At 43.7% G+C, this 144179-nt stretch overlaps 1 protein-coding gene across 1 annotated transcript; it reads left to right on the top strand.

Moving 5' to 3' along the window:
- Window positions 1-26478: 26478 nt before the first annotated feature.
- Window positions 26479-100463, top strand: JAG2 (jagged canonical Notch ligand 2). The gene is made up of 26 exons (XM_068399272.1): window positions 26479-26796; window positions 27069-27392; window positions 54256-54310; window positions 61114-61368; window positions 62363-62423; window positions 73496-73626; window positions 73985-74104; window positions 76428-76541; window positions 77376-77489; window positions 78068-78181; window positions 78731-78777; window positions 79051-79224; window positions 81538-81688; window positions 81990-82154; window positions 82754-82867; window positions 84255-84368; window positions 84749-84862; window positions 85816-85932; window positions 86953-86980; window positions 88017-88102; window positions 91659-91772; window positions 91955-92070; window positions 93220-93465; window positions 93905-94036; window positions 95064-95220; window positions 98157-100463. The coding sequence occupies exons 1-26, from the start codon at window positions 26479-26481 to the stop codon at window positions 98627-98629; spliced, it is 3954 nt and encodes a 1317-aa protein (XP_068255373.1). The 3' UTR covers window positions 98630-100463.
- The last annotated feature ends 43716 nt before the right edge of the window (window positions 100464-144179 follow it).

Genomic DNA, 144179 nt, shown 5'->3' with positions numbered 1-144179 from the left:
CCAGCAGCAGGACAGGTCTGGGCAGAATCTGTCCCCAATGCTGGGGAGGGAGGATGCCGGGGGAGTAGTGTGGGGGTTCGGTATGGGAGCAGGGGTGGAGAAACCGGCACGTGCCGTCTCTGCCAGCAGCACCTGCTCGCGTGTGAGTCAACTGCAGAGCGGGAGCCTCTTGAGAGAACGTAAGAAGGAAAACAGATATTTAAGAAATTAGTCACAAACATAATGGCTTAATCAAGAGCCTGTTGGAGGCAGTTGGGCTCCGTTTCACCAGAGGCTGCTCCGGCCACCTGGGCTGACACGTGTGGGTGACGGGTCTCGTTCAAGGGCATGGGGGGCTGGACTCGATGATCTCCAGAGGTCCCTTCCAACCCCTAACATTCTATGATTCTATGGCTGGCTCTCAGCATCCCTGCATCTCTCCCCACCTCGTCCTTCGCCAGTGTCAGGGAAATCCTCCTATCACGTACCTGGCCGTGTGGCATCTCCATGAGCCAGCCCAGGAAACTGATGCAGCTGGAAAGAAATACAGGGAAGGAGAAAAAAAAATATCACATTTTTCCCACAGCCAAATCTGATCTCTGCTGCTGTCCTCACCAGACCCCAGTACCTTCCCACAAGCATGGCCACGAGGATGGAGCAGGGCAGGAGCAAGTCACTGGGAGGGAGGAATGAGAAGGGTTCGTTTGGCTGAAACTCAGCATAGCTGGAGCTAATGAGCCTGGAGGTGGGTCACTGGCCTGGGCCGGTGCATCTGGGTAAGGTGTCACACCACCCCATACCATGCTGGTACCTGGGCCACCACGCTGAGCCATGCATCATCTTCAGGCCTTCAAAGTCTCCAAAAGAGATGACGTGGTGATGGCCTCCCCTCCCTCACACTGCCTGATGCTCCTTTAGCTGTTGCTGTTTATTATAACAGCAGGTCATATATGTATTTATAATGACAACCTGGGTGTCACTACCGTACAAACCAAGGGAACAGAGGGGTGAGATGCTGAAAAGCACTTGCATGTTTATGTTGTTCACACTTGGCAACTGATTAGGTCTTCAGTGCAAGATGGACACTGAAGGTAAAGTAAGTGCAACTCCCAAACAGGAAAATAAGGATTATTCCATGAACAAAGAAAATTCAGGCTGAATCATCTGAACATAAGAATTCAGAGGCTGAAAACACCTTGTATTAATAGCTGTCTATTTAATTTGAAGTACTGACTGGAATATATCCTACTAATAGATAGGAATAGAGGGCACACTGCTATTAGGGAATTTAGTTGAAACATTTCTGCTGAAACATTTTTGATAGCAGAAACAGTAATTTTTATGTAAATTTTTCCATAAAAGAAATCCAGGTTTTCCTGAGGAAAGCCAAAATGCTTCAATGCAGCTAAAGCTTCATTTTGTCAAAAAATATCTCAGTTGGAAAAGGGGAGGAAGAGATAAGAAGAGGATTTTCCTAGTCCACTCTAGCCATTAGCCACTTTGTTGCTTAATATCTTGATTTCGTGACCTCTAATAAAAAGTTAAGCTACAGGACAGGGAAGAGTCCCTGCACAATGATGTTATTTTTTCCTGTCTCTACAAAACACCTCAGTAAATGTTTGGCACAAGGCAAGAAGTTCTGATAAGAGATATTGCCAATAAATTCCTAGCTGCATTAGGATGTGAACATAAAAGACAGGCATTAACAAAAAAAAAAAAAAAAAAGAGTTAACAATTTATGTTAAGAGCATTCAGGATGGAAAAAGCAGTTGCTATAAACAAAGCTAGAGGTTTGAATTAGATCTTCCTTTACTTTAGCCCACCTACTTCAATCTGGCTCAGGAACTGAAGGCAGAATCTGGCTTTTTTAGTGTACACCTACCATTTGCATATCAGGTCTATGAAAATGTGCTGTCAAGCTTGAATTGTTACTTCTCATTTGTTGCCTGAATGCGAACCCTTTGCCCAAAGAAGTAAGGCTACACGGGCACGTTTTCCTTACAGTAAAACAAATGAGAGCAAGGAGGGAATAAAAGCCACCAGCAAAACCCACTCCTTCTGTTTAAAATTATAGATGTAAGCAAAGAGCCCAGGGAGCAGCCCATATTAGGCAAAGTGCACTCTTTTCTTGTAAAAAGTTTGAAGAATTGAAGGCCTGCTGTCCCCACTTACAATCGTCAGCGCGCTTGTGTACTGCAAATGAAAACAAGAGAAGATGCGAGGGTACCGGAGCGAAAGGAGGGGCTTGAAACTCCTCGCTGTAGGGACTGAGCGGTGGAGGGGTGACGAGATGTGCATAGAGGGAAGTCATGGGGTCACCCCGGTTTTGGCTTGGTCCCCTCAGCCATCTGGGGTTGGCATCCCCGCCACCGCACCCGCTCTGCAACCAAGAGGGGAACTTCTTGTCTGTGCTCCCCAGGAGAAGGGGTAGCCCCAGGGAGAGCCGCATCCCAGGGATTTGTTTGGGGTGCCCACCTCCATGCTGCAGGCAGCGGTGATGGGCCACACTTTGCTTGGCAGCCCAGAAAAATGCACCCTGTGCTCTGAAGTGCTCACATCAGACAGACTGTGCGCACCCAAGATAGGATGCTCTGCCTGCGACGACAAAAATCAAAGCTCATTTTAGCTCTGAGAGCCTCACCATATGTGACAGTGCTGGGTAACGTAGCGAGGACATCGCCAGTAATCAAACCTGTCCGAAGCACAATGTAACGCTATACCTGGGTCAGGATCCCAGGTATGATTTCTGCCAGCTCTGCAGCTGAAAATGTGCTTTCTGGTATCTGGTCTCTCTCAAGCTTCAGGGATCAGATTGGTTTATGAACCTGCTTATATTAAGAGCAAACAATTTATCACTGTAGATTTTCCGTGCAGTCTCCTCGCTGTTGTTCCTCTGGTTTCACAGCTACCTGCCCCTGAGAGCCTGGACCTCGACCCACAGCTTCTGGGAGCCATGCAGCCCATGGTGGCTCTGTGGGTACCTCTCCCTCCTCTGCCCCCAAGGCACACCTCAAATCTGGCATTTTTAACCTTTGTTTTTACTTTTCCTGTAATTCTTCCTGCAGAGTGGCTTTGATCACAAACATTGCCTAAAGGGCGCTGGTGCATAGCATGAACAGGGATGGTACTCTGTCCTTTACACACAGTTTTGTTCTTTACGTGCCATGGCTTTTGGGCTGTCTACACCATGATCAATAAGGTGTGTTTTTTTCCAGATAGACTCCACATACCATATAGTGTGTTTGAAATTGCTGCATCAACAAATCAAAGTAAACAACGTTCTCTGCTCTGTGAGATGATGAAAAACATAAATTATGTAGTCTTTAAACAAATGGTAAAGAGTTTCCTTATTAGGCTTCAGGGTCCTGTGTGTGTATATGCCCCTTGTAAAATCCTTGTCATTCCTGGGTCTGTAGGTCTGTATAATGTTCTTCACAGATTCAATTGAGTGGTCAGCATACCATGCCTGGGCTGGGGGATTTGACAGACACACACACATATGCAGATATATATATTTATAAACTGCAGTGAAAAAGTTAAAATCTCTGATGATTCTTTGGCAGAAATTTTCTTGAGGGTGAAAGCTTGCCTTGCTTTTGGGAGATTTCCTCTTCCACTTCCCTTCTCCATTTCTATTATTTCCGATGTTGAGCATCTGGCTTTACCAGGTATGACACTTGCTCGGGACACAACCTTGTCCTTCCCAGCCATGCATGCTCCAGTTCACCTCCATATCCCCCAAATGATGGACCCAGTCACATCCTCACCCGCTGCAGTTCCGTGCCCACCACCTTCTCCTGGCCAGAGCCACCAAAACCTGAAGGGAAGACCTTGGTTGAAAACTGAAAAAAGACACTGAAAACATTGATGGAAAATGTATCGGCAGCTTTGCTCAGCCTCTCCATGGCAAGATGGGCTGTAGCAGATATCTGGGTGAGCTTCCTGGTGGGAAGAGCAGTGAGGAGCTGTGCTTGCTGCCCAGGCTGGCAGGGCTGCCCATGGGCAGGGGACCGGGGCAGCTCACCGCAGCTCTGTGGGAAATGGTTCCTTTGAAACAGGACATCGCTGTGACCATCGGCTACACGAGAGCGCCTGGGAGTATCTGAGTCACAGTGCCGGCCATTCGCTGCATAAATAATTTTGCTTAAACAAATAGCATCTAATTCATTGTACTCGTTAGGGGAAATATCTTGAATAAGGAAAATACTGAGGTTATCAGAGAGATATGTCTTATCTAAGGCAAATGGCAATTTTTAAGGGGGTCATCACTGTTGACTGATTAAACATGATCCTGATGGGATCTCAGGCATGTACTTATCCATAGAAATGCCTCACTTCTTCTGGGTAGCATTTGAAAACAAAACCCTGTCCTGGTCTCTTGCCCAACTTCTATTTCCCATGCAATTACCTGTTATCTCAAAGCAAATGTACAACAAAGGAGGAGAACCAACAAGAACTTTGCAAAATGGGGTGTTGAACCACAGCTAGGCCTCCAAGGATTACAGCAACACAAATAAGAAGTGTGTGTAACCAAACATGCTCGATATCTCACCATCCTGGGAGTTCTCCATCTCCTTTCTGTACCAGCTTTTCATCCCACCATGTTGCTGTGTCTAATTTGAGATGTAACTCACATTAAAGCTACTGAATCTTTCAAGTTACTTTAACTGAGTCAATGAACAACCATCCTAGGATGAAGCCAGGAAACTGCAATCTCTGAGGGTGATCTTTTTTTCTCATGACAGGTAAGAAACTGTTCATATCTTTAAAATTATAAATAGGACTCGAAAACCAAGTACTGCACAGGAAAAATAGCAGGATTAAGGATGTCTTTAACTACATCATGACCTCAATTTTCTTGCCCCATTGCTAACAATTGCTTTTTGTAGTAGCTGAGCAGTTTGCCAGCATTGAGGACTCCATCAGCCTGACTTCCTAAGAGCTACAGTGGCATTACCTCTTTTTGAAAGCTGGAAAAAGAAAAACAAGGAGATTAAGGTCAAAATTGTCATCTTCCCAACTACTAGGAGTGCTCAGCTTGACATTTTTCTGAATGCTCCATGTTTTATAGCATCAAGCAGACTGTGGTTTGAACATGAACACTTTGCACTGGCTGTGAGCACTCAGACATCTGGAAATCTGAAGTCAAATATTAATCCAGTCCTTGTGCCCTCATATTCCTTGTGAAGCACAGCCAAGTCAATGAATATCTCCCACCCCTCCTCCAGTGCATGTGTACCCACATGCTCAGCAGACCCACAAAGGGACAGGAGTACCACGAGCAGAGAGCAAATAATGCAATGATCGTTGATGTCCAGGGGCTTCACTTTGGCTCTCGATTTCACATGGAAGTCACTCTACAACTACCTGAAAGGAGGTTGTAGTGAGGTGGGTGTCGGTCTCTTCTCTCAAGTAACAAGTGATAGGATGAGAGGAGATGGCCTCAAGTTGCACCAGGGGAGGTTCAGATTGGATATTAGGAAAATTTTCTTTGCTGAAAGGGTTGTCAAGCATTGGAACAGGCTGCCCAGGGAAGTGATGGAGTCACCATCCCTGGAGATATTTCAAAGACATGTAGATATGGCACTTAGGGACAAGGGTTAGTGGTGGAATTGGCAGTGTTAGGTTTATGGTGGGACTCGATGATCTTAAAGGTCTTTTCCAATCTAAATGTTTCTATGATTCTATAAAGTGTGGTGGCAATGTATTCCAGTAAAATAAATAAGTGTCTCATGCTGGGTGCCTAGAAAATGAGGAATACACTAAAAAACTGTATGTGAGTAATTTGCCACGCACTTTGTGCAACTTGCATGGTGGGAGATGCAGGGAAGAAACAGTTTCTTCAGCCTAGTGTTAAAACATCCTCCTCGGACCATCTCTTCTCCTCCCTTGTATAACTCACCACTTGCTTTCTTCAGCAGACACTGAAAAAGGCCCTCAGAGCACCGTGTGCTCCCAGCAAGCCCCAAGCCTCTCCTGGAGCACCAAGCCTTAGAGGCAGGAGGGAGGTGGCATACAGGACGGGAGGCAAGACTCTCCCACCTTGTTTTACAATCAACTGAGCCTTCGGCTGGCTGGATTCATCTCGTATCCGGGAGCAGAGGAGAACGAAACCACCTCTGTCACTGCCACTGGGCAGGGTTCACCCCTCATGCCCCACTTGGCTACCCAGCCCCGGACCGTGGGAGAAACCAGGGAGTACAAGGGACATGGGCACCAGGTTGTCCACCATGGCATAGGGATACTGGCTGTGTGGGAGATATCCCAGCTGCAAATAAAGCCTTGGCCAAATGGCACAGGGTCTTGACTGAAACCAGTCTCTGAGTTTAGTCAAGGATATTGTTTTTAATTAAATGGGCATTTTCTAACGTGATGAGTAACCTGAAGGTGATTTTGGCTTTGATGTCTTAGCACATACTGCAGTTGGGTTTTTAAATCGCTGCTTTTTTAAAACCCCCGAGGTAAGACTATCCACAGTTTCTTCTCTGCTTTCAAGACTATCAGTCGTTCATGGTGCCACATTATTTTTATCTGATTACTCCTAATTTTGCTTGTCCCACCTGATGAGAATCCCCTGGAGTAACAGCCCTTGCATCCTCACCCATGGCTTTGAAGTAGAAAGGTTCATGATCTGGAAAAGTGGGTAAAGACTTACTGGGAGAAAAAAAAAAGCAGCTCATGCAAGAAAACCTAGAGATAAGCATTTAAAAATCTTAAATACCTGCCATTTTACCTGTGTTGAGATTTTCTGCAATGGGTAATTCAACACAGTTTAACATAACATTAGGGATCTGACTCCTGTTTTGTTTACCTCACTGCAAAACCAGAATAAATCCATTCTATTCAGAGGAACTAAACCATTTTAAAAGGGATTGAAGGTCACCAGTAGGCGTATGAAATCTAGGCAAATTTACATGATGTAGGAGTCCCCAGCTTTTCAGCCACAGTGTAGCTATTAAGTGAACGATCAGCGGTTCATTATATTAGTGTTGGCACGCAGTACAAGGTAGCAGATGACTGGGTAACACATTTCAAACGATCGCTGTGAATCAGATTTAGCTCACGCTTTCACTGAGGGCTCCTCACCATTATCTCCTGCGGAGATCTTTTCAGGCATCAGCTTCGGGGGAAAGTGCACTGAAATGTTCTCTCCCTATAGATTGATAGGTGTAGAGAGACATGGAGCAGGAGGTTGATGATCTGCACACATACACCCAGAAGGACCAGGCTGGGCACTGCAGAAAGCAGCCCCTACATGGGACCAGCAGAGCTTCAAAGACCCACTGTAGCATCTCCTACCCAGGGTGGAAACCACTGCCCATCCCCGCACTCCCAGGGCAGTTCGTGCTGGGGCAGGACCAATAAATAGATGTTTACATCTCCACTTCCTCACTAGAAATGTCAGGAGGGTTATGGGGTATATTTTGCTTTCGTGCGCAGTGTTCGTGAGGTGCATCCCGTGTTTCCTGCTCTCGGTTTTGCCCGTGCATGCACTGATTGTGTAGATACTGCCTTATCTTTATCCCAGCTAAGCTTTTTTATCTGGACTCTGCTGTTTATTGCTTAATACAGCCCCATATAGTCATTTGGCAGCTGAACACATGCCTTGTGAAAGGAAGGAAAGAAGTGGAAGGGCACTTACAGTAGATTTAGAGACTTACACAGTAACCAGCAGTTCGTGCCAGACACTATACAGCCAAAGCATTGAATAGGATTTCAAAACCTACCAAAATCCAGAGATTTTAGGCTGATTTTCCTTTTATTTCTCTATCGCCCATTACTGGCTCAAAATAGCGCTTTTTGGTGTACAGACCTGTATCAGTACTACTGTTCCACATGGGTAAAAGAAAGACCCCCAGCACACGCACACATATCTCCAGCAGAGATAAGAATTTTCAGCTCTGTGCCTCCAAACAGCTCCCCGGCAGTGACGGTGGCTGGATGAAGTGCTCTCCTGAACGCTTAGGGAGGAGGAGCAGTGCCCATGACCCAGCAATCTGCCACAAAGAACCACTAATGGCATTTCTTATCTCTTGGCAAAAGCTGCTGGTGATCACAATTTCCATTTCCACCCATTCCCACCTCCCATTAGACCAATTTGTCTCCTGCAGAAAAGTAGAAGAATTAAATATTTGTGGCGCTGGTACACACGGTCACCTCAGTGGCCAGCAAAGCCAGCCGTGAAATGCAACTTATTTAGAAGGTCATTGCCATGATTTAGAGACATTCTGGTGTTTTCTTTGCTTTTTCCTCACTCCTCCTTCTTCATCCCTCTGTTTTTTGCCACCAGGACTGCTGTGTTCATTTCTGGCTTCCACCACAGGCAGAGACACCCGCAGCGACCAGCTCTACCTGGTGTGTGCCTCAGCCTGAGCTGATACCTGCACAGCTCCTGGAGCAACAACGTGCCCTGTCTAGGACTGATGGTCAGGTCACAGTGCTCCCTCCACATCCATGGGAGGACTTGGAAATAGCATAAATGTTGCTGCATCCAGTATCCAGGTCCCAAAACAGGGCTTACAATCCCAAAGCAGGCACCTGACCTCTCCAAACTGCTTTCTGACCTGTCCCAGTTTGCAGACCCTCCCTTCCCAGGAGGTGCCCCAGAGGGAAACTGAGGCCTGCTGGCAACAGGGTCGCATGGCTCACACTACAGATCCACATCCACATTGTTTGGTGGTGAAGTCAGTTGTGCCAGCTCAACAGATGGATGGGATGGTGAGAGCGTGGGAGCATCAGGGAAGCCTCTGGGGTCATGAGGACTCTTTACGGTGACACTGTTGTCACTTCTACGGCTGTGGATGAGCCCCAGCTGTGGATCTGGCCATGCAATGTGTTTTCTTTGTCTCCCAAAAGCTGGGTGCAAAAGATGGCTCTCCTGGTGCAGCAGCACTGCTCCTTGCTTGCTTCTCCCCGGAGGGAGGGCAGGCAGCTGCAATCGGGCCCCTGAGGTGAGCCACACTGCAGAGCTGGGGCTTGGAGCCCCTCGAAGGGCAGCGGTGTTTGGATGTAGGAACTTCATTCAGTCTGCAGTGAAGACAGAGCCTGTTTGCAAATCTGGATCTCAGCAGGGCTCAAAAATCCCAAAGTAAAGATATCCTGTGATTCAAATAGGGCATGTCTTACTTAAATGTTCACTCGGGAAAGAGTTTAGCTCTTAATCCTTCCTTCTAGAGCTAGAAGGGAAGGATCAGTCCCCTCTGTTTTCCTCCTATTATATAGCACCCTCTGAAAGATCATTAGACCCTTAGTGATGTTTAGATATAACGGTGACGGGCACATCACAAACTCCTTAGAAAAATAAATTTGCTTTGACTGTTGTAAGTTAATTGGGGATTTATTTTCTTTAAAGTCCGAAGCCCCACCTCTTTGGTGTCTGGGTTGGTTTGAACAGGACTCAGAGGCCCAGTATTCAACCTGGGCTTTGAATAGGATCCCACAAAGCATTTGCTTCGTTCAGGCCCCAAGTGTGATGGCAAGAGCCCAACAAGTGAGTCAGTGAGGTTCTGTGAATCTGTTTATCAGACAGCAACAATCATTTGTGGAAATGTCTTTTGTAGCAACAGAAGAGTCTATTTGATGGTAGCACTGACTAATGTAAATGAGGATTAATTAATGTTTTCCTGCAGTGTTGTTGGCACTGATAGCGCCTTATTCATGTAATTTAATTTCTATTGACAGGCTGCTAATGGAAATGGATAGCAATGGGTGTCTCTTCCATCAGGCACGCTCTGCCACAAAAATAATTCTCCGAATTGGCAGTTGGACTCATTCGTTGCTGGAAACATGAGGCAGTAAAAAAGGACGAGTCAGAAATGGGAAACAAAGGGACTTATTGTCTAATTTGTAGCAGTCGTCTCCCAGGTATTTGAAGCAGAATAAATTTGGGGGTTCGGGTCTCGTTTGTGCTCAGCTGCCCCTGAAGCCCAGTTTTGATTCAGCCCCAAATCATGGATGTGCAGCTTCACAGTGGGAAGGAGCATGCTTAAAGTGGGCAGGGGGACGTGCAGGCAGTCCCACAGCTCAGGGATTGGGAGAGGAGAGGCTCAGCTCCTGACCTGCGCCTCCCTCGCAGCCCAGCACTGCAGCCGGGAGAGGAAGGGTACAGTGGGGTTAATGTGCACTAAGCCGTGTCCTTCCCTCCCCACAGGGAAATCCTGCACATACAGATGCAGAACAGTCCCTACTTTGAACAGGTTCCCTGGAAAGCCACCGGTGTTATTTTAAAGCAGTAGCCAGAAACGACTGCTGGTGTTCAGGGATGGTTTGAGTTCAGCAAAAGACTTAGCTTGGGACCCTCTTATGAACTGAGAAAATGGGCCAGTTTTCTTCTGGTGTTCAACTCCAGACTTTCAGCAACTCTTCTCCTTAGTATTTTGAATCGTAGTTGGGGAACTGCAGTTCATCAGAAATCATAGAAGTAGGAAAGCAGAAAGAAATAAACTGGTGAAAAAAACATATTCCCCCTTACCTAGCTAATTCATGTACAAAATTAACATACACCTTTTTTTTTCTTGTTTAATGTAATCAATTCCACACATTGCTTATTTCTTGAGCAAAGATACACTTTCTAAGTGTCCTTTTCTCCATGGGAACTCACGGTGAATTTCCAAGGGACCATGATTTTATCCTGTACTGAGGAAGCACCACACAAGGCTGACTGAAAGGTCCTCTGGGTGAGCGGGGAGTCACCACCCCATCAGAGCCTAACACATGCCATCGCCCCTCTGCTTGCAGAACTGAATGTCAGGAAACCATGTGTCAACATCTCTATCTTCAAGCCCCACCAACTGTCTTATACTGAAGAAATTTTAGCTGTTGAAAGCTTTCATATGATCCCCCTTAAATACTCAAGGCCACGCTTTGGGTCATACTCCTGCTTATATGACAGTCAGTAGAAAAATACTTTGAAATGTGAAATGTGCCTGGTCATAATAAGTGGTAAGGTTGGAACAAAAGCAACATACCAACGTGCCACAACCAACCCGGACACAAGGCACAGCAGCACCTCTCCGAGAGGCAGGAGCAGCCAAAGCAAGCAAAGCAAGAGCCCTGTGGCTGGTAGCTGCCCCAAAACTCTGCTTGTCCCCACATGCAAGGGCTGCAGCTCTCCCTCTAATCTGATCACCCATTTACATGCTCACCATTAGCATTTGCTTAATCCTCATACCTTCACTGAACTCCATCCTTGTCCTTTCAAAGGGAGAGCAATAACCTCTCCCCTCCGGGTATGCTGCTATCCCCATTCTCTAACCAAACTGGAGGCTCTAATTTGACGCTTCTACTGTGTTCTGCCCTGATTGCAGCAACAACGAGGAGAGTCCAGCACCTTGGAAAATTAAATCTTTGCCATCTAAAGTCAAGCACCCAGAACCAGAGGATACTGAAGTCATGAGGGGCCATGATGTCCAAGTGAACTGCAATGCTACCCTGTGCATCAAGGTGTGGGTCTGGCTGCGATCAGCTGCACTCAGAGCTGCGCCCTGGGTGGTGGCAGCAAAGCTGTGGTGGCCCAGCCTGCACAAGCCCTCCTGAGATCCTGGTAGCCAAAACCATTGCTGCTGCAGCAATTTATTCCCGGCTGCCTTCTGGGGTTTCTCCTTGCTGCTGTGAGCAGCTGTGAGGAGCGCAGCTGTGGGGACCAGACCCCCTGGTTCCCACCATGGGCACATTCAGATGAGGAGCCAAACCCACTGGAAGTCCCCCAGAAGGGCACCCACGCCTGGCTGGGATACAGCGGCGTTCTCCATCCCTCCTCCCACTGATGCTGAATCAAAAATAACAGAGGCTCTCATTAGCCAGGAGATGAGAAGTGGAAACAGCTCCCCAGCCTCGTGCTCAGGGCACCCCTAAGGAAAGTACTCTGCATTTAAAATTAATCAGATGCTGAAAGAGTTGGGAGAACAGGACAAGAGCACAGGGCTTTCCTCTCCCTGCCATTAGGCAAGGCCAGGGTTGTACGGAGAAATAATGCCCCTCATCAGGCAAGCTCACACGGCTAGAGAAAAAACAGGCAGGCTTCCAGGCCTAAAAAGCCTTCTTGGGGTTTGAAAGAAAAGCAGCAGTTCCAGTCTGGGTATATCTGTGCACAATTTCTTGAGTTTAATTGTGTTAATTACTTAAGGTAAGTGAAAAGAGGGGTTAGCACCAAGAGAGGACTATTAGCAAAGTGATAAGGTTAGAGAAATAAAGAGCAAGAATTACTGCCTAAGGAAGGGAGAGAGGTTAATTCAAGGTAAGACCTAAGGAAAAGTGTTAATAAAAGCCTGCGGAGTCCTTGGCTTTTTGCAGGCAGCAGAGCTATGGAGGCTGGTTTCCAGGCTCACCTTTGTCATGGAGGTATTTCTCCCCTTTGCCCTCCCTTCCTACAAGCACCTGCCTGCACAAAGTCCTAAGCATCCCATCTGTGACCGGACAGCTATTGTGCTCCCCTAAAAGGTGAAGGGAATGGGGTTTAGACCTGTCCCTCTTACAGACATGCTCTAATTAGGTGATGGTATGGCAAATGACTCCAGCCCACCTCTCTTCCCCTCCCTGCCTAGGGTAGGGACCTGAGCAGCAGCCCTGGCCCCTTTTAATGGGGCTGCCAGATGGGGGTTATGCAATATGGCTTCTCTTTCCTTTTTCAGCATCTTACAGCCACACGCTGCGGCTGCTGCCTGGATTGGGCCTCTCATTGCCGACAACATCCTAAACCTCAGCGGGGCTCAGGCAGCAGGTAGGCAGGGGCAAGCAGGAATTCCCACCCAGACTGCAGGCTTGTAGGGGACATGTGGGAGAGCAGGCAACGCAACTGGGTGCTGGGCAGAAACAGCAGCTGCGTGCCACGGGATGCTTGATGGTCAGCGCTCTCAGTTTGTGCTCTGGCCATGCGTGCACGTGCCCCTTCTCCAGGCATCTGGCTGTGCTGGGGACTTATCAGCTGGTTTTACAGGGCTGCCCCGAGGCTTTGCTGCCAGGGTGCATGGATGGGCAGTTTGCACCCAGTGTACAGCACCCATGGGACACCACAGCTCAGAGAGCTTGTGCCGAGGCTGAGCATCGACCTGCTCCCACCCGAGCAGTGATGGGTGCCAGCAGCACCCCTGTGTAGGTCTTGAAAGCCATTGTCCTGACAGAGGCACTGCTAAGGAGGTTGGGCAGCTCTGAACTGGGCAGAAGAGGTTCGACCTTGGGTGCTTCCTCCTATTTTTATCACCTATATCCTTTGCTGAACGTAGCTTACAGCAGCCCCGCAGCAGGTCATGGCCCACGGGAAGCGCAGGGTTGCACAGAGGCTGGCAGATGCCGCAGTGCTGAACTGAAACAGTTGCACAGATGACGGGAGGTGTTTTGTCAAAATCACTTTTTCACTGTTATGGGATTCTGCATTTTGAGCATTGACATCTTAAAAACCACTTCCATACATTTGATCCCTGAGAGGCTGGGCGCTGAGTATCTATCTGCAAGCTTGCTTATTTTCTGCTGGGGTACCAATAATTTCTTCTTTTTTATCCCCATGCATTTGCTGTTTGCTAAGCCCATGAACTGACCTCCGTGAACACGGTCACTTAGATTGTCTGTCAAGGAGATGTGACTGGCAGGACTCACTTTCTGCTGGATCCATCAAGACCGCCTAGCAGTGTCTGACGAGCATGCTTGCTGATCTTCCAATAATAATACCGTGTCACCCTACATCTTCAACACTCCTACCCCACGCAGGCTTTCTGTATCTGTTTCATTTACAGAACACAGTAATTATCTGGTTTACATGTGAAGATACCAGCGGCAGCCCAGCATTGTTCAGCTCACGGTGTTTCACCGCAGCTTGTGCTCTACTCTCGCAGCCCAAGAGGTAAACGGCCTATTTAATAAGTACCAAATTCTGTCAATGCCCGTAGTTGCTATGGTGAGAATTCCCGGCGCGGCGCTGCAGCCTTTGGTCACACCAGGCAGACAAATGTGGGCGTTTCGGATCACAACACCCTGTTCACCGAGGTAGGTCTGAAATGCATCGGAGGGCAGGGGCGGAGGTTGCTGGAATGGGGAGCTTGTTAAGGAAACCGCCAGAAACAAACGCTCGTGGATGGGAAGATTGAGAACTAATCAGAAAACCAGCTCAGGTCGGCAGCACCAGACTCAGCGCTGGCTGAGAGCTGTTCGGTTTCTGTTGCATTGGTATTTTTCAGGGCAACCCAGAGTGCTCAGGGATCCAGAGCACAAAATCCCTCAGCACAGCAGCCAGCAAAGGCACCAACGAGCAGCTGCAGATGGAGAAATATCTGCTCTTTCAGCCCTCAGGGAAGGCTGTGCAGAAGAGATGAGAAGGCTCATAGCACATTGCTTGATCTGCCTGCTGCATCCTTGCTGCGTGAGGAAGATTGCAGGCTCCAGGGCTGTCAAACCGTCAACTTTCGCTTGGTTTGACAACAAACTCGCTTCACATATATGGTTACATTTAAAGAAAATAAGAGGAGGAAAAAAAGGAAGCTGTTGGAGCGAGTAATGTCCACAGATGCTTCCTAGAAGTAGAACGTTATTTTGCGATCTGGCACCAACATTTTAGCAGCCTATAAAAGGTAAAGTTGGTACTACAGCCAGCCATTTGTACGGTACAAATAAGAGCTGTGAATATATTCTGGAAGTAATGTCAAAGAGGACCAGATGGGAAATGAGCAGCATTCATTCTAATTTAACAAAGACAGCTAACCCAGAATATGCATTAACATGTAGCATTTTTCATCTGCCTCCATTCAGAACAGATTCTTGGTATCATTTCCAAGCAAAGGAAATTAAAGGAATACTTACTCCTTGGTGAATTACTGTTCTCTCATAATTGGAAAAGTTTGTCATCCGAAGCTAGGTGTAATCTGTTTTGCCTGGAAATGTATGCAAGGACACAATACACCCACAAAACCCTGCGCTTGGGCGTGCAGCCAGCTCCGTGTGCTTTGGTCCATGCTGGATGGATCCAGGGTTTTGGAGGCCCCGGGCATGTTGCTGGCCTGCGGAGGGAGATTTCATAGGGCACAGCAGCAAGGGGAGGCTGCGGCAGCCGTACGGTGGGTCTGACACAGGAGCTGCAGGGTCTCTCTCCAGACAGGGGTCAGTTTGCACATTAAAGTAACAGCAGGTCTGGTTCCCTGTTTCCTTGCACACATACATCGTGGCTTGTGTGTGACATATGCTTTGGACACACACTTGAAGGGCTAAAACCAAATTCAGAGGCTACCAAATCCTAGATGTACATTTTAAAAATACAAACCCATTTTTGGCTCTTCCAGGACTGCATCAAGTAAGGTAAATCTGTTTGAGGGGAGGGATCCCAGGGTACAATAAACCGTGGGACTTCTTCGTGTGTTTAATAGAACCTCTGATCCTATTTTTAAACAAAGCACCATTTCTATTCTCTCTCTTTCTTTTTTTTCCTTAAATATTTAGAAGGGATTAACTACAGAAAACAAGCCACATCCTGAACATTTTTTTGCAGCATGAATTCAATCTTTTTATTCAAAAATGTTCATTACTGGAACCTCTCTCAACTTCCAAGCTCCTTCATGTAACATTTCCTTTTTCTGAAGGCCAGCACTGCTGCAGTTCCCCCAAACCCCCCATCCCACCACATTACAAAGCCAAAGTTTTATAACATTCTGCTCAGCGGAGCTCTGCATTTAAAACACACCATCAATTTACGACAGCAGTGCAACTTCAACACTCGGTTAACGAACAGGTATCAGCTCCATTCCAGAGCACTCTTCCTTTATCTGGGAGAAATGCACGGACACAACCTGTGCCAGGTGCAGGAGCTTATTCTCTGCTGCTCAGCACTGTTTTCTCACTTTGTTACGCAGCCCTGGGCCAAATCCTGCCCAGTGAGTGGCCCTTCCTGAGCCGAACGCAGGGAGCTCTGCTGCAGAGACTCTCTTTTAACAACAGCAAACGGAGTGAAAGCCTGAAAACTAGTTGAGGTCAGACTGGATGACCATCAAGTTTCTGTCTGACCTTGAAAATCTGATCAAAATGCACAGCTCTGACTGTGAGTAGACACTGTACACAAAATACTTCTTGTATGACTGAAGCATCTGGTTTAATGGATCCCTCAGCTTTTTCTACGCAGAATCACATTTGGAGCAGCTACGTGTAACTCCTGGCCAGTGATCTGTGTCTGCAGGGCACAAATCATCTTTCTATCTCTCTCTCTCAGTAATACCTATAATACATCCAGCTGGTATGTGAAGAAGCCACTTTCAGAAGCAGAATGGGATCTCCCACTTCCCAGGCGAAGGCTCTGCCCTTGATCCCAGGGACAGCTGTGCCAGCCCGGCTCCACAGGGGACCCAGCACACTGGGGGCTGACCAAATCTGGCAGCAGACCCCGGCTAAGGTCTGCAGCCAGCGCCAGGTCCGTCCTGGCACACTCACCCAAATCCCCGCTCCTCCCAGCTCTGGGATTCTGCCCTGTAGGTCCCTGTGCCGCTTCCTATGGGGTCACTGCACTGACACGTCTTTGCTGTGTAATTCGCTGTGAATACGATACAGCGAAGCCTGCCAAAAGCGGTGGCAGCCTGTTTCACTATGTGCTTCATCGCTGCTGCGTGTGCTAAGCAGCTATGTGCAAAACTAGCTGTCGGTGAGCAAAGGGAGGCACAGGCTTTGAGGCTGGCTTGTCCATGGCCTTGAGAGTTTATAAAGCAATACTGAACAATGTGAGATTGCTGCTGTGTGAATATTCTAGGGATCATCATGGCCAGGAACAAAAACGCAGGCTGGAAAAAATCTTAACCTGTAATTACATGCAGTAAAGTGCACCAAATCCTCTACGCCCCACAACCTTTTTTTTACCCCATGCTTTCAGCCTCTGCAAAGCTACGGTACAGGTTGTGTCCTATTCATTAGGGCTTGAGCAATGACTTACAACGGCTCCTGAAATCACTACCCTTGCTGGCTAGGGCAAAGAAAGCAGTATGAATCTCTATAGGCAAGAAAGACTAATAATCTCTCTCCCTTCTCCCTTCCTCTAAAATCCTCCCTCACCCCTCCTCTCCCAGAACAAACACACTTTTTAAAAGGCTTTCAAATAATCTCATGTTCCTTAACAAAATTACAGCAGCAGTTTCCTCCTTTAATAGCACTCTTCTTCTTAGTAATCTTGTTTTAGCTACAGTTTTTGATGGAGAGCGCTGGTAGATGAATCATCTGTCGCCCCGCTTGGTTATTTTGCCTGGCTCCAGGAAGAAGGAATTCTGTTTCGGAGCAAGGTCTCTTGTTCAGAAGAGGAAGCTCTCATTTATGTCTGCTTTTAACTAGGAGTGATAAAAATTTTATTTGAATGATTAATCAGGGCATAAACAGATGAATTGTGAGTGTGAATGATCCAGCAAAATGGATGGCACGGTCCTGGCTCTGAGTCACTTATCTCAATGAATTGAGCTGTCTTCTGCAAGCTGGAGGTCTGCCCCTGCACATCACCTTCTTACAGAAAGCACTGGAAGGCACTGGCTGAAAGAAAAGTCTAAGACTGACCAAGATCCAAGTGTTAATGGAGTCAGGGGCACAAGTATTTTGGTTCAAGAGCACTGGATGATCACTTCTCTGACAACCTCAGCTATACAGAAGCCCAAAGAGAGATTTTTTTTTTCTTTTTTTTTTAAGAAAGAAACCTGATTTTATTTAGCAAAATATAAGGGGCTGGAGGTGCCAGTGAGGGAGAAGAAAGATTGCATGATGAACATGCACATCAGATCAAATTATGCATCAAGCAACGATTAGTAACTAGAATAAATCTATAAGGATGTCATAGCTATTGGTAATTTTTTTTTTAAATCAGCGTCACTGTGTAAGCGCGCTATTCTGCACTGGAAGAGCTTCTCTTGCGCATTTCTGCTTCTGAGGCTGGACTGGCATGATGCTCACACTGGGACATCACCAGTGTGGTGTTCAGCAGTGCCATGTACAAATCTGCATTTCCTTAGGTCTGACTGCTTTAATTCAGAGCACCTTGTGTTACAGTGGTCTCTATGTGACAGAAGACCCTAATGAAAAGCAATCCCTCCTCCTCCAGCATTGGGTAGGTTTTCCAGGTCACCAGAAATAGCGGACAGTATCAGCTGAGGATGCTGCTGTGCGAGAGCCTAGTATCAGTGAGGAATGCATGAACCCTACTGCACTGACTGTGAGCAGGATGCTTTAAACAAAAAGATAGAATAATAGCTTTAAACACCTCATATTTTTTCTTCTGTCATCTACCTTATTCACATTTAAGTTTAACAGGCTGTGAGCTGGTCAAGGCCAACCACATGGCTAATGTGGTGAGAGGAATGTCTTTGTGTGAAGAGAAATGAACTATTATACCTATGTACGTAAGTCTGATACCTCAATACACTGCACCTTAAAAATTAATTTCATAGATAGATGTCTGCTTTCCTCCCTACTCATTGAATATGTGCTTTCCACAGATGTGGATATTTTATTGCATTTTCCTGAATTCTGCTGCCTCCTCTTAGCAGGACAACAGTACCTCCTGGTCAACAACAGCTCCTGCTCTGCCAAGTGGTCCAGACACAGGAGAGGGATGTCAGGCCCCCCTCCTCTGACAGCAGATTATCCAAGATGCCAGTGGCTTAGTCTGAATCCAGACTGGGTTTCAATTAGATAAACTTCTACCTGCATCTTGGATGATTTCGCTATGAATTTTCAATGGGAATTAGAGATCTGACATGTTAGCAGTTGGCTAGAACCAACACACCCAGAGTGGGTTTTCTTAGCATTGGTCAGACTAGTTCATGTATGAAAAGAGGAAGGGAAAATTCCTTCTATGAATAAAGCACTAGCTATTTTGGTCACGAGTGGCATCAACTACTTATAAATCTTTTCCTGGAAATGAATGCATGGGTGTGCAGGTGACATCACCAGGAAGGTTTTGACTTGCTTGAACTTGGATGGATGTTCCAAGAAAAAGAACTGGTGATCAGAGCTAGCATTCAACTCACAAGGCAGGACGAGCATCTCTGTGCCCTGACCTGATGAATTAATGCAACTAGGATCCGCAAAGGCTGGTTTCAAAAGTGAACAGGTAAATACAGACATCAAGTACTTGGGCAGAGGTGTATAAACGAAGGGAAATATCATTACTCATAAGAAAATCATTGGTGGGATGCTGAAAAGGATAATGGCTCACCTGATGAAACAATGCAAACAGCATAAGGAATAAACAATAAGAGGTTAAAACCTTGACAGGTAATCAAAATGAGAAGAGAATTTGACTTTAACCAAAGAGAAGGAACCGCTTATAACATGCAAGAGGAATGCAGCTTGGGTGAGAATGACCATGAAACAACAGAGTTCACAAGTCGTAGGAAAGGAAGGAAGGAGAACAGCAAAATAAATACAATGGACTTCCAGAAACCATATTTCAAAAAACCTCGTAGAACTGATAATCATGAGAAACAAGTCTCAGAGAAAAGAGAATTCAGGAAAGTTGGCAGCACCTTAAAGAAACAATGGTAAGGACATCAATTCAAACAATCCCAGCAGAGAAGGGAAAGCAACTGTTGTAAGAGACGGATGATTTGCTTAAATCACAACCATTTCATTGACCCCTAATGCAAGAAAAAGTGCATTCAGAAAATAGAAGGGAGATTAACTTGCATGTGAATCAATGCATGGGCTGAAGATGTAGGAACCAAACCAGAAAAGTCAAGATATAAAAAGAAATATGACCAACAGGATCAACAGGACATTAAGAAAACATAAAATACATAAGAGGGACATGAAGGCCATGGAAGAACTACACAACAGGGAAGGAAAGCTAGAAATGCATAATGTGAAGACAGTGGAAGTACTTGCCTTTTTTACTTCAGCTTTGAGTAAAAAGACACTTGCACACAATTAGTGCCCCAGATGACAGAGGAAGAACTCAGTCTAGAAGGAAGAAAGAATACATGAAAAATACTTAGCTGAATTAAATATTGTGTGCTTAGGCTGCTTGTTGAAGCAAACTCATGGCTGTTAGCAGCTCTCTGAGATACCACAGAGAACCAGCAAGGTGTCAGAAGACTGGAACAAATAAAGAAATGTTCTATAAACATCTGGAAAATAACATGGAACTGAGTAACAGCTAACACAAATTTGTTAAATCACCCAGGTATTTTCCTATCACTGGGGCAGCAGGGTATGCAAGAACCAGTAGATGCAACAAACCCATCCTTTATTAGGGATTTTGACGCTTGCATCACATTCTCACAATTAGAAAACACGATCTAAAGCTCCCAGGGTAAAAAGCTGCTCAGTAGAGGGCAAACCAAACTGAAGTCAACAACATCATGCTGTTACAAGAAAGAAAGAAAGAAAAAGGAACATTAAAGCAAGCATCATGCTTGTGCACATAGCCATGCTTGCTGGTCTGTGATGTATTCCTCCCACTCCATCCAGTGCTGCTAAGATCTCACTGAAACTGTGTCCCGTTTGGGGCACTGGATTTTAAGAAAATTGAGGAACAATGGCAGAGAGACTACAGTAGGACCACAAGAATGATCAAGGGTCTAGAAAATATGGTCTACAGTCATATAAGACCAGAAAAATCACAGAATCACAGAATCAACCAGGTTGGAAGAGACCTCTGGGATCATCGAGTCCAACCATTGCCCTGACACCACCATGTCAACTAGACCATGGCACTAAGTGCCACGTCCAGTCTTTTTTTAAACACATCCAGAGATGGGGACTCAACCACCTCCCTGGGCAGCCCATTCCAATGTCTAATAACCCTTTCTGAGAAGAAATTCTTCCTAATGTCCAACCTGAACCTCCCCTGGCAAAGCTTGAGGCTATGTCCTCTTTTTTGTCTTTGTAAAGAAGAGACATCAGAGGGATGCACAAGCATAGTCTTCAAATAGATAAAGGGTAGCAGCAGAGAGAAAGGGAATATGCTGTGCTCCATGTCCATTGCAAATAGGTCGAGAAGTGGGATCAAAGCGCAGCAATACAATAGCATACATTTTCTGATGGTTAACCACTAGAACAGGTTATCACAGCTTTGAAATTTCTATCTGGGGATGTTTTTAAGAACAGATCGGATACCCATCTGTTGTGCAAGAAGCACGTACTGTTTGTCCTTCCTTGTGGAATGGGATAAACTAGTTAATCTCTGGATATCCCTTCCGACCTTATTTCTTGTGATTCACACACCAGGAACGTCATATATAGAGGATTCTTTGAGGATAACTGCAAGGAACTTTAAGAGCAACAGCCAGCTGCCGTGGATACAGCATAGTTCAGTCACTTTTGAGAAGGCTTCTCAGATGGGTTGTCTTCTGAAAATCCACAAAGAAGATAAGTCAGTAGGAGAATAAGAACTTCACTTTTAAGGGAGGGGCTTGAGTCCTAGAAGTCAGATCAGCTGAGCTCATTTTCTAATTTTTTTCCCAAGTGACCAGCTAACACCACCACCCCCACTCCAAGTTCTAACATTTTGAGCAGGGCTTTGAAACGTGGGAGGTGATCAGTTGGGAGGAGCTCTCAAAGACCATGTTCAGCAGAGCTCCCTCATTTTATTAATATTGCTGGCCTTTAGTACCAAGCTGTACAAACTGAGACCATTTGACTTCTTGGGCCAGACTCAGCATATGCTTCTGCTGGCAGAAGACCAGGCCCCAAAAGCAGAAAGCATGCCAGGCAGCAAAGTTAAAACGATAGGAAACCACCTTCTTTCTGCTCCGGAGCCCGCAGAAACCAGTGCCAGCTCAGAGCTGGGCAACCACTGAAATAGGAAAGAGTGGTGCCAAGATCTCAGCTTCTTTCCTGGCACAACTTCCATCAAGCATAACTTTACTTTCCTAGTAGTAGTTAGGAAGGAAGACAAATATAAGCACTACCTTATGCGTTCTCTGCTTGGTCTTCTCTTGGGCTGTACTAGCAGCTCAATCCTAACTAAGAGAAACCACTCCCAGGTCTTACACTGGTAGATATTGAAAAACAACATCCTTGCAGTTCAAGTCTGCTTTGCTTCCATGAAGAGCATGCATATGCATGTGTACACTCGTTAAAGACATTACATGAGCCATACAAATCCAACAGGACTCTTCAGTCTAAGTCAAGGGAGAAGACACGTCTTTACCCTGCCAAGTCCAAAGCAAAGCTCAAAATACCTTGCTCCAGCCAAGTTCCACAAAGAAGAGAGGAAGAAAAATCCTTCTCCTCCGGTTACCCTCTATCTCTCTTCCTGAGCAGTCTTCTCCATTCTTACTGTTAGCCCCAGCCCACAAGGCTTCTCATGGAGGAGGAAGGAGAGAGATTTAATTCTTCACAGCTGGTTCTGTCCTGCAATGCCTTGCTCTCAGGACAGGCAGCTGTAGCCTTTCTGGCCAGAAAGGGAGGGTTAACTCCTACCCTGCCAAGTTGCAGATGGACAACATCCAAAATGATCTTCTTGCCTTTAACTTTCCCAAGTGGATGCATTCTGGCCTGGGTAAATGAGATATATGTCCATATCCATAACCACACGCATACTGACAAATGACATCCCTATACCTCCGCCGTCTCTGAGGCAAATGGATAAACCCCGCCCTTTCCTAGCTATGATCCTTCGGGGATATTGTATGCAAATGATTTAATGAGCATACTTGCAAAGGATTTGCATACAGGCATAAACTTAGCAGAAGCGCGCAGCCAGAGCACAAAAGCAAAAATCCTGGCCCAGAGGGCTGGGAACGAGGAGGTGCGGGATGCCGGCACTCCACCCTGCCTCAGACTGGCGGTGAGCGCGTCCCTCCCCTGCCAGAGGGACCTATGTTCTCCAGTCCTGTCCCTTGTGCAGGATGAGTAACTGCTGACTGTGAGCTCAAACCCCAGCTAAAGTCAAGCACGAGTTTCCTCAGCCCTATTTCCACCCCCCTCTCACGCACAGCCCCCCATTCCCACTTGCTACCCTCAGCAGGGCTTGCCGGAGAAAGGAGAAGGAGCAGCAGCAGGAGGAAGCGAGGGAGCAGCAATGGGAGGATATTTATGGGTTTTTTATCTGGATCGTGATAGCCCTTGCTTTGGTGGGGAGGGAGTGGAAGAAGGGCGCCTCGAAACCTGTGTTCAGCATGGGGAAATTTATATCGACTTCCCCTAAGCAGCCTGCAGGTGCCTGCCTGCACAGGACCACATGGACAGCCCCGCAACTCAACACAAAGGCACAGGGACCTGTCTCTGGGGAAGGTGAGGGGAGGAGGACCCCGCAGTGGGAAAGGAAAGGTCCTGGCCTCACTCGACGGGGAAATGGTGGCTGCCGACGCAGGGCGCAGCCAGATGCAGGATGGCCGGGAAAGACGGTGGGTTGGGTGACAGCAGGCTGGGCTGTAGGTGTGGGTGTAAGAGGAGACACATTACACTTGGCAGCCAGGGCCTCGAGCAGGCCTTGGAGAGCGCAGCTGATTGGGAATGAGTTATGGAGCCGGCTGCCTCCAGCATGCTTCCTCAGAGCGGGGTAAGCCCGGTCCCACAAGCTGTCCTGCAGCAGGGGTCCGGAGCCTGGGAAACGCTGGAGCAAGAGGGGGGCAAACCCTGCCGGCGCACCCCTGGGTGCAGAAGAGTTGAAAGTGTCCAAGGCACCCCAAGGGCTGCACAGGAACTTTTGCTTTTCATCTTATCTAACTTTATCTCCCCCCAAAAGCTAGTGGGCGGCAGCCCCCGTGGGAAGGCAGGGACTACATGGGGGGCTGGACTGTCCCCCGTCAGGGCTGGTCTGACATGGATTGTCCAAGCTGCAAGGGATGGCTCCTCTTAGCCTTGCTCAGCATTCACCTCCAGATCTGGCCATCAGGCTTTTTTAAAAACGCTATGTTTGTATGTTAAATATTTTGCTGCGTTTCCTGAAAACCATCACTATCTGTGCATAACTATAATGAAACAACTTTGCATACCTGCAGAAGAAAAGAGCGAATGTCCATGGCACTTGAGAAATAATAACCACCACAGTGAGAGAACTAAAGAGTTCAGGCTGAAAATGGGGCTGCAGCACCAAGAAGAATAAAATGAAAATTTCCCTGAGCAGAGAGAATGCCTGGAAATAGCTGCACCTCCCCTCTCTGCTCCTGTGAAGTCAGGTTACAGCGAGAAAAGGAATTTTTAAATGGCATCAGAGTTTTACAAAGGCAAAACCAGAGCACAAAAAGAGCACACAGTGTGCTCAAGGTAACAAATTCTGTGATACAGCAGGTAACCGAGCTTGGCTCTGTAGAGACTGAGCGTATGCTGTAACTACTGGATCATCTTTCTTCTGTATTACATTTGCACAGCTTGGTGATAAAAATATATGTCTTCCTCCACAGGCATATTGACCGCATAAAGCTGAATGTAGATTATGAGGTTTTATGTTTGTTGATGATGATACATGCAAACAAAATACCTGTCTTGCAAAATATTTTGGCTTGCCATCCACCACAAAATAATCGTTAGGCAGAAAGCTAAGTGTAAGAAACTCCTTCCCTTCAGCCACCAGAAAAAGTAATTAAAAACTAAAGAGCCTATCTATTCGGAAGCCAGCAAGCAGGGCAGCTGGGCAAGGGTAGGGGCTCTGCAAAGTTTCTGATTAGCAAAACATAGTGACTTTAAAATAACACCTCAAACCAAGGTCCTGGCCCTCCCTCAGCTTCCTCTCTGCTGCCTTCTGAAGGTGGTTACACCAGAGGTTATCTTAACCAAAAAAATGCTTGAATGCAGTTATGTCGGGAGGCACAGTTTCAAAGAGAGGACACACAAAATAATCAACAACAATATTCAGTGCTCCACTTCAGAGAGCTCCTGTTTGAGCTCGGGAGGGATGAGAGGGAAAGTAGGGGATGCTTCTCGGAGAGCAAGTAAGGTGAATCGGGACAGCGGAGGGGTACGCTCAGGACAGCGGGGAGGTAGGAAGCTGGAGCAGATTGTGGCGAGTGAGAGACGTGGGTGGGGAAGGAGAAGCAGGTCTGTAGGTGGGGAAGCAGGAAAGCGAGGGAAGCGGGGCGGACAAGAGGATTTTGGAGAGCGGCTAGCCAGCTGGCACACATATAGCAGCTGCTGCTGTGTCAGCCTAGGAGAGTAGCTGCAGCTGCACACTGGCCATGAATAGCAGAGGAGCAGCGTGCCGGCTGGCTGCTGGAGGGACGGGAGGCAGCCGGGGTGCTCAAAAGGCGGGGGGAGGCTCTGTGAAAGGTTTTCGGTGCAGGGGAACATGACAGCCCTTTGATTTCTGAGCTGTTTGTTCTCCAATTGTCCACTCCCATGGATGATCAGTAGTAAAGAGTTAAAATGGGGAGAAGGGGGAGGGAGAGAAACAGAAGGAAAACTTAAGTCCTAAATGCAGATCTGGGCTTTGACAGCATATCCATAGCATGCAGTTGTCTGGATGTATAGCTTTCATAGTTGTCAGCAGGGATCAAAATCACAGGGTGCTTAAACTAAAGGAGAAATCTCTGCTCGGTTACTCTCATAGTTGCTTGAGCCACCACTGGAGGAGGACATGATCCCACCACTTGGCCATCTGCTCTGTGTACTGCACATGTCACTGAGGGCACGCTATAAGCAATCCTGTGGGAACTCCTACATGGCAGTGGGTGTGCGCACCCTTTGTGCTTTTACATGAGCATCCTACGTGCTCCTCCACAGCTGTGGGTGCATGCACCCCACACACTCCTCTGGGGCTGTGGATGCTCCCACTCACTGCGTTTCTCTACAGCCACGGGTGCACCCACCCTATATGCTCCTCCACAGCTGTGGGTGCATGCAACATTCGTGCTCCTACAAAACTGTGGATGATCCCACCTCCTGTTCTCCTCCATAGCCACATTTCCATGCACCATTCATGCTCCTACATGGCTGTGGGCACTCCCAACCATCACAATCCTCCAAGGCTGTGAGTGCATACATCGTGTGTACTCCTCCACAGCTATAGGTGATCCTACCCTATTCACTCCTCCACAGCTGTAGGTGATCCCACCTTGTGCACTCCTCCACAGCTGTGTGTGCATGAACCCTGCATGCTCTTACATTGCTGGGGTGCTCCCACCCCAAGTACTTCTCCTTGACTCTGCATGCCTGCACCACATGTGCTCCTCCGTGCCCTTACGTGCACACACCCCGTGCAGTTCTGCATAAGTGCGATGCCTGTACCCCCCATAAGCTCCCCCACGGCCAGGGTGCACCCACCCTACACACTCCTCCACAGCTGCGGGTGCACGTATCCCACGGTTGCTCCTCCATCGCTGTGGGCACACGCTCTGTGGCAGCGCGTGCACGTACCCCGTCCACTCACACGCGAGTGGAGGTGCACGTACCCCACTCGTGCTCCTCCGCGGACGCTCCCCCGTCCCCCACCCCCTGGGGCTAGCGGACCCCCCGCTGCCGGCGGGGCACAGCAGAGCAAGGCACAGCAGGGCGGGGGCCGCCTCTGCTGCCCGCCGCCCTTTAAGAGCCGCGGCGGGAGCGGCGCTGGCCCCACCCGCCGGCCGCGGGGCCGGGCCGTCCCCCTCATTAATATGAAGGCAGCGGCAGCAGCGGCGAATGGGTAATGAAGCTGTCACTCCGGCACCTACTTGTTGGGTGTCCGCGGAGCCGAGGCGCACAGAGGGCGAGCGGAGCGGCGGCGGAGCGCTCCGGGCGGCCCCGCCGGCAGCCCATGCCCTGCGCCCTCCGGCGCGCTGCGGGCGGCTCCCCCGCCGCCCATGCCGCGAGCGGCCGCCGGTCCGTGGCCGGTGGGCTCGGCGGGCTCCTGTGAGGCGGCCGCGCGGAGCAGCAGGCATGCCGGGCGCCGGCCGGCGGAGCCGGGCCCCCCGCGCCGCCGTGCTCGGCCTGGTGCTGCTCCTCGCCTCCTGCGTGCAGGTAGGGGGGCGCGGGGGGCTCCGCTCTCGGCCGCGGGGCGCCGACGGTGGCGCGGCTCCCTCTTCCCCGCTCCCTTTCCACCTTGCGTGTATCTTATATCTATACATTTTTAATATATATATATATATGCCGCTGCGGCGGGGTTAAACCCGCAGCCGGCGAAAGTTGGAGTGGGGGAAGCGGGGGGTGCCGCGCCGCAGCCCCGCGCTCCCTGCGCTGCCCGCGGCCGCGGTAGTAAGGAGGCTGTCTCCCCTTTGATTTTTTATTTTTAGGTGTCCTGGTCCACGGGCTATTTCGAGCTGCAGCTTAACTCGGTGCGGAATGTAAACGGCGAGTTGTTCAATGGGGAATGTTGCGATGGCACGAAAAGCCCCCAGAACCTGGACTGTTCCCGGGACGAGTGCGACACTTACGTGAAAGTCTGTCTCAAGGAATATCAGGCCAAGATCACTCCGGTCGGACCCTGCAACTACGGATTCGGATCTACCCCCGTTCTCGGTGGAAATATTTTCTATTTGAACAGCAACAAATACTCTCATCAAGGCAGAACCCCCGAGACGGGCAGGATTGTTATTCCCTTTCAGTTTGCGTGGCCGGTAGGTTGATGGTCGGGCTGTTGTTATCGCCCTTTTTTTTGTTGTTTCCTCCCCCCCCCGCCTTCGCCTCCTCCCGTCGGTGCTGCAGCGCCTGCCTGCTCCGCCGTTAGAAAGCCGGGCGAGCTGCCGGTGCGCTGCCCGGGCGGGGCCGGTCGCCTCCCGGGGCTGCGGGGCACGGCCGGCGGAGGGGGGTGCGGGGGGTGTGTGCTGCCCTCGCCCCGCACGGGGGCCGGGACAGCCTCGCAAGGGGCTGCTGGCGGTGGGGAGCGGCTGCGGACTGACCGCGTGATGAGCTCTCGCGCAGGGTGCAGGCGCCGCTCGCAGCGGCTTGTGTGGGGAAATTAAAAAAAAAAAAATAGTGAAAAACGGCCCCCGAAATCCGAAGCCTGACGGCAACAGTGCACCCCGGGGCCGCGGAGCCCCCGCGATTCCGCGCAGCGCGGGGCTGCCCCCGGCAGGGGGCGCTGCCGGGCGGCGCGCGACGCAGGTGGAGGCGCGGCGCGGGGCGCGTGCCGCGGCTCGCGAAGGGCGCGAGCTGCCGCCTCTCCTGGGGCGCGGGCGGGGCCGCTCGGCGGCGGCGGCGCGCGCGGGGGCTGGAGGGGCGGGAGCCGCCGCCGGTGGGCGTGAGGGCGGGGGCCGCGTCCCGGGCGCAGCGGGCCCCCACACCTGCGCGGGGGTGAGCGCGGCGCCCTCCGCGTGCCCGGTGGCGAAGGGAGGCTGGAGATACCCCGCTCCAGACGCACGGATCGGGAGGGGGCGTCTGGAGCGGAGCTCTGCTCTGATCCTGTCAGAAACGGGATCCGTGCGCGCTGTGTGGCGGCGGGTCTGTGTGCGTGCGAGACCTGGCGCTGCCCCCGTCCCTCTCTGCCCTTCCCTCCCCTCAGCGTCTCGGGGGGTTTCTGTGACTCGCCCCCCAATCCGTTCCCTCAGCCCCCACCTTCCCACGTGCCGCCTGACCGAGGGGACACATCCGCAGGGGCCGCAGGCCAACGCTCGTCCCGGTCCCCGGAGGACGGGGTGCTTCCTTCTGCTTTTCGGGGGTGCTGGGAGCGGAGAGGGGCCCGGGCTGGGGAGTGGCGGGCGGGAGGGAGGAGAAGCCGGGCTCGCTGCCCGGCTGCAGGCAGGTAGGATCCTGCAGGGAGTTTCACAGCTGTTGCCCTTCCAAGTGGGCCATGGGGTGGAAGCTGACAAGTTGCGAGGCGCTGCGGGATGGGGGTGGTGCGGTGCCTTAGCTCAGGAGGGAGATGAGTATCCGAAGCCCTGGTACCTGCGGACTGCGTTTGGCACCTGGTGACTAACAGATGAAATGACCCTCACCAACCCCTCTCGAGATACGTAGCTCACAGGATCTTTGTTACTTGGAAGACTGCTCCTAGGAATGGTGAGGGACAAAACTGCTTGTGTTTCGTGCTAAAGGAAACCAGTCCACATAAATATCTTAACTTTCTGTGCTGCTAGGGGCCTTCCAACCTGATGCTCACGTACCTCAAATTAAGAACTGGCTAGTGTTTGAAGGTAGGGGTTTTACTGGAGTTAGCTGAAAAAAAGTACAACTAATAAATTTCTCTGCACAGGTTCTTGTTGCCGAGTTGGGGTGTTTTACCTTTATTGGTCCTATGACCTGATGGTCGTAGAAAGGTTCCTCTTAACAGAGTTCCTTGGAACTCTGCTCTTAAATTATAAGATCAAAGGGAAAATAAAGATTCTTTCTCCTCTTTATGGACCATAAATTCTCCTCTTTAATGACCATACAGGTGTGATTTTGGTAACATTAGCACCTCAAACTTTATATGTTATCTGCATGAGGAAGTAAAGGTAACTTAACTCACAGTTTTATTTTGCCAGTTTCTAGTATTGCTACTTGAAACAAGAGGAGAGTTTGGTAATCCTTACAATGCAGGTCCCTAAGCCCAGCCTTCTTTGGTTTTTCTCTGTTGGAATAAGCACATACCTACCTTGCAGCTGCCAGATATTGTTGCTCTATGTTCATCAAGTCCTAAGAAAGGCCTGTTTGACCTACCTCTTGCAGGTAAATTACCACAGTGTCTGTAGCATACAATACTGTGTCTGCTGCTGTTTCTTGTATCATTACTTCCAGCATTTTAAAGGACTCGAAGGCTTTGGTCTATCTTTCCACTTTTTTTTTTTTCAGCTGTTTCAAAGCAGCCTATAGTTTATTTAAAAAGTGCCACTGCAGTTTAGTGGGTGGGTGGCTGGCTGATTTTTGGAAGGTTTACTGAATACTCTCCCTGCCCACCCTCAATTCTAAAAATAAGCAGTGGAGTAGTTGTACTTTTAAAAACAGTCCCTGTATTGCAGTCTGTGGATGCAGTTATGGAAAGAAGTCCCTCCTGTATGTTGTAGTTACATCTTGAACTCTGGACGTTCAGTCTGTTGATGGGGAATGTGACATCTTTGTCACAACTGTACATAAGCTGTATAGACTCTGCAAGGAGAGGCTTAATTGTAATGCTAGTTTAACACAAGGTTTTTTTGAAGTAGATTGAGTTCCTGGGTTAGGTTTCAACTCCCTGGGGTAATTTCAAAATTATTCTCAAATCATATTCTCTCTCTACTCAAGTTTTCAAACAAGAAAGAATGATATGAACATAGTCTTTTCATATTTTTTTTTTTTTTTTTTTTTTGCTATGCAACAGTAATGAAATTAATGTTCCTTTATTGAATATGCTGGGAAGGGACGAGACTAAAGAGAATCAGAAAGCATGTCCTTCACTTATGAAACAAATTTGACCAGGTACTGGCAGTGAGTGAAGGACTTAATAGTTCTAGACTGGATTTTTAAGACTGAGAAATCCAGCCAACCCTAATGAAAGCCAGCATTGGTATATGTTGACTTATTACTGAACCTCATCTGAATAACTCTCTCACTTAAGGAGACTAATGTATTAATGTATAAATTGCTTGAGGGAAGTTTTCTTGATGTCTGTTTGATATTGCAGTGTCCTGAGCTAGCAGTAGCTGTAAGGCAAGTAGTATCTTGAAAGGTGGTTTTTTTGGCGTTCGTTCTGTTATACTGTTTTTTTTTTTTTTTAACTTTACATGGTAAAATTTTACCCTAAAATTTGGAGAAGTGTCTCTTCTGTAAAGCTGCAGTACCAGAGTTCAGTGACTTCCACTGTTTGATACAGCATGGGTTATCCAGTTTATTCGTATTTCCTGTCTTTTTAAAATATCATTAGTCTGATCTCTGATTTGCAAAGAGGAGCTTGGGGTATTGCCAAAAAGTTCTTAAAATTGCTACCTTGGGATACATCATCCACAGAAATCTGGCAGTGGGAGAGGCTGAGGAACAGCTAGAACAATACAGCTGTCTTCTTCACCCACCTACCTTACGCTTTTTTCTTTGTCTCCTGCTGTAAAACTTGCAGCTTAATGCTTGTTTGAAATTGTTAACAAACAAATGATGCAATTAAATTTTAAATGCAACTTTAAAACAAAAAAAGACAGAATTCAAGCAGCTTTGAAGAATTGATTCTGATCACTTACACAGTTTACGTTCATTAGTCTTGAGCATTTTTTTTTTTAGCACAAAACTGTTCGGACACTGAAGCTTCAGAAATACCTTACACAGCAATATTTTTCAATAATGGTTAGGTTATTGGCAGAATTTTAGATTTGGGTTTAATAAAGGAGGGATTACTTTGAAGGCTGCTTCTGAAGATGATTTTTAAAGTTATAGGCGTTCTGCTGGATGTGTTGTGTGGAACCATTTTTCATACTCCTTCGCAAGACGGCATGAAATGGAGTTGTGTGTGTGTGGTTTTTCCCTCCACCCTGTTCCTTCCCTCAGGGAATTCACAGCTTTTCCTGCACCATAAATATTGGTATGGCATCCATTACTTCAGTTAATTAGTCATATAGAGGAATTGTTCTGACTAGTTGTGGATGTTGAAATCATGTGTTACAGCATGCACCATTATCTTCCCTCAGCCCCTCTGTTTTTGAGATTCTAGTGTGACTTGACAGTCAGTGCAGTCTTATGAGCTCCACAGGTGAGCTTCAGGGCCTTGGAGATAAGTAGCAGAAACCAGCAATTTCACTTCTCTTTTTCCTTGGTGCTTAGCTAGGACTCTGTACCTATCTGAAGAAGCGGTAGGTAGAGGTTCAGGCAGCCCTTGGAACTGGCTTGGGTAAAGGGTGCCTTCCCCACTAGAACATGGGCAACTAATTTGATATTTGATCTTAAGATTTTCCTATTTACAGTGTGATTGTAGCACTTCTCTCTAAACTTCTGAAGTACTGTTAACTTTCAGGTAGATAAAAGTATGTGAAAGTATATAAATGTAATATCCAGGCTCTGTGCAAGTTTCACTCGTGTGCAGTCCACGTGTGAGTCTCATCCAGATGCCTGGAAGGGTTCAGTCTTGATCTAAAACATACACAGGAGCATGAACCATCAAATATGTAAAGCTGTTGAGAGGATAACTTGGCTGCAGCAGTAAATGTTGAATTTCTTAGAAAGCAACCCCACCTCTGCCAAAACCTGAGCAGGAATACTTGACCTTATACCTTTTATTACTTAATGGGTACAGTGTTCTGTTTGGCACTTTCAGATGTTGGCTACTTCAGTATAGGACTCTGCATCAAGTTGTCTCAATCCTTCTAATTTGAAAAACTGTGTATCTTATGGAGGTGGTTAGACATCTAGCCTTGAAGCACGTTATCTGGGATCCTTGGTGCCTGTAGGGAACCAGATAGCCTGACTGTAGGAAATGTTCCTGTCTATTTTTGTTTGGCTGGTAGATCTACAGTTGGTCTACCTTCTGTCTTAACACAGCCATCACTACTCTGTGATCAGGATCTTGAGGCTTTGTAATGAAAACATCCTGGATTAGATTACTCTGTGCTCCCTGATAGAGTAAACATGCGTCCTGTCAGCTTGAATGACAACCCATCATGACAGATATGCTTAAATTAGGCAGGTTAAAGTTAGGCCATTTAGCACTGAAAAAGGTACTTGTACACAGCTGTACCTGAGGAACAGTATGTATGCTTTTCTTGTGAAAAAAGAGCAGAATTTCACAAATGAAGCATCCTCAAGAGATAGACAGCAAGCTTTACCTCTGAATAGTTGTTCTTTGCTCCATTGAAACACCCCTTAAAAAAAAGTGCATGCAAACACGCAGTCCCAAGCAAGACCTGAGGACAGGGAATAAGAAGTGAGAGCAAGACCTTATGCCAAAATGTAAAATTCACCTGGTATAATGATGGGTTATAATGCACATACATCACACCTTGCTAGCAGAGGAAGTCAGCATGGAAACAATAATGTAGTTGATAGCCGTGTATTGATGAACTACATAAATGTTCAATGTCTTATTTGCCAGCAGCCTAACATTTTTTCCCCAGGTGGAAGGCTCTGCTGATAGCACAAAGCTTCCTTTTTAACACTTGACCACTTCCCCCCTCACCCTCCCACCCCTAACTTGGTGCTTGCTTACTGACTCTGCCTGCTTGACTTGTCAGGAGACTCTCAGATTGCTGTGGTAGCTGGCATGACAAACTGTTGCTTATTTTGACATAACACCTGTAGTCCTTGTGCTCGTAAAGCCTTCCTCTGCCTGTTGCGATTCATGAATAGATATGTTAAGGATCAGAAAAAATGAATCCATGTGTCCTCAGTCTTGGGGAAATAGATCAGGGAACCAAACGCTTTCACATGCTCAGTACTGTGTTTGCCTTCAAATGTTTTTGATCAGAAATGAAAGGTTGAGGGTGGGGGAATGGTTTATTATATAAAATTATATCCCTTTAGTTTCAAGTTACACAAATGCAAAGAGTAGCTTGCAGGTTTTGCTGTGCTCTTTTAAAGAAAGAAGATAATTGGGTGATGTTTTAGAGACTGCCTTCAGCAATGCTGGGTACTGACAGCTCCAGCTGATTTCAATAGCAGCTGCAGGTGTCACCTCTAAAAAAGAATCAAGGCCTTAATGGTGAGCACTACAGAACCACTCTTTGAAAAAGGGATTTATTATTGGCATGCTGTGTGTGCCAGCAACTATTTGCAGCTTGCCCAGAATAGAAAGCCTAAAGACTTAAGTTTCATGTAACTATAGAAAATCAGTCTTCTAATTTTAAGCAGAAATGTTATTTGCACTCTTAATCTTTCATACATTGATGCCACTAAATCTAGAATTTCTTTGAAATTCTAGAAGTCTTTGAAATAAATATGCCTCAGAGGACAGTGTTCTGCTAACTATTTAAGCTTTTATACCTTAAAGTTCTGGGTGGGGTTTTTGAATGTCACAGAGATGGTCAGATAGTAGAGAACACTTCTATTTATACTCCTTGAAAGCTTCCTTAAATAAACACTTGCTTATTTATTAGAAACACTGAGGCTGAACTTAAAACTTGCAGACAAATAACCTTACCTCCCAGACACTGAGAGTGGTATGCTTAGACACCTCTTGTCAACTTTCTGATCTTTATTCCAGAAGGTACTCCAGCCAGCCTATCGGTGAAATGCTACACTCTTAGCCACACAGCTGGCATGGGCATTAAATCTTTGACTGAAAATGGAATAGGTATTAGTCAGGATTACTCTTACACTAGAGGATGTGAGCTGGAGAAGAGGGTGAGGTAGAAACAGCGTGTTCCATTCACCACAACATGATGGAGGCTTCGTAGCACTGTCTTTGGGCTCTTTGAAGATGTTTCAAACACTGTTTTCTCAAAAAAAAAAAAAAAAAAGTCTGCATATGAAAGGTCTGCTAAAGACATGACTGCTTGTAGCTTTAATCTTAAACAGTCAGGTTTATCTTTAACATGGTTGGGGTAAAACCATAATTGGTTGTGTTTATATCAGACTTGTGATGTTTGGCCTAATTGGGCTGTGTTCCCACTGTATTGTAGACTTTGAGGGATCCTGTGAAGTTCAAGGAAATCTGTTGGGGTAGATGTAGAGAAGCTTTGTGTTGTAAAAGCTACCTACTGCTTGCTCTCCTTGCGCAAGTCCAGCTTGCTTTGAGTTACTATTAGAGTTCACTGTTTGTCAGCACAAAAGCTGCAAAACATTAAGCTTCTGTCAAACAATAAATGATGTGAAACAACTCTGTCTTCTGGATGTAAAAAATGCCAAAAATGGTTTAGTGCATTTTTAATCTGTTTGTCATTAATCAGTTGCCATAAAGTTTTTCTTGTATGAGAAGAATTGTATTTGAGACAGATGTGTAAGGTAAATGAGGATTTTTTTTTTTTTTTTTTAACTTTTAAAATAACTTTCTTTTGTGCTGTTCCTGTGGGCCGGTGGCTGTCTGGCCCTTCTTTAGAGCAGTGCCATCAAGTCACTATGTGTAGGTGAGATGAGTGGAATTCATCCTTTCTGTGTAGCCTGACTCCTTCACTTGTTTTTCCTGTAGGCGTTCCTTTGTGTGAGTGTTGGCTCTGAAATACATACTATGAATGTACTCTAGAAACTACTCTATTAAGTTCATAAAGCAGCTATGATTGCACTGTATACTTAGTCATCTGCAGAAACTCTAAATTACTGTGTGCCTGAAAGCTTCCCTCCCTCCTCTTCTGAAAACAAGGCCAATGTTTTGTCAACTCTGTGTGGGTCCTGTTTGCATTGCTTGCTCTAGTTCAGAGCTTCTCAGCCTACTGAAGAGACTAAAAAGGGAGGGTCACTTTCCCGCTAGCACACCGGTTTACTTTTTCTTGATCCTCTCCAGTTCTAGCTGCTAGTAATCCTCTGATCTGGAAGAAGCTTGGGAGCATCAATTTGGAAGGAGAGAGACTACTTTGAGTGAGGAGTAAGGGTATACTGGCATTGCTTCTGGCTCCCTAATGCTTAGCCAGATGCTTACCCAAAGGATAGTTGCTACTGTTCCTTGGCAGGAACTCCACCATTCACTGCCTCTTTAGCATTCTGACAGGCCTTTGATGGGCTTCTTACTAGAAAGCTGCTCTGGCTTCTCATTAGTGGGTGTTTAAAATTGATCAGTCTTTTGCCAGAGATGACCCCTGGCAGTACTGTCTGCCATGTCGAGTTGGTGGGTGGATTTTTCAGCTGTCATGTGAGCAGGAGATGGACATGTAGCCTGACCACTTTCCACTTCCCCTGCCACTGCCCCCAGGGCTGGGGAATGAACGAGAGTGGATGACTGAGACCATCTGTGCTAGGTCATGTTGGGCATCTACTGAACTTCTGCCTCCTGTGGGGTGGTGAGACCCTCTTAGAGCTGCTGCCTTCCCCTGCTGTACACCCAGGGAGACCTGTCGGGAAGGAGAAAGCTCAAGAGAGCTGTGTGATGCCTCTTGTGTAGATCATCTAGAGTCAGGGAGGAGTGGCTGTCCCTGATTTAGCCATAGACTTTTGGTGCCTTTGCTTACTGTATAAGGAAAAATGCTCAATATAAAAATCTTTAAGACTGCTGTCTTAAAGGACATACGATAGTCACCACTTGATACAGATGAGCAGTGAAGCTAGACTAGGACTGAACATATGAGTTTATTTTTCAATTACTCAGATGCCTTTGGCTTTTTTTTTCTGGTCTGATGGCTAGAGTTTTCGTAGAATCATAGAATGGTTTCAGTTGGAAGGGACCTTAAAGATCATCTAGTCCAACCCCCCTGCCACAGGCAGGGACACCTTTCCACTAGACCAGGTTGCTCAAAGCCCCATCCAGCCTGGCCTTAAACACTGCCAGGGAGAGGGCAGCCACAACTTCTCTGGGTAACCTGTTCCAGTGTCTCACCACCCTCACAGTAAAGAATTTCTTCCTCATATCTAATCTAAATCTACCCTCTTTCAGTTTAAAACTGTTCCCCCTAATCCTATCCCTACATGCCCTTGTAAAAAAATCCCTCTCCCACTTTCCTGTAGGCCCCTTCAGGTACTGGAAAGCTGCTATAAGGTCTCCCTGGAGCCTTCTCTTCTCCAGGCTGAAGAGCCCCAACTCTCTCAGCCTGTCTTCATAGGAGAGCTGCTCCAGCCCTCTCATCATCTTCGCAGCCCTCCTCTGGACTCGCTCCAACAGCTCCATGTCCTTCTTATGTTGGGGGCCCCAGAGCTGGATGCAGTGCTGCGGGTGGGGTCTCACGAGAGTGGAGTAAAGGGGCAGAATCACCTCCCTCGACCTGCTGGCCACGCTGCTTTTGGTGCAGCCCAGGATATGGTTGGCCTTCTGGGCTGCAAGTGCACATTGACAGCTCATGTTGAGTTTCTCATCAACCATCGCCCCAAGTCCTTCTCCTCAGGGCTGCTCTCAATCCGTTCTCAATCTTTTGTTGAAAGAAAATCAGGTTTTAGAAATCCATTGTGTGCAACATAGTAGATACATTTCAACATCACCAAAGATTTAAATACTGTCCAACTCTGTGAGATAAATGCTTGCTATTTCCCTGAAATGTCTCTATTGCTGCTTTTGATATTAAGCGTTTTTCTTGTAGTTATATTTGGAGAATGTTTTACTGTTATAAAATGTTGTTTAAGAGTTGGGCTATAGCTTATATGCTTATTTATTAAACTTTATTCCCAAGGTCATTTTTTTTAGAGTTGCAGTTAGCCTTTACTTTGTATAAAAAGGAGGAAATTTAAAGGTTTAGTTTATTAATTGCTGTTTCAGATACTAAATAAAGTGTAAAAAGCATATTTGGCATGAAGATCTTCTGATAGCAAGTGCTAAGAGGAACTCTCAGCTGAAACACATAGTAAGCATGGGTTTTTATCTGTGGTTGAAATGACTGTTTGCTCCTCAATAGCAGTTAGAATGCTATATTAGATGGAAGGGGCAAGGCATTTCAAGGCTAAATGACAATCTTAGTCTTACTTGATTAGAGCTTGCACAGAGGTTGCTAAGAAACAGCCTAATAGTCCTTGAGTAACCAATTATATGCCCCTTGGACAGATGCACAGGTGCTCATTCTCTGAAGTTTGGTTTGTTTTTTTTGTTTTTTTGTTTTTTTTTTTTAAATCTGAGATAAGACTGGAGTCTTATCATAAACTGCAATCTGTTTATGTCCTGCTTCAGGCTTGGAAGTCCTGATTATATATGTCTTGTTCCCAAGATATGTGTTCTGATGTTTTTTGTTCAGTACATTACTATTTGATTATTATTACACTTAAATTGTTCTTGCAATGCTGCTTCTACTTCCAGATAGTCCACTAGGTCTCTCGTCTCTCCTGTGCTTTCTAGTACTCTGAACATACCAGCTTAAATAACTTTAAGCATCTAAAGTTATAATTGGATAAACTTTACATTTCTGGAGTTTCAGTGAGTACTCAATATTAGCATTGATGCAGTGTCCTACAAATGGTAGAAAATGCTAGTTTTGGGTAGAGCTAGCTTTCCTTACTCTTTCTGAAGCAGTTTTGTACATGCAGATTGTGGTGAAATACTGTAGGAGCTGGCAGTTAACCTAAAACATCAAATAGGATTCTTTCAGTCTTTTTTTCCCCTGAATATGTATAATTCTGTTTGTAGCACTATAAAGTTGAAATGTCTACCTTAAAACACAATCTGCACTTTTAATGTTCAAGGTCTGGGATTCCAGCTGGAGAACTTAAGTTCTAATTAGGGAGCTTGTTCATACTTGGAAGGCTTGACTGACATGTGCTTTAAGCAGTAAGTTGAGGAGTAAGTAAATAGCTTAATTACTGATCTACTCCAATCAAGGCTGAAGTAGAAGTTTTTTAGGCTGTGCTATTTTTGGTACCATTTACTGTTCTTCCTGTTGATTTAGGACAATTTTAATAGCTCAAGTCTGGTAACCAGTGCTACTACTTAATAGATTTTGGGGACAGGTCCTTTCTTTTACACCATGTACACCCCCAAAAATTTTGTTGGGGGTGCTTTTGACGGTTCTAACTCTCTTTTATGTTACAATAACATGATTCTCTGTGTATCACAACATGGAGTTTTTACTGTAACTGGCTGTACATAATCAGCAAAGTCTAGAAGTCAGATCATGTTTACTTGGAGTATTAAGAGCAAGTATAACCATCTGCTTCACCTCAGTAATGACTGGTTTTTGTACACAACAGTGTGTTGTGTACCTCCTGTGTTGGTTATAAACTGTTGTTTAAACCATATGTTTATATATAGGGCCAAAATGTTTTAGTGTTGTATTTGGCTGTTGGAGACCTTTGTAGAACAGAGTATTGTTTCCATGATTCATCCACACAGACTCGTGCTTTCTTCTATCAGAAGGTGAGGAAGGGGAGGAAGTAGAGAAACTGAAATGTTTAGACTTGCATACACACTCAAGATGTTGGTTGTCAAATATTCAGTGCTTCTGCAGTGCCTTCTGATGTTTGCTGTTAAGCTGTGATAACTTAAGGGTTTTATGATTTATAGCTTGTAGTCACTTCATATCTCCTCTTGCTCTGTAAGAGGTGAAGGGTAAAGTGGTTGCTCAAACATAGCTGGTGGCAATTCTTTAGAGGTTAATTTCCAGAATTCAAATCCCCGGTTTCTCACACTGCATGTCCCAAGCTTAAACTGTGGACTGTCAGAATGTAATTGTCACAGGGCTTAGACATAAGAACAAACCTGTTGCATATCAACAGATCTTCTCAAGCTGTTCATATCTACTCCCAGATCACCGCAAATGTAAGGTAAATAAAATAAGCTTTAGCTGGCAGGAAAAGATAGTCTTGACTTGTGGCAGCTTGCTATCAGTGATAATTTGTTTGTCCCTAAGCCAGTAGGATGGATTTTCAAGATTTGGTAGTCTGTGAAACTTCTGCTTGCCAAGGACTCTGGAGAAGACAGAACAGCAGAAGAGTCAGTGGCAAATGAAGTACTAAAGAAACTGGAAAGTATTCACTAATACACATTCTTGAGTTATGAGTCAAAATTAGACTCCAAGTTTTTTTAATGTTAACTTACTTTGTGTGGCTTCATTTTGTTCTCCATTGATACTAATGGTTACGAGGAAAGCTGTGACATTGGTACCCACCAGAGAAGTAACTAGGGGTCAACAATGAAATGAACTTGAAGACTTGCTGAGATAATGTTTTTATAGCTTCCAGATCCATGTCAATGGGAGGAGAAGGGAAAAAATAGAGAAGCACTCTTAATTCACTTGCTTAGAGTAAATTTACAGGGTAAGTGCCTGCTTTCAAAGGTTGTTCTGTGTACTTCGCTACACTTGTTACAAAGCTTTCCTTCCAAAGGCATGCCAGTTTGTGGGGTTTATCTGATTTGTACTAATATAAAGCTATATCAGATCCCCTCCAGTTTACATTGATCTGAAAAATACGATTTAATATTAAAATTCTGATGCTGCTTTATTATGGTGGGATTGATCAAGTCTTGGTTGTCATATATTCAAATAGGTACCTTGGAATTGTAGGCTACATATACTGTTGTATGCTGTGTTTATTTGCTGCTGTAAGCAGTTAATTTTTAATAGTAATTAAATGCGGCATAATGATTGATGCTGCAAACATGTGATAGAGTTTTACTGTAGCCACAAAGTACTGTTTAGAAGATTCAGTCCTGCTGCTGGAACATGATACAAGCATTTGTTTCCGGAACATGTTTATAAACTTAGCTTTTTCACAACTAAACTCTGGTGCTCCGACATATATTTAACTAAGTGTGCATGTCTGTGTGCAGAATCCCTGTTTAATCCTTTATTCAAATACCTTGCCTGTGTTGATCTATATAAAAGAACCTGCACCATCTTGTACAGTGGTGACTTATTTTTCTGCTCAAGTGATTCCTGTAAATTTATGGAGAACAGCAAGATATGGATATAGCTTTGGTTGTGTCTGCAGTGTCCTGGTTCAGACAGCTGAGGAGGTTGTAAGGGAAGGTGAGCAGCTATCTGTGAAGTTGAAATAAGGCGTTTTCTTTCTGTTTGTTTTGATGCCAGCCTCTTTAGCATGTGCAGAAATTCAGAACTGAGCCAGTGTTCAGTTAGGGGCTGAGATGAAGGACAGCTTAAGTGTGTCATCCCCTTTTTCTGGATTAATGAAATTTCTGTTACCATGAGGAAGTCTCTAATCTATTTGATAAGTCTCTTGTGCAAATGTGAAGTTCAAATTGACTGAAAATGTCATGCAGTTCATGCAGCAGTAAAACTTAGACATTTGTGTTCCTTATGGTGAAAAGGCCTATGACGATACTTGTGCTCAGAGCCAATACCATTGGAGAAAAGTCATGCATCTTGTTTGGAGCTGTACAAATGTTTGATCAGTCAGCTGCTGCCATCGCTGTGGGCCAGCAAAGCCTTTGCCTCACGTGTCCTCTTTCAAATGTGACTGATGCTGCCCACCTAGCTGTAGAGTTGACTCAGGTAGGACTGATGAGAGAGTTGAAGAGGACTCAGAAAAATAGTGCCCTAATCTCTGTTCTCCCTTAGGAACAGAAGTTGAGTATGGGCCTCCCTTCTTCTAGGGCAAGACATCTAGGCTCCTTAGTTTGAATTGCTTTTGTGGGCATTTGCTTTTTCAAAAACAAAGGGAAAGACTGCAGTGCTGTCAACAGCTGACATTATTTAAAAGGATTAAGATTAAAACACTACTCTCTCCTCCTGGGAAATTTGCATACATAGAACTAGGGGGCATATCTATTTTTTCCTATATTTGCCTGCCTTCTTAGCATGCATATTTCCAATACAAAACAGAGTGCATGCAGGTGTTCTGTGTTTAGAACAATAATTAAAGTATGTTATTACATAGTTAGTTTAATTCCCTCTTGACTTCAAGTTGAAATTATAATGATGTGTGGCTTAAAGTGCCCAAAGGACACTAATATCCATGCCACATGGAGTGCGGAGGGGAGGGGAAGAGCAGTATTAATTACTAGTTCATCTTTGAATTCTAAATATTAGCATAAAACAAGTCTTACACTAACCATTAATGGGTCTTCATGGTTGTTGCATACACTTCAAAAGAGACGATCTACCTACCTTTTCATTAATGCAACAAGAAAGTGCACATATAATGGGCTTAATTTATCTTGGACTTCTTCCAAGACTTTAGGAAAGAAGTAGGACGTGGATACTTGGTTAATATAGAGTTCGTCTGAAACAGTTCAAAGGTGGTAGCAAGGCTGAAAGCTGTGGCTTAAATCTAATAAAATGATGTTAAGATGGTACCCAGCTGTCTGCATGGTATTGTACTTGTACATGTCTCTTTCTAAAAAGCTTTTTTCTCTGTGCTCTAATTTCATCAATACTTTCTTCTGTTCTTTGCTATTAGATTAACTCAGTGGATTTCTGGAAACTACTAGTGCTAGCTTCATCTGTGATGGAGAGGACTGTATCTTAATAGCTGTGAAGTCATGAAAGTATCCAAGATGTAAATAGTTTGTTTTTTTCCTTTTACGTAATGATCAGGCAAAATGTCTGTTGAAACTTAATCCTGTTGACCCTCTGTCCAAAACAGTGTTTTCTGGTAGGTTTCCAACACTACTTTTTGTCCACTAGAATTGGATACTAGCAGAGAAACATCTACTGGAATTGTTACTATTTTCTCGTGTGTATAACTTCTGATTTAATCTCAGTTTCTAATCTCAATTAAAAATCAACACCCTGTGTTCTCCCTGAATAGGATGGAAAGGAAAGGCTATTATTTGAGGTTCTAGCAGGTTTGCAGGGTTGATGCACATGGGGTTAATTTCATTTCCCTTCCTGCTGCTTCTGCTCTAGAACTGTCAGAAAGAGAAACAAAATCTGGGGAGATTACGATAGGTTCTCCCATCTGAGAGACAATACAATCCAAACTGTGATACTTGTTGACTACCCTCAGGTAAACTAGTAGCATGTTGTCTCCTCTTTTTTTGTATAGTTGTAGTGTAACATACCAAATTCTATTGTTTTGGTAGCTGTTACATTTAAAATAGCTTTGCTTTGGTAATTGGCTGGCTTTTCTGCTATCTGATTTCTTCTAAGGTGTAGAAGGGAAGCTTGCTGATGCTATTTTATTATCCCAGTTTGCTTTCCAGAAAACCTCGTTGGAACAGGCACATTAACACCTGTATTAAAGGGTATTTAAAGATTGGTTAACCTTTAACCTGATTGCATAAAGGTTTAGTGTATATAGATGTGTTACATAAATTATCTAGCAGACGGGAGCTGTGGCAGTAGGAAGGGTGACTAATGCTGCTTCTGAGCACTGGCGTTGGCTGGTTGCATTAGCTCTTTCGTGTTCTGTGCTCATCATTAGCTCTGATCAGCTATTGAAACAAAGCTAAGTGATGAGCAGGATGGTTTGTTGAGACTGTTTTCAGCTGGATTTTACTTTGTCTATGTATCATCCTCCTCCATTATAAAAGTGTCAGTTGTTCTTCCGCAGTGGTCATGTATGAACAGAGCATTGCAGTGCTTGAGTATCTGTGGAAGAGCTGGCAGTTGGGAGAAGCTGTCCTTTTTGAGGCCTGTTTTCTACATGCCTAAGGTTTTTTTGGGATGCTAGCCCTCTGTCCAGCAGGTATAAGGATCACTTCCAAGATGCAGGCAAGATCTGCCATGCTCTTTGTTGCAGATTGGAATGTGTATGATGGGGTGGGCTTCCTTTATGTAGAAGAAAAGCAGTTTTATTGAGTTGAATGGTATTGAGTTTCTGGAAGTCTTTTCCCATGACTTATTAGAGACCTGAAGGAGAAGGTTTTCTGTGGGTACTGACCAAAATGCTTAAGGCATTTTTTCCCTACTGGAGAGTGTGCAAAAGTTCAAATCAAAAAGTTTACCTGAAATAGGTTTACCTCAATAGGTATGGCTCTGAAAGTCCTGTGATGTCTCCATTCCTGCTTTCCCACCCGTTTCATTTTCATCTAAAATGTGTTTCCTGAAGTCATTAAGGATTCTGATTTCTGCTCAAATTCTGAACCTCTGACTGAGCCTATAGTGACTCTCAGGTACATAACTACTGAGGCAGATCCAAAGGCCTAAGTGGATATATCTACTGTTTCCCTTTATCGGGAGTACTTTAGGTATCCAGGCAGAGTATCTAGGAGCATCTGTTAGAAATCTAGGCAATCAATCTGGCTTGCTGTGAAGAGACTGGATCTTCTTCCTCTATTTTCGGTCTGGGATCTTGAGTGAGACAAGGATTCCTTACAATATTTGAAGATAGGTTTTACAGATAGCAATGTTGAATTTGAGGTGGTCAAGTCAAGGTAGGGAAACTTCTGCAGTAAGTCTGTGACTCTTTTTATTTTTTCCCTTCCAACCTTAAAGTTCTAACACTTCTTTCTTGTTAGCTGGTATTTCCAGACCGTCACAGGTGCTCTTGCCTTCACACCTTTTGTGCCAGTCATACTAACCTAATCTTCACCCTTCCTATTCCATTCTTCCCCTAATTCCTCCTGGAGAATATAGGTGATGTTTTGAAAGCTGAGACTGATTCCTGAGTGACTGAGAGGTCTGACTTTTAATGGGGGAGGTATTTCTTGCTTGCGCTTCAGCTAGTGTGGAAGAACATGTCTGCCTGGCTGTGATACTTGGCTCAGCAACATGTATAGATGGTGCAGAATCACTTTCTTAGTGGAGTTAAGAGTAACTAGGAATAGCACCAGCCTTCATCTGTGCTACATAGGTGCCAGTAGGGATTGGTTTTGACTACTGTAAATAAAATAACTAAAGTTTGGAGACGAATTGCCTAATTATTTCAGTTACCTTTCTGTGTAAACCTCAGTTTAGTCTTCCCCAAGACAAATACTGGTTTTCTTATAGTTAAACCAGGATTTTTATCATAAATGTGAGAAATTTGTGTGTGAAAAATTGCTGTAAAATCAGTAAGCTTGGTATTTCACTTGACACTTGCCAATCTTCAAGTAAATAAATGATAAATGCTTGCTGTATTTGTCCATTTCTCTTATCTTGCCTTGGATGACAGTATGTTCTGCTTTGTGTCACCTGACTTAATCACTCTTAAAAGACTGTCTGGATTACATTTTCCTCGGGGGAAGTTTCAGAATTCTATAGTCCTCTAAACCTTTATTCCAAGTAGTAAGATCTCCCAGTTGATAGCTCTAGCTCAGCCTGTCTTTTTTTCTGAATAGCATTTGTTGCATCTACTGCAACAGGTACATAGCTTGCTATGCATGTATTGCATTACATGGTTTGGTGATTTTTGCAGTTAGTTTATTTGATGTGACATTTCAGTATTGCAGAAAGGAGAATCTTGATTAGATTTTTTTCAATTATGACTACTTCTGTCCAGGCTTTCAAAGAGGAGTTCTGAGGTGTAATTATAAATCTAATTCAGAATTGTTTTTTGTTTCTCCTGGCTTCCCTTTTTTTTCCCCCCCTCTAACATTCACTGGTCATGATTTTGATTGCCCTGGGATACCTTGTAATGGCTTGGGCAGACATGCAAGATTCTACAGTGCACATTTTTTTTTTTTTTTTTTGAGTGGTCTCTTGTTTTAATGTCAGCCACCAGAAAAAGTGGAATGCTTGCTACAGAACAGCACCTGTGCTGAAATCAGAGTTCAGGGAACATAAGCAGATGTTCATGGATGTCTAAGGGCAAGAATATGGAAAATTTATTTTCATTCTTCCAAGGTTTATTTTCAACCTGGGAACTTCCTGAACTAGTTATGATTGATCTCTCCCAAGTATTTGTGTCAGTCTGCCCTTGGACTCGCAAAGCTCTTAAAACCACTTTGCCCTTCGGCAACCTGTGTAACATTTTGCCAAGCTTTGCATGAAGTGCCATCTTCTCTTACTACTTTTCTTCTGACCATGTCTCCTCTTAGCTTAATTTGATGCCCTTTAGTTCTTGTCAAGAACAAGAAAGCAGATCATCTATTACTCACCATCCCCAGGGCCTTTTGTAGCTTTGTAGGCTTTTGTCACGTACTCCAGTTGTGTCTCTTCCAGGATGAGGAGTTTTGACCAGCTTTTTCATTCCTCTCATGGAAATAATTTGATTCATTGTTCCTCCTTGTTGCATTTCTCTGGACTGTTGATTTCTAACATCTCCCTCTTGGAGGATACTATTCATCCCATCTCTTGGGAGAGGGAGAACACGAGAACCACGCTGCTTCCCTTCAGCTTCAGTTACAGATTCACACAGTGGCATAATAGTGAATGTCTTTTTCCTCGTTTTTCCCCCTGTTCTCTAGCCTCCCCTTCTAGCCAGGGTGCACTTTCCAGCTGACTTCTGAATATTAAGTAGTCAAGACATGGATGAGAGTGGGAAGCAGATATCTTGATCAAAGAACTTGTGTTGAGCTTGTGAAGGGAAGTCGCTTAGCTAGAAACAAGCTGGCTTTGGTGGGTTGAAGGAGTAGCTGTTTATGGAATTGACAAGTCACGAGACTTACTTTGTGAAACCTTGCTTATCAATACAAATTTGCATAGAAGAACAGAGTCACAAGTGTCATTAACTCAGGATTATATGAGGCTCTCTGAAAATATGTTTACATTCAGCAAGGTTGGAAGTTTAAATGACGAGATTTGAAATAATGTACTCCCATTGTGACAATTGGTACAAAGAATTCTTAAAGATACCATGGAAGGAGAAAGAAATAATCGGTAAGGTTACACTGTGTATATGTTAGTCTAAGAACTGGTTTAAAGATCTCCTAGGATGCCACTATTCTAGTCACGGGAATAAAATTGTAGTTAGTGATCATTCACCTGAGATTAAATTGATTATTTTTTTTAGGATCATTATGCTTGCTCAGCTGGTTGGCAAAAAAAAATTAAAATTAATGTCACTTGGGATGTTATCAGTTAGTTTTATAAACCAATACTTTTATTGGGACTTGTGGGTACACAGGAGGTGCCTAGAGGGGCATAGGCAGAAGACATTTGCAGTAAAATAGAAGTGTTAAAACTGATAAATGAGGTAGCTGCTATCTTGGATTGGTATTAAACACTAGTATTCTTGTTTTCTTGCTGGAAAATCTCGGCAAAGGCACAGAAACCCTTGTACTTGAGTAGCTAAGTTTTCACTGATGCTTTTTTCTTGTTTATTTCAGGAACTATAAGAAAAAGAAATTATTTGTAAGCCAATTCTAAGGTGTTTGTTCAAATTTAAGTGACCACAGTTGACAGCTTGGACTTCAGAGTTGGAACTTAATCTCCCTGAGTGCAGCAGAGATTGTATATGCTGGAATCAGGGGAGGGGGGATGGAGTAGGGTGGGGATGAATAGCAGATAGTTATAAAAAGCAGAGGCAGGAATTACTTCTATTCCACAGGACGAGCATTGCTGCTCTGCACATAATGGTGCAAGGCACTGCTTTAAAATAGGGATGGGCTTTTCTAGAACCTTTAGTGTTCTGTGAGCTGAGAGTAGCTAGCAGGTCAGCTTTTTTTCAGATAAATCCTGACATAACTACTGCTGGGTCAAATCTCCTGCAGTTTTTCTGGGAAAGAAGCTAATGTCTTGCTTCTGGCACAGTGAAAACTACTGGTGAGGTGCATGCTTCCCATTTACTCCATGATGCTGCTGCTCTGCCTGCAGCAGCTGTCTGACAGAGGGTGCTATCAAAGGTCAGGGCCACTACTGAGGTATTGGGAACAAATGCTCTTCTCTCTAGGATGTCATTTGTCACAAGGTTGAATCGACTGAGATTTGCTTTGAGTTTCTGTCTAGGGTGCTAAGTTACAAGAAGCTTGTGGTGTCCTTCTTCCAATGGTTTTGCTTCTCATATGTAGATGGATCTCCAAAGAGCTTTCTTTTTGCTCTGTGTGTGGTCTGAGGTGACTGCATTAATGTTCTCCCTTGAGGAGCTCTAGTAGGAGACATGGCATTTTGGCCTCTTGTGAGCTACCTGAAAATGGGTCATTGTTTCTACAGGCATTAGCTAAACCTAATATGTGACTTCAGATGATTTTTAGAATTCCACAGCTAAAATGTCTGCTGCCCCATGATATATCAAGACCACCTCATATTGAGAAACTCCTGTTGCATTCTGCCATTGCAGTGGGATCAGAGTATCTTCAAACCTCTTCCTACAGATATATTATCTGGTAAGGTATGTCATGATCTAGTAGTTTGATCACCTTGGAGAGAAGCATGCTATGCTCCTGTTTCACAAAGAGCTGGGCACTGCCAAATAGATGTTTAATACCCTTTGGAGTTCCTCCTTGAAGTTGTTTTATCTTTTAGATGCATGCAGCTGGCTGTTGGTAGGATTATTCCACCTAGATGCTGGGTAATTTTCTGTAACTGGAGGTGAGTCTCTTCCTGGGTGTTAAATTTGATATAATAACTCCCAAGACTGACTCTCATTCACCTGTTGTTTTTATTTGTGCTTCTTTTGCAATGAAATGAGTCTTAATAGTCTAGACATCTAGATTTCTCCCTGCCACCCCCATATGCGTACACACGTACACACCCCTCCAGTTTTGATTTTGCTTAGTTTGGGGGAGGAGTGGAATGAAGTGTTCAAACTCATGTAGGTGGAGATATCAGCCTGTTGTCTGTTAACCATGGCAAAAAATAGCCCCCTCTAACCCCCCACCCTGGTTTTGAAGACTTCCTAAAGATTGTCAGGTAGGGCTAATTCATAAAGAGCTCCTCTCACACAACAGTAGGGCTCAAAGTTTGTAAACATCATCCTGCTTTTGTGACTGGGCCAAGAGTAGAACTGCAGTAACGGCTCTCAAATTGAAGGCTTCAACTTGCTCAACTGCTTTTGCTATCTGCTGCTGATGTTTGCAGTACTCTAACCTGGCCTTCCACAACACTTACAACAAAATGGGATTGTTTGGCCCCGGTTTCCAAAGGGAAGGCTTTTGTTTAGGACTCGCTGTGTCAGTGGTGCTTGCTTCTGAAATGAAAAATGAAGGTTTAAAGCATGGGCATCTTTATGATTTTGTATGGTGGAACGGCCTTTGCGTTCAGCAGATAATTTATTGCATGCAAGTGTGGCTGAAATATCCTTTACGTTTCAAAAAACAGCCCCCTGCCCTTGAAATGGGGAATGCTTACTCCTTCAGTAAAGGTCTCTTAGGTCTTTATAATGTCTGCTTCTGAAAGATCAACCTGCTGGCTTGTTCTACCTGTCTACCCTTAAACCTGTGTTGAAGATGAGTCCTGGACCTTCTCAGAATCTTTCTTCATTTCTTCCTTACTCCCTTTGCACTTCTCACTTATTCACGAGGAAGTTGTAAAAACTTGCCTAGCTTCAGATCTCCAGGGGAAGGAAATGGACTATGCTTGCCTTTAAGTCAGCTTTTTCCATGGCAAACAGGCTTTTGGGGGAGGGGGAGAGGTGCTGGTAAAAAAAGGGGGGGGGGGAAGCCCCCAGACATGTGCTTGCCTCACTTATTTAGAAGTTTCTTAGGAAAGCAAATCTGAGAGTTGACAGTGCTGATCAAGACTTAATGGACTTGTTGAAAGAAATATTGGTGGTGACTTATTCCAGAAGTTACAAAAATTAGACTAATAATAAGAATACTGATACGCCACTGTTGTTTGACCTATTTTTACAGTTGAAATGTTCAAATACAGATGTTGCCTCTCCTTGATTGAGGTTTGAAAGGGAATGGTGCTTACTGGTGATGAGACCCTGGGTTTACTGTGTGACTGTGGAACAGGAAGATAACATGGGCTCTGGATTTGTTTAGGAGCCATGCTTCTTTCTAATTTGGAGCTGATTCCTGATTTCTTCCAAGGTTTTTCCCTGTACAAACTCCATTCAGTCCTTTTATTGAAATGAAATTGATAAATCTTTGTCTGTTAGAATAAAAGTATTTTAGTACACAATAGCTTGTTGTTGATGCAGGAAATGTCAAGTATTGATTTCAGCTCAACCTTAGCTTTTCGTGTTTTTCAGACTTTGAGTTGGAGAATATAAGTTCTATACCTGATTGAAAGTGCTGTCAGCAGATTGATCACGTTTCTTGGGATGAAAAGTCTGACATTTCTGGTTTGCCAAAAAAAACCCCTTTTGAATGTTGATTTGCAAATATGAAGGTAATAGTAATAGTTCATGAAACGACAATGCCGAACCAATATTACAGGTCTTGTTTGCCCCCTCCCCAGAAAGAAGGTCTCTGGGATAGTATGGGGAGTGTTTTGTTTAGTGTAAATAGTGGAATAATGCTTTGAAGTTGCTTTTGTCAACACCAGTCCTGAGAAAAACACAACTGAAGCAGCATCACCAGGATAAGCAGGCTTAATTTGTATCTTTCCAAACTACTTGGCATATCTGTTAAGTGAACTCCTACGAATTGGTTCTTTCATAAAGCTGTGCTCTTCTGCAGAAGTGTGCTGATGCTCCTTTTCTGACTCGTAGCCTTTAACATCTGTTTCTTTTTTATTTGATGAGAACAAATGTTGTCTTGTGCTTCTTTCTGGAAGATAAACCTAGACATGGAAGTCAGTAGCAACAAGTTTATTTTCAGTGCTGTATGTTCACCCCCCATCCCCTCTCCCTCCAGTCTGTGCTGTGGTCGCTTTTAAAATACTATCTAATATTTTGCTCGTACTAGTTGAAATGAACATCAGACGCTACTTTACAAAGCTTTTCTTATGTATAAGAAAAGACTGGAACGTGCATGTCCTGCTTTTGTAAGGTGCTAGTTGTATCAGCCTACAACAAGAGTTCTGTGAAAGTTAGAAAAGAAGCAGGTGTGGTGCTTGTGTATTATGCATAATAGATCGTGAATTTGGGGCATTCTTAGGATACTTATTATAAAACTATAGAGTTTTCTGTTAAATTTATGTGGGGACTCGAACACACTTATATCTGTATCAGTAGCCTCTGTGGAGAACTTCCTACCTTAAATAGCTTTTAAGCTAGCCTGTTCTTATGAAAGATTTATCAGAGAGCAAATATACTGCTGGATGATGTGAGGGGTTTAAAGATTTGCAGTATGGGTAGACCTTAGATTCTGGACAAGAGCTAAGTTAATGCAAGTTCTGTAATTACTTTCTGGAAGCACAATTTAAGAAAGATGTTGTCTGGCGTAAATGTGCTACAGAAGAGAATTGCAGCTGGTGCTAGCAGGAGATGTGCTGGGTAGTCTATGTTAGCCTTTCTGTCGAAGAGTACAGATGGGACTAATGCAAGCCAATAGTAGAGCTTTTATAAAATGCGTATGTCTATTATGTAAGCTAAAAGTATTCTTCAAAATTTATATCCGTTAGTGTTAATACAGCCTATAGCTCTTACTCTGGTTACTCCTTAAGGCCAGGTTGGATGGGGCTTTGAGCAACCTGGTCTAGTGAAAAGGTGTCCCTGCCCATGGCAGGGGGTTGGAACTAGATGATCTTTAGGTCCCTTCCAACCCAAACCATTTGATGATTGTATGATTGGGCACAGTTATGGTATGGGTGAGTGTATAGATATTAAAATTTCCATTAATAAATGTTTTTGATAGTCAAATGTTTCTGATAGTTGAGCAATAACTGGAAGGCTCTCAGCACAGCATACCATGAACATATTTGGTAACACGGATGCTGCTTTAAGTTTTCAGCTGTTGTTTTAAAGTGAAGTGCAAAATTCAAAAGAATTTAAGCAGATCTAGTGCAAGACTTGGTACTGGGGGGGGGGGAGGGGTTTTTTTGAACCAGTAGATTAAGGATACATTTCCTGTTTTGAGGTGTAGTAATTGTAACATCATCATGTCACGCTACCACAGAGAGGAATTCCTCTTTAAAGTTACTGATTTTAGGTGAGGAAGAGATGACAAGTTGGGTTGCTAACTTTGACTGTCTTCTCTAGTGGTAGAATAACCACAAAATCAGTTTCTCTTCTGGTTACATTCTTACTATGTCTGTCAGGGGTTTTCGAAGGGTGACTGTGTAACTGCCAGTAGAAAGCAGGAAGTTGCACAAGCAAGAACTCTTCTAGCTGAAACTCACTTTCCAATAAATGTGTTTGCCTATCAATACTGTTTACTGCCATTTGAATAACATTGCTAATCTCCTACAAATGTGACTACAAGCCTTCCTAAAATGTTACACTCTGTATGCTTGCTGACATGTAAATGGCCAAGTGCTTGCCTGTTAGCCCAGAAGTAGACATGGGGAAACTGAGGCTATGGGATGCCAGTAAGTGAAAGGATTTGATAGTGTGGGTCTTGTCTTTGTCTATGTTCTTTAAGCTTTTTATACATGGGCTTATAGTTCTTGATGGCCACCAGTGTGAGGAGGGTAAAAGCATACGCTTGAAACTAGGCCTGTACAACCTGGGGCTCTCAGAGCCCCATCCTTGCTCTGGTTGCCACCAGGAGGCAGCATGAGCTACGTGGGCTGTGGAGGTCAGTTATTTGGCCAGAAATGCCATTGTTCCACATCTTGGAAGAAGAGCTATGCACCAGTCATAGTTGCTTGTAATGTACTGTTAAGTTTCTATAAGGTAGTAGAGGAATATTTTCAACTCCAGAGTCTATGCCAGCTTAGATGGGCAGATTTGCCACCGGAGCTATGGGAGTCCTTATTTTAAGCATCTTAAAATTGGTAGAATGCTTCTTTATGCCCATTCACGCCTTTCAGCGTGTGTGTGCTGGAACAGTGCATTGCATGGAGCTCTCTTTACCCACAAAAATTCCTTAGCATCCTAGGCCAAGATACAAATCAACTTTCAAGTGGAATGACGGGAAGGCATAGTTGACTGATCTGTTTCCTAAGACAGCAAGTCCAACTTAAATTTTTTTTTTCTGCCTTAGCTTGTGTGGGCAGTCAGATGCAACAGCCAATTTGCAGTAGGAAAGACCAGCACTTACATAAGATGAGTAAGTGGACATCTGGAAGCACTTGAGCCCTATTTTGTACTTGTAATACAAATCAATGGAACACAGGAAAACTGAGGGATATGTTAGAAGATCAGTTGTTAAAAGCAGAGGAGGTGGATAACAGAGGTTTGGATCATGCACTGATTTGCAGAATTGTGCCTAGGTTAACACTTAAAATTTTGGCCCAAAATAAGGAGACTTGCAACTGCCAGAAGACAATGTTAGGGCAATACTATATAGTACTTATATTCCGATACTATTCACTTTACATGTATTTTTCAGGTAGCAGTTTAGGAGAAGGGGTGGCAGTTAGTGTTTTCAGAATACATTAGGATCCTATCCTGCTTCCCTAAATGCTGAGATTGAGGGGCAGGGGAGAGCAGGGAGTTGGAGGGTGAAGCTACTGAAGTGTTCCACTAATATTTGTTTTTAAAAAAAAAAAAATTGTGGAGTTGAGTTGTGCTATATTGTCATACTTCAGAGGTAGAGACCTTTAATTTCTCAGCTGATTTTTATCGATTGTTCTTTTCCAAAGGCAGTTCAAGCCCAAGTATGCCTCTGTCCATTGTAGTCACTTCTGAGCTTCCTTTTTCCCCTCCTTAAGTGTAACCTAACCATTTACCACTAAACCTTTATCTGTTTCAACGATGGAAAATCTTCCCTAGTGTATGACTGAAGGCTGAAAGTACAGAAGAAACATCTTTCAAAGGCATAGCTTGTGGTTTATATGTTAATGTAACTAAGCAATAGAAAAATACACACTCAGTTAAGTGCATTTCTGAGTAGACTGATCCCTTGCTGTAGTCATGAGGGACCTCAGGCAGAGCCCTTCTGCTTACAGTGCTGCACTGATCTATCTTGTTCTTGTTGCTGCTGCTGTTCTAAAATAGGGAGACTTTAGTGTTATGATCAACCCTTCTTGCTGAGGAGGTGAGGGGTGTACAAAGCACTTACAAGCTATCTCAAAGTAAAAATGTACATCTCTTGATGTAACAATAAAGTAGTCCTAAGCACCCTGTGAAAGATAACTGAAATTTTACATAATCCTCTTCCTAAAATGGTGCTTTTAATTTCTTGGCTGAATGTCCCGAGGTCCATGTGCATTTATAGATCATTAGCCTGTGAATTCTGCACACATTAAGGCTTGGCTCTGCTGTATTTAACGAGCTACAGTTTTTGGTGTGGCTTGCCTCTAATCACAAAGATGTACACGTGAGGGTTTTAGGATAGTGGCACGATAACTCTTTCTATTCTTGGTGCTTTTTTCCTTGGTTTTAGATGTAGTATGTAAGAATCTCAATAGTAATATGGACAAGTTGGAAACTGTCAAAGCTGAAGGGTTTGACAGCTGCTCTTGATAAACTCAAAGCAGGTAAACATTACATGGGTGCATAAGGTAACTTTTTCCTAAATAAGTTTAGTGTTTGAATATCAACGTCTATTCTACATGTTTGGTCATAAAACCAAGAAAAATGCCTGAAGCCTTGCTTTAGTGAAGTGAAGCCTTCATGTTTTTTCCAAATCATTTTAAAACTGTCTGAAATCATGCTTTTCCTCTTTCCTCAGGGGAAAGTATACTACCAATTGTGCTTCCTTTAACAATTATGTTTCTGGCATGTCTTTTGCAGGTCTGTTTTTCACACTACCCTTTTCATGACAAAGAAGTCTAAATTCTTGATAGATTAATTTATCAAGATGCAGGGTGGATTTTTGTGTGTTTCTTCTTTAGATATGCTTTTCTAGAAAACAGCAAACAGATCTGTTATATAGACTGATCCTTCATCTGCTTCCTAAAGGGTGGCTCTGATTTTGTTTTTTTTTTTTTTTTGGTCTTCAGTTGCTTAAGTCTTAAATATCCTAGCTGTTTCCCAGCATTCCGAACCCCTCACTTCATTCAAACCTCTTAGGGCTACTTCTGAAAAGCATTTCTGTGGCTAAGCAAAGCTAAGAATTAGATGCAGTGGGAGGAGAATAATAATAATAATTCAGTCCTTAGTGGTGGGGGGGAATGTTTTTGTTTTGCTGTTACCATACTTTGCCCGACAGTTTTTAATGCTATTATATTTCATGCTTTTGAGAATATGCCTTCAAGGGCTTTCACATGACAGCAGAAAAGTGAAATTTTTAACTGCTTTCAGTTGGCTTTTTTGTAGCAGCAATATCTGCTTATTCCAAATCACTGTTCGTGTCTGGTGTGTAGCAGAAGTTTTTTATTACTGTCTAACTGGTGTCTTGTTTCTTTTCAGAGATCATTCACATTGATAATAGAAGCATGGGATTGGGATAATGATACAAAAGCTGGTGAGTATTTATGTAAAACTTGCAGTTTTTACTTACTCCGTGCTGTATGTAAACAGATTGGGGAGGGGGCAAATGGTATGCTGCTGCAACTGGCCATCCTGCCAAATCAGTCTGAATGCAAGCCTGCTGTCTAAGTAAAGGGCATGTACAAATCCAAGCAGTGAATATTGGGTTAGGAACTGTGAAAAATTACTGATAGGAAAAAGAATGGATGATAGTAAATGAAGGGTGTAATACATGATTCTTAATAATTAGCTTTAAAAAATGCTTAAAAATCATGGTAGGCCTTTTTTTTTTTTTTTTTTTTAAAAAAAGGAAAATTGTCTGTGCTGGGTTGCACTTTAAATTCTCCTCAGTTTACCTATAACCATGTTGTGCAATACTTTTCATAATCAGATAAACAAGTAAGCATTCTTGCTCATCAAAAAGAAACCATGCTTGGTGTTTTTGATGAAAACGTTCTAAATCACGTTATCATTCCTTCTCAGTTTTTCTCCTAAAGTACTGAAATTTACCTTGCATTTCTGGTCTGTAGATGCTAATGCTTAGTATCAGAGCAGGGCTATTGATCTAAAGGAAAGGCAAGATTATTGTATAAATACTTCAAAATCATATGCAGGTGCTGGCTGCCATATTGTTGCTGAAGTAGGGCTCCAGCTTGAACCTACTCTTTGGTAATGGTTTACAAACTTGTCCTAAAATAATCAGTGCTTTTGGCTACAAGTGTTAAGTGAACTTCAGGCTTTCATTGTGGTTAACGATGGGCTATTTAATCTTGGCTGGAATCAATACAGAGGAATGTAAGTGTTTGGACATCAAGATAGCAAAGGTTTATGTCCCAGCTTCTAATTATAGGTTCCATTCTCTGCTGCTTTACTGTCCATCATTATCAAGATGCATCAAGCATAAAAAATAGGCAAAGTTCAATTGATATTAAGGCTATCTTAGAGTTTCAAGGTCCTTTTCCTTGAAGATTGGGATCAGTCCCACTTGCATTTTCCTGACAGACTTTCCTAACTTAGAGATTTTTCTGAACATACTCCATCTCCAATGATAGACAAAGTAATGATGAGTCTGTAGCTTGTTCCTGAGTCCTCCCTCTGTTAGAATTAAGCTTCTCTTGTCCTGTTTAACAGCTCCTTCAACCTTTTCTAATAGGTATGTTTTCTTTAGATCTCTGGTAATTCATGTTGCTGCAACCCTTCAGCTGGTCCACAGCATTCTTGAATGGCACTTCCCAAAGCTGGACATGATACTCACAATGAGATCGTGTGTGCTGAGCAGAGTAAGCCTGAATCTTGAATAAGTTTAGATATCCTACAGAGCAACAGATCGGAGGCATCTTCTTGAACGCTTTATTCAAAAAGTACTGTGTGAAGTTAATTCCTTTAAATAGTTTCCAGCTTGGGAATTATTTACTTAGGGGCAGCTAGACAGTGACTATTGGAATATTCATGCCTTAGTTCTAGATGGCAGATCAACTCATGAGATGGTGTAGATGGGGGGTAAACATGAAGAGCCTATCCTGCAAAACAGATCTGCATGCATTTAAGTGCTGAATTTTGTTTTTTAATAAGCTACTTAATAAATAATGCTCTTATAACTTACTATGTTTGTCTTAGAATCTGCAGAATCCTCTTGCAATTTGTAGCTTTAAAATCAAGGGGTTTTTTAAATGTGCTTGATTAAGGGGACAATCACTTTAGGCTTGTGTTAAGTCTTTCTTATGCCTTTTTAGTTTTTTAACGTACTCTTAACAAATCTTTTTACTTGCATTGATGTATTTTTTTTTTCCTGAACTTCAGGACAACTGGATATATAGTGTCTTTTGGAGGCCCAGTGGGCCATCTCCTTAATTTAACAGTTTCCGTGAACTACAGGAGTCTAAGTGTCAGATTACAGTTTGGCTCTCCTGAGAAACTGCTAATGGAAGGTGAACTTCCCTTTAATATAGGCAGCCAGAGAGGTGCTGATAAGTTGTGTTGCATTTGAAACTTAGAAGGCTTGTCATATGAATTTAGGAAGGCTTTCTTGGCCTATAATTTGGCAGAAAACTAGCTAAATGCTTGTCTTGCTTAAATGTTTCTGTAGTCTGTTTACTGATTCCATGATAGAGACCTGTTGCTTTGCCATGCTGCAGTTTAGACTTGCACATTAGATTTCTAGGAAGAATTCCTTAATGCTGAAGACTTTCTTTTTTTGAGTGGTCTTGGCAGGGAGTTCTTCAGTAGGTTTTGCCTTGTGAATCTGTCAAGATGTAAAGATGCTTCTCTTGTATTTCTGCAAGGACTGCTGAACTGCCAAACAGGGACAGATATCAGTAAAAAATCTTATGTAAGAGAATAGGAAAGGGAATATGGCAACTCCTCCAGAGAAAAGACAAACAATATCTGCATCTTGGAGGAGTGAAGAGAGTATCTGTGGAAAGCTGAACTCCCTATCATATCCCGAACACTGAGCTGATCTCTGGATCACGTTACATGTGTCTTCTGTTGCTACTGTAAGAAAGATTAATCAAAGTAATTGCCAGAGTCTGTTTATAAGCTGATTAATTAGTTCCAAAGTCAAGTTTTGCTTTCCTTTAATGGGGATGAGCAAGTCTGAAAGTTAAATGCGGACTTGGACTTTCAAGTGGGTATTTAAAAAGGAAAAAAAAACCCAACAAACAAACAAAAAAAACAAACACCCAAAAAAACAAAACAAAAAAACAAACCCAAACAAAACAACAAACAAACAAACAAAAAAACTAAACCTGGAAAGAGGGGTTTCCAGTGAACAGCTTGAAGGTTTTAGAGCAGTTGTCATTCTTCCCTCCCTGTCCTAGCATCATTTATTCTTCCTTGCACCCATTAAAAGCAAGGCAAGGGTGCTCAGAGCAGGTCTGTGAAGTACCCATCTCAAGAACAAGTCTGCCAGGGCAAATGTTTCCTCAGTACTTACCTCAAAGTACAGACTCTAAGAGGAGCTTTCAGACCCTGATTACTGAACTACTCATGTGCTTTTTTCCTCCTCTGTGCAGCAGGGTTGGCTCAGAGGTAAGCTCGTGGCAGTATAGTGTTACCACTTGTTTGCTTTGTGAGGGTGGAGGAGGGGGAGAGGAAACTGCCTTAGATACAAAGTCACTGCAAAGGGCCTGTTCTCTGTCATCTGTCACAGCAAGGCTACTTTCCAGGTAAGTCATTTGACTTGGCGAACTTCTAGTTGTATAGCAGAGGTCTTGGCAATGCCTAAGCCAACGCTGCCATTATGAAGCAAGCTGACATCTTCATGTGTGAAGTAACTTTCCATTTGACTACCTCTACTGCAGGGATGCAGTGGTTGCCTTTCTCTTTCGTGTTAGTATTTAGGAGACTAATCTGTCCTTACGGCTTTTTGAAATGTTTGCTTGAAAAAGCTGAAGACACAATGTACTTCCTGAGAAGGGCACCTCCTGTTCCTTTGGGCGTGAAGTTCTTATGCTGCCTTGTGTGTGTTTCCTTGCAAACAGCTACCAGCATCACCTTTTGTATTGCCCTGTGAGTGGCTTGTTGGGAATGTCTCACCTATGCTAAAAGTTAGTGTGTTGATGAGCAGTGTTCTTATTTAAGTGTAGGCATGGCTCCTGATCGCACAGTTACAGTTAAATATTCTTCAGATAAGGATTCCTCTTTCAAAACTCAGATGCTTAATTTAAGAACCACCTTTTAGCTGTCATCTCCTTTTATGCAAACATCTGTGCCACTATCTGCTTTTCTTGTAGAAAACTTCTTAGTAGTCAAGAAGCCCTATTGCTTCTGAGGTGTGTAAGGGGGGGAGGTTAGATTAGTGTATGCTGCTTTTTTGACCTATAACCAAATTCAGTTACGCAGCTCATTGCCTTTACTGAGGGCTAAAAGAAGTGTAATGTGTTGAGTTCCTAATGTGACTTTTAATGGTAAACCAGGTGTGAGGAGCAAACTTGTCTCATCAAAACAACTAAATGTGAGAGACAATATCTTCAGAAACACTTTGGCATTGTGTAGGAGGAAGGAGGAACCTTGACAAACATGCTCCTCCCTGCGATTACAGATCTCTTTGGAAGATGCACCTACTATTTGGGATCAGTTTTAAATTTGAAATAAAGAAGAATTCTCATACTTGATACTTAAGAATTTAGTATTAGAAACTAAATGACTTGGAGCTGATTTCCTGATGTCTTTTGTGGTTCAGGGTAAATTATTGGGCTTGCTTGTATAGGCTGTTAAGCCCTAGTTTTACTGATATAAGCCAGAGGAAAAGCTATTAAGACACAGAATACATTCTTTTTCAGAGGGGTTTGTGAAGATGAAGTTTGTTTTGGTTTTTTGTTTGGTTGGTTTTTTTTTTAAAAAAAAGCACTGTTGGGTTATTTCCTCTGTTCTTGACCCCAGGTATTAAGAGGACTGTTCTGTATAGGTATATTTGCAATAGCTGTAATGCTTGTTCCAGTTGTTTAACTGTGATGAATCTGCATTAGCCTGAAGATGCTTGATAAGATTTTAATTATATAGGCCCCTCCTTTAATCTCAGGACCTGTTCTTCAGTCCATGTGATGCACTTTGAGGAAGTGCTTCTACAGCAGTGGCTGTTGCAGTTGTTTTTAATGAGCGTGTGTTGCTTATAGTTGGAAAATAGCTCTATACTGCACACTTGCTATTTGTTCAAATTCCTTGACCATCCAATGATTCAGCATTTTTCCTTTACAGTTTTTCATCAACGTTTTCAGCTCAATAGTCATTAGACAAGAATAGGATTATGAAAAGACATTGAATCTAATTGTGAAGCTTTTAATGGTGACTGGTGGTATGATAGATATCCTTTCGGACAAAAATAAAATGCAAGCAGCCTTTTCTAGCTTGCAGGTTTCTTGTCCACTCTTATACTGACAGAGATAGACTTCAGTGTGTCTTATCTAGCCATAAAATGTTTTGTGCAGACTAGTCCAGGCAAGCATGAATTGTAGCCTATACGCGGCAATACCACTTTTAATATTAAAGCAGAGATACTGTGAGTTCTTAATAATTGGAGAACTTTTCAATGCTTAATTAAAACAGCTTTTTTTTTAGTTCAATATTCCTTAATTTTAAGAGGAAAGTTTTTCATGGTAGAAGCAAGCTTGAAAAAAGATGTTAAACTGACAAAAGGCACTGCAGATCCCATTACTTCTGTAGCTTCCTTTTCCTTTAATGTTGGAGTGACTGAAAATTGTCCCTTGAGTCTTTTATGTGCTGAGGGGGAGATGCAGCTTTGGTAACAGATGCACAGGATACCTCTATGTTGTCGATAACTTCCTAGGTGAGAAACGGTCACTCCTTTGGTTTTATTTTCTAAACTGATTAGGTTAGTGAGTTCTAGAAAGTAAGTAGGTGAAACACATTTGCTGAAAATGACAGCTTAGTATCAATTGCTACCAGCTTGGTGTGTTTTATATTATTAATAATCTGAAGTTTAGACTTTATCTCACTATCATTATAGGCTCTTGCTGTGTGCAAGATTTTGGTTCTTTAGTTCTTTTAATATGCATTTTAAAGGATCTTTATTATTTAAAGAAAATGGATGCTGAAGCTCTGAGCTGGCAATATGATAGCTGTTTCATAAAGGGGTATGAAATTCATGTATACGAGTGGAGCTTCTGTACCTTTTTCTTGTGCTTAAATAGCGCTTGGAGTTCTAGCTGCAGCTTGCAGAGTCACCTAGGAAAACACTTGTAGTAGGATGTTACCAGATTTGAATAGTGAAAACATTTGAAAACTCTTATCACTGGAGTTACTCACTGTCTACCCTTACTCTTGCTGTGCTTTTCTTATTCTTAACATTTACTGAAGCAATTGTATAATTTCATTGTACTGACTATAACAGAGTCTCATCTCCTAGTACTGAAGCTTCTATACTAAGGGTAAAATGGATAAATACAAAATGGATATTCATAAAAATGAAAATACTTTGTATTGGCAGTTCCATAACCTTATATCCTAGAATCCTCTTGTCCCACGTGACAGCTAATATTTTGTGCGCATTTGGTCTGAGTTAATGGAGCCTGGCAGTAGCAGTGCTGCTGCTTTCTGTGAGGGCAAGGCAGTGATGCTTATAGAGTGTCTTGCAACAGTGATCATAATTATCAGTAGTTCCACTGGGGATAAGGATAAGCAGGATACAGAGTTGAGAATGGCCCCTTGACAATCCTGGGTTTACTTGTATATTTCTTCTCAAAATGTCAAATACTAGCTGCATGAAGTGTTCTATGAAATGCTTGTAAAGATGTTTTACCTTTGCTGTAGAGAGAATGATAAAATGGAAAAAAACTAATTTATGTACATAATGCAAGCCTACCAGAACGTTTACTATTGCTTAGTAATTTTGCAGCAAATTGAGTATGTGTTTTGCTTTATTTTTAAAATTAAACTTGCACCAGAGAACTTTTAATATCTCAACAACTAGGTTATGCAGATTTTGCAATTTATAAGGACAAAAAGGAGGCAAAAAGAGCCTCAGATCAAGATAAAGTTGCTGGTTGTCAGTGTGTGGGTGTGGTATGTTTGGCTGCCTTGAAAAATAAGCTATTTCCTATGGATTATGTTCCAGGGTTTTTTAATATTTCCTTTGGGACACTTTTTTAAATTGGCCTTTCTGTAATGAACTTTGCAAGGCAAAGGAAAATTCAGTTATACAGTAGATCTTTATCATCTTAACATTTTCTTTACTAGGTATTCTCTTAACCAGTTAAATACTTTTGATTTGAATTTATATATGCTTGCATGCTATCAAGCTTACCACCTGTTGAATTTACTTTTTTTTTAAAAAAAAAGGTGAAGACTTGTTAATAGAACGAGTGGCACATGCTGGCATGATCAACCCAGAAGATCGATGGAAGACACTACAATTTAATGGTCCTGTTGCCCATTTTGAAGTACAAATAAGAGTAAAGTGTGATGAAAATTACTACAGTGCTCTGTGCAATAAATTTTGTGGCCCTCGAGATGATTTTGTTGGTCACTACACATGTGATCAAAATGGAAACAAAGCCTGCATGGAAGGTTGGATGGGAGAAGAATGTAAACAAGGTAGTATTGTTTCCTTCATTTTAGAGTAGCTCTAATGTATATGTAATAGGTATAAACTGTAATAGATATTTCTGTAGTGTTGGTGCTGTAGAATATTAATTTTAACACATACAGACTTTATCCTTTGAATACAAATCTTTGAAAAAACATCCCCTGTGAACAGTGGAGCCCAGGACACAATATAGTGTTGCTTGCAGTGCATGCTCTGGGGCTACACAACAAATTTTAGGATTTGAAATAGTGAAACATCTTTTTACTAACTGACTTTATTCAATGGTGGTGTTACTTCAAAGCAAAATGATGTATTACATCTCTTAATGTAAGATTTTATTGGACAATGATGACATCAGTAATACTGTAGACTTTAATCCTGTAAAAATGCCCTTGTAAGACTGTTTTTGTGAATGAAAACATTTTAAGTGTAATGTATGCAAAGCTGAAAGCTTTTTGATATCTCTTAATGTGAACAGAAATTCAAGTGTAGTCATCCTTTTTAATGTACCACTCAATCAAATCTCTTTGCATTTTGCATTCAGTCTCTGAGTAATTAGTGCTAAAATTACTTGACATACTCTTCTTTCTGTTGAGGGCTTCTTGTTTTTGTTTTCTGTTTGTTTTCAGTAAAAAGTCTATTAATGAGAGGGGAGACTGTTTTTAGGGCTTACTCAAGGTCATGTGTACCTTTTGAAGCTTGGGTTTTCCAGCATAATACCAGTCTAATACCAGCTTTAAAAAAATAACTGTATTTGATAAACATTTCGGTGCTGACACTCTTGCTGCAAACCTATTTGGTAGCAACTTTTTCAAGGAGCTACCTTAAGTTTATTTTTCATCAACAGTTGCAATGGGGTTGTGTTTTGTGAAATAGCAAAAGATAGTCTGCTTTGCACAAGCAGCAAATAACAGAAGTGCTAGCTGAACAGTTCCAGACTGCTGCTGTACTAATGGATACCCAGCTGCCCAGACTGATGCCTAAACCTTTTTCTGTTTACAGCTGTATGTAAACAAGGATGTAATTTGCTCCATGGGGGTTGCAGTACACCTGGGGAATGCAAGTAAGTCTGCATACTTGAGTATCTTTTTTTTTATGAGTACTGATCTTTCCTAGTGTTTTCTGTGTATGTTGCTACTTTAAAAAGTCTACTTTAAAATGGAAAATGTTCCAAACATAAAATTGGATGGAAATAAATCTGAGGTAGATCTTACACATGTAAGAACTGCATATACATCATACTGTTTTGCAATCCTATTCTTTTTTTGTGTGTGTATAGGACTGAACAGATTCACTTCATGTAATCCAAAACTATGCCTTCATCAAATGAGAATAATATTTTTTCTTTTTCAAAATCCTTAGAGGCTTTGATCTCTATGTACTATCTGTTCCCCTCAAATAAAAAGGGGAACTTGCACGTTGAACTGTTACGACTAGGAAATGCTTACAGTTCTAGAACACTCAATATATGTATTTGATCACCAAAATATAGTAAACTTAGCTTTTCCAAGAAAAAAAGGGTTTTTTGGTAGTAATGGAGATAACAGTAGCAACCCCAACCTAAACTTTCTACCCCAAGCGAATGTTTTTTGGTCCCTAAATCTGAGACAACAGTGTCTGAAGCGTTCCCATAACTTCGTGATGAAGCCTAAGTAGCCTCTGTGGTAGTAGCAAGAGGAGTTGATTGTTTCCCTGTAAAAGTTCAGGCATTCAACACAGTAGGTCAAGGGGAAATGGGTGTTATTTTTACACTGGCAGTTGAAGAAATGGGACAGGTCTGCTTGCAAGTTTGGGATCCTGTGTAAGTTCTTGAGTATTTGTGGTCAGAGTTGTATGCATCATAAGAGTGTATGCATATGTAAGAGTGGATTTCTGCAGTGATTCCTTTGTAAGCTGTGTTGAATCTGCTTGCTTGGAATGATGTGAAACTGGCTGCCAGAACCCCTGAGAGCTGACAGATACTGTTTGTGGCAAGCTGTCATAGTTTAAGGCAATTCTGCTTCATCCTCCTACTAGTAACTACTACAGCCATCATGGAAGTGGCAGAAATAGGATGCAGGTTACTTAGCTTTGGGCTTAGAGCTAAGTTGAGGTTGAGGTGCCAGTTTGTGAGCTGTGGCAGCTGACATGCAAACAAGTCCCATCCTGCTGGGAGTTTCTGACGGTGGGTTATGGCAGATAGCAAAGTGAGTCTTAAATCGTTGCACCACGGAGTGGTTTCTTGCCACCCTGAAACTTTCATCAGATGCTGCTGACTTGTAGAAGATTTGATGTGTTGTAGCTCTCAAATCTGACTGAAAACTCTAAATTCCAGCATATGAAGCGCAGCACTTCAGTGTATGTGCAATTTCACTTCTGAAGAGCTATAAAACCTCCCTTAAGTTTGTTTGTGTTTTTTTTTTTCCCCCAAAGCAGATGTTTAAATCATGACTTCCTTTTTGTAAGAAAGAATATTTCTATTTAATGTTATTTGGGATCTTTTCATATCATTAAATATTTTGCTTGTGATTTCAAGTATTGTGTGCCCCTGCTGCTGTTGGTGATTTTTTTTTTTTTAGGTTACAAGTAGAGATTATAGTTGAGAGCTGGGCCAGTATCACTTCTGCCTGAGTTAAGAAGTACTCCTTCCTTTGAGCCATCTAAGAACACATTTTTTCCCCTTGGGAACCTACTCTAATGAATTTTGATTCATGTAAGGGTTTCTGGAGTCCTGTAGGTATCAAAGGAGTGTCCTAGGAGCATGTGAGTGTTTGCTTTTTGAATGCAAGGAGCCTTTGAATAAAGGTGAAAAAGCAACAGGCTTGAGTAAATGCAGAACAGTGCCCTTTTCTGGGGAGGTGAGAGGGGGTGGTGCAGTTTCCTTTTTAGCTTTCATTTCTTTGTGATACCAGTTGTATCTGGGAAGACAGAACTTGGAGAGGAAGAGGAAGGTTTAAAGAAGGGAATATGAAACCTTTGAAGATGATGGGCTGGGTGGCTAAGGTACTTTTTTTTAAGATGACTGCAAATAGGTGACTGTCAAGTGAGCGAAGCCTTTCCTTACAGCATGTCACTGATGTGAAGAAGCGTTTAGTGTCGTAAGTCTAGGTGCCACCTTCTAATCTGCCCAGCTAAACAAAGCTCACAAAAATAACACTGAGTATATTGAAGGACTCAGACCAGAAATTTCACTGTTTTGTTGGATGAATTCTCTCATCTGAAAGAAAGTACAGGGGGGGAGGAATAAGGGACTTAATGTTTCAGATGGATTGTGTGCCATCTGCCTTGTTTCTTAATGTCTGTCTGCTGAAGCGATAGATCTGTGATCAGCAGGTTGAAGGAAAACGATGGCTTTTCTATGTATGGCCACTCTATTTCCAGTATTGCAGAAGGTTCTTGGCTACCTCTTTAAATGTGATTTGGTAGCGTGAGCTTGTTCACGCAGATCTCTTTAGCTTGTATTCTGTAACAGTTATTAGGTTATATTAGAAATGTACTTTTAACCCAAATGGATAATATTTTCTGTAGAAAAATGATGCTGAACTAAAAATAAGCAAGGCTTACAGACATGACCTTTATCTTCAGCAGTTCAAAGGAAGCTGTTATTTAAAAGAAACTGCTATGTTTAGTGCTATTGAATTATAATCTAGATTCTTTCATCCTGGTTTTTGGACAGTTGCCACCATCATTTAACAGGTGAAAACAATGTCCTTTTTTTAATTCAGAAAGAAAATGAAAATGTGAGAAAAACATGGGTGTGAGATGTATGGAAATCTACTGGTGCCAATAGCTAATTGATTGCCAAAATCTGCAGTGGCATTTATAAATAGAAAAGTTGGAAAACGGTTTCCATCTTCAACTTGTATGAACATGCAGGTCACTTAAGAAATGGCTCTGAGGCTTCAGCTTAACTCTCAGCAAGGATCTACCTTCCATACTTTGATGTTCCAATGTAATTTAGAGCTGTTCTCGCATTAAATGTTATACCAAAAACAGATCTTAAAAGTAGCTAGATGACTACAGATTGTTAATAAAGGATTTGCCATTAGCTGTAACTGTACATCATCTGTTGGGCAAGTTTGTGTACCCCTTGTTTTGAGGAAGTCGTGATGTTGTGAAGTCTGCCATTTTCTTGTTGAGCTTTCATCAAAGAAATGGAAAATAAGTAGGGCATGACCTGATGTCTCAAAATTACCTGAGAGGTAGGAAATGATTTTTGTGGTATGGCTGGGTCTAGGTGATAGTTTTTGTCGTCGTGGGAGCAGTTCAGCAAAAGTAATAATTTACTGAATAATGAGCAAAATTACATCCTTGAGAAAAGCAAAAGCAACTTAGCTGAATCTTGCAAAGGTGGGAAACTGCAATCTTTCAAAATAAAAATAATAAAAAAACCCCCAGCCTTTAGCCATATCTAGGCTCAAAGTGTTTGGCCACTGTAATATCTTTTTTTTTTTCTTTGTTTTTGAGCCTGCAGTGGCAGACCATGTGGTCTTGTTGATTGACTTCACCAGCCCAAACTAGTAGGAAGGATTGTCAAAGAAGCAACACTGCCAAGCCACAATGATCAGTGCTTTCTGTATGTTTTTGCATCATTTGAAGTATTTTTTAAATTCCATTAAACTGTCTAGAGAAGAATGAAGTTTGACCTAATGACTTATAACTGGCTTAGGCTCAATCATCTCATGAAATTATCAAAGTTGAATATAGGGAAACCACAAGTTACAGTCTCCTTCCTTGATTAAAACTGCTGACTTGAGTATGTTTGGTTCTACTCATAAACTGTCAGTAGTCTTAACAGCTTCATCTTTCACTTCATTTTGAGCCAAGGTAGTATGAGTTTGGCAGAAGTCCAGATATGTCTCATATCTGGCCTACATTGTCATATTTCTGCCAGGATGATGGCATTTTCAGAAGTCTTTCTACTTTTCCTGTTGCCTCTGAATTTTTAAATTTCTCTTCCAAAGCAAAACAAAGGGGGTCGAATCTCTAGCACTGCTCAGCTTGTGTTCAGCTTCTGGAGCTGTGGTAGCACCTAGATTACGTCCTGGGAAATGAAAATCTTACTTCACACAACTGTGATTCTAAAGAAATTTTTGTATGTGTAGACTAACTGAAATGACTCAGAAATGGGATGGTAAATAGTGCTTTAACATGGATTCGTACAAGGTGAACAAAACAAGCATGCAGTTTTTAAAACTCACTTAAGTAAACTAATTATTTAATCTGAGTGCTTTGAACTGTCTTACTCTAGAATTGCTTTTGAACTACATGTGACAAAATTTTGGTTTTACAATGTTGGTGACTTTGTTTTTATTTAATCATGTATCTTATGTTTGTCCTGTTGAAAGAGACTTCTCAAACTTCCTGTCCAGTGCCCTGCCTTTTGTAGTCCTTGTATTCCACTTCAGCCCTGCTTGCGATGCTGTTTTCTTCTGTCCAGCAGTGCCTGCAGGTGCTGTGTGCCTCTCCCAAGTGGTTTTGCTCCCTTAATCTGTCACTATAAGGGCCAGAACCTACTCAACTATTATTTAGTACTTTCTTTACAGAGATGCAGGAACAAAAGCATGAGTTGCAAAATGAGCTACAACTACCTGGAGTGTTGAGGGTGTACTAGTGTTCTAGAGATCCTTTGTTAAGTGTTAAAGGCTTGCACAGTCTTCCTATCCTTTTCAGTAGGAGACTTACAAATATCACTAGTCTCTTTACTTGTGTTTTTGTGACAGTTGGGTGAATAACATGGTTAACATCAACATTTGGGAACTCTGCCTAAGCTTTAAAAAAAAAAAAAAAAGGCAGCTAGATTCTTGTAAACTCATTCTTGGGTACAAGGAGATCTGGTGAGGCATCTCAAAGCAGGTTGTTATAGAAAGACTGTAGAGAACTAACAAATTATCTTGGAGGACTAAAAAAAGGCAGGAAATACAAAGCCTGCTTCTAAAAATGGGGAGAAAGTAAGAGATGGGGAACTTCCATACTAGCTAGATCAGATAGAAATCTCAAAAGAACACTGAAATGGGTATACCATTTCTAAACATCTAGAAAATGCTCACAGATGAGTTACCGGCTAACAAGGACTTGTCAAGAGCAGATATAAATGTTATGGCTTCCTTCCAAAATTATTCCAGAAATTAGGAGAAATCTCATAAGCTGCTCTGAACAGTAAATGAGAAAGTCTTGTTTGAGCAGTGTGCTAGCTGCTGTGGCATATGACCATTTCAATTCCTGTAACCTGGATTAGCTATAGTCCATAAAAACTGTAGGGCTATTGTTTGGCCCTGCAGGAATCCACTTGGTGCCAGCACCTGGACATCATCTTCTGTCTCCTTTTTGGTGCAAGGTATTGTATCACAGCTTCGAGTTTCAAAGAACTTGAAAAAGTATTACAATTGCTGTGTGTCTCATCATATAAGTTCTCTTGCCTGTTATCGTAACCAGTATGCTTTTATTATGGTTTTTTAATGTCCTAGTGGTAAGCCTTCTGGAATTGTTGGCAAGTATTTCACAAGTAGAGATATTAAGTTAGACAAAGAATCCCATGTTTTGTTTCTTTATTGGTCAAGGAACGGAGGCACACTCTGCACTCGCTTCCTTCGAGGGTTAGTGGGTAAAAAGGCACAGAATATATCCTAAAGGTGGATGCTGCTTCCAGGAGAATGTGAGCAGGTGTAGAGGAAGTAAAAACATGTGGTACTTTAACCTGTGTCTACAGTAGTGTAGGTAGTGCAGACAAATTAGAACAGTAGATCAAAGCAGTGTTGAGAACCCAATATCAGTACTAAAAACACTTCATTTTTTTTTATTTTTTTTTTTTAATTTTAGAGTAGCTCTAGTCTGTTCTTGTGGACTGAATGCCTGTTTGCAGCTGGAACACATTAGGTGTGCTCCTGGCATACATTGTCTTACATTACCTTAGTTTGACCTAAAAGAAATCCAGCTCCTGTGTTCCAAAACAGCTCTGTGATGTGAACCAACACACCATCAACAGGACTGATCAGGCAGTTCACTCAAAAAGCATGCTCCTGGTGTGAACTAACGCAAATACAGACACACCCTTAGAGACACTTACTGCAAGTTAAGTGAGCAACTGTTCCCCATATGTTCTGGGTAAACAGTTTTGAGCTATCCCCTCTATCAGCTCCTTCACAAAACTCTAAGAGTGAGAATGTTAACTTTCAATGACTTCCTTTATTAGGGGAGAAAAAATCTTGTAGGGAAAGGTTTGTATCTTTTGGTCTGATAAGAATGCTGGGGGTGAGAGGAAAAGACAACAAGCTTTCAGGTAATTAAATTATTTGAGTTCATTAATAAGCATCTTTTCCTTCCCTATTCACAAAACCGTCATGCCTGTTTCAAAGGTAGGAAAGTGCAGAAAGCGCTTCTGTGACAAATCTTAGTGAATACTGTACTAGCTGTAACATTGAATCTGGATGCTCAGAATTGTAGCATCTCCTAACAGCTAGACCATATTGCTGCCTGCTATGCAACAATCTCTTAAAAGATTAAACAGACTTTCTTATAGTTATTTTAAGTAAATAACGAATATAAAGCTATTGTTCTGGCCTATGCAACACCATCCTGTTCACGTCATTAGAAGATTTAGTAGTTTTCCATTTAAGAGGGTTATTTCTCCCCCACCCCTGAATGATGCATTTTTCTTCTGCTCTTAATGTCACTGTTTTGCTTCGTTTTCCTGTGTTGAGTGTTTTGGCCACAGCTTCCAATTGAAATATGAGTGGGAGAAGCTCCCTCCAAAAAGCCTGCTTTAAAAATGACATGTAAATATGGCACAGTGATCTTCACTTCAGCTTTTGTAGGATGTGCAAGATACCAGTAAGATGTAACCTGTGGTAATTAAAGGCTTATAGCACATTGCCTATATCCTCCCTATGATTTCTTCAATTTATTTTTAGGCCCTGTATTTTGACCTAGACGTGAAGTAGTTTGGTTTTGATTTCCTTCACATTGATGGCTTAGGTGTACTTGTGCATTAAGTGCTGACAAAGCTGGGTAGCTAGGGGTAGATCAGGATTTATTTAGGTATCCTCTCATTCTTGTGTATTGCGAGCCTTTTTGTAAGGTTAACCAGAGTAGTGATTGGATGTGACCTGCAATATGAAGTTTCTCAGGCAATGTTTTGGCACAGAAAGTTCAGGACTCTCAAATAACCAGGAGCGATGGAACTAGGAGAGTAAACCATGTGTGAAGATAGTACAAAACAGCCGAGTTAATATTGATTGTTGAGAGCACCCTAACTTTTTGGTATGTAATAGGCGTCCTCCTTTTGGATAAGGAGTTAATCATGCAAGGTGCTGAGGGACCATGGTTTACAGACCATCAGGATCTGGGTACATATCTTTGCCTTTCTGCCTCACTTCTGTAACTGCCATTGTAGGATTTATTATAAAATCATGGAGCTTGGAAAGTCCAGTCCCCTGCCCAACGGAGGTCTGGTTAGATCAGGTTGCTCAGGGCCTTATCCTCACAAATAATATATCTGTTTACATACAGCAACGTGGGATCTTTTGAACACCTTGTGCCATCTGATTTGAAAATGCTCAATTTAAACCTAATTAAACCAATTTAAAGCTTTCACTAAATAATTATAACACAAGCATCCTGAGAGGAAAGCAAAGGCCTATTTTGTCTTTTTCCTGAATTATAACTGTTTCAAAAGAACACAGGGAAGGCACAGTTCTGTGGAAAAATCTCTGTTTATTGACCTTGACCAGTTTACCTTTTTTAATAGCCCCAGGAAAAGCAAAAAACCAAAATCTTCTGTTTCTTTCTCCTTTTCCCACTTCCCTCTCTGCTCCTGCCTCTGAGTACATAAGTATCTTTGAACTGAGCGTAGTGACAGGTGCTTCTGTAGGATTCCTTGACAATAAATTTACTACTTTAAACACACTGTGATTTACTGTAGATCTTTCTTCCTCATCCTGGAATTTAGCTGTTTAAAGCCCAACTTGCTTATTGTAACCAAGTATACACTATGAGTTGAATTATTGTGACTTTATCTACTTGTCAATGACAACAATATTTTTCCTGCACAGTTGCAGTTTCTCTAATCTCAAGACTGAAATGTTATCTAGAGTCTTTGCTAATATTAACTCCTGCCACCTCCCCTTCCTCCAGCCTTGTATTTAAATTATTGTTTTCTATTGCCACCAGACTCTCATCTAAGGAAAACGGAAGCTGTGAAGTGCATCTATAGAATTATTGGGATCTTTTATGCAAGTTCTTGGTTTCAAGATCACTAGCAGTTGTTCTTCTGTTCCTATTGCACTCTCTCTGTGTTAATGCTGACCTGAAGGGACACTTTGGTCTGGGAGCAGATGCCTGTACTTCAGCCTTCCATCAGGAAGTTACTAAACTGTAACAATCTCTTTATGGTGGCTTCTTTTGTACTGCTAATAACGCAGCAAGGGCTAAGATTAAGCCATCTCTGGTTTTGTTTTGTGTGAGTTTGGTTGTAAAGATGAGTTAGAGCTGATGAAGTCAGCAGAGGGGAAGGACAAAGGAAGTAGAATCTTGATTCCAATAAGAATTTTCTTTGTCCGTTGAACAATGGGAATCCTTATGAATTCTCTAAATCTAGCTTTTTTATTTATTCAGATATGAAAAAGATAGGATTGCAGAAACTTCCAACAAATTATTCTTAACTTGGGGAGGCAGGGAAGAAGTAACTTTAGCCCACCATTAACTGCACTAGCAGTTTACTTTAGGCTTTTACACAAGTGACTGTTACTTGAAAAGGGGTTCAGTTTGGGGTCTTTTATAGATGATGTTGCTCTTGTGTCTGTACCTTTTGGGCTTCTCGTGGATCATTAACCTTTTTTCATCCTTATGTTGTGGCTTGATTTTTTTTCTTATAAATGACGATGTGCCCATTTCTGAATTGACTTCACTTGATCACATCTTGCTCTAAGGGTGAGCTGAGATCCATGTAAACATTATCTTTTTAGAAGGAAGTGGAATTAAAGCTGCTCTAGCACCTGCTAATGTAGGATGCGACCAGACTTCCTGTTCAAGAGGAAATCCTAATTTACTCTTCCTTGTAAACTGAAGGCTGATCAGCTTACCACATAGTAACCTTTTGACTTGTAAACACTGTGTTCCTTTGGACTGCTCTTAGCCTCTAGAAATTATTTCTCTCAGGCTTGGTGGTAACTTTAACAGTAAACTTTGTGTTGAATATCATGAAAAAGCAGCAACCCTTTTCTGCTGAACTGATTTTAATGCAGTCAAGCATACCTACAAACTCAAGTAGGTACTTAAGATGCCTTCAAGTTCTAAGAAGGTGGCTGTATTTTTCTTTGCACTCTTAATCACCAGTGCAGTGTTAGACAAAGAAACTTGTTATCCATTCGGTATAGAAAACAAATTGAGTTATTGTGATTATTTGATTTGTGATGCAGACTTTCAGCCCTTGAAAATGCATGTTGTATGTGGGTGGGGAGTTGGCTCTGGCTAGGATAGCCATGGTGAATCACTGGCAGTAGTGCCAGGTTTGGCATAGATGGAGATTTGGGTTGGGGCCAGTAAAGTGAGTTACAGTGCTTTTTTTATTGTTTATTACCAGCCCCTGAAAAGATTTTTCTGTCCTTGAGGAGGAAGGAAGAGATCAAATTTAGCAGGAGCTGTATTTGTTTCCTCTTACTGCTAATACAGCAAAAGCAAGCTGCTTCTGAAATACGTGTGTTCTCCAGGCTTCTGACAGCCTTGCTTAGTCCAGAGGGCTACAACCGCTCGTCTAGGTATGGAGCTGAGGCTCTCCTTAGGGATCCTGCAACTGCGGTTTTGAATGAGGAGCAGATACTGGAACTAAAAATTGAAAGTAGTTATAAAACTTTATACAAAAAAAAAAATAATCACCTTGCAAAGATCTGCATCTAGATTCCTTCTGCCTATGTAAACAGTGGAAATTTAAATAATATGATGCCAGCATAACCTGTTCTATTCCTTTGGGGATTGACACAGGTTACTGAAATGGTGGAAGTGCATTGATTCACAAGGAACCAAGACTCCTTGTTTATACTTCTTTTCCTTGTCTTCTGTCACCACACCCCAAAGACTTAAGAATTTATTTTCTGTTCCTTTATGGTATTCAAAGCATGTTGATAATAGAATGGTGGTGTTAAATCTAAAAAAGTACAGTTTCCTTTCTAATGCTTTTCTTCTCTAGGCATTAGGGCTCCACTGGCATGTAACTCCCATTCAATGTGTTCTTATGCATCTCTGTTGCTAGTATGACTCTTCAATTATTTATGAGAACAGGCAGAACATTTTTTTTGTTGGCTCAAAAGAGCAAGCCTACTATTTCTTTTTTTATTAGTGTATATGGAATATGTTTTTTAAAAAAAGCATTAGCCTATGTCCTTCTTTTTAAGTTCAGATTTTAGCACTTTTCCCGTAGCATAAACAGTTGTTTTGTTATCAGAATTCTGTTACAGATAACATAAAGATACTGGTCTCTGAAGAAATCTTGTGACGGAATTTCAACTCTGTGTAAAACAAGTGAATTGCTAATAGCTTTAGTTTCTGTTCTCTCTCCTCCTTTCTCCAAAGAGCACCCTTTTCATAATGTCACTAGAGAACACTGAGGATATAATAGTTTCTCAAGAGAAACCTTTTTACAGATTTATTCTAAGTCCTGAGAAAATTGACAAGGCAGCTGCATCTCTGGCTGCCCTAGTCTTTCAAGACTGTAGCACTCCAGAACAAACTAGCTAATATCTTGAAATTTATCTTCATAGACAGAAAAAAGCTATGGTGCTTGATGCAGCAAGCCAGCAGTGTCCTTTTGAAAAGTAGTTTCAACTTCTTTATACCAATTACAATTTTTATCCTAGTGCGAGATGATTATGTGAAGATGGAACTTCTTGTGAAAGAACAACTAATTTATGTACAGTTATTGTAATGCATAGTGTTTAGTGTTGCTATGGTGTGTAATACGGTTGTGCAGGATGAGTTCCAGTAAGGACATTCAACAAGACTAGAATGTCCCTTCTAAACAGGAGAAATAAAGTTTTGTTTTCTGTTGCACATTGAACAGTTGACCTTGTTCTTGAGAATGGTAAGTGTAGTGTTCTAAATACCTGTAATGATGATAATTAAGCATCATGTTGCTAACTTTTAACATGTGAACTTACATCTTAGGTGTCATTATGGTTGGCAAGGACAGTTCTGTGATGAGTGTGTCCGCTACCCAGGCTGTGCTCATGGGAGCTGTAATGAACCATGGCAGTGTAATTGTGAAACCAACTGGGGTGGCCTGCTCTGTAACAAAGGTACTTAACATTAATGTACAGGAAAAATAAGTTGCATGATTAACTGATAACTCATTAACCATTTTTTTCCTGCTAGTGTGCAACTATCTGAGTATTTATAATGATTTTACGGCAGACAATGTCATATAAAAAGTTTAAGACAAAAGGCTTGAAATGGTCCTGACTCTTAATTCATGCAGTTGTCTCTTGCTCATCATTCACTGTTCTGTGAATAGTAATGAGATGACAAGCTAGCTAATGGAATATGGGGATGATGTCAGTGAATGATATTCAAGCCAGAAAAGCATCTGTATGTCTGACTAGGGATTAAAATAGTAAGATTTGTGTTCCCTGTTGATTGACACTCTTCTCTGTCCAGATCTGAACTACTGTGGAAATCACCATCCCTGCCTGAATGGTGGAACCTGTATGAATACTGAACCAGATGAATATCGCTGTGCTTGCCCAGATGGCTACTCTGGAAAGAACTGCGAAATTGGTACTTTTGGATATTGCATGTATCTTAAGAAATCTGAAACTGTTTTAGGAATGGCTATGTTCTAGTTAGCCAGGTGGCATTTAATATGCTCATTGTTGCTTTTTTTTTTTTCTTTTGTAGAGTAGAAGGGCTGTTTTCTCCTTTCCAAAAGCTAGCTTGGTTTCTGAAAGGGGAAATGTGAAAAGTGATGGTGTGTAACTTGTCCTCCTAGCTTGATGGTTACTTTGTGTGACAGTGGGGATATGCCAGCTCTGTCTCTCCTGTCTAGTGCCTTAGGCTGGCTATTCAAAAAACCACTGAAGACAACAGAAATGCTGCAAGATTCCCTTGGATTTAGATAAGACTGAGAATGTTTCTTCCCTTTTGGTTTCTTCACTTCCTTAATCCAAATGTGCAATTGGGTTATAGTCTCATGGAAATGGATTATAGGTGCACCTTTCCCTGTTACTTTTCTCCCTGCTACCCATTTTCTTGCATTCCGGCTTGCTTGCAAATGTGAATCTTATACAAGCTGAGGACTAAGGAAGGTGGTAGTGATGGACACTTCAGTTTTAACTGTGGTGTGGGGTTTAGGCCAAATTTTTAGCTGCCTGAATGTGTTGACTATCCCTTTGATCAAATGAAATGTGATTTTTAAAATCATATTTTAATATGAGGCTCTCAATACATTTGGATTAATAATGCAGATGTTAACTACTCTGGAAATGTGCTCAAGCCCTCCTACAGAGCAGCCTAAATGAAAAGTTAAGGGTCTTCCCTGCTCCCATCGGTAAAATGGAGGAAAATATTTCAACCATGCTTCTTGACTAGAGGCTAATAAATCTGTGCCTATCCAACATGAAAAACTGCTTCCTATCTCAGCCACACTACAAAGATAGCTTATTGCTTTTTTCATGCGTATCTGTGTATGTGTTACACAAAGACCAAAATTTTCATGTACTGGAGACTATTTTGGTGTTTGGAGACTTTTCCTGACTATTCTGTCTCTGAAGATAAAGGGGCGAGTGTGCAGTTTCTATTTCTTCCCTGTCTTGCTTGAAAGATTTGATGTCTGGAGAAAAATGAAAACTTTTAGTTCAACTTTTGCACCTCTAGTATTCAGTTGGGTGTTCTGCAGTGACTTTCTTTGCCATGATGGGCTGTTAAATCCTTTTCTTTTTTTTTTTTTAATTCCCAGTCTTCTGATTTTGAATTTTGGTATTCCTTGATAGTTATAAGTGTAGATGGAAAGAACACATTTTTTTTCTTTCACTTAAGTGTTTGGCCTTAAGTTCACTAAACTATTATCACCAGAAGGTTTTCACATTTATCAGGATGTAGATCTTCTTTGAACCTCTATAAAGTGCTGTGTGGTATTAATGATACTATCAAAACTTGCATCTTGCTTCAGCTGGTAGAATGTGATGCAAAGTTTTGGCTAAAATGGATGAAATCTTGTCTTAGCTTGCCCTGAAAGTTGTGAGGAAGCACCTTGACTCTCCAGATGAGGAGGCAGTAATAGAGCGCGCCATACATTTGATAAGTTGTATACTGATTATTAGCAGTAGGTTGGTATATGAGCTGCTTTAGGTACTAGTACCTAACATCATAGACAATGTAAATTCAGTTTGCAAACTATAGATAAAATCCCTGAAAGATTCCAAAATAAAAATGCTAGCAACAATTAGAAAGCCTTACCTAGTAAGGGGTTTGTTTTCTTCTTTCCGAAAGCTTCCTTGGCTTCTGAGAGGGAAAATATCAAAAGTGATGGCATACAACTTGTCCCTCCTCAACTTGATTGTTGCTTAGTGCAGCTCCAGCAAGTGTTACAGCCCTACATGGAGTGACAACAAGCAGTACTGCCTATAATTGCAAGTAGTTCTATTTTTCTCTGTTTCCAAGGAACAGTATTAGAATGAAACTAAACAGACCTTTGCTACTTAAACTACTACTGCTGTTCAGACCTCTGCATACAGCATATCTGTTTTGTCTCACTGAAGAAAAAGAAACAAAGTGCTGGAGCATGCCAGAGGTAGAAGTGTGTGGCTGGAAGCAGTAGGTTAATGGGGGGCTTCTCTAGCTCCTGGTATATTGAGATACGAGTGACGTGTCTACCTTCAAACTTTCTAGTCAGTAGATGTGAAGGATGATACACCTTCAGTAAAATCCTGCTTCAGTTTCCTACTGGGAATCTTAGAGGGAGTCTCCAGACTTTTGTACAGGTGTGTCTCCACTGCTCATGCTTTTGGTCGCTTTTAATCAGAACGCAATTTCTAAGTATGTAGGTTTTCCTTAATTGATATTGGAAGCGTATTTAGCAAGAACTTTCCCTCTTTCTTCCCAGCGGAGCATGCTTGCGTATCTAATCCTTGTGCTAATGGTGGAATTTGTCATGAAATTTCATCAGGCTTCAAGTGTCACTGTCCATCGGGGTGGAGTGGACCAACATGTGCTATTGGTGGGTATGCATTTACTGATGACTGACCCATGGGGTTGGAAGGGTTGATACAGCTTACTTGATAGTCGTGCTCTGTGGGTATAGAATTTGGTGGTAGTGTTTTACCTTACCTGTCTTCTTACAGCTCTGTGTTGGGAGCCTCTGAAAAGATTAATGGTACTGTACAACCAGCAGTATCTGTTTGATGCAGTTGAGATCTAGAGGTTATGAAAAAAAGTATAGCTGGACCATACCCAAAAAAATGCCCTGTTGCCAAAGCTTCTAGGACAATTTCTGACTCTTTAGCTGGACTAAAGCAAAATATGGAATGGATTTGTTTTAAGAGATATAAATGTGAACATGAAAGGTTCTCCCCTTCTTAAAGTAGTAGAAGAGTAAATTACTCACTTAAATGCTTAAGTGTCTGGTTTGGAAGATGGTGAAGTAGTTGAAATATATCATGGACCTATCTAATAGGTTTGCATGTTGCCTGTGATTTGGAACACAGGATTTTTATTCATTTTTCAACAGCAACTGTCCTCAAAAAAAAAAAAATACTAGCTAAGCTTGTGTCATGATCTAGGAACTGACTTTCAATGAATGTGTTAATTGTTGGCAGATTAACTGAATCATCTTGGTGTTTGCAGATGGGGGAGAGAGGAACTCTGAAATTTTCTATCTCAAAGATGTGAGAAAAGCCTAAGTAAAAATTAGGTTAAAAATATTAGTCTATTCCTAAGCTTATTTGTTTGTACATTCTCCCCCTTCATTTCAAACTAACTTTAAAAAAGAAAAAAAAAAGGTTAAGCCAAATTGTAAGCCGTGTAATGGAAGGCACACACTCTGACTTTCCAGATATTGATGAATGCGCATCTAACCCTTGCGCTCAAGGAGGGACCTGTATTGATGGTGTTAATGCATTTGAGTGCATATGTCCACAACAGTGGATTGGAGCAACATGTCAGCTTGGTAAGTAATTACCTTCTAAAGTTTTGAAGACCACTGGAGATTATTCCTAAATAATGAATAACTCTGTGTAAGTGTGTTTCTGGCATGATTTTTATTGAAGAAAACATTGAAGATGTGTGTTGCTATTGGTATCTTAGCTCTTCTTTAGTAGATCTTAAAGCCAGAAGTTTCAAGTGAACCTGTAACTATTTAAGCCCCAACTTAAGCTTACTTACCATAGTTCTTCTAGAATGCCCGATAACTTTTCTGTCTCAAAATATAGCATTGGTGATGGTAACTCCTTCTTCGTGGTGGCAGAACAGTGACTATAAGCTTGTGGAGGCAGGAAGGGATTTGCCCTGACTAACATATTACCTTTTTGAGTTTTGGCAAAGGGAAAAGTAGGATAACATGCATGTATGTGCTAATACAGACCAGTATGCATTAAAAACCTGTGGTATGTAAATGGTTTTAGTGCCCTACCAATGTATAATATGAGCTTCCGATGCTTGGATTGCATGGAAACTTTGCTTGGTGCTGTGGTAATCTGTTTCTGGGTTTGTTCTTTATTCTCTTCTTTCTTTTATCTTCTTTCACAGATGCTAATGAGTGTGAGGGGAAACCCTGTGTTAATGCTTACTCTTGCAAAAATCTCATTGGTGGATATTACTGTGACTGCATTCCAGGATGGACAGGAGTAAATTGTCATATCAGTTAGTATTTCTTTAGTATATATGTTGACCCTAGGATGCTTTATTCTTTAAAGAAAGTTTTGTGATGAATGATAGTATACACACTTGTACAAGAAAAAATGCCTGTTGTCAGGATTTTCCTAAAGTCCAGTAATGTAAATTGAAAATACTGTTTGAAAAATTATTTAGAGATGTAATTAATGTTAAAATGAGCTTACATACACACTTACATAACTCTGATAAATCTCTCCCTACTCACTCATCCCTGTTTCTGAATGACATCATGTACTTATTCAATTTAAAATACTTTTTAGCAAAATATTAGATATTAAATTAGCTGATAGCAATTGGTTTAACTTCTATTACACTGTAATAGAAATATGTAATATGTAATTTTCTATTACATAGTCTTTAAGAATCTCTTAAGACATCAAGCATTCTTGTTTTCCATTGAAACATGTAGAAAAATCCTTTCTGAAAATCATTTGTTCTGTGTTTTTATGCTAGACCTGTACTTCACAGCTTAGTCTGCAAGTATAAATTCTAATACCTTGCATATTTTATCCATAGATATTAACGACTGTCATGGACAATGTCAGCATGGAGGGACTTGTAAGGTAACTCTTGTTTATTACATTCCATGTGGAAAATAAATCTTGTTCTGGCTAGTTATGAATTCTATAGTTTGTAATTACAGGTTGATTAAATGAGGTTAAGCGTTGCAAGTGTAGTGTTGCACTTGCAGACTCTTGCACCATTTCACAAAATAATTTTATGTGGTGCTACTGCTGTTCACAAATCCAGAATATAGACATAACTTGAATTCTTGTGTGCAAGTTTTATCAATAAACAAATCTTTCTACTTCTGCTTTTTTCCCCACTATGTGAAGGATGAAGTGAATGGTTACCATTGCTTATGCCCTCGTGGTTTCACTGGAAAAAACTGTGAGACAGAAACAAATGAGTGTGAAAGCAATCCATGCCAAAATGGAGGCCGTTGCAAAGACCTGGTGAATGGATTCAGTTGCCTGTGTTCACAGGGCTTCTCAGGAGTCTTCTGTGAGGTGAGGGCAGTGGTGACATTACTGCAATACTTTTCATGGATTGAATTCTTGAAAGAAACATATCTCCGGGTTTGAATGGGAGTAACCCAAGGCTAAAGCATTACTGACTGACGTAGCTGTTACTTGACACTCTGAATAAGCAAATTTATTGTGCAGTGCTGTCATAGTAGCTGTAACACTTGAATTTGCAGCCTGGTAGACTGCAAGTTGTTGCACATAGGTGTTGGTTCTAAACCTTTTAAGGCTGCAAGTATTCCTTAAGCTTGAAACATTTTCATTTGCAATTTTCAGGACCTGTGTCCTTTTGTTACATTAGAATGTTTTAAGACTTCATCCTAATAGCTCTGAAGTACATAACTGAGTTAACTTTCAAGTAATCCTACTGCTGTTGGTAGGAGTATCCACATAATTAAAGGCAGGCAGATACACAAGTATTGGCTCTCAGAACTTTCTGTTTGAGAACATTTTAGGAACATGTAGTTCTAGTGCTTAAATAAGGATTCAGATCTGAAATACTGAAGTGCTAGTGATAATTCATAAAGGACTTCATGATAATGAAGGTCTACCTCTTTCTAGGGAGGACATTAGACTTTTCAATGTAAAATTATATTGCCCTAAGCATGTACTCTCTGGCTTTCGCTGATAGCCACATTCGTGTAAGTAGTGTTATGGCTAGCAAGACAGTGTCAACTGGAGGCATTGGATTAGAATTTTGCTCCAGGATTTTTTGTGGAGAACATTGGAGTGATCTCCCTTAAATGCTGAAGTAATTTTATTCTGTATTATTTGCATTGTTAAAGAAACAATGGCCTCCTTTTAGTCAAAATTAAAAAGTATTGCAGATACTGACCAGTTTAATAAAACTGGTGCAGTAACTAATAGCTCATGTTCCATTTTTGCATAAGAATCATAGCTTGAGTGCTCTTCTCTTGGCTGATTCATACCATACTGTGTAATTAAAGTTTTAGCAGATCTGTTTGAATAATAGGGGGGGGAGTTGGCTGCCTGCCTTGTGCATTGCAGGAAATATCTTCCATTGATTCCAGATGCTAAAGTACCAGCTACTGAACTTGCATTGGGAAGGGGAAATTTACAGTAATGGAAGGAAACAAATGGAGACATCTGATAGAGGAGATCTGAGAATCTTTCTCAGACCTTAGCTATTTTTTGTAGTTTGCTTTGCATGTTCCATGTGAGAGTGCAAAATAGCTTGCTGAAAATCTCTCTATTGCAGCTGGAATTGTACATGCTCCTCTGAATTAAATACTTAATACCTTTCTGTTCTTTCTGTTTTGGTTAGCTTTGAATTTTTCTCCTATTTAGCTACAGAACTACTACAAATAGTGACCAAACCCACTATCAGACTTAATTTTATGTCTGTAAGCTTCAGAAAGCTATCTTTCTCATAAGAAAGATGTGAAGAGGGAAAGATTAACTTGAGGGGAGGAAAGCAATCATTAAGAATAACAATTTGGAGGAAAGATACTGATGTAACAATATCCCTTCTGAGGCGGCTTTGTGGGTTTTGAGGTCTATTTAGGGCATCACCAGTCAGTGATCTTATGTGTCAGTCTAAGCTGTAGAAGCAGAATTGCTTTGCTACAGCAATTTGTCTGTTAAGGGTTATATTATGAAAGCTATGCTTAAATTTTGCTTTTTGAATCAGGTGGTTAGGTAGTGTTCAAAAAGTACATTTCTGTGTGTAAATTGGCATGGTGATAGTATTTGTTAAGAATAAGACCCTGAGCTTGGGCTAACTAGACCTACTTTGAGGAGGAGGTGGGAGTAGCTGACCTCTAGAGGTCCCTTCCAAGCTATGTGGTCCTGTAATGAATTCTGTGTGTTGAGATGGGAAGAGTAGTTGCTCTATAGAATAGGATTTTTTTAAGGTTCTGTGTATTTTAAGTATCTTGCAGCTACAAAGTTGACAAGTGCACTGGTATTTAACTTGTGTTGTAGCACTCAGTATGTAGGTGTGAAGGACAGAGATGTGACTTACAATGATCCAGAACAGTCACAGTAAGATGTCTTTTAACTTAGCAAAGAACAAGCCATTATTGCACATGTGCTTATTCAGTCTCCTGCAAAGGAATATCTTTTTAGCAGTATCAGAAATGCTTTGTATTTGGATTGACTGAAGTAACCTGAAGTTTCTTTCTGTGTTGCTGGATGAAATGCAATATATATGACTCATAAACCTTAAAACTTGAGGTTCCTTGTAAATTAGCTTTGTCTGTGTCTTTGGCAACACAGATAATGCTGCTTACGCCTGGGAAATGAAACAGCTGCTGCTAACTGTGGTCTCTCTTACAGATGGATATTGATTTCTGTGAACCTAACCCTTGCCAGAATGGGGCTAAATGCTATGATCTGGGAGGAGATTATTACTGTGCCTGCCCTGATGACTATGATGGAAAGAATTGTTCTCATCTCAAGGACCACTGCAAGAACAATTCTTGTAAAGGTACCTGCTACTCTCCAGAAACTTGTCGTAATGTATTAGTGGTACATTAAAAAAGAAAAGTAGTATTTTTGGGAATAGCATAAGGCAGAAACATCTTTATTGCACTCACTTGGACTTTGTGAAATAGTGAGGCAGTGAGAAGTGCTTGTATCAGTCCTTATTTATTAAGGGGTAGAGGCTAACTTACACTTAGCATAACTTTTAAATTGTGATTAGTCTTAAATTTTGGATAACTTTTTTAAAAATAAAAACTGATTGGTGATGCAGATTATTAGTCTGATAACATACTTCTCATTCTTAGTAATAGACAGCTGTACAATAGAAGTCTTCACTAATGCTACCCAAGAAGGAATCCGTTTCATTTCGTCTAATGTTTGTGGGCCTCATGGACGGTGTATTAGTCAGCCAGGAGGGAATTTTACTTGTGCCTGTGAAAGAGGTTTTACCGGAATATACTGTCACGAAAGTAAGTGGGAGTTTTCTTCTAAATTATTTTGTTGCTCTAAAACTTCCTTAAAAGTTTTTGTTATGTAGCTTTACAACATAAAATAAAATGTTAAGATTTTTATAAAGTTGCACAGAGTGTTGTTTCAGGTGTACGGCTTGAAATCCAGTTTCTTCTGGTAAAAGTTGTCTCTTTATAGTGGTTCACACTTTTTCTGTGAAAGAAAACTGGTTTTTGTCCAACTTCAATGTGAATGTGTCTGTACCACTACCTTTATATACAATCTCACAAGAAGCCATGGATTTCCCCAACATGGGGATGATAAAGAAGGGACAGACATTGACAGCACAGCTTAGGAGCATGTGTATTGCTGTTCCGGGTATTTTTTGAACACCTGGATATTTTTGCCAGGTAAACTTAATGCTCTGGTTTGATTTTCTACATGAGAGAGAATAAATCTAGAAACCTTAGCAGGTTTGAAAACAGATGTTTGAGTTGTTCTTTTGTATGTACAAATGGAGCAGAACTTTGTGCTGCTTTTCCTAGAGACATAAGTGTAGATCACTCCTCTAGGTAGGTGAAGACAGCCTTGAGCAATGATTGTTGACTTTTTGTCATAGATATCAATGATTGTCTTGGGAAACCTTGCAAGAATGGTGGGACATGCATCGATGAAGTTGATTCGTTTAGATGTTTCTGCTCAAGTGGCTGGGAAGGAGAATTGTGTGACACAAGTGAGTAGTGCTAAGCATTGCAGGGTCAAATATTACAGCTTTGCTGTAACAGCGATGTTGGTACATGGTTAATAATAATGAGGTAGTTTCTCTGTTCTATAATTACAGTCTACCCAGTGTTGTTTGCAAAAGTATTTTCAAGAATTTTGGGTAGCAGCTCTACAAGGCTCAGTTCCTTTAGTAGGACTGTAATCTGATTCTTTCGTATAGTACAGGATGTATCTCGGGAGGAGAGAACTTCTCCTGAGCAGAGACAAAAGTGAATATACCCTGTTAGGGGGTCTACTCATTATATTGCTTTTATTGCTATACACATATATACTTTGTACTTACTGTACGTAAAGGTTTGTGCCTTACCCAATTTACTCATACACAGTAGTTTCCAAACTTGAAAAGCTTTTTAGCTTTAAGCCAGTGCAAGCTGTAATGTGCTTCCACCTTACTGAAGGAAATTATAAATTTAATATTTATTCCTGTAGTAAGAAAAGAACTGTTGAAGCCTGAATTTTTACTCGATGAATAACAGGGGTCTCGGTGTTTTGTATTCTGGGTTCAGTGGGAACAGGCCTTTACTCTTGCTAATCCTGGCTTGAGACATTGGGCCTTGGTTGAGAAAGAAGTGTACTAGGCCAGTTCACAGTTAAGTTACCTCAGAGCAAACTGCAGTTGTTTTTTTTTCTGCTCTGAAGGAAGCCCCTTTTAAAACATGACCGCAAGGACTTGCTGAGACTTATTACAGGACATGCACCAATTGGGATGTGAAATAAAGACTGAGAAGCTTTTGGCAGCTGTTGCTGTCAAAAGAGCTTTTTGTGTGATTTAGATGAAGTTTGGTCTGGAATAATTATATTCTACCTGTTAAAATATCTGTCTCAAGTGAGAAAAATTTTCTCTAAATTCATGTATGTGTGTATATGTATGCTTAATGTGTGTATACACACACATGTGTATGTGTATATATGATTAAGTCATCTAATGGCTTTAACTCTGTATTTCGAGACAGTTAAGGCTTCCTCTACTGCTTTAATTATCTCATATGGATGTCCTGGGTTGGGACTCCTTTTCAGGACATTGTGGTCACTACTAGAAGGTTTTCTCTGAAGTTCAGAGTATAGCTGTTTGGAAAAATGAAACTACTTTGGTGCTCTACTTAAAAGCCATACTGAACAATACTTTTTCTCTTAAGCTGTCAGAAAATCTTTCATAATTCATGTTGCTCTGTATTAAATCAGTTTTTTTTCCTTGCTTATATAAAGATAACCCCTTAACAATTAGGAACACTGTCTTCCTAAACAATACACAATTTATTTCCTTTATAAAGAAGTATTTTATACTTTCTCATGGCCTTGGCTAGGCTAGATCATCTAATTTGAATTACTTTTTCTAGATTTCAACGACTGTTCTCCTAATCCATGTCACAACGGTGGTCGATGCATTGATTTGGTAAATGACTTCTATTGTGAGTGTAAGAATGACTGGAAAGGCAAAACTTGCCATTCACGTGAGTGTTCTTTACTTTGATCTTTAGTTTACCCAAAGATTTGTTTTCTTTCTTCTCATGAGACTAGAGTTCCTGAAATTTAAAATAAAACAATTGCAGTGAAATAATAGGCATATTTTCATTACCTCTTCCAGTTTCCCAGCAACAAATTGGAACGTTTAAAAATTTTTTTCCTTCATGTAGTGAAATAGATGTAAGAGATGCCCTTAGATTCCAGTCTTTTCGTTGTTTACTGTAATACAGCAAGTAGAACTATGTTTGTAGTACTGTTGCATTTAAATATGAAGTCTCTTTAAAAGTAACTTTGTGATTAGAAAGTACCTAATCTTAAAATTCAGCAAGACCAATGGAAATTAAATCTCTTTTCTTGTTATGTATAGGCGAATACCAATGTGATGCGAATACTTGTAGCAATGGTGGAACATGCTATGATGATGGAGATACATTCCGCTGTTCATGTCCTCCAGAATGGATAGGAAGTACTTGCAACACTGGTAAGCTTTTTAAATCCTCTACAGATAAAGCCAGAAAAAAGTGGAGATGTGTTTAAATAATACTTAACTATTCAGTAAATAGGCACACTGTTCTTCTAGCTGGCTAGTTCAAATCTGTTCCAGTTGGCTGGTGACTGAAGTTTGGAGTAATTTCTTCCGCTCACCTGACATGATACTGATTTTTAGGAAGCTGTTCTCTGCAGGCTACTTATATGGTCTTTTACATGGCTTCTCCTAAGCGGAATTGGAACACTTGGACTTGTCTTGATTTCTCTACTAGCCTTTAGAGACCCCGTGTAAAGGTTTTTCTTGGGAACTTAGTCTCCAGCTTTGCTTGAAGGTTCATAATATGAATAAGTTTGTGATTGAAAGGTATGTGAGCAGATGTGCTCAGGAAAAATAAAATAAAGTGATTCTTCCTAGGGGATTTGTAGGGTTACTGCCTGCTGTAGGGAGCTACTCTTGATCTTTTTGGAGATTGAATGTAGTCTCCATGGTACATTTTTCTGAATATGAAACTTCCATTAGCACCAAGAAGTTGGATGAAGGTGATTTAGTATAGTTTTTCTACTTTTCAGGTACAATTGTGGCATTTAATCAAAATCTGAACTTTAAATGCTAGTATTTTGTTATGAAGTACACCTCATGACCTGGGTAACTCACTGCCAAAGTAGGGATTTAGCAGTTTGGAAGATGCTTACACAGATGGGGAAAAAGTAGATAACATTTTCTTATAAAACTTCATAGTTCCATCAAACAATTTAATTGTGATGATGGTGAAGGTAGGCGAGAGATTATCATGCGATGTGACTATTTATTATGGAGTCTTTTGACCTTCTTGTAAGTCTTACGCTGTCGATTTAAATGCTGTTCAGGATTGTGATATCAACATATCTAGATGATAGATACTTTTTGTTTTCTGTGCTAAAAAGAGACCTTTTCTGTTTTCAAAGCTAAAAACAGCAGCTGTATTCCAAACCCTTGCGTGAATGGTGGAACATGTGTTGGCAGTGGAGATTCCTTTTCTTGCATCTGCAAAGAAGGATGGGAAGGACGTACATGCACACAGAGTAAGGCTTTTCTCCTTTCTTCCCCTGCATTCCCCTGGGATATGAGGAGTGTCTGGCACAGAGCGGTTAACTGAAACAAAGCAAGTTTATAGAGTTCATGTGCCAAAATATCTGAGTCATTCAGGGTGGGAGGTAGGTAAAGATGATGCTCGAGTAATGAATGAAGAACTTGTCAAGCTTCTTTTTGCACCTAGTCTCTGCCAAAATAAGACTTTCATCCTTCTATAAAAATACAACTTTGGGGACATGCGCAGAACAAAAAAAGTCCTTGCAGAAATACTAATTGTAATAATGAAAAGTATGTGTAAAGGCAGGCAGTTGTGTATATTCTGTCATTTTCTTTGAGGATAGCAGTTAAGTACTTTGACATACCAGTACAATGAATTGGTTAGGTGGAGTAAAGCCTGCAACTTTGACTTCTATTTTTTTTTTCCCTGAGGCGTAACATAGAGAGGGAAAAGAAAAAAATCTAAATTTGAGCTCTGTTTTTACTGTAAATCTATTGTGGAATTACTGTTGTATAGATGTATGCTCTAATTAGCTGTTTTAAAGCTGACAGTGCTTGTGTAAGTGCTAACAAATAATATGGAGCAGTTTATAATGGGAAATACTTGTTTAAGAAATCTGGCTAGATGCACGTGTACATATGAAGTGCCAAAGTCGTAGTAATCCCTTAGAAAGCTTTTAGAGCCTGGTTGAATTATCCACTACCAATGCAACTGATACCCTGTTTTATTTCTGTTATGTTGCCATCATCCCGCTCATCAGTCTGTGCTGTTGATATATCAAAATACACTGAAGTTGTAAAGTTTTGCATTTGTCAGTCTATTCATAAAATTTAAGGTATTTCATTGCTCTGTTAGGTCTAACTGAACTTTCTTTGCAAGTGTGGAAGAAAACATGCAATTCTGTATTATTTTTCTTTGCTTATGAAATATAGTGTCTCTTGAACTAGAATTTTATACCGTAGAAAATAAATATGCCCCTAGTTACACTAGTTTGTATTCTTCTTTTTTATAGATACCAATGACTGCAACCCTCATCCATGGTAAGCATGTGAACTCCAGTTCTGTACCTATTGTGACAATAAAACTGAGCACAGTAATACGGATTTCCATTCAGGATTAGAACTAATTCTACCCTAAAATAATTGAAGCCAGCCTCTGTAAAAATCTTAAAACAATTTTTTGCCATGCTTTATCTATTCCTTGACAGCAACAAAGACCACAAAACAACCCTGAGTTGATTCCTGTATGAACAGATAAAAGTATTTTAGTGTAGTCTCTGTGCCAGAACTGACTAGTAAATTACTGTGATATGAAATCAATCAGACTTGATAACATTTCAAGTGTCTACAGTTGAATTTTAGACTAAAAAATGAGAAGTCAAAACCTGTTAGTTTACAATAAATAATTTTAGATAATATAAACATGTCCTGTTAGATCAAATCCTATGTATTAAATGTGTTTTAAAAGCAAAATTAGGAGTATTTTAAATATAGAGGTTGATATTTATGGTTGAAGTGGAAAAATACTGATATGTGGATGAAGCAAACCATCTACCTTATCTTTCACTGTTGTCCATTCTGATGCAATAACCTGTACTTCAGCATTAAAAAAAAAGAAAAACACCTTACAAAAGCTCAGGCTTTCTCCGTATTCACTTCACAGTGCTGTTTTATCTCCTTGAGTTCTGTTGATATACTTCCCCACACATGCACGCACTTTTGTAGGATGTTGCTGTTTTAACAGGTGCCTTATTAAGCAATATTGTTTATCTAACATTATGCTTTCTCTGTTGATAGGAATAGATCATCCCCCTAAACAGCAGAAGGTTTAATTTAACAAAGCTTTAATTAGAGACCCATGAAACAACGTAGATGGCTTGTTAAGTAGACTCGTATTATGAATTAGGAGGGACTTCTTAATTCTGCATTGTTGAATAGTGAGGAAGTACTATAAATAGAGACAATAGAAATTTGCATTTGAACACACCGTGTGATACCTATGATCTTTGCTCATCTTTAGACTAGTGAATCTACCCTGAGAATGATTGGTGTAATGATAGGTTTATTATTTTTACAGTTACAATGGAGGCATCTGTGTTGATGGTGTGAATTGGTTTCGATGTGAATGTGCACCTGGGTTTGCTGGTCCTGACTGCAGAATTAGTAAGTACCTGTATGGGTAAAGACCTGAGAGGTTGTACCATTCTAATGCACAAATCAGAACACCCTGTGACCCTTTCTGCATTAGGCTAGCTGAATTCCAAATAACGAAGCAGAAGCCACATGTCAGACAGCCAGGTACTGATACGTTGTAAATAATGACAACTTCTGTTCCTTTCTCCATTTCGTGAAATGGAACTGAAATGAGTTGGCTTAAATTATACTGAAAGACTTGGGTGCTGGATTTCCTCAGACATTTCTGAAGGTTCTGGAGTGCTGCCTTCATAGACGGTTATTAGGTTTTAATATTTTTCTTGATAAGCAACTTGTCGTTAAAGATTCCATATATCACTAGGTGTTCTATTTAACATTAGAAACTGAAATCCACTGGGACATCATAAATGAAAACAAAAACATCAGGAGTGTAGTGCTGGTGTGTGAATAATAAAGAAGTATGATAAAGGTCTTTCAAATCTATAAAACAAACCTGTTACACTGCGATTATCCTGAAGGACAGAGACTGAAAAGAAACCTTAAAACTGCATTGAAGTATTGTGGAAGAGTCTTTTTTTATTTTTTTAATGTAATATTCCCATTTTGACTTGCATGTGGTAGATACCTTATTTTTGCTTTATTTATTTATACTTCTTCAGAAGATCAGTAGTTTAGATACTTCTGTATTTGCATAAAACTTCATGTTAGAGCACTTCTGAAGGAAGCTAGCATAGAACCAAAAGCCCTTCCCTATCCATTTGGTGTTTTCCATTGCCTACATGGGTAACAGTCTCACTACTACCATTTATCATGTTCGCTTTTCAAGTCCAGTCCTTTAAACACAGAGAGCTGATACTGTGCTTGGAGTCACGGTTCAAAGCTGGGCCGGCTATTAAACCTGTGGCAGATGCTCTCTGTTAACCCTCCACCGCCCCTCCCCCACCCCTGCCAAGGGAAAGGGAAAAGGGAGAGAGACCTTCCGGGCTGGAAAGAGAGAATGAGGAGATCAATCTGTAACTGACTGTGAACAATCAATTGAGATACCCTACTACTTTCGCCTAATTGGGCGAATAATTAGGCGAATAATCCTCCTAATAATCCAGGAGGAGACGGTTAGTGACCTGCTGTGCCAATTGGACACCCACAAGGCTATGAGCCCAGATGGGATTCACCCCAGAGTAATGAAGGAACTGGCAAATGAACTTGCCAAACCACTCTCGATTATCTACCGGCAGTCCTGGTTATCTGGAGAAGTTCCAGCTGACTGGAAATTAGCAAATGTAACGCCCATCTACAAGAAGGGCTGGAAGGATGATCCAGGGAACTATAGGCCTGTCAGCCTGACCTCGGTGCCAGGCAAGGTGATGGAACAGATCATCCTGAGTGCCATTACACGGCATATGCAGGACAATCGGGGCATCGGGGCCAGCCAACATGGATTCATGAAAGGCAGGTCCTGCTTGACCAACCTGATCTCCCTCTATGACAAAGTGATCTGCTTAGTAGATGAGGGCAGGGCTGTGGATGTAGTCTATCTAGACTTCAGCAAGGCATTCGACACTGTCTCCCACGGCATCCTCCTAAACAAACTGGCTGCCCGGGGCTTGGATGGGTGGACTCTTCGATGGGTTAAAAACTGGCTGGATGGCCGAGCCCAGAGAGGGGAGGTGAATGGGGCAAAGTCCAACTGGCGGCCAGTCACTAGCGGTGTTCCCCAGGGCTCAGTTCTGGGGCCGGTGCTGTTCAATATCTTTATAGACGATATAGATGTAGGGATTGAGTGCACCCTCAGTAAATTTGCAGATGACACCAAGCTGGGTGGGAGTGTCGATCTGCTGGAGAGTAGGAAGGCCCTACAGAGGGATCTGGACAGGTTAGACAGATGGACTGAGACCAACGGCATGAGGTTCAACAAGAACAAGTGCCGGGTCTTATACTTGGGCCACAACAACCCCATGCAGCTCTACAGGCTGGGGGAAGAGTGGTTAGAGAGTGGCCCAGAGGAAAGAGACCTTGGGGTGCTGATCGACAGCTGGCTAAACATGAGCCAGCAGTGTGCCCAGGTGGTCAAGAAGGCCAATGGCATCCTGGCTTCTATTAGGAATAGTGTAGCCAGCCGGTCTAGGGAAGTGATCGTCCCTCTGTACTCGGCACTGGTGAGGCCGCACCTTGAATACTGTGTCCAGTTCTGGGCCCCGCACTTCAAGAAAGATGTTGAGGTGTTGGAGCGAGTCCAGAGGAGGGCGACCAAGCTGGGGAAGGGTCTGGAGTGTCTGACCTATGAGGAACGGCTGAGGGAGCTGGGGTTGTTTAGCCTGGAGAAGAGGAGGCTCAGAGGTGACCTTATTGCAGTCTACAACTACCTGAAGGGAGGTTGTAGTGAAGTGGGAGTTGGCCTCTTCTCCTAGGCAACTAGCGACAGGACAAGAGGACATAGCCTCAAGCTTTGCCAGGGGAGGTTTAGGTTGGACATTAGGAAGAATTTCTTCTCAGAAAGCGTCATTAGACATTGGAACAGGCTGCCCAGGGAGGTGGTGGAGTCACCATCTCTGGATGTGTTTAAGAAAAGACTGGATATGGCACTTAGTGCCATGGTCTAGTTGACAGGGTGGTGTCAGGGCAATGGTTGGACTCGATGATCCCAGAGGTCTCTTCCAACCTGATTGATTCTGTGATCAGTCAAGAATTGGTGTCTAAACAGTTTTTCTGAGGGTTTGGAGAGGGCATTCATTTTCAATGGAAGGAAACCTTTCAAAGGATGCTTTGGAAGGGAATGGTTATGGTTGAAAATGAAGCAGTTGGTGCCTGTGGCTCACAATGTGACAAGTTGGTTTCTGTTGCCTTTGTTGGTAGACTGTTACATAAATTAGCATTGGTCACTTCCCCAGGATAACAAATAACACATTGCTGTGCATCTGAATGGACTGCACTTCCCTGCCTTTTTCAATAGATTTCTGCGGCTAAGCCTCTGAATCTTTGAAGGTTGTTTTTTTTTAAGAGGCTTTTGTGCTACGTGTGTATGTACTAAATTAATCTACTCACTATTTCAAGGTTATTAAGAAAACATCAAATGTCTGTTACAAACTAAACTATTATTCTTCTTCCTTATGGTGAATTGTATTGCAGAAAGTCACTTTTTTTTCGAGCACTGTTGAGCCAAATCATTGTTCAGTTCTTGCACTGTGATAACTTCCTGAAAGCGTGTGCTTTTTTAGGAAGCCTAAATGTCTGAGATTAGTGCCAGAACAAGATGTGGGACTTCAGTTCTATAGCTGAATGTGGAGAAGACATTAGCACCTTTAGCTGTCCAACACCTCTGCTCTGTGACATGAGTCAGCATATGACTGCTTCTTTGATCATCAGAACTTCAATTAGGGTGCAATTATGAGCAATCTGTTAGAGGTTACTGCTGAAATAGTAGAACCATCCAATTAGGAGATTAATTCTCAAGCCAGACTGTCCTTTGCTTGTTAAGAAAGAAGGTATTGTCAGATTACATGTCAGTAAATGTTTAGTTACAATGTTCAATGTCCTTGCCATTGAGTTTTACCTATTTTCTATCTAGATATTGATGAATGCCAGTCTTCCCCATGTGGATATGGTGCCACTTGTATAGATGAAATAAATGGATACCGATGCACTTGTCCCCCTGGAAGAATTGGTCCTAGGTGCCAAGAAGGTATTCCTATATCTGCTACCGACCTTTACCCTAAAAACAGTAGGATACAATGTAGCCAGTATAGAGTTCATATACAGTAGTCTGATGTGTAAGGAACAGTAGCTAGTATTTTTTTGATTTAAATTTGTATAGCTTCAGTAACTTGAAGAGATGAAGTGTCTGAATGTAGTTTTTTTTCTTAGTGATTGGAATTGGAAAGCCTTGCTGGCTTAAAGGAATGACCTTTCCCCATGGCAGCAGGTGGGAACAAGAATGCAACAACTGCCACTGTTTGGATGGCCGTATTGACTGCACCAAGGTAGGCATTTTGACCTATTTTCTTAAATTTTTCTGACTGAAAGCAGAAATGCAGATTGAACATGTTAGTATACGTGCTCCACGCCTTTCAGCCCTCCTGAGATGGCATTTCTCAGTGGATTTGTCGTACCTGTGCAGCTTTACATCACAGCTGGAGAGAAACAAGATTGGTACTGCTTACAAGTTGTAGAGCTATGTGGGTGGCTCCTGATGAGCACTAATAGCGCTTACAACATTGCCTCACACATCAGTCCTCCCACATTTCACTGGAAGCACCAGTTTAAAAACCTCTAGGTCTTATGAATCTATCCAGCCTTAATCTTACTTTGTTTAGCTAGGTGTGCACTGTAGGCAAAGAAATAACTAAATCTTGCACTTAGTGATTTGGAAATGCTGTTTTTAGACTCATTATGGTGTTGTGATTTCAAATTTGAGATGCCTTCAGAAGATAACAGTGCATGAAGTTAACTAGAGTCTCAGAAATGGTGCGTGCCATAAATGCAACTTATCCATATATGGTGTTTGGTTCTTTCATGCATAATGGAACAAATATGCTTTCTTGCTGACAATTGTGCTTTAAGAAATCCATAAGTTCCTAAACTAATAGCTGTATAGTATTATGTAGAATATTAAAGGGTACATCATGAAATGGAGCTGTGTTTGGAAGCTTGCTGCACCTCACTAACTTGGGTGTACCAGCATACTGTTTTCTTTTGGGAGAGTGTTTGAAGTAACAGTGCTTACCACCATTCTGTGGCCAGGATCTCCGTATAAATATTGAAGATAAACTAATCCTTGTAGAGGTGTTTCTCTTTCTAGACTATAGAAGCCTAGATGAATAGTTTGAAATAAATGTTTGGACTTCTGTGTAACTCAGTTATGTGGGACAAGTCTGTAAGTCTCTAGGGAGATATGCCCAGTCACTGATGTCTCGGGTAATCTTTGCACAGCTTTTACTCTTTTGTTCATAGAAAATGTCCTTGTTTTGTGGAAGAGCAACTCCATCTGCTACTAGAACTACAGCAGTATCAAAATACATATTTTTTGCAGCTAGTAGTAGATCATGACCATCTTATGTGAATTGCTTATTTTGATTTGATGCATAAGAGCAATTAACTGTAACAGTACTTTTGTTCTTTTTAATTTCTAGGTGTGGTGTGGGAAAAAACCTTGTCTGCTACACAAACACTGGGATAATTCAAATAACCAGTGTCCCATGGGTCAAGAATGCCAGGAGAAGTATATGAAATGTTTTCAGCCACCATGCAGAGACTGGGGAGAATGCAGTGCTTCTGAACCTCTGCCTGTCAATATCAAGTGTCTGCCTAATTCTGGATACTTGGACAATGACTGTGCTAGAATTACTTTAATTTTTAATGGAGACAAAGTCCCCCAGGTGAGAACAGAATTATTAATGAAGTATGGCAGTATATATAGGGATATATTCTGTGTCAGAGCATGGAAGATTACTGTTTCTAATATAACTCCTTGCTGTCATAAACTTCCAAAATTTATTATTAGACTCCTCTGTTGTTATTAATTGTGCTTTGTCTGAAGGGTGAGGCAAAATTAGGGTTTGTACTGAATATTTTGGGGTTTTTTTGAATACCTAACTCTTTTTTATATTTCATGATGGGCTCAGACTGTACTAGGATAGTCATGCAAGTTCAGATTCTCATCCTTTATTCCGAAACCCTGTTCTTCACTTTTCTGCCTTTTCTTTATGCTCTCTTTGCTGCCTTCATCAGATCTCAGTAACTGCAAAAACTCTGAAGATGTTTATTTTTATGTACTATTTTTTACTTGAACTAAAGTCATACCCTTGCTTCTAACAGGGCACTACAACTGAAAATATCTGTTCTGAAATTCGGTATTTACCGGCTGCTAGGACTGTTTCTAGGGACAGAACTCTGATAATATTATGTGATCTGTCTTACTCCACAGAGGATGCAGTGGAAGTTGCTATTGTAAGTATGAGACTTGTTACCTTGTACTTAAGTACATAGGAAAATGTTTTCTTATTAGTTTGAGCTGAGGAAGAGGTTGTTTAAGCTTGTTTCACTTCAATGCAGATAGTGCAATCTGTGGCTTAGTCTGACTGCAAAGTGATTTTGTGATCTCACAATTTCCTATAATGCTAGATAGCCAAGGCTGTGGGGTTTCATTAATGACAGAAGGCTACCACAATCTCCTGATAAATTGCTCTAAAGACTAATTCAGCCCAAATCAGTGAACAGGTGCCTACCTGTTCTGTCATAAATCTTGGGCTATTGACCTTTTCACTAAGGAGATACAGTTGCAGGTGGCTGGATTGGATCTTGTAAAGAAGTTTCTGGTGTGCATTTAGAGTATAGCTGCTTCAGGATGTCCATTAAATACCTAAGTGCTAAGTGGGTAGTAGAAGAAGGTGCAAGTTGAGTAGATGCAAGTTAACAGTTGCCGTACTGAGCTAAAGAATTGCTTTAGAGGCATTTACAGCCAATCACTCAATGGTTGCGTATTACTTAGTTTCCAAGTAAAGAGTTAATTTTCATAGTAAAGTGTTTATCCAGGCAGAAGCTGGACTGCCTGTTTCTACCAATACCGTAAAGAACACGCTGAGCCATGATGCAGGAAGCAAAGTATATGGTATAAATAGAGCAGACTGTTATTAGTCCAAGCTTCTATCTAGATAATCCACATGTCTTGAAGTGCTCCAAACTATGACTAAGTTTAGCTTGGCAGTGTAAGTAACATGAAAGTCAGCTGCCTTTTAATTGAGGTATGCTAGATTAGCAAGTAGGTGTGTTACCAACCAAGCCTGACACTGCATCTGCAGTTCAGATAGAGCCAGCCATGCTATTGCTCCAGTAAACTTTTAGGGTACTCCTTGTAACTACTGTCAGGTAAATTCAACCTAGTGAACTCAATTAAGACGTAGCTGGATTTAAGAAGTAGATTTCCACAGTTAGGTGATTCCAATAACTTTTTATTTTTCCTCTTCACTCCCTTTAGTCTTTTGTCCCTCATCGAGATGAGCAAGATAATAGTCTCATACAGAATGCTGCTAATACAATAGTAAATGCAATCACCAAGCGGCAAAACAGCACTGTTATGTTGGCAGTAACAGAAGTCAAAGTAGAGACCATAGTTGTGGGGAATTCATCATCAGGTAAGGTTCCCAATGTATACATCCTCTGTGTGTGTGTAAGAATGTTCTGTACCACTACTGTCAGTCTCTTCTTATCATTCTTTACATGTTGGGGAAAATGATAGAGCGGGTTATTTCTTTAATCACTATTACTAACTGAAGAGAAAGTATCTTTAAAATCAAGATTCTGTGCCTGTATGCTAGTTTAAACTTAACCTCATCTCTAGTGTAATATGCCCATCTACCCTTGCCACTGTTTTGGTTCTGACTTCCAACCTCATTCTCCAGTCTAAGCATACCTTTCACAAGATCAGGAGTTCTTCTCATGTGCTGTTAAAATCCTTTGCAATTCTCTTGCATTAACCTTAACGCAGCCTCAGCCCTTGATGCTGCAGCACTATAGAAACTGAGGGGGTGTAAGGTAATGAAAATAGGGGAAGGGTGAAGACACATGGTGTGATTATTTACCTTAACAAGAGTTAAAGATGTCTGGTATCTTCTAATATTTGGCCATGATAATGTAAAACTTCGTGCTCTTTTTCAATGTGTGTTTCTCACTAGTGCACAGCTGGCTTAAAAGGTAATGTTCATTCCTCTTAGTGAGAATATGGTGTGCTTGGAGAGACCTTTATGTCTGAATATTGGCTCTCTAAGACCTATGCCAAAATAAGCAGCTGAAGATTTTGCATGCCTGTGTTACTGCCTTGGGGAGGCAGGAGAAGGTCTTGTGGAAGACCACTGGTAGGCTTGAGTTCAACTAAGCCCCAGACTGGAAATCACAAAATGGTAGGAGACTCTCCCAACTTTTTCCTAGACCTCCCCAATATAATCTTCTGGAAGATCTTCCACCAATAGTCCAAACAATTAGTAAATTGCCTGGTTCCACTTCCCTTGCATTTCCCTTCTAGGGAATGCCTTTCATCTGTTAAAGCCTTGGCAAATGTACTATTTCCTCAGCTCTCCTGGAGGAATTGTACCAGCTTTGTTCTTGTCCTGAACAGAAATTGCATAGATGATAAAGAATTGAGCTGATATTCTGACATACTTCAATTTCTCTTTCTTCTGATTGTGTATTAAATGCTAGGGCAAAAGGGATGGGGATTACTTTGCCTCCCACGCAAGCCTCCCAAGATTCAAAGATTCTCTAAGAAAGTGGATAGACTTTGACTTCTCTTGTAGTGAGTACTAGAGAAAGGTTTCCAGACTCCTCATTTTAATATGGATGCTCAGTAGTGACCACTGGCCCCTAGTTCTTTAAGTGGAGTTGTTTTGAAGAAGTAAACTGTAACTTGAACTCTCATGGTCATTGATTTGGTTTGTGTTATTGTTACCCCTTAATTGGATGAGGTAAGTGGAAACCTATCACAAAATCTGGTGTGAAGCCCTGTCTGTGAGAATCTCATTTCTGTGGGATGCTCAAGTGTCTAGGTGGAGGTGATCGTTTAGACACTTCATTAACTTCCACTAGCTTTAAGAAAAAATAATCTTCCTTGGCATCTATATTGAGACAGTTGCCTGTATAAGAACCTTTTATTAAGTAAACTTGAATCCACAGTCATATGTCTACATAACAGATGTGATAGCCATGAGAATGCAAGCTTTGTATTCTAATCTTGGAGGAGCTGGTATGAAGAGCTCCTTTTTTCTTGAAGTATTTCCCCCACACACACCCATTCATGGTTTAGTATTAGATTGCTTGTGAAAAATGAGGAGAGAATAGCAGTTACTTCTAAGAGTATGATCCTTCCCAAAACTGTTAAAATAAAATTTTTAGATCCCTTGAGGCCAATGATGCTCACAGTTTATTTATCGTCCTTTACAGAAGGAAATGTTTGAGAATGTTATCTTCCACATAAGAATATGTTCAGAAGACACTTTAATGTTAGAATGAATGACCATGGTGTTGAAGCAGTCGGTCGTTTTAGTACAGCCATTTGCAGGTTATTCTCTAAGCATTTGTCTTAAAACTCTGCAGAGGGAATTTACATTTGGATTAGAGGTTAGAGTGGTAGGTTAACAGCATTTGTCTGCAGAGCTTTTGAGCAATCCCGGCGTCTCTACAGAAAGCAAAGCACCTCATGTCTTACTGCCTCTTACCATGTGTGAACTCTTGCTTATCATGAATAGTATAAAAATGTTGTTATTCTGTCCTAGCAGTAAAGCTCTTGAGGAGGGGAAAAAAATGTCCAAACGTACATAAATTTTCAGTTGTTGTTTCCTAGAGAAATAATCTGGGTCTGATGTGGCTGGGAGAGCATAAGTGGGGTTTGTGATTGGGAATGTGGAGAAAAACAGTTATCTCAACTCCTTTTGTTTATTCATTGAGCAGTGAAGACTCTTATCTCTAGTGACAATATTCTGGTGTTTTACTCTGAAGTAAAACTGGAACATCCTAAAGAGTGCATGATTGCTTTGGTTACCATAGCTCTAACCTGAATGTTTTTCAAGATAGTTGATACATAAAAGTCTGTGGACTTGATGGTAAAGGACTCTTCTTTCTGATAGTAAATGCAGGACATATTTCTGATGCAAGTGCCAGTACTTCTTCTAGAGCAACTTAGAGGGATAGTACTCTTTATAGCCTGCCTCCTACAAGGATAGATATTTTTCTGAGGTTTTCTGGGCCAACTTAGCTTAGGTGCTTGAGAAAGAGATGCTGCTTATATAACCAGTTTGTCTGTCAGAGGGGAAAAACCTCTCAAATGTAGCATTTCCCCTTCCATCATTAAGCAGGGAGAACTCTAACTTAGTTTAAAGTAGTAAAGAGCATTTCTAGATGGACTAGTGCATTCAGACAGCTATCATTGTGTGGTAATGACATCTTATTTCCTTTCTCCTAAAAATCTTTCTAGGGCTAACCTATAGTTATGTATGGATACTTCTCATGCAGATGTCCAGTGCTATATATCTAGTTCTGTTAACTCAAGACTTTGTTTTTTTTTTCATTTGCCCTCTAGATTATTTGGTTCCAATTCTTTGTGCGGTATTTAGCATTGTGTGGCTGACTTGTATAATCATCTGCGTGTGGTGGACTCGGAAGAGAAGAAAAGAGAGAGAGAGAAGTCGTCCTCCCAGAGAAGAGGGTGCCAATAACCAGTGGGCACCTTTAAATCCCATAAGAAATCCTATAGACAGATCTTACAGTAACAAAGACATTCGTTATGAATGCAAAAACTTCATATCTCCTCAAAAAAGAACTTGTGATGCAGTAGAGGAGTATGTAGAATATGAGGAAGAGGAGGATGAAGAGGAGGAAAGAGATGAGGAAATGGACAAATTCCTCTCTCACAAACTCACAAAGCCTTTGCCGACAAAGGCATCTGACACATCAGAGAGCAGTCCAGTAAAGAAATCCCACCAAATAGGCAAAATGGACAACAGATCTGTAAAAAATGTGAATGCATCAAACTTTGAAGGCAGTAGAGACTAACCTGTATTTGGAACATAGGCAGACTGCGCCTGTGCTTACTGGGGAGGGAAAAAATTGCCATCTCCACTTTGCATCAAGGACTAAAAATATCTGGAGTCAAATGTTCATAGTTTCTTTATTTTGCGTAAAAAAAAATTAAATAAAAATAAATAAAATTTATTTTGTTTCTTTAGCCTTGTATAAATTATTCAATGACTGTCAGATGAAAAAAATGAGTAATCTTTGATAGTTGCTATTTTTGTAAAGTTTACTTATAATACACTCGCTGTGTGGCAGAGGAGAGGTATTTTCAATATGTGTAAAGTTTATTACAAAAGACTGTACACTGTTTACAGAATGTATTTCTTTTTATTACTTGCTCTAATTTAATGGTGGCTTTAAAACCTCCTGGTTGAGGAAATTGTGTGAACTTTAAACTGCTTTCTTGACTTTGAATCTCTATTAATGGCAGCTCACTGCACTTGTTACGTTAGTAGCTTCTGTAAGATTTTTTTCCAAATTTGCCTTACACACTTTGTAATAGGAACAAAAAAAATTATAGAGATCTTTCAACTGTGGTTTAAAAGTGGCCTTTTTATTTCTGTTTAATTACTTTAGAATTGCAGTATTGAAGCATGTGACAAGTGCCTTGAGATTAAACTTTTTCTATAGCAACTGTCAAAGACTGCCATATCGATATAGAAAAATTGTGAGAACTCTAGGTTCCCCAACTGACACAGTTTATTTTCTAATAGTGAAAGTGCTTTTTTTTGTAAATATGTACATATTAAATGAATCACTCTGTATATTTGATTTAATAACTTAAATATTTTGGTCTTTTTTTACATGTCATTCCTTTTAATTTATGTCGCAGAAAAGGAGGTTTTATGGCAGTTTATAAGACTTTTTTTGGTATTATGTCCAGATTAGAAAATGATGTTAATACAATCAATGTTAGGAATCTGTTGGTCATTTGTATTTACATAGGCACATAACCACTTACATGTAAATAGATCCAGAAATGTTTGTTTATCCCCATGTTCAGCCCATCTCAAGAACACTAACGGGTGCATCTACTGTACAGTACCAACATAGCGAGGCATTGTTTTTTTTCCTTTTGTGAATATGTTAATTACATGTGGTATTACTTTTTTGCGTTTAAATACAGGCCTAATGAAGGGAACAATATTTTCCTCAATCTTGTTTCTGTTGTGCTTTATTCATCTTTCACTCTAAAGAAAAAAGGCTGGCAGGCTCAGAAGATGGGAGTACCTCATTAGAAATGGTTATTTGTGATGGAAGGCTTATGCGTTGTGGTTTTTCTTTTTTAAAGGCTTCATTATTGCTATTAACTGGGTAAACTATAAGTTTATTTTAATTACTGAAGAAGCATAACACTACATACACCTAGTTACCCTACCAGTGAGAGGAGCGGATGTTTGAGAGTATAAACTCTGGCCCATGAACAATATAAACGTGAATGTTTTGAAACCAGTTATTTTATACCGGAACGCAGGATTTGCTTTGCAGGATCTTCTGTTTTAGTACATTTTTGTTTGACATGTTCTTAAAAAAAAAAAAAAAAAAACTTTCAGAAAAGAAACTATTTATTAAAGCATTTTATAATGATGTTTGTTGTAACTTTTTTACTTGTGCTAAATATTCAGAACTTATTTTGATAACCTGGTTAGGAGTTAGTTTAGAAAAGGGTACTATCCTTCTCATGTTCCCCAGTATAATCCTGAGTATTTAAACCAAAAACACTTTTTTTTCTGCTACTCTTGTAACTTTTTGTACTGTAATGCTGCTGTCTTCCATAATCTAATAAAGTGATTCCCTCGTTGTGTGTAAGATACTTCAGATTGTGTTTGCTTTCTGAGTGCTTGGAGTTCTGATGCGATGGGCTAAACGAAGGAGGAGTGGAAGTCCCGATTTAATACACGGTACTTCCTGTAACCCGAGCTTAGTGCCTGCGTCCAAGTGCTGATACTTCCTGAGCCAACTTGGCAGCGTTGTCCTCTGCCCACTGCTGTACCACTAACAGTTTGCGCAGGAGCTAGTATATCCCACACGTGGTCTAGAGGCATAGACACCTGTGGTACCTACACCGGGACTCTCCCTGTGCTGCCTCTTTGCAAAACACAAAGGCTGTTCTTAGCTGATGCGCCTTTTTTGACATGGCTCTCCTCCCAGCTGCTGAGCAGTATTGTTTTGCTTCCTTGGGTGACAAGAGGGCTGTTGAGCATGCAGAGGCTTGAAGTGTTCTTGCCAAATCGAGCTGGATTTTTAAGTAATACCTTTCTCCTCTGTTCTGCAGCCATTCAGACCTTTGACTTGTCATGCTTCAATTTCAGTTCAGTAGGTCTATGTCTGTTTCTTAGGGTGGCTTGAATGGCTTTTGTATGGAATATTTTCTGTAGCAAAAGGAGAACTCTTACATGAAATTATATGGAATATAAATGTTGAATTTTCCTAGTAGCTATCAGCCTCCAAAGCAGAATTCCACATCCTAACAGAGTTTTTATTCCAGTCATCATTTAAGTTACTTTGTTATTATTTTTCTTGGAGTATTGGCTTGTCTTTATATTGATAAGTGAGACGTGTTTCTAAGTCAGTTCCCAAAATCAAAGTCTGTTGTTATCTTTGTTTTTCCACTTTTCAAAGCTCTGTCTCTTGCCCTTGAAGAAAGGCTGATGGAGGAGGGCAAAACCAAAGCTGAGACAGGGAACCAACACTTTTTCCATGATGATTCTCTAAAATCAACTCCATGGTGCCTTGGGAAAACTTAGTGGCTGCCATTAGCTGCTTAGCAATAGTGGGAGCAATGCTATACCAATTCAGGACAGTGCTGGGTTAGAAAAATGTCTTTTTGTAAGATGTACTACTCTGCAGGATTTGTGAGTACCTGCTGCAGAGAGCCATTTCTGATACTCACCATGTACTTAAAATAGCTGAGAGAGAATGCTCCTTCTTGGAGGTTTTACATAAACAGAAATGAACGTAGTGGGTGTTGCTGCTGGAGGCAAAAGGAGAAATAATAGATTTTTCATATACATAGAGAATAAGGCTGTTGTCGTTCTGTTGTGCAGCAGTGAGCTGGCTCCCTGCTCCTGAGGGCACTAGTTCTGCTTCTTCATATTACTGAAATAGTATGTAAAGTAATGGGGTCACAACAGTGGTCATCACCCATTGTTCTGAACGAAGGGTCAGAGCGTTCCCTGATGGCTGACACTGCATCCAGGACTTGTTCCCCTGTGGATTCACGAAACCAGCGTGGACAAGTGTTCAACTTGGTAGTGCTGTTCGCCTGCCAAAAACAAGAACTATTTTTAGATTTTATTTTTGTGTTGCTCTGAAATTAACTGCATGTCTTCTCCACTTGCTCCACATCACCTTATTCAGTAGTTTCGTTTCCTTTTGACTTACGTGAAGTGTTGAACTTGTACATCTCAACTTCTTGCTGGTGCACAAGTGCTAAGCATTATGTTACTTCCAGAATCATATCTGTTACAATAACTACATAATGAAGAAAATTGGAAAATGGGCTCTTCCTTGTGATTTTTCTAAGCGATGAGTAGTTCCAGGTTAATTTTTCTTCTCTGTTCTTTTCAAGATCTCATACTAACCTGAAACATTTGGCATTTGCTGTTGTCTGGTTTGTTCTCTATCAGACTATGTAATTAGTCCTTTTGACATCAAACTGTGCTTGGGTGGAAAGTTAATTTATATAGCAAAAAACTCACTGCTGTCCCATACTCTTTTTCAGGAACAACGTAAAAGTCAAAAGGCATTTTAGTCACTGCCTTGAAAGCTGCAGAGGACACTGGTTGCTATGTTAGTTGTGAGGTAGCTTGGATAATAAGGGATCAGGGTAGCATGGAATTAACTAGTACAGGAATTTGGATTGGTTCAATTTGGTCACACGTGTGGTCTCTCTGTCTCATTGTTCTTGAGTGCTGATGGGCTATTGTCTTTGGATGCAACAGAGAGAGGTGAGCCTGAAGAAGAGTTCAGGTAGCCCGTGAACCTTCTGAGGCAGTTAGCATCCCTTCTGTTAGGCAGTCTAGCTGTGACCTTTGCAGGGCTTATTGTGAGGGAGGAGGGTAGAGGTTGGCTTTACTTTTTCTCCTTTCTAAGCAGTAAAGTGGATGTTTGAGTCACTCGTAGTAGGAATCTTGCTTTGGAAAAATTATGTGAATCACAGGCTTGCTCTGTTCAGGGCTGCAAACCAGTCCCTAACTAGTCTCTGGTCGTTATTTCATCACAGATGGTGGAATAACACAGTAAAGGAACAAACGGTCCTGGGAAGGATTTAGTCATATCTCGTTCCCATGTTCATCCCTTTCACAGCACCCATTCTCATGCACACTGTTTATCTATGGATATGTGGAACTTTTTGCTTTTGCTCTGTATAGAAGTGATTTCTTTCATCGTGGTACAGACTTAGACTAAGTGCAAAAATCTCTCTTCAAACACTTGATTGTAAACATCTGCTTGCAATTAAATGTTTATAAATGAATGTCACAGGTAATATTCTTAAATAAGATGTCTTTTTTTTTTTTCTGCAAGCATCACTAAACTTCATGGTTCATTGGGTCACCTTTTCCCCTGCAAATGGCAGTAAAATCAGGGTGGTTTATATGAATCTCCTTTTTACACCGTATATACTACTTCTGGAGCAAGAAGAAACAGACATGGTACAGGGCGGCATCTGTATGCATAGCACTAAGTCAGTCATACAAATGAGCTGGACAGGCACCCAATTCTCCTGCCTCAAAGTTAACAATCCAGGTTACTTGCAGAGAATCAGCATGATTTGCACAAGGTGTGTAATTTCCCAAAGAACAATGCTGTCTTGATGACTCCTACAGCCAATAACAAGTCCTATAGTTCACACCTATAACCTGTTCCTACAACTATGCAGATGGAGCATATCCTTCCCAAAGGGTACTTTCCATACCTTTATGAAAGGATTATGTAATCAACTAGCTTGAGTGAAAAATAACTAGATCTTCAGAAACTCAGAGGAAGAACTTCAGTTAACTTCTTCCCCTGGCAACAAAGCTGCTTCAAATTTTTCTAGATGGGCAAAAAAAACCATGAAACCTTAAACAGGCAGTGTTTAGGCGGTGTTATGCTTTTGTTCATGTTAATGATACTCCATCCATATTACTCTGTGTAACCACAGACACACAAGGAATTTGTGCTTTTCTGAAAACCAAACTAAGATTTCTTTTTTTTTCTGTGGTGGTATAAGGCAGAAGGATCACTTCACAGGTGTAAATGCTGTGGTGGTATAAGGCAGAAGGATCACTTCACAGGTGTAAATGTGACGAACCTGTAAGGATGCAAGACTCTGACTAGGGTGTCACATTGTTTTCTGGGCTGTGGGTTCCCAAGAGAGAAGAACCCCACAAAACCAACCGAATGCAAATCCTTCAGCCCTGTTTGGTAGGGAGACTTGTTAACTTGTAGATCTTTCTCAGCTACTATCCTATCTTTTCTCCCACCCATCTGAAGGAGGCTTGGGTTGGAGGGGACTTCTCCCTGTGGCAGATTTGCTGTACAGATAGGCTCCATATGAAAGAAGGTTGAGCAGGGAGCTGTGGAGCAGGTTTGGAAACTGCTGTGGCAGCAGCATACATAAGGCCCTTTGAAGGCTTGGCCATCTGCCTGGAGGCATAACTCTGGGCATTACCCCACCTATTAATTAACAAAGCCCTGCCTGTGGGTGGAAGTTGATTCCGCCAACAGCCATACTGGTGCAGATCAAAGGTCCATCTAGTCTAGTACCCTGTGTCCTGCGGTAGCCAGTGGAAGATGCTTAGTGAAAGTGCAAGAAAGCAGCAAATTGTAGTGTGAGCCCTTCTCATACCCATCCAGCTTCTGTTGATCAGTGGTTTAGGGTCTTCCTGAGCCAGACATGGCATCATATAATCCCTTCTATGCTTTAGACCTCCACAACATCCTGTAGCAATGCATTCCACAACTGCACTGTGAATTGGGTGGAAAAGTGCTTCCTTCTGTTGTGAACCTGCTCCTTGATAAGGTGATGTGAATACAGCAAGCAGTTGTTCCCTCTCCACCATCTCCACAACATTTGGGATTTACAGTGCAGAAACCCCTCTATCCCTACGTCTTGGGGTTCAGAGTCCCAGTCTCTTCCATCTCCACTTGCAGAGATGCTGTTCCACATCTCCAGCTGTTTTCCCTGTATGAGCTCCGTGCCCTTCCAAAGTATTCTCTGCCGCTTTTGAGTCAGGATGACCAAAATGAACAGCATCTGATGCATGGGCACCCCACACAGACCACCACTGTTCTTCACTTATTTCAAATCCTTTCTTGACAGTCCCTGGTGGGCTCGTTACTTTTTGGCCCCTTCTGGCTTCAAGACCACTGAGGAAATGGAGACAGCAGTTTCATGCCTTGATTCTGCATGTGTCTCATTCTTGTTAGACTGAGGGTGCAAAGCTGTCCAATCCCGCTGCTTCGGGTGCTGGGGTCCATGGAGAAGCTCACTGTACCCGTGACCATCTGCAAGGAGCAACATTTGGAAGTGGGGTGAGGGGGTCCACGCTGGGCCTGAGTATTGTGATCCTGTTTGTTTGGTGGGGCGGGGGGGAATACACCAGTGCCCAGGACTCGTGCACACAAGGCTAGTAGAAGAACTAACCCTGCAGCCTCCCCAGTGGGGAGGAGGCTGAAAAGGACATGGACATCAGTGAGTGTGGAAGAGGGCTATGTTTTGGTGAATGCTGCATCCAGAGCTGAGAGTGAGGTACCACATCACCTTGGTTTGTCCCTGTTCAATTTCTCTGCTGCTGGAGAGCTGTGCAACAAGTCACAGCTGGCACAGTCTTTCTCAAAAGTGATGTGTCCACAGCCCCGTGCTCTCCAAGGTGAGGCCAAAATGGCCATGTTCATGCTGTACCACCAGCACTCACAGTTTGCTGTTGGAGAGGCAAAAGGGAGAAGGGAGAAGGAAAAGGGTTGGGTGGCTGGTGGCCGTTGTCCTGTGCCCAGCCCTGGGCAGAGAGGCGGTTGCTCGAGCCAGGAGGAGAGCAGCCTGGGTGGCTTCTCCACACCGTTATCTGGCAGAGAGTGGCAGCTCCTGTTCATCACTGGGCTGCCTGTATTAAAAACTTGCCAGTGTGTAAGAACTGCTGCAGACAGCTGCTTGTTTTAGGAGCAGAGAATATACCCTGGCAGGTCCTGGTACCTGCCAGTGCTGGGAAAAGCAGCAACATAAACAATTCCATTCAGAAATGGCTCAAAATTACAGTTTTGTATACTTAGGAGCTGTAGTTTTACACAAAGTTGTGTTACATCATTTATAAATAGTATATGATAGCTGTTGGGGAGAGGGGGGTTGTCCCTCCTTTTATACCCTTGTCAGATGCAGTCCCAGGACCTGACCTCTCTATGGATTAGGAAATTCAGGGACAATTTGTATCTGTTTCTGCTTTTGCCACGTGGCTTATCTAGTTCTTCCCTCTTTGGTGGTCCCTGCACTGATGTATGTCTGCATGACTGGGCTACACTCCAAAATCCTCTGTGCATTACTTACAAGGAGGTGTAAAGGGGCATGAGAAAGGACTGTTCGGTGCTAAAACCCCAAGTCAGCCCATGCCGGAGATGTGCAAGCCAGCCCTTGCTCTGGCCAAGGTGACATCCCTGCCCTGCCCTGCCTTCCGTGGGGCTGAAACTCCACCAGGCAGGGCTGGCCCCTCCGCGGGGCACTGAAGGTTCAACTGCTGCAGCATTTTCTAATCTCCACTTCCCAAAAGTGAATGGAAATGGCGAGTGCAGCAGCTTCTCAGGAGGCAAAATGAGGCATTGCTGGAGCTGAACATTTGGGCAAGTTAGAAGGTGAGTGTGGGTCAGCAGGCTCTCCTCTCTATTTCAACTCCCCCGCCCTTTCTTTTTTTTAAATAAAATGACAGACAAAAAAAAAATGATGTAAAAAATGGTAGCAAGGAGCTCTGCTCACTTGTGACATCCTTGAGCATGCGCTGGGAAGCACGAGGGTTCTGCCTTGTCTCCCTGGACTCCGGTGGGCTGCTGGAGGGTGCCTGGATGCAAACCTCAGCCTGGCAAGGGTCCTCGGCATGGTGGCATGTGGACAACCCTCGCGCACAGCCCCGAGGCAGCAGGATGCGGCAGGTCAGCAGGGAGGTGTTCTGACAGCCCGCTGACATCGCTTTCAGTACAGATAAACCAGCGAGGTTATCTCAAGTGCAGCAATATCCTCTAAAAAAGTGAGGAGGAGAACCTACTTTGCACTGTGTCACCATGGATAAAAGCCTGTTAATGAGCAGCGGTGGTGGGAGCGGAGACCCAGCACCTTCTACGGGCATCGTGCGGCAGCAGCCTGGGTGCACAGGACCCGCAGCAAAATGCAGCGGAGGGACAACATGGCCAACATTTTCTAGCCTGGGTGTTTAAATTTTGCTCTATATTTAGTGCCCTAAATGAGTGCTTTGATTTGCAGTGTTTCCAAGCACCAGCTGCTTCCATTGACTCTGGTGGTCTATATGGGTCCCAGCAATCCTCAGGGTTAAGCTGCTCTATCTGCATGCCTAAATTTGGGTACTTGGGCTGGGAGCTGCGGCTGCTATATTCTGCTTGGGTTTGTGTTTCTCCTGCTGTGGGGTATGGTGCTAAACTGGGGTTTGTGGGCAAAGTGTTTTCAAAACAAGGGCGGCTTTGATTTGACAGTTTCTGGTTCAGCTCATCTGGGCGATTAATCGTTTATTGGAGCAGAGAGCGACTAAAACTTCTGGAAATACAAACTGAATTAAGGCGGAATACTTTTCCCTAGCAGCAGATGCCTGATGCACGCACAGCTTGGCCGCTGCAGTCCGTCTCTCTTGCAACGGGAGTGTTTTTCACGGCCTGTCCCCTGCAGAGACGGTGGAAACGCTGAGCTCTAAGGCTGAACGCAGCCATCCCGCTGTCACAACCTCCAGCTGCCTGCGAGAGCTCGGCGGGGCACCACTGCCAGCGGAGCCGGCACTTGCCTTTTAAGGAGCCCTGGTCTGGAACCGGGCATAAACACTGTTCGCTTTCATGCTCCTTTCCAGGGCAGGTAATTTATGTATCTAGGTAAGCCCTGGCAACCATGTCCATGTTTCTGTCCCTCTGTAATATCCTGTTGTTAGTCTCCAAAGAAAAATACCAGCAGACATTCAAGGTTACTTCCTTGGCTTGCTCTGTGTGTTTTCAGCCTGATGGTATCTGCACCGCTTAGACATTTCCTGACATCCTGTATCTCCCCTGCTCTTGCATCACAGGCTGAGCACTGACTTTGCATGCTTTGCTGCAGCAGACCTCGCTTTCCTGACCACAGCCCCAAGCACCTTTCAGAGGCTTGCTTCCAGCCATGTTCCCTCCTTTCTGCTACTCCCACCTTCCCAGATTGCTCCTCAGACACTTCTTCACAGTGCTTGACAGACGTTGGGTCTTGAGGCAAGTCTTTACCCAGAGCAGGAAATGAAGAGTGAACGTGGCAAGGATCAGATGCCCACACAGGCACTGGAAAGGGCCCTCAATTCTCTTCAAGACAAACCACATCTCTCAAAGGTGGCTGTAAAAAGTGACTCTCATCGCGGGCTAGCTGCTCTGAGTCTGCCTCCAGACATTGCTCTCGTTCTCTGCAGCACCTGGACCCTCACGTGCACCTGGTCCACTGACCTGACACTGCTCCCTTTGCTCACCCAGACCCTGAGAAGTGTGAGGCCAGGTTTGTTGTTCCTCATTGCGCCAGGATGCTTCTGCCTTGAAATGCATTAACCAGATTAGAGCCCGTACCCATCCCCACGCCCAGGTCTGGGCTTCAGCAGCAGGGTCCAGCCCCCAGCACAAATCCCATGTTGCGTGTGATGCTGCAGATGAAAGCTGTTGTTTGTTTACAAGCTTTCCTCAATTAGAACTCATTTGCTGCTCACACACTACATTTAAATGCTCATGTTTAAATCAGCACTGGTGATTTAGGAGTGCCTGTTTTGTTTTCTTTCCTAGATACATGCAATAATTCCTCCACCTGTTAAAAATCTGTTGCTAATATTTGCTGTCAGGTTTCTTTTTCTTTTTTTTTGTGTGTTTTTTTTTTTTTGTTTTTTTTTCCTGCGAGGATAGCCAGGGGCCTGCAAGTGTTTGTTTAACTGTAGCTGTTTATTTCTCCTTAGCTTCCCTGTCTACAAATCCATTTGGGGTCAGGCAGGAAAGAGCTTTTCGATCAAGCAGGATTTGATCAAAACAGGCAGAAAGTTTCAGTTTGGGCATTTTGGCAGCCCGTGATCTCTTCAGAGCCGCTCTCTCGGTGAGGCTTTCCGACACACGGCCCCAGTAGTACGGGGGGGATAAGCTCATGTCCCAGTGCCGCTTTGCAGACCAATGCCTGTCAAGGGTCCTGGGCGGTGGGGCAGTGGCAGGAGCTCTGCCCCATGGGGTGCTTCCCTGAGCCCCCTCCAGCCTCAGGGGACCAAGCAGAGCCAGTGCACCCTCCTGACGGGCTTGGGTGACCTTTTAGCCTTAATTGTTGCAGGTCAGCTATGTGGGGAAAAATCTAATTGGATTTTTTTGTTGTTTCTCAAGGTTATTGTTTTTACAACTTTCCTGTCATTTTTTTTTCTATTCTGTTTATTCTTCATTATGCCTTTTTGTTAATTCATTACAAATTCATCACCTGATGTCTATGTATACATTTTTCAGAAAATCAAATCAATCAGATCACATTTACCCATAGGAGGGTAACTTTAACCTTTCAAGAAAAGTTCTGTTGAGATTGCAAATCCCTTACTATAATAATTGTCTCATGTTTGTGTGCACTTACTTCATTTCACCTTTCCATGAATGAAACTTGTGAGATCTTCTTAGCCAATTTCCGATGTAAACTTAGGAAACTCGGGGTAAGCCCAGGATGAGAAGATGAACTTCCTTGCCATACAGGTGAACTGATCCAGCAGACTTCCAGGGAAGGGGAGAACACCCAAGATTTGACACCTATGGCTTTGGGTTTCATCAGTCATTTCTCCCAACTAAACCTGTCCTGCCACAGTCTTATTTGTAGAATTTTCCATTTTAACATTTTTCTGTCCACCTGCTGAATTTTTATGACATAGAATGTCTGCAGAGACCAAGATGGGTTTTCCAATGGGCTATGAACTGGGATGCTGGCAGAAATGTTCCCACATAGGTCTCTGATTGGGACGCGGCATTTCTGTCTTCCATGCTGCTGGACCTTCCCTATATTTTCCATCTCAAAATGAGGAAAAACTTTGCTTTGAGGGTAACAGAGCACTGGAACAGGCTGACCAGGGAGGGTGTGGAGTTTCCTTCTCTGGAGATATTCAAAACCCACCTGGACACTACCCTGTGCACTGTGCTCTGGGTGACCTTGCTTTGGCAAGGGGTTGGACTAGATGATCTCCAGAGGTCCGTTCCAACCCCAGCCACTCTGTGATTCTGCAATTCTGTGATCTTTCATGCTTAAGCCAAGGGCCAAATGCCGACCCCCATTTCCCACTTCCACACTGTGGAAGTCAGCAGAATCATTCTGGATTTTCTGCAATGTGCATGAAAAAAATATTTTTGTTCTTTTCATAATTTTCAGAGCAACTCAAATGACTTTGGGGATGCAGTCAGGAAACATAATCTTGAGTAAGATAGAAACAAGAAAGTCGAGTCCTTGCTGTATCTTCCGTGCTATTTCCATCTCCAGTCTATTTCCTCTCTCAAATTGCTTCTCTCCAGAGTCACACTCTGCCAGAGATAACTAGGTGGCAGTGAGTGAAGAAAGGAACGGTATTGTCTACAGCTTTGAACCATGAATAGCCCTTGGAAAAACAGCAGCAGAGAGAGATACAAGTTCACGCTGATAAAGCGGGTTGCCAAGTGACAGAAGACTTGATCCTCTTTCACTGATGTTGGCGGTGAACTCCCATGGATGTCACTTTTATCGCTGCTCCCAGCCCATCTTGGGTACTGTCCACCACCAGCCTGGGCAGAGCGTGCCTGTGAGGATTTCTACGGGGATGGGGTTGGCTTTGCTGGTTGAGCATCATTCTGCTGCAGCTGCTGGGGCCAGGGTAATGGGCACCCATGAGAAGCAAGGTGGGTTAGCTGAGGTTCAGCACTGTGCTGATGCTGTGCAGTGCCATTTGGCTTTGTGTTGTTGAAGGAGTGAGCTCACATGCATACACATATATACCTCATATTCATATATATCAGGGCCTCATTAGACACCAATTTTTAAGCAAAAGTCCCAGCAGACAGCATCTGCTGCCATTGACCGGTCCCCACTGATGAGGTCTGAGGCCCTCAGCTCTCTGTTGGTATTGCAACTCATCCTCAGTTCTGGCTCCATCAGCCAAAGCCACCCCTGACTGTCTCGGTCCAAATCCCGGTATGGTCCTCGGATGGCACAACAGGCCAATCCCATGCAAGGGCTCACTTCCCTGGCCCTCTGCCAGACCCGCTGCTGTGCCTTCACCAGGTGATGGAAGGGGAGGAAGAAATTTAAGGCCATTTTGATAGCTGCCCACTTCCCTACCATGCTTTTCTGCCCGCTCGGTGCACATGACATGAAGCATCGGGCAGCCCTGAAGCACGGTCGCTTACCGCTGTCACCGAGACCATTCGTCAAAGCCCTACATAATGTCAGCCGACAAAGGGAAACTGTTTTATTTCGGTGCCTCCGAGGGGGCTAGATGAATAGCTGAACTGCAGCAGCCTAATGGGTTTGGAGAGGGGGGGGGAAGTGGGACGGGACACGGCAACAATTTGCTGGGAGGCGTGTGGGGAAGTGTTGTTGCAGCGATGAGGAGCGGGAGATGGAGTAACAATGGCTCTGGTTTACATTGTGCTGCGCCAGCACTGTGATCTGCTGCCAAGATCAACCCGGGAGAGAGGAACTTGAAAATAACACGAATAGTGTGGCAAGAGAGATACCCTACAGCATATCCTGCTCCCTTGGACTTTGCCTTTGAGTCAGGAGTGAAATATTGGAGCTATTGTGGTGAAGCGAGACTTAAAAATAGAAGGAAAAATCGCTGCTTTTTTTTCTTTTCTCCAAGGGGACATTAATTGTTTTTAAGTTGTGCTACTTCTAGTTTGAGTCAAGAAGAAAAACACTTCAAGGCATTGAAAGGGCTAGAAAACATGTCACTCATCAGCTGCGGTGTGAGGGCTGCCCCTTATCTCCATTGCCATAGCGATGCTGCTGCTCTGGTTACTCTCCCTGATGGGTTTCACACTGCTCCTTGCGTTACCCTCCGTGCTCGAGATCCTTTCCTAGGAGGCCTGGTTAATACCAGGAGTCTTAGAAAAAAACTGGTGCCCAAGCTCAGCTTTGGACTTGGGGTAGCATTGCTGGCTACCCGTGTGCGTGCCCTGCGGGGGAACGGAGGGCTGGTGCCAGGGGTTTCTGCACAGGAGGTGAAGCTGTTTTCCAGGCAAAAGCTGGAAATTGTCCTCTGTCTTGCAAGAGCAGCACCCTGGAACCAAGCTGGGTTTGGGGAGTTACAAAGCTTATATTTCTTGTAGTGTTTTAACACATTTGTTTGGTTTTTTTTTTTGTTATCACAGGGATCAGTGGACTAGGGCTAGTGCGGTTGGCTGGTAAAGCTTGGGGGTCTCTGGGTGTCCAGAGAATTGCATTTACAGGAGTGTGGGATGAAGCAGACCATCATCAGATCTGGTCACAGCAATGCGGATGCTGTTTATCTGACATCTTCAGAAACAGCACACCCCTCTGTGTTAGGGTCCTGTCTGGGCGCTGCAGGATGCTGCTGACATTGGACCTCTTAGAGGTGCCTTTCTGGGTGCACAAAACCCTCCCTCTGTGCCTCTGAGCTTCCTTGGGAGTGGAGAAGCTGGTCTGGGATGCCAGCACCACCACTACCCTGGGATAGCTGTGGATGGTTTCCAGCCACCCTCCCGGGGGGTGGTCCCCCATCCCAGACCTGCTGCCACCCCTTGATGAGTGACTGCTGCCACGCGGGGACAGGGCTGCTCCCCTACAAGGAGAACACTGCACTGGTTTGTATAAATATAGCACATGGCATTTATGTCTGAGTTTACCAAATTCAGCCCTTTCCCACCGGTAAACTGTGAGAACCAGCAGGCTCATAGCTTTTATGGCCAGAAGGAATTCTAAATCTGGATTTACTCAGATCGCTGAGCTCAAACACTCCAGCTCAGTAGCTTATTTCACTAAAGCCCACATTGCTCTGAAGACACTGGTAGATGCAGTGCCTCTTTCTCCTTGTCCCAGAAACTGGTCACCATCATTGTTCAGTCGTGTGCTCTCCTTCTCGTTCAAATATGCTTGTCTTTAACTCTCCAACCACCTATGCCTTTGGTAATGTTAAAGATCCCAGGAGCACTGAATATTTTCACCCCTTCAAAGCATGTATATCCAGCTGTCTCTCAGTCCTCGTTGCTAAAATTAAGGAGAGACTCAGCTTCTTAAGAGACTGCCTGTAAGGTCTGCCCTCCTCCCCTGTCCTCGTATTGCTGCTGTGCCTCTTACCTCCATGATGGGTAACATATGTCCCCAGCATTCAGCATCAGAAACCGTGTCTCCCACAATTTCCAAAACTGAGGATGTTTCATTTTTCCTCAGGCTCTGGAAAGGACCTGTGACCAAAGCAGGTACTTTGGGATGAGTTTAACTGAATACCCCCCTATGGCCGAGATCCTCCTGGCAGCAGGTCTTGGAAAGCACCTGCTTGGGAGGTGGCCACCACTGAACAAGGAGCAGATGGTTTCTGCGGGAGGGTGGGGGACACAGCTGCACCTGGTCCAAGTGCATTCCTCCTCCAGAAGCTCAGAGGAGCCACCATGCAACGGCTCATTTCTGCAGCAGATTGAATCAGCAGAAGGAAGTGAATAAAGAACAAACAATGGATTTTAAAAGATGGAAAAACAGCCTCTTATCAATGTGAAGCCTGACAAAATACCCAAGTGCTGTTCGGAGATGGCACGACTTGATAAAGGTGATGAAAACACAACATGGGGGAAGAGAAACAATTCAGGGCTCAGTACTGCACTGGACATGGGGGTTGGCATCCCAGACAGGATCCCTGACCAGCCGGGACAGGTCTGGTGATAGTGCTGTGGGGAGCAATCAGTGGTGTTTTGAGTCCATCATGTGCTCAAGGAGGGATATTGACTCAAACACTGAAAGAAGAGGAAGCTCAAGTCATCAGCGTAGGGGCTTTTCAAATGCCCTTAAAAGGAAAAGGAGAAAAATACCAACAGTACCTGAACGTTGGAGGAAAAATGAGTTGCCGTCTAAAATCTGGACTATTCATGACAGGTTATGGCAATGCTTTAGGCCCCAAAGCTCTGAGAGAAGGCTGGGGTGAGGAAGTTCAGGATGTAGGACCTTGGCTGCCAGAGCTGCTTGCTGGAGAAAGAGGTTTCCTTTCCACAACATGATTTTTAGCTCAGCAACCAAAGGAAGGCTCCCATGCACCCTTCCCTCTGTGCTCAACCTGTGGTGTGTAGAGCAGACAGCCACCTTCCTCCTTCCCTCCCTCACAAGGCAAAGCCCAAGAGCTGTGCTCACCTCACTGTGCCTTTGGCTTTGCCCTGGGTGGAGGAGAGCCAGGAGTACCTGTGGTTTGCACCAGGGACAGGGAGAAAACCTCACTTGCTCCCTGGCCAGCTAGTGCCTGGCCTGGTACCCGTTAGGACAGAAAAATTAGAGGTCAAAGGGCTCCTGGGACCTCAGTCTGGGCCCAGGTTTTGGCAACACATGGTCTCACCTCTAGTTTTGGAGGTAAAAAAACAGCAAAGAGCACACTGGATCTGTACCATGGGCCACACTTCTGGAATTGTGCTTCTGTCCGCAGGAATCACTTTCCAGCTGCAGCTCCTTCCCTGAGCCGGGTTTAGTTAATCACAGAACAGAAAGGTACCCCAGAGCCTGCATACCCCATTTAAATCACTTGATATCAGCCTGTTGGGCTTTGCTCACTTCATGGAACAGTGACATGTTAACATCCTGGTCGTGTCAATGTTCCAGAGCAATGACATACTAGTGTCTTGGTGCAATGACAAGCTCAAGTCCTGGAACTAGCTGTAACCAAATCCTCACCTGAGCCATGGTAATACTTATTTTAGCAGAGGACCATAAAACTCGTGGCTTGTCAGTTTTGGCACAGCGTGACTTCATATCAGTATGCAGGACTGCCTGAGAAGCTAAGCTCATTCCATTATTATTATTATTTTATTCTTTCTCTTTTTATTCTTCCACATGGGCCCCAAGCAGCTCAGTTCATCCCCCATTTCTATCCCCTGGGCACAATTATTGATCCCCGCTGAATTCTCCTTCTTGCTACAGAAAGTCCTCTCTCAACACAGATCATTTGCAGAGTTTCATTCGGTTCATCAGGTGACAGAAACATATGCCACAGCCTGCATTTCCCATCAGAATGCATCTGAAATTCTGACAATGAGCAAAAAAAAAAAAAAAACCCAACAAAACCCCCCACCCACAACCCACCAAGAAAAAACCAAGCCCGTAGTCAATAATTCCAAGGAATTCATAGGGACTTTAGTCACGTTCACCAAACATATTCCTTGCTGGGAATTATTATCTTGGTTGGAAGTAAGTGTTTTCTTGCCCTCTGTGCAGTCTTGAGTCTCAGATGACAATTTAAGAATCATTTGCCTACAGTTGGCTGACCCCAGAGATGGGCAGTTCCCCATTTCATCCACCAACCCACACAATAACATCACTAAAAGGGGTCATAGCATGAGGTCTGTTTGGCTATCAAATCATTTCTCCTTCAAAATAGAAAGTCTTCGCACAGATATACTCACACCTTTTCACTACCCTGCTGTAAATCATTCACTCTTCAGAAGGAACATTTAGTATTTGTTGCTTATAATCTGGATGGGAGACCAAGCAGCCTTCTCCTGAAAAGCTAACTGAATGCCACGGAGCAGCCCATGGCTTACAAACACGAGCAACCTGTCTTCTTTATGACTAATAAATAATTAAAAAGACCCATCTCAGGCAGAGGAGTGCAGTGATTCAGCAAATGCTCCAGCAATGGCCCAGATGGCATTAATCAGCTCGCATGTCAGAGATGATGTGTGTGGTCGTCTCGCAAACCAAGTTCACAGCAGCAGCTTCTGCACATCTCTGAGACAGCTACAATTTTGAAACCTCGAGGTGCCAAATTTCCCAAGTGACCTCAAGGTGGTTTCCCAAATGGGGAGTCAAGCGTGGAGGGTTTGGAGCCCACACATCTTCAATGGGACTGGGACACCATCCAGCTGTGAATCTCCTGTCGAATGAGCCAGCCAAAGAGCTCTTTGTTGCAGGATCTCACCTGAGAGGGAGAATGTCATGGGAGAAGAAAATGAGCAAAAAACTTACTGCATGACGCCAGTTTTTAGTGCAGCTTCTTTCTTCTGCCTTTCCCTCAGTACCCAGAAGCTGTTACTTAATGAAGAGTCCATAAGAGCACCTTCTGAGAGCACCTGCTTGGTTTCTGCCCATACGCAGAGAAGCTCCCAGGCTTGCTCCTTAGGTCTGGGCTCATGTTTGGGTCTGGAGCCAGCCATGGGGGAGGGATGCCCAGCCTGCCTTTGACCACAGAGCATGCCCACAGTGCTGCTGTTGTGGGACAAGCCCCTGGCATGGGCCACAGCCATGCAGCATGCTTTCCACAGACATTGTGTTATGCAGCCACCGTGTCCACAGAAGCCCTCAAATTTTGGTGGTGCAGGTGAGAGAACCTGTTTGTCAAGTGTTCCACGGCCCAGGAACTTGGGTACCCTCTAATCTGATCTCCACTGCATGCCTGTGCTAGTCCTGCGGCTGTTGTCCCCTCTGCAGAGAGTCTCCTTCCTTGCAACTGTGTCACCATGCCAGGCAGGCTGCAGCGGGGCTTCCCGATTCCCCTTTGACATCTCTGTGAGTGGAGTCACACCAAGAGCATCTGAAGAAAAGCACCTCTGAATATTCTGCTTTTCAGCATTTTTTTCTCCCCACCACAGTGTGTCATGAAGCTGGATATACCCTGGGGTCCGTCTCCAGCCATCTCCTGTTTCCATTTCTGCCTGCACCTCTCCAGGGACTGCAGCCAGGTTGTCTCCTTTCAAAGCTCAGAACAAGAATAAGGGTTAATACAGTCACAAATCTGCAGCTCAGCCTTCCTGAGCCAGAGCCCAGGCCACAAACAGCATTGGGCATTATTTGGACCGAACTCGGAAGAGGTCCTTGCTGTGCTGCCTGCAGCAGCCCCTCACCAGGGGATGCTAACAGGGTCACTACACCCCACCGCCTTTCACGCTCCTCCAATAAATCTTCTCTGCGATCATTTTGATGCTAAGTCAAGTGGATATCGATATATTTGCACCAGGGGCAAGATCCCCTGTGGTCAGTGTTTGCATACCTGCGGATTTTTAATTTAAGAAGGTCCACGTTTGGAGGTGGTTGATGTTTTTTTTTTTCTTGCAGGCTTTCCCATTCCCCACAGCCCGTAAGCGGCTTTCTGCCAGCTCTGCAGCTCCTCGCCCTTCTGCCTGGCAGCGGCCCTGGCGATGACACATTTTGCAGGTCTGCGGGGGAAATGAGTAAAGTTACACAGAAGGAGAATTTCCTTTGAGGGGAGAATTTATGTGATTTTGAAACTTATCTGAGTTTGAAATATTGGTTACAAACCAAAATGTAATTAAAAAAAAAAAAAGTCTGAAATCTCCTTCCAGAGGTACAAGTGGGCCTTCAGATGTCAGAAGAATATTCTCCATCAATACAATCAATGCTCCTCATTACAGGCTCAGTCTTTTCTGAACTGCACTGCTGTTTGTAATAGAATATGCATTAAAAATTAATGAAAAGTTGTTTCAAAAAAAAAAAAAGAAGAAGAAAGGAAAGAGGCTCTTGGAAAAGGCCGAGAGAATATTTTGACCTTGGCAGAAAAGTGCCAGCGTAACTTCTTGCAAAGTCACTTCTGGTTGAAAGCTCTATGTTCCCACAAAACGTTTCCATTTTTTTAAGAACGGCACTCTCTTTTCCTTTCCTTTTCTTTTCTTTTTTTTTCCTTTTCCTGACAGAAAAGGACTCAACCCGAATATTTGCAGGCAGCTGTCTAAATAAGCTATGTCAAAAATGTCTTCTGAAGAATGAGCAAAAGTATTTTTTTGGTCACTAAAGTGGATGCACTTAATATCACACGTTTTCCCTCTACACTTTTCCCAGCGTATTTCCCAAAGCTGCCAGGCAGCGCATGTGTCTGCTCGTGAATTTTGTCCTGAGGGTTTTGCTCCCTGTCTTGGGCCCATAGAACCTCCTGCTGCTGTTTCGTCCCATTCCCTCTTGTCTGACCCAACGTGAGCCGATTTCTTCCTTCTTTTTTGGCAGCTTGATAACCTCTTCAGGGATCACAGCCATTTGTTCACGAAGTGTGTATCGGTGCCTGCGGGCAAATTTTAAGTCCCTAAATCCCCTCTTAGAAGCCTCAGTGGTGCATTGAATCTGGTTCAACAGTCTCTTAAGCAACAGACTCTCCATAAAGAGCCAGGGGATGGGCACATCCCTTTCTTTCCACTGCAGTTTGCCCTCCAGGATGAATAGGAGCATCTCAGCTTGCAGTTGATTATTTTTTTAATACTTTTGGAGACATCTGCCTGGGAAAGGAGCCGCCTCCCCAGGATCCACATGCGTTTGTGCATCAGACATAAGCAAATGGAGGGCAATTTTCCAGAAAGGTTACTGGGCATGTGTGTGACAGCTCGAAACTGCAGGGAGGCCCTGATGGAGCGGGGAAGAGAGGCTGCGTCCCATAAATGGCCTTTCCCAGAGGAGGAGGAGGAGGGGGAGGGTGGTGAGGAAGGTGGGTGGGGGAAGCCAGTGCAACCACGGTGCCCTTTCTCCTTCTGCAGAGAGGAAAGGCAAATGCCATTCTCAAATGAAGCTGCGAGCATGGGGAAATCCTGCATTCGTTTCCAAAGATACGGCAGATCCGGTGGCTGAGTGACCCAAGCCTCTCAATTTTCTCCCCATCCCTGTGCAAACGTCTTGTCCCTTGCTCACCACATCCCCCCGTGCCTCAGCCACAATTGTAGGCGTCTTTCCTTGCCTACATGATTGTGGCATCTTTCCTTGCCTACACGACTTGCTCTCACACACAATGCGACAAAGGAACCTTGTAAAACCAGGAGTGAGAATGGTGTTTGGCCCTTCAACCCCTGACCCTCCAACAATTTAGTTAATGATTCTGGTTATCAGATATACTGGCTCAGCAGTGCATCCATCACTGGGCTGACAGGGATTCAATCCTATAAGGGGAGGGAATGTGCAAACACATTCAATCCTGACCCAGCCAGCCCCCAGCATGTCTCTCCCCCTAAATCCAAGAACAAACAGAGAGTTTCCACTGGAGGAAGATCTGCTGTGATTTGTCGTAAAATAATATACAAGAAGGGCCGGTAGATGCTGGCAATGCCTCACACGCAGGACAAACCCATGAGATGCTGCTTAGCTGCTAATGCTCCTTGAAGTGTATTGGGAGGAAAGCAAACAAGCAATGGTGCTTTACTTTCCATGACAGACTTTTTCTGTTCCTCTACAATATTTTAACTGCACTGGGTTCCATCCTGCAGCTCGAAACTGAAGTCAGCAGCTTTCTTTGCTTACACCTTGCATCTGCACTGTTTCAATGTCCTGGCTCTGTACTAAAGCCTCTTGTCCTATTTGTTTTCAGCCCCTGCCCAGGACACTGTGACCCTCCCTGTCCTGCCCAGTTCCTCCACCTCCTTTCGGTAGATTATTCTGCAATAAGTCTCAGCAGTCTTCACATGATGGAAAAGCTCTGTTTGTTCTTGGATTTGGGGGAAGTCGGTGAAGATGCTGTCAGCCACAGCAGCCCCAGGGGCACCGAAGTGAGGAAGAGAGAACTGGTGCTGCGACAGGAACAGCCCAGGGTCAATTTGCCCACACTTGGACCCAACCCAAAGTTTCCCAAGGCTTGTGACTGCTGGCCCACTCCTGTGTTTTTGGATATCACAGTATTTTCATGGTGAGCAAGATCTGAGAAAAAAACCTGCTGAAATAACAGCTGCTAAGCTCACCATCTTGGAAAAATCTGGAGGCACTTCCTCTGAACAGGCAGTGCAGAAACGAGCCTGAGCCCAGAGTCTCTAAAGACCTCCTTCTGCTCAAACACCATCAGAAATCCCCACTCCTGTTTCATTTTCTTGCCTCATCATGTCACACGTGCATGGGGTGGGCAGCAGGGAAGAACAGGACATCTCTAAGGGTGTGAATTTTCCCCTCCCAGCTCCTCCACATGGAAGGAATCCCAGCAGAGGAGAGATCCAGAGGAACCACCATCGAACCCCGGGTGTCCAGGAGACAACTGACTGCAGAGCGGGGCGTGCATTAACCAGCCTGGTGTGCATCTGTTTTGCATAGCAATTATTTAAAACAAGGCCAGGGTTAATTAGCTGCTACTGGTTGCTGCTGCCTGAAACAGGCCACCCTCCGTGAGAAGAGCTGCAGCGCAAAGTAGACCTGGCACTTGCCTTTTCTCCCAATCAGAAACTGGGCAGGCAGTGCCAGCTCGGCTTTGGAGGGGTGCCAAACACTGTGCTGAAGTTTGTGTCTTGTTTTGGACCCCTCAAGCTGCCCAAAACATTGGCTTGGCCTTCTCAAAGCTCTCTCATAAGCAGATAACACGAGCACAGGAAAGCTGGCTGTAGCAGGGATAACACAGCACAGGCACCTCCTGGCTGATGGGTTCTCTCTAGACTAAAGTGCCTGACGCCAAGGCGCTCTTCCTGGAGGCCCTGATGCTCCCCGTACAGGCTCATGGGTAGTTGAAAGCCCCTTCACTGGGGTTTACAACATGGCCAGGTGCAGCATCTGTACGCAGCGCTGCTTGCAAGGGAGAGGCTGGCCCCAGTCTCAGAGCAGTGGCCTGCCAGGGGGAAAGCTGCAATGAATGCACAGGTTTCCCCCTGCACTCTTTCCCTTCCCTCCACGTTTTTATGGGATCCCGGAGGAAGCGGGACGTGGCCGTCAGCACAGGGAGGACAGCCTGGGCAAATTCGGGGTAGTGCTGCTGCACCGGCGGCTCTGGTCCCACGCTGGCTGCCTTCACGCTGGCCGGGTCTCGGAGGGACCGCTGCGTTAGGGAAGCCACACTGTAGCACTGCGAGATAACAGCAGATAAGAGAGTTCCTGCTGCGATTACGGCATGACCAAACAAGTTTCATGCTCCCGTACCTACGTCTGCCGCTCCTTGAGACAATACTGTTATCCCTGGCGGGAATGTGCAGGCAAGCAGGAGCAAACCAGAGCCGCAAGCCCGGCTGCCCTGTGGCAAATAAACATCACTATGTACTCTCCTCCTGTGCAGGGGGGCTGGCTCAGGGACTCGGGGCAGGGAGATTTCCCAAGGAAACGTCCTGGCAGGGCAGAGCATCCTCACTGCATCAGGCTTGGAAGGGACAGGGAGAGGGGAGTTCAAAGGTATGGCGAAAAGAGAACAGGATGTGAACCAATGCTGAAAATATGACAAAAAGTAAGTAAGAGTGCACAGAAATGGTCTCTCTTTGCCTAGCTGCAATTTGCAATTGGATGCTATAGGGGAGCTGAGGCTCACAGCTATGGAAGTGATCTTCACTCCCCCAGCTCTTCCCAGTTCCACCATGGATGCTGCAACTGCTCTAGTGTGTCTGTCCAGCACGTCCCGAGCTAGCCCCAAACCCCCACGACCTGACCACCTTGTCCAGCAAAAATGTGCATGGAGAAATTCTCTGTAGCTTTGTGTGCATTGTCTGGGCTTTGTTGGCTTGACTGCAAGAGAAGAGCCTGGCTGGCAGACTGGCTCAATCCTTGTCGGTGCAGTCCCTGCTGTCTGAGGACAAGCAAGGCTGAGGAACTCTCAGTGATGTTTTCTGTGGAACTGTTCATTCACATGGGCACTGAGCTGGGAAAATGCTCATACTCAATGTTAGGCACATCGTTGCCAGGCTGGTATTGGTATTTTAGTGTAGACCATGTGCTGACCCATGTGGGGAGACTTTGCTGAATTAATACCTCACCCACAGGGTTTTGGCTGCTTGATTTCCCTAGTCTTTGAGGGATTATCGCTTTCCTTTTAAGGGAGCTAAGGGCTTTCTGATGCTTTATAGTTTGCTTAGGTTCTGTCCCAGTAGCAGACCAGAGCAGAGGGCTCCAGGCCCACTCAGGACAGTGCCTGTCCAGTCTCTTCTATACAGCTGCTTGAAGGAAACACACCTGATTTTAGAAGCAGACATATTGCACCACTATTTTATATCCAAGTCCTACTGTAAGCATGTAGACACTTACCATGTGATTCTTACCCTGTTCATAGGGCAGTGAATTCATCAGGTCTACACCAGTGGAAAACAAGGGCAAATGCAGCCCAAGCAAGGCCCATATCTGTGTGACTAGGCGTACAGCTGAAAGTGGTTTCTGAACCTCTTGTTTTTGTAAGCTCAGTGCCTCTGCGCTCATTTAATTTTAGTGCCCAACCTGCAGTCTGGACAAACAGCATAACGTCATGCCAGGGTGTGCGTTCAGCACGTACAGTCAGTACAAAGGAGCACATAACAGCCCGTTCGACCACGGTATTTAGCAAAGCCCACAAGAAAGAGCTTTCCAGCTATCTCAGAGGGCTCATTTGCATCGAGAGCGCCAGTTTGTTCTCTGAACACTTCCTGGCCTGCCTGAACAGTGCCACCCCAATGGCTCTCAAGAAACATTTTAATAGGTACCACTGGATAAAACTCCATAGCTGCAAATCAGAAAGGTCACCAGAAATGAACACTCTGAAGTTCTTTTTTTCCCATTGAGTTAATTTGCATAAATACAGAGGGATCGCCAGGAGGCTTTGCTGTTCTTCAAGCTAGTTTCTACAAAGGATCCATGAGTCAGAGAGGATCTCTCCCCCTCACCAGCAGAGAAAGTGCTCTTGTAAATACCTCTGCAGTTGTCCCAAGGTGTAATGGTTGAACATAGACTTTTTCATGAATGTCCATGGGGCGCTCAGTCCTGTGAAGACCTGCTGGGTGAACTACCTCCTTTCATCCTGAGTCAGGTCAATGGTTTTGGTAGACCATCTCCTGCTGTTGTGCCTCTTGGGAACTGTGTCTTGGCAATGGGCTGGGAGCTCAGAAGGAAATAAAATCATGTGTGTCATTTGGCCAGATCAGACCCAGGAGATGAGAAGGTGTGTGGAAATAAAACACATTAGTGATATACTCAGATGGTGGTAGTGATTTCTACTTTACCAAAGAACCAGCTACCAAGTCTCCTGATCTCTACCACTGCTCAGCAGATAGGCAACTCTAGTGTCAGAAAAATAGCAATGATAATTTATCATGGTTAAAGGTGCAATAGGTCTCTCTAGATGTAATTAGGTGCTCTCTAAAAGGAAGAGACTATAGCTAAGCCTTGCAGGCATGTTTACTTGACCACAGAGGGCCCTCATCAGAACACCCAGTACTAATATATTATCACTAATGATGACAACCCACAGTTTCTTCTCCACATGAATTACAATTACACATTCTCACTTGGCTGGAGAGTCCAATTTTCACATGGAAAATCTTTCACTCATACAGGACAAGAAATATTAGTAATACCTACAGGTTGTTCTTTCCTACATTTTTTATTATTATTATTTTGTTTTCCACTGCTAATTTGTTTCAAATTGTTTCCAACGTTATTAGATTGGTATGAATGATCACCCACTGCTTTTCTCTTTTACAAGTCCCCATGTGTCTTTAGATGCTCCATGTTTTTACTGTTAGCCTGAAGGCAATACTGCATCTCTTAAACCAGCCATCACATGGTTTACCCATCTTTATTTCAGCACAAAACACTTTTTCAGTCTGGCATTTGACATCTGAGCTATGTGTTCCTCTTACCTCAAGTTCACCTTTGCAAATGTTCCTTCTCTAACAAGCATATTTTAAGGACCACTGGCCCTGATGCTATGCTATGATGTCCTACGCTTAATATAACAAATTGCTCTGTAAAGATCATAGAAGGCTGAAGGAGCTTTGGAGGAAGACTGCCTATCTCAATGCAATCCAACGGTCCAGAGGTGGCTATTATGCATGTGTAGAAGCGATACCATAACACAGCCTCCAAAAGCAGTGCACCTGAAGAGGCTCTGTAAAGCAAAGATAACAACATCAGCTCTTCTCACAGCCGGAGGTGAAATGTGTTAAGAGGCACTAGTGTGAAGGGAGACATAGAAGTGTTTCAGCTAGACCCCAAAACAGGTGAAATGACCCAAGAAGGAGGCACTAGAAAAGCCTGAGACTGTATGAAGGGGAAAGTCATGGCAACCGCAGCAGCCTCTGGCAGGCAACACGCCGCTCAGACATCCTGAGGTGTCGTGACGGATGGGGAGGTATTGCATCATCTGGGCTGAAACCACTTCCCCAGCTCTGGGGAAGCCCAGCGCCTCTGTGAATCATATCCTGAAGAGCACAGACCAGAGCTCAGCGGTGTCTGCTGCCGCATGCCTCTGTCTGTCTGTCTGGACTGCTCCTGCAGGAACACAGAGGGCTGGTACCACCGAGGGAAAGCCCATCAATACCCAGCACAGCAGCCAGCACCTAGTCCAACCTCACTGTCCCTGCTAATGAAATTCCTTCTGAACAAGATTTGTCTCCCTGCATCTACAAGACAGTCTCCAGGCACAGCAGACTTGCTTTAGGGCACTTCTCCATCACTCATCTGTCCGCTGAGGGACAAAGACACGAGTCTCTCTCCCTCTGCCAAGTTTGTCTTCTGCTGGGATGCAGAGCCTGCATCTCAGGTTTACTCTCAGAAATAACCTCAGAAGTAACCCTCTCAGGTTTACTGGCTGTTGTGGATGCTAATTCTAGGCCTCTTCTAGTAAACTTCCTGTTTTATTTCTATCTTCACCACCATCCCCAAATTGTTACTTGGCCAAAAAACTGCTTAATTAAAACAAAAAGAAAGAAATGTGCCAGTGAGCTTGGGAAACAATTTTCTTTCTTTGAAATGTCCTGGCTAATGACAGCTCTCCAGGCCCCAAGGTGCACACCAGAGAGAGGAGGAGGTGGCTCTGCAGCAGCCAACGTACTTGGCAGTGGGGTCTGAGGCCTTGTTCTGCCATCTGTGTAATGCGCTGGCTCCTGCCCAGGAATGAGCTGCCCATTTTGGGACAGTCTCTTCTCCGTGGGACAGGAGGAGAATGCATTCAGTTGCTCTTTCTTTTCAGGCTGAACAATTGTGCCTCAGGACTGCACACGTACATTCACCTCTCAATCAAAGAGCAATTTGCTGTCTAGAACAAGGCCAGGGGCTGCGTCTTTCAGATTCAGGTGTCTGTCCTGCGGAAGAACTGGAGGGGAGCCAGTCGTGGGCCCATAGCTTGTTTTGCCCCGGACCCTATTTTGACGTATTGCAGAGAGCTCAGAGTCAGCTCTGAGAGCAGACTGAGGTTTCTGAGCTCCTCACATCCCCAGCCAGGGCTCCAGTCCTAGCTCCAACTGCTGTGCAGGGTTACACTTCTCTACTCCAATGGTTTTGCTGCATCCTGATACATAACTGCCTTTCTAACACTTTCTAGATGAATAACCCTCTGCAGCCACTTCCTACTGTCATTCACAGTCACTTTACTCCACTGAAACCTGGAGGCAGCTTGACACCAATTTCAGCTGGGCAGCTGGACCTGACTCTCAGAAATCAGGGCATTGCAATCAATAGCTTTCATTGCCTACAATATGGAGCTGAACGCTACCCACGCTTTTCTCAGAGTCCTCACTTGGCTCAAAGGTCCTGCTCCAGCCCACCACAGAGCCTGTCCTGCAGAGCGGTCCCCTCCTTCCCGCCCGGATGGGACACGGCACGCTGGAATCTCATTCATGCATCTGCTGTTGCACCGCTGCTGCCAATCCAGCCCAGGCTTTAGGAGAGGAGAACATGATCGCTTCGCAGGGCGCTGGTGGAGTCACCGCACAAGCGGAGAAGACCATCTAATCCTCACATTCCCACAGGAAAGAAAGCCCTCAGTGAGCTAAACATAAATGGCCAACGGTGTGTGTTATTTTTAAGTCCAAAAGCCTGAAGGCAAGGTTTAAAGGCGAGTCTAATGGCATTTTTTTCATGAGCTGTCTTAAGTCCCCTTGTCTCTTGCCTGGATTGCGTCAGCCAGCAGTGACATATTTGGTGCGGGAGCTGTCTCCGTCCCTGTTCTCATGGCGCTTTAAGTCTCTGTACAGGCTGGACCAGGCAAACTGAGACACAGAGCAAATGCTGGCTTCCATTGACATATCTTGTCATCTGGGATTGACAGAGACCACAAAGCGGCCTCACGAAGGGATAAAGTCAAACGATACGCCTGCCTGATGTTTCACGTTATGCCGTGCCTCTCCTGCCCGGAGCCAAGGGGAGGCTCGCTGTGCCCCACGGTGATTTCCCTGCCCGCCAGCTGTCCGTATTGCACTGCCTCCTCCCTGCCACGAAAGGATGCGAAAGCCCAGCACGTATCCTCCTTCCCCACCCTGCTCTGCTGGCCACGGAGGGCTAGGGCTTCACCAGCCCTCCTGAGTGCCCGAGAGCATCGCAATGCCTGCTCTGCAACCACCGCTGCCAGAGCACCGTGCGTGTCCTGGCCAAGACAAAAATCAATGACTTCACACCACGGATGTGTCTAAGTCCCATATTTAGCTGCATTGTCGCTGTGTGGGGCAGTGAAATGAGTGTTGCAGATGCAGAAGGAGAAGCGCAGTGTGTGCCCCCCCAGAAGCCCTGGGCAGGCAGCCCCAGCTCAGCACCAGCCAAGGGCATGCACCCAGCACACCCAGGCACAGAAACCGTCTCTCCTGTGCTTGCTCTGCCACAGCTGAGCACCCCAGGTACAGACTGATATTGTATGCACTAAGTAATGGGTGCCACTTGAGTGTTTAACACTTGCTCTCAAAAGTTTAACACTTTCAGAAGCAGCTGTAGAGACAGTTGAATCATCCCCAAAACTCCACAAGATCTGCCACACTGATGTTTTCATATTCCAGCAATCTTTTCTGACAGCAATGCCAGTTTTGTGAGGCTGCTCCAGCCATCTCTGCCATAACTGCAAAACATAACCAGCTGCGACTTTTGCAACGTTTCATACTATAAAATTAAGACGAATATTTTTGTTACAGTGCAGATGGCTCTTGTTGAAACAAGCAGCCATTCAATCTGGGATGAAATCCGGAAGGTAGATGAGGGTGGTTTTTTTTTTGGAAGGAAAGATGACTCCTGGGGACAAAGCAGCCCAGGTCTTTCCCCGTATAGAAAGGGTTTCGGCCAAAGTCAGAAACCATCATGCCAGAATGCCAATGAGTGCGAGCAGTGATGGGAGGCATCAGGGCTGAAGGCTGAGTGTGGATTTCAGCCCATCTTTCAGGATGGCCTCACCTGTGTACACACCAGCACGGGCTGACACTTGGTCCTGAAATCCCGAAATCCCTAGCTGGTGCACCCTGCAGTATAAAGCTGGTGCTTCTCAGTATAAAGACGATACAGAGACAGGTGACACAGAAAATCACCACTGGTGCTTTGTTTTCTGAACACAAACCTGTTCAAATGAGCTGGGTTTTTTTTTGTTCTTTTTGAGCTTTGGCTGCAACAACTTCTCGGTGGCTCCTCTTTTCAGTGACCTCATGTGCATTTTTGCCCTTCCTAATCCAGGTTTTTCTCTCCCACCTTATGTCACCTGAAGACCCTAGCTCTCACAGACAACAGAGATAAGGGAAATAAGATATATATCCCTCTACCCACCTGACCAGCTTACAAAATTCCCTTTCCTCCTCTGCTGCAGCAGGCTGGCACCTATGGGGCATCTGGTACAAATGGGACTGATCTGAAAGCGAAGTCCCCTGCACGAACAGGGGAAGGGCCTGATCGTATGGGCCAGTCCCTGCGTCTCTAGAAGTGGGTATCTAGAAGCAGCAGTGGCTGGGGGGCGGCAGTGCGATATTAGCTCAGAAGCGCTTGGGCTTGAAACCTCATCCCTGCTGGGTAAGGGAGTCTGGGCAGACTCCAGTGTCTGGGCATCTTCTTCAGACTCCCTTGGAACAGAGGACTTCTCCTGACTTGGTGCAGAGAAAGCAAAGGAGAGGGTACACCAGCATCAGTTTGGGGATGGAGGTGAGAGGACCTTGTTTCTGAAATTTTTATTGAGTTGGGTCATGACAGTGAAAACAAAATCAGTTTAAAGAAGCCAAACTGATTTTATTAGCTATATGATTATGAATGCACTGCCTTCCCAGGCAGAGCAAAGGGTTTCACCTTCATCAGTCTCATTAAAATAATGTCTTCTACCACCTCTCCCTCCCCCCCAGCCCTCACCATAGGTCCTCCCTCTCCCATGCCGGTGACTGTGCTGGGATATGCCCCTGATAATCTTCTGCTATCCTGGGGGCCTGGGAGGCAGGAGGGCCATGGAAAGAATCCCAGCATTTCCATCTGTCGAATTCCCGAGCGGCAGAAACCTGACCCCGCACGGAGCGGGTACGCGCTGCGCTATTGCTGCTGTGGCAGAGCAAGCAGCCTGTGCTCCTTGTCATGCATTATTAAGCGAGCTCAGCAAGAGGGAAAGACATCAATGAAAGGGCGAGTGAACCTGAAAACTGGAAAAGTCAAATCTATCCCTGTAATAAAAAAAAAAAAAAAAATATCCAACCCTGAGCAGCCTCAGTAGCTGATGGGGCAGCTGCTTTCATGGGCAGAGCTGACTGGACGTGAGACAGAGACATGAGAGCCATGCTGATGGTTTTCTGCAATAGCGTGGGTTTTTTCCATTATTTTAACAACCTCCTAGAAATGGAAGGAGCCTGTGTGAAAAATCAGGCAGTAAATGTTAAAGCCTGCAGTGCACTTGTTTCTGTCCTAATTAGCTCAGGGTGGGGGGAGTGGGAATACTTCGCCATTGCATGAGCTGCCCCAGAGCCAAACCCCACAGAAGTGGTGCAATCCCATACGGTGATGTATGGGCTGTGAGCCTGGCCAAGTGCTCCTGGGGTGGCACCGTGGGCACCTGAGCCTGGGGGACACCATGGCTGGTGCAAATCAGCTCAGCCTTGGCTCCCCATGCAGCACATCCCCTTGGTCCCGAACCACATTTGGGAGTGGTGGCAGGGACCCCTGCCCCATGGAGGGCCCTGCCATGGGCACAGCACTCCTAAGCCATCAGCTGAGACTACCCTGGGACCCACAATTAGCTGTGTAGGTGCATCCCTGTAGCCGTGCTCCCAACCAAACTGCTGCACTGAGAGACTGCATGACATGAAGTATAGGGGAAGAGCATGGGTGTAGGGTTTGTCCTCTGGGAATCCATCACCCATAGAGATGGATGGGATTTGATGGGAAGGGGAACCCCAGAAGTCACCTGCCTCTGCCCAGCTGATCACCGTCACAGCAACAGCAGGAGGGTTTTAACCAGCAAACACTGAGCTCACCTGAGGGGAAAGGTCACCCACCAGTGGAGGTCCTGGACCAGAGATGTAAACTTGACCAGGTATGCAATCCCTTCCCAGTCTTTTCCCGAGCCTGTTTAGAGATGCTTTTATGGATGCGTTTGCCAATTTTCCAGCCCAGTGGCAACTATTCATTACATTAAAAACCAAGAGCATAGGGGAACTTAATGTATTTCTAGCTGTTTTTAACGAAATTTAGTAACTTTGGCAAGGAAGCATTATCAGCCCAACCAATTCTGCGTGAACCCAGAGCCCGTAACTTGAAAGCCTGTCTCAAGCAAAGCAAAAATGGCCACTCCTGTTATTTGCAGAAGAGGCAAAATTGCGAAGGGCCAAGTATTGCAAAACCCCAGGCTCTGCAGAAGGTGATTTATAGTTACCTGCAAAGACATGACTAAGGAGCTCAGGAATCCCAAGCTGAACAACGGTTCATTGATAAGCCCCAAGACACTGCGGGCCAAACTCTTGGCTACCTCCCAGCTGACCCCTGGCAGTGTCCTGGGCTCGCCCGAAAGGCGAATGCATGCAGGTGAGAGGCAGCCAGGAGCACAGGAGGGCACTGCTGCGGGCCGGGGGCTCCGCGCACTGGGGCTGCTTTGCTTTTGTCAGCAGAGGATGGACCAAATCCATCGCTGGAGGCAAGCGGCTTCAAACCTGTCAAGGTGCCAAGGGTCAGACCTCTGCTAACAGGGTTTGTTTTTTTTTTCAGGGATGTTTTCTTTCCACTTGTACTCCTGGAAATGCAGAGGCACACAAATAGAAAAGGACAAATCAATAAGCATTTATGAGCCTTGAAAAAGCTTTCTTCCCTCTCAGGTAAAATCTTAGTTGTGCTCTTTATGTGGCTGGGATGATTCATTGTGCTGCCCTCTCCCCCACAGGCAAGCAGAAATAAACAGGAATGCTTTCCAAATTCAGGAAGGACACCATCCCTCCCTCCCTCTTTTCCCCAGTATTAGTATAATTTTCTCCAGACAGCTCAAATCATTCTCTCTGAATACACGTAAACTCCTGATCATGCTTGGTTTGCTCCAGCATAGCCTGGCATACAGGCGACCAGTCTTCCTGGCCGTGGATACGTCCCCGATCAACAGCTCATCTCCCCGTGTGCCAAAACACTCCTCCAGTCACCTGATCTCCACTTTTGCTCTCACTGGAGTCAGAGGCAAAACTTCCCCTGGCTCCAGCGGGAGCAGGAGCACGTTTTGTCCAGCAAATCCACGCGTATCACCATATGTCGCTTTCCCTCCCTGTTCTGTTTTCCTTTTGGCCCTATCTGCTTCATCGAAGAAAGGGAGCTGCCCGCGGCAGCCACACGGGGTGTTTGCACAAGGGCGGTAATTCAAGCCCCGGCGCGAGCTGTTTGGGCAGCATAGCCCAGGCACCGCTTGTTGTTTCAGCTGACCTCTCCAGCGGCGCCTGCCCCTGCCGCCTCACTGGATGCAGGTGGTTTCCAGACCAGCCTTCCCCTCCGTGCGTGTTTTAAAACCATTTTCTTGTGACTCGCTTGTGGATGAAGCGGCTTGTCTTGCCTAGCAGGACACCTGAAGGTCCTCCCACCTGGCAGTTTGCACCCTGTGTTATTTTTAAGATGCTGTGGAGCCAAGAGGTGCTGGGCAAAGACAGCAAGCTGGTAACAACACTACAAGTAGGTGCTGCCAGGGATTTGGCTGGTGCGGGTCTTTGCTCGGGTAGGAGAGCCACATTCTGCTCTCCATCCTGCTGCTCATGAGCATGCACCCATCGTGCTCACAGGACTTAGCTATCGGTTCCTCCACCATCTCACGCAGAGGACAAGCTTTGCAATTCAAAGTCAATTCATGACTTGCCTTCCAGTACCTGAAGGGGACCTACAGGAAAGAGGGAGAGGGGCTTTTTACAAGGGCATGTAGTGATAGGATGAGGGGGAACGTTTTTAAACTGAAAAAGGGAAGATTTAGATTAGATATTAGGAAGAAATTCTTTCCTGTGAGGGTGGTGAGACACTAGAACAGGTTGCCCAGAGAAGCTGTGGATGCCCCCTCCCTGGCAGTGTTTAAGGCCAGATTGGACGAGGCTTTGAGCAGCCTGGTCTAGTGGAAATGTGTCCCTGCCTGTGGCAGGGGGGTTGGAACTAGATGATCTTTAAGGTCACTTCCAACCCAAACCGTTCTACGATTCTATGACTTTCTTTCACATAACCGTTCCCTTTGTAGGTGAATCCTCACACGGAAGGAGGCACCCAAGCTCTTCTGCTCATCCTTTGCAACGGCTCGGGATGGTGCTCTCTGGCCCTTCCTTTGTGAAGACTTTATTCCAAACCTGTTGCCACCATCCAAGGTCTTTGTAGTGAGTTTGCTGGCCCCTGACGGTTTTGGAGAAAGTGCAGGGTGAAATTCCCTTTCTCTGCACACCTCGGTTTGGTTTCTCCCTGCTGCAAGAAATTCCAGGATGGAGAACAGTCAGATCAAAGAGAGACAATCCCAGCTGAAACATGCACGATTTGCATATTCCATTAAAAAAAATCAAAGCAGAGGGTGTGTAAAATATTTGCGCCCTGGAGCATATACAATGTATGCCCCAACAAGATGCCTCGTGTAGGGCTTATTCTTATTTACTCTGATGCCTAATAACAAAAAAAAAAAAAAAGAAGAAAGAAAGAAAAAGAATCTGTTGTAATTTTCACATCCCAAAGGATTCTGGCTCATATGATACGCAGCCCATCTCCTTGAAAGAAGCACAGATACCCCTAAACCCCTAAAAAGGTTCGGCTGACTTTTGGCAAATTGCTTACTTTTGAAGGTCAAACCAAATACATTCCTTGTGCAGTGGGAGGTCCCCCCTTGATAGAAATCTTTATTGCTCTGGTTCTGCAGTTTCATTTAGCATTTGATAGGCTCCAAACACAGGGGAGGTGAGCGGAGGCTACACGTGCCTTTCTCTGCCAGATTTTAGAATGGCGCTGTGAAAAGTTAAAATGGCAAAGCTGAGTTTGTTTTAGGCTGAGAAAAGCACGGGTTGTGAATTTAATTCTGCTGCTGGCTCTGCCGCCAGGCAGGTGGATGACAGTGACAAGGTCACTGCTCTGTGCCACTGCTTCTATAAAAGAAGATGCCACTTCTATAAAGATGCCACTGCCATCTATAAAAAAATGTTATTGATCCCTTTTTAGAGTATTTTGAGATCGACTGGTGGAAAAAGAGCTGTCTGAACTGTACGCTACTATTCTTAGCATTAATATTCTAAGTAGCTTTTATTACCGCTGAGGTGTCTATTAACACCGCTAGCCCATGTTGCACCACCCTGGTGTTTGAGCACAAACACACCAGTTTGCAAAAGCAGGGTGATACTATTTGCATGGGGAGATGTGACCTGTGCTGCTTATCCTGAGGCTAATGACTGTGTTGTTCTTTCTACCTACTGTTTCCAGCTTCCAAGTCTGCACTAATCTGCACTTTCTTCCAGCAGGAGACAAAAAATAAAAGACCAACTGGTCTGTGCTCCCCGTGGAGCAGTGGGTCACAGGGCTGCTCTGCTGACCCCCATCTCTGAAGCCTTTCTTCCAGTGGTGGGTCCAGTTCACACATCAGCAGGTCCCGAGGGATGCAGCGAAGGCTGCAGGGTGGTGTGCGGAGAGGAGAGCCAGGGGAAGATGATGGGCGCATGCCCAGATGGGAAAACACCATGGCAAGAGCAGAGCCTCTCCTCCTGCCCACGGCTGCCCCAGCCCTTCCCTGGGCAGGGGCACAGCCCTTGGGTGTCCTTTGCAGAGCTACAGGCTGGAGGAGACACTCTGCTTCTCTTCGTCGCAGGGGTTTTCTCCTGGGTAAAGCCCTCCTGTGCCAACGCCCCACACTTGCCTGGAAGCCCGACCTGCTGTGTGCCTCATCCCACGGTCCCACAGCTGCTGTGCCCCACTCCCGCCTTCCTCCCCCTCGCTGGGGACAGGCACGGTGGCCGTGCATGGTAATGCCCTAAGAAAGACAAGAGCTTCCTCCCATTGAGTTTTCCAGGCTGTTGGCACACCACAGCAGCGCCGTATTGATTTGCTTAAAGGCAATGGTCGAGTCCCTCATAATTTATTGAAAACCAGCCGAGTGTTTTTTGCTGACTCCCACGCCTTATGCGGCTCACATTAATAGCAATCGGGTGCCAGCAACAAGTCATTTTTGAGAATATAATCCCTCTCACAGAGCATCTTCCAGGAAAAAAATAATACTCAGGAAGAACGCAGCTTGAGACATCAAGCGTTTTAGCATTGGTTTGTTTGCTTTTTCCCAACAGCCTGCCTTTAAGGTACATCATTTCTGGCATCAGGTTTCCTCACGTAGAGACCATTTAAGTACTTAAGGTGCTCTCTATGTACTCAGCCAAGTGTTTTGCCAAGAAACCTAGAATTTCTTTGCTTTAAAGGCATAAAGTCTTCCATCTGAGTCTTAATTATAGGGTTGAATACACAATGAAACTGCAGCTAAGCCCCTACATGTATGGAATGTAACACCACTTCACTGCGCCTCACCTGAAAGACAACTTGTAAAAAAGCCACAGATGAGTAATAAACTGGAAGGACACTAATAAGAAAAGAGAAAAGATTTAAAAAAAAATCCCTCTAGTAAATAATTAGCTTTTTTCTGATTATGTTCCTCCTGATAAAAGACAAAGAGCTCTGTCAGGAAGTGACTCCATCTGAGAACCTACTTCCAGAAAATGTGGTTTTAGTGGTCTAGACCATCTGCTCATGGACAGGGGAAGGGTGGATCTGAACCCGTCTGCATTCGAACAGCTCCGACGCGGGCGTCAAAGCTCTCTTGAATCATGCTCCTGGGCTGGTGTCCCAGGGGAGGCAGCAGGAGCAATGGAGTCCCAAACCTCCCCTAGGAGAAGGAAGTCCAAAAGCCATTGCTTCTGGGACATGTCCTTGGTGCTATTAAATTTGCCCAGATTCCTGTGGGCTTGAGGTCAAGCCTATCTGCAAGGTTCATTTTACACCTGGACAGGGGCCGAGGTGGCTCTGGGGATGTGGCAAACCCAGATGCTACTTTGATGCTGCCCTGGGGCTCTCCAGAGCACAGCAAAGCTGTGGGTAGTGGACTCATGGCCATGCTTGGGCCAGCCCAGACCCCAGCAGCACCATACCCACCACAGTCTGGCTCCCCACTGCAACATTTCTGCTGCCAGGGCTGTGCCATGGGGTTTTGGTGCTATAAAACAGTGTGAATAAAAGGGACTGCCCAGTTTTGGGGAAGAGAAAGAGATGTATGGGGTCTCCTTCCTGGGAAGGAGAGGGGACAGGCTGAGCTGGGACAGTGCATGGGGTGGAAAGCCCTGGAGAGGCAGGTTTGCTCTCCACAGCCACATCAGCTGGCTTTGCCTTTCCCCTCCTTGTGGGTGATGCGCCACATGGTGAAAAGAGCTGAATGGCAGAGCAAAACTCCCCCGGTAAATCCCTGGCATGGCTGGGTCATCAGCTCGGGGACAGAGGCAGGAGGATAACAAACAACGAGATCAAGTTAGTGCTGCCATTACTTCGAAAGAAACACGCACTGCATTTCTTAGCAAGGGAAGAAGCCTCATCAAAGCATACCTGAAAGGAGGGAGCATGCTTCACCCAGAGCACATAATCTTCATTTTTAACCTGTAATTTATTTTTTTTCCATTGAAAGATCAAATTAGCTGCTTTAGCTCCATCTTTAATTAAATGTTTTTCTTTTTTCCTTTTTCCAAATGGCAAATTCCTGCAAATTCAAACAAGTTATATCACCTGGCAGAATTAATTTTTAGTCAGGACATGCCTGTCATTCCAAACAAATTAGATATCTGAAGGGGTGGGTTTAGCCGCATTTCTGTGCACTAACCAATCCAAGCTCTTATGATCCACACGGGGCCAAAACCAATGTTCTTCAGGCGACAGCAACCCCTATGCATACCAGCACCTCGCTGAATCAAAGAGTAAACACCCATTGTACCCGGGCATATGCCGCTGTGGGTCTCTGAACTGATGTTTAATGACCTTGTCAGGGAATGTGTGTGCTGTACTCTTACATTTTTAAGAAAGCATAATGGTGCTTTTGTCTTCTGTTTTTTTCTTGTGTGGCAAGTTGCAGCTAGTCTTCAAACTTCGCTTTAAAACTTCACTTATTACTTCTGGACAGTTCTCTTTCCAGTTCTGTGCTTTTATATTTTTTTTTTTTTTTAATTTTTCTTCCTCTTCAGCTGGGTGTCTCAGCAGATATCGAACTTTCTTTTTTAGTGCTGTAATTGATAGTTTGCAAGCCAGTTGTGTGTCTGTGCATGTGTGTATCTGCAGACTCACAGTCTCCAGTTCATTGAACAACCATACGGCAAGAGCATAACTTCTGCCTGAAGACCTAAAATAAACACTAATGCTCTGTTCAAAGGGCCCTGGTGTTTAGTGTCTCCTAATTCAGGAGGGAAGCTCACTAGGTAGCTGCCTTTTGACATGTGCCAAAGTTCCATTAAATTAAAGACTCTACAAGCTTTTACAGGCGCTGAGAACAGTGAAAACGCAGGATTCAAGACCAAAGTGAAACTTTCTCTCCTCCCCACCCGGAGGCTTTCAGTAGAACTTAGGGCTCTTTTTGCCTGCGTTTGTCTTGGTGTGGGCATGGGTGTGCAAAGCACGTGTACAGCTCATCAGCCTGCCCTAAACTCACAGCTACAGAACTGGAAAGTTGCTGTTTCTGGCATCTAAACCTGCAGTTCAGCTACAGAAAGGGACACTTCATTACAGATAAGATAAGAAATTGTGCGCATACACCCAGAAAACTGATACAGAACCTTCATATGAATTTCTTGGGGCCTGTCATTGGGATTGGGAGGTTCAAGAGGATGTTTGGGATTAGGAGGTAATACGAGCTCTTCATCTGGAGCGATTAGAAAGAAGTCAGGGCTTTTGACGACTTTTTCAGTGCAGCTGTGGATTTTTCATAATTCCTTACGTTCTTCTTTTTAACCCACTTTAGTTATTGGAGAACGACATTTGTGGAGCAAAAATAGGATTCATCTCACAGCATTTTAGACATTTACAACACTGCTGTCTTAGCAGAGCTCCCTTTACAGTTGTGTAAGATGCTCTAGAGAAGGATGGATGTAATTGATTTCAGGCATCTATTTTAGCATGAGATAAATCCCACTTGAAGCCGTTGACTCTAAAGAGACAACAGCAGGCTAGATAGTACCTGGAGCCAGGGAGAAGAATTTCACCCTAGGTACTATTTAAGTGTTGAACAGGCTTACCAGCCAACTGCTTTTGCTGCAAAATTTGTAGGAAAATTAGTCAGGGAGCTGGAGAAATCTGGCTCTAGGCAAGGAACATTATCATTTCCCGGCAGGAAGAAAAGGCACTAAGAAGTGAACAATTAGGAAAGTGTAAGAATATTAAAATCCTAATGGCTCCTGAGGTGCCTGTTAACTCTGCTGACACCTGAATGGAATGGAAGACGCACAGTGGGCCTTTCTAAAGCAGATGAGTAAGGGAGCCTTTGATAAGCTGATTTTACTTCATGCCCTCTAATGCCTCTCGGGAGCCAGCATCCTGCTGGAGGGCACCTGAAGCGAGAAGATCCAGAGCTCTTAGTCTCAGCCATGGAGGATTGCTTTTCCAAAACCACCTGAGAACATCCTCAAGCATGCAGAAGTGAGGGGGAACCCTGGGAAATCTCCTTAAATGTTATGAATGAGATTTGGTGCAATGAAGTCTCAAAGAGTCAAGCTCAGGTGATTTGCCGTGAGGCAGACCCATTGCTTTTGCTCCCATTGCCTGAAGGGCAGCTGTGCAGGAGGCAGCAAGGAACCAGAAATGTGGGCTGAAGGACCCTTTCTCTCATTGGTCCACCACATGCCACAAACGTGGGTATGAAACACAACCAGCTCTGCAGGGTGGACACTAGAAGGAGAAGAGATGAAAGATGGAAAGACACAAACAGGAGGATGAAAGCAAGGTCCTGAGAGGGTGATTTACCCTATGACATGCTGAGAAGTGGACCGAATTTCATCACTCATGCCTGAGATGAGTGCTTCCCTTCCAAAGACCCTACTCTTCACTCCGGATCAAGAGTTGCTGACTCCATACGCCACATCCCCATGCTACCGCATACTGCAAGCCTCCAAGAGCCTGCCCAGGGGCACCATACCATGCTCCAGTGATGGACATACAGCTGAGCCCAGAGATAGCCAGGAGATGTTACTGTGTCCCTTCCCCCAGCTGGGATATGGGTGGTTCAGCAGCCCCCGCATCCAGCTTCATGCCTGTTGGTCCCACCCCAACACTTCCTATGTGCTCACATGCCATCTTCCAGGGGTCACAAAATGCCACACCACGCAGTCTGCACGTGTGTTTGAGCACACGCTTTCATACGTAGCTACAGACAGAGCTTTATAGGTTTATGAATACAGAAAGCTCCTACGTCTTTCCATAGCGCTATAGCAGACCATTACATATAATGTCGGAGCATTAAGTCTGCCAGTTTGGGTTCTGCACAAGTGCCCCACATGAGGATAGCACTTCCTATCCCAAAGCGCTTACAATCGAAACATAAGAGCAGGGGCAACAGGTGGACACAGACAGCCAGGCTGGAGGGAAGCGCACGGCTAAAAAGGAAACCAAGAAAAGCATGCAGTGCTGATGAAGATGCACACCCCTATTATTGAGACTGGTTTTGCCCATTTCTTGCAAGGTATTCCATCAAAAAATTCACATGCTCCATTCTGGGTTGTACAGATAATGCTGGAGACAAAAATGGATCAGCCATAACCGTACGCTCTAGTATGGGCAAACACTGGCAACTCATAAGGGCTTGTGTCCTGTACAGGAGATCCCAAATTAGATATTTTTGTTTAAATGACACTTCTGCCCTTACAGCTTTTCTTGCCAGCTGTCCTATGGAGGACTATGTTCTATATCCGTTTGTTTACCTTCTCTGCTGTAGGAACCGTTCCTATGACAGCTCCTGTTAGAGAGAACACCTGCAAGTCTGAAAGCCTGTGCTCCTTGGTTCAGAAATTAATTGTTCGTCTCGATGGTCTGAAGCCTGAATCATTTAAGAAAGGGGAGAAGTGAGTTTTCTAAGAGCGGTTAGAACTGCATATGGGGAGTTACATCTAGAAGATGGCAGCTTCAGATAACAACTTCCAAAATTCCCCTCTGCCAGTATCTTACGTGATGGATTTGAAATGAAAGTCTGCAGTTGCCTTCCTTTGTTAACTACCCGTCTGATGGTAAGTCTCCAGGACCCCTGGACTTGCTGTAGCAGGCACTATGCAAACATATAGAAAGGACACAGCCCAGAGTTTACAGTAACATCACAAGATGGGCTTTTTATTCTATTCTGCTCATTATTCTTTTTTTATTCTGCTCATGAATAAGAGCTGGGAAAAGGTTACTTGCAGCTTCACACAGTTCAGAATCAACTGGCAAGGCCAAATCCAGAAAAACAAATCTCCCACGCTCTTCCTACATTTCTGAGGTCCAACATGAAGTTCAAATTCTGGCAGTGTTAGATGCCAAGCATCCACCAGCAGGCACTGTAAAAGCAATCAAAGATTACTGCACCAGCAAACACTCCAGCCGTGGCATCTAATATCGGTGTAACCTTCTTTGGCCAACAAACAAACGCCCATCGGCTGTACCAAGGAGGCCAACCTGGACTACAGCATCTAGACTGGAAACATCCTGTTTAGCCCTTCTCTGTGTGGCAGAGGACTGTTCTTGAGCAATGCTTGCTAGAAGATTGGGTTTAGTGTCTAGCAAGGTTGTTCCCGTCACTTCCCCAAGAGACATTCCCATAATTGCCTAGAGTATAAAACCATAAAAAATACTTTTTTTTTAATGGGTGAAGTTATTTTACCTTATCTGTGGGTCTTTCCATGCAGCAGGATGAAGCATGAATGCTGCACACGTTAGCACACTGCTAGCACGTCTCTAGCAAGGATGCCGTGACATGAGCTTTATCAAGCGCAAGTAACAGAAGAACAAACCTGCTGGGGACCTGAGTAACAGGTAAAAGCAGGGCCATGGTGCTTTCATTGCCCCGTTCCTCCTGCTAGTTGAAGACAAACTGATCATATAACAGTAACCATCTTGCTCTGCAGCCTCACCCAGGCTTTCATCTCCTGGCTTATAACTCCTCCATTCTGGGGGCTTTTTGTGCTCCCCAATTTGAAGGCTCTCTTCCACCACCTTGCTTGTCACTCCCCATGGCTCACGAGTCCCATGGTGGGAGTTAAGTGGCAAAGGAAAATACCACTTGTTTAAAATTCTGATTTCTGCCCTTTGGCTCTACCCTGGTAGGATTCATGACACAGCTCCTTAGGTTTGTGTCTGCAGCTGAGCAGCCGTGCCCAGGGCTGACCTTATGCACTTCATGCTGGTGGGTGATAGCAGGCTGAAGAGCAAATGAAACCTCTGCAAACAAACTCTTCTGTGTTAGAAGCATGAATCTAGGCATGTTGTTTAACATTTTGGCTCTTAAAGTGATACAGCTGAGTCTCAGAAGCATGAAACACCTCGACAGGGCCTTGTCCCAGAGGCCAGATTGAGAGGTGACCTGAGAGGTCCCTTCAGCTCTACTCCCCCCTACAAAAGCCAACCTGGGAAAATGAGACTCACGTATCAGAGCCAGAACCACATATCTGGATGCGTATGGTGGCCCAGCAAGCTGCTAAAGCAAACACTGGCAGTGCTACCCCTTGTCTCGCCCTGTAACACAATACAGAGCAGTTCTTAGGACTGATGCTTTGCAGTGCCGTCACCAGAGGAACCACTGGACTCTGCTGGTAAACTAATCCTTGATGTGAGGCCAGGGGGCAAAGGGGAGAGGGGCACACTGAGAAGGATAATCCCCATCTCCTTTAAAAATTAAAAGCCATGTTCCACTGCTCTGACACTGGGTAGCATTTTGCTCTGTGAAACACTCACAAAAGCCAGGAAATTTTAGGTGTTCAAGCTGCCCAGCTCTTAGCTAGGTGCCACCTGAAGGGGCTTGCCTAGGTCCCTCTGCAGAGGCACAGAGCAGGCACCATGGAGGACCACCACACGTGGTCCCAAGTGCCTGGCGGGAAAACCTCCTCCCAGAGAGCCTCAGAGGTGGAGAGACACCCAAAATCATATCTTCTACCCATGGACAGTAAGAGCCTGCTGTGCTTAGATAGCTCTGTATTTTCAATTTCCAATGTTTTATTGGCACTTGCTCCTTGAGAGACACCTCCCCATCGGGTCTGGGACTTTGAAGCCTGTGCAGCAAGCAGTGCTGGAGATCTCACAGCCCAGGGATGACAGCCAGGGCTCAGATGGGACCAGAGATGGTACGTACATCCTGGGTAGCTGCCCCTCTCCAGCCTTTCACAGGCTGCCACCTCACCAGGGTTATATTTAGTGAGGCATCTGTGGTGACAGTCATTTTTCCAGTATTTAGGAAATGCTAGTGCTGTCTTCTGGTTGGCTGCCAGGTGCTACTGGGAAACATGTGTTGGGATTATTTTCGGCGCTCCCACCACCAGAGCACCCATCAATCATGCCTGTGGGGCTGCTTCAAGTCTGTCTGGACCAGGGCAGCCTCTCAAAGCCCTCCTGCCTTCCTGGGGTGGGGGGAGCGCGAGCATGAGGAGGCTCAAGGAAGGCATGCAGATCATTTTTTAAAGAAATTCTTGTCATGCCAGGCTCAGCTAGCCCACCCAAGCCTGCTGCAAAGCCTGGGGAAAAGGGTGACGTTTAAAAGGAGTAGGCCCAGGCTGGTGGCATGCTCTGGCCTCGTGATGAAGGCTTCCTCTGAAATGGTTCTCAGGAGGAGAAGACGAGCAAAACGCTCTCCTTCCCCGACGTGCTGGCTCGCATCAGGGGTTTCAGCAATTGGGGTGTTGCTTCACTTCGTATTGGCTTCTCCCAAGAAGCAGTTCCGAGTCTGCTTTCTGCAGAGGACTTCTTGCTATTTAGAAAGCAAAACACACTAAGTAATTGCTCATAACTAAGCGAGGCATTGGAGGCCAGCAGAGAGCAGAGGGGTTTATAAGTGTTGTTATTACCAAATTGGTACGCTCTGTTAAACCCTTTATTTTCTTTTAAATGGGATGGGGTTTTTTCCATGTACTTTGGCCACAGCAGGATCAAAGAAGCATGGCTCGAACAAACACTTCTGCCAGGTCTTGATGCGCTCTCTCCCAGATTGCGACAGACTTTCCCCGGTGGCGTTTGCAGGATCCAGACCTGCCTCCATACCTCAATTCCCACCATTTCCCACTGGGGCTCTTCCTTCGGGCTCTTGGTGCTCCCAGATTTTCCTTCTCAGCCTCTCCCCTTCCTCACAGCTACGCTTCCTTTCCCTTTCTGCTCTCCCTGCACATCTTCTTACTGTGTGCCCGCTGCATGCTGAGGTCAGCCCGGGAATGTACCTCGGGGAGGGCTTTTGCTGCGCTCAGCCCTGAGCAAGGTCTGGCTTGCCCACAGGCTCAGCGCTGCTGGCCAGTCCCTGCAGGCTGGGGCGAGGGGTGAGCGCTTGGTCCCAGACCGGGGCAGCCCATTAGCTGGGCAAGGGCTGCAGCGGAGGTGGCTGCCTCACCAGCATCGTTCCATGGGCTCGTGGCTTCGATGCAAACCCCTGGGAGAACAGGTTGCAGTCACTAAGGCTTGTTTCAGGAAAATCCGTGCCCAGGGAAAAGGAGAGGGTTTCCCAGCTGGCTGAAAACAGCAAAGCCTGTTCCCCAGCCTGGCATCCCCAGCAGGGACCACAGCCACGGCCCCAAGCCTTTGCTCCAAAGCGGCCGATGAGGTTCCTCTCTTTCTCCCACCGAGACTTTCTTCCTTCCCTGTTGTTCTTCAATAGTTTTAAAATGACATTTTAATCTCCACATTTTGGTCTGCTGCTTAATTATTTTTTTCACTGGAATACATACATATATCAAGCTGCTGGTAACTGTAAAAATGTCTTGTAAATAATGTCATTAACAGTTACAAAGTGATGGCTGTGAATTAAAAATGATTTACAGAGGAAATCTGGACACTGTTTAGAACAACTGATAAGATACAGAGTTTTGCAATAGGTGCGTGAGATAGAAAGAGACATGAAATTTCCCAAACACGTTGCTGATGATGGACGGATTCGTCACTGTGTTGTGTCTCTTGTTTCAGCTTCTGCTGTATAGGGGCTCAGAAAAGCATCTTTTTATGAGATCGCTTATAGAAGTGTTTAGGTTTCCCTGACGGTGATGATTTGTTGATCTGCATTACGTATTACAGCAAAAGCAGATAGGGGATGGCTGATTCGGTTGCTGGGGATGGGGAGGTCCTGTTAGTGCCAAGAAAGACATTAAATGCAAAGCCCCTGCAGCTGATGTTTTTAAGATTCAAGGAGTTTTGCGGATGTCCCTTTAGCTATGTACGGTGTATACCGTGGTCACAAGCCAAACACACTATGCTACTCCTTGCAGAAATCGCTGAACCACCCAGTTGCTCTCTTTAAAGCATCCATGCAGATGTTGGAGCAATGTCCATATCACTTTTCTGCACCTAACACTGACTCCCACATCTTCCTTTTACTTTGTTCTTGAGGACAAATGCCACCAGCCACCAGATCTTCACAAAACACTCCTATGGCCAGGCAAGCAGAGGCACATTGCACGATCAGGGACAGAAAGATCAGTAAAAAGGTGAATTTTCTACCCGTCTGCCACATCAGAGCAGCACGAGTGTCCATCCCTCAGCTTGCAGGTCAAAGCAGTGGTTCAAAGTAGAAGATACCACCCAATGCAGGATGGGAAGGCATTTGGGGCCATCCAGTCCAACCCCCATAACTGTGTGAGCACCACTCAGCTCTCGAGCGCAGGCTCTCTATGGCCCAGCCATGCGGTGCACGATCAGGGCTGTCCTCAACACCCAAAACACATTTCCCATGGAAGGCCAGAACCCCAACGTGCCAGAGGAAAGAAGCAATAGGAAACAAGTTGTCACCTCTGTCCTGGGCCCAGACAATTGGAGGGCTTTAACAGGTGGAAATGTCCCTACTGAGACATATCCCATTGCTCAGACTGCCCAAGCCCCTCCTTAGTGATCATTCCCCCTGGGATTTTTGCTGAACTGGCAAGAAAACAGTTTCTTATCAGTCTCTTGCTGCCCCTCCCCAAATGCAGAGTTTTGGTGATAGCCAGGTTTCTTCCCAGGGTTTCCAGAAATAATGTGCACTCTCACACAGGGGCCCACAGTGTGCTGACAGCATCCCCAAATCCCACAGTCTGGCCTTGGTCACCTTCAAGCTGTACATGCAGCACGTGGTGAATACGTTGAGTGCACCCTGGACACCTTGGATCTGCTGTGCACAAATGGTGGAGGAGATTTGTATACAGTCAGGAAGCTCCATGTGTGCTGAAGACATCAGGTTCCCTACGCAGTGCTCGCCCCAGGAGCCTGAAGCATCCAGCACCGCTGCTGTACCCTCCCTGGACTGCGCAGTTTCTCTGCCCACACCCACCGTGTCTTGCCCAGACTCCTGCATGTTCTCAGCTAGGGAAAACCCGCTGCCCTGTCTGAGCAGAAGACCACCAGTAGACCCAGCTGCAGGACCTTTGAAGTGAATCTTTAAAAACACAAGATTTTTATCCTATTCTTGCAATAGGAGCATTTGCTAACCCAGGAGGGATGCTGAGGAGCTGATGCGTTCCATGTGTGGAAAGCACAGCAACACTCATACCTGTTAACCTTATCAGACTTGTCCTTTGAGGACAACAAAGAGTGAAAGGCCAGTGCAGCTGCTAACTACCCACTGAGGACTCTGGAGATTGGGACTTCTCCTGACTTCCCATGGAGCCCAGGCTGGTGGCTGAGACCCATCTGATCTTGGGCACTTCATGAGGCTCCTAGATGAGAATTTTGCCTCAGGAAACCTTGGAGATCTGCAGCAAAAAGTCTTGCTCAGTTGAGTTTTCCCTTGTCTAGGGAACAGGAGATGGCTCTGGGGTGCCTCCATGGGCCTGGGCACTTCCTCCCTGCTCCCACCCAGCACCGTGCCACAGCAGCTGCTGCACCTACGCCCGCCGCCAGCACCGGTTGCAGGAGGCATCCAGGGAAAATCAGCTTCAAGCAAAAGAAACT

This window comes from Nyctibius grandis, chromosome 4 (genome assembly GCF_013368605.1).
Source record: "Nyctibius grandis isolate bNycGra1 chromosome 4, bNycGra1.pri, whole genome shotgun sequence".
NCBI classification, from domain to species: domain Eukaryota; kingdom Metazoa; phylum Chordata; class Aves; order Nyctibiiformes; family Nyctibiidae; genus Nyctibius; species Nyctibius grandis.
This window is presented reverse-complemented; position numbering and strand designations above follow the sequence as displayed.

Excerpts from the sequence above, each read along its gene's own strand:
- JAG2 (XM_068399272.1), top strand. The coding sequence starts at position 26,479 with ATGGGTAATGAAGCTGTCACTCCGGCACCTACTTGTTGGGTGTCCGCG. Across the intron at positions 61,369-62,362 it reads GGGAGAAGAATGTAAACAAG|CTGTATGTAAACAAGGATGT; the intron begins GTAGTATTGTTT and ends TTCTGTTTACAG. Across the intron at positions 62,424-73,495 it reads AGTACACCTGGGGAATGCAA|GTGTCATTATGGTTGGCAAG; the intron begins GTAAGTCTGCAT and ends CTTACATCTTAG.